The 139,938-nt window shown below is 37.1% G+C and overlaps 16 protein-coding genes, 1 long non-coding RNA gene and 4 pseudogenes across 22 annotated transcripts; 12 read left to right on the top strand and 9 right to left on the bottom strand.

Moving 5' to 3' along the window:
- The first annotated feature begins 3,445 nt into the window (after nt 1-3,445).
- On the top strand, nt 3,446-6,853 carry LOC126595860 (ninja-family protein mc410-like; annotated as a pseudogene).
- A 2,580-nt stretch (nt 6,854-9,433) lies between these two features.
- LOC126595852 (uncharacterized) lies at nt 9,434-12,084 on the bottom strand. The gene is made up of 4 exons (XM_050262219.1): nt 11,139-12,084; nt 10,922-11,052; nt 10,755-10,830; nt 9,434-10,671 (listed from the first exon to the last, which is right to left on the bottom strand). The coding sequence occupies exons 1-4, from the start codon at nt 12,082-12,084 to the stop codon at nt 9,497-9,499; spliced, it is 2,328 nt and encodes a 775-aa protein (XP_050118176.1). The 3' UTR covers nt 9,434-9,496.
- A 22,759-nt stretch (nt 12,085-34,843) lies between these two features.
- On the top strand, nt 34,844-35,830 carry LOC126595944 (uncharacterized). The gene is made up of 2 exons (XR_007613775.1): nt 34,844-34,992; nt 35,738-35,830. It is a non-coding gene; the product is annotated as an uncharacterized LOC126595944 (long non-coding RNA).
- Nucleotides 35,831-35,914: 84 nt separating this feature from the next.
- On the top strand, nt 35,915-40,005 carry LOC126595902 (E3 ubiquitin-protein ligase ATL42-like; annotated as a pseudogene).
- A 721-nt stretch (nt 40,006-40,726) lies between these two features.
- On the top strand, nt 40,727-41,850 carry LOC126588113 (E3 ubiquitin-protein ligase ATL42-like; annotated as a pseudogene).
- A 1-nt stretch (nt 41,851) lies between these two features.
- Nucleotides 41,852-43,940, top strand: LOC126595861 (ninja-family protein mc410-like; annotated as a pseudogene).
- A 3,276-nt stretch (nt 43,941-47,216) lies between these two features.
- Nucleotides 47,217-48,934, top strand: LOC126595883 (E3 ubiquitin-protein ligase ATL42-like). The gene is made up of 2 exons (XM_050262279.1): nt 47,217-47,417; nt 47,502-48,934. The coding sequence occupies exons 1-2, from the start codon at nt 47,402-47,404 to the stop codon at nt 48,698-48,700; spliced, it is 1,215 nt and encodes a 404-aa protein (XP_050118236.1). The 5' UTR covers nt 47,217-47,401; the 3' UTR covers nt 48,701-48,934.
- A 473-nt stretch (nt 48,935-49,407) lies between these two features.
- Nucleotides 49,408-50,961, top strand: LOC126595863 (E3 ubiquitin-protein ligase ATL42-like). The gene has a single exon (XM_050262251.1). The coding sequence runs from the start codon at nt 49,505-49,507 to the stop codon at nt 50,852-50,854; it is 1,350 nt and encodes a 449-aa protein (XP_050118208.1). The 5' UTR covers nt 49,408-49,504; the 3' UTR covers nt 50,855-50,961.
- Nucleotides 50,962-55,153: 4,192 nt separating this feature from the next.
- Nucleotides 55,154-68,091, bottom strand: LOC126595845 (protein phosphatase 2C and cyclic nucleotide-binding/kinase domain-containing protein-like). 2 transcript variants are annotated; one of them, XM_050262182.1, is made up of 15 exons: nt 66,376-68,091; nt 66,027-66,158; nt 65,693-65,923; nt 65,468-65,593; nt 59,078-59,140; nt 58,902-58,984; nt 58,522-58,753; nt 58,131-58,447; nt 57,868-57,955; nt 57,693-57,759; nt 57,161-57,486; nt 56,971-57,036; nt 56,726-56,847; nt 56,000-56,156; nt 55,154-55,911 (listed from the first exon to the last, which is right to left on the bottom strand). In XM_050262182.1, the coding sequence occupies exons 1-15, from the start codon at nt 67,408-67,410 to the stop codon at nt 55,666-55,668; spliced, it is 3,291 nt and encodes a 1,096-aa protein (XP_050118139.1). In that variant the 5' UTR covers nt 67,411-68,091; the 3' UTR covers nt 55,154-55,665. The 2 variants fall into 2 exon arrangements, with proteins under 2 accessions (XP_050118139.1, XP_050118150.1); XM_050262193.1 differs by having other exon boundaries at nt 57,161-57,438; nt 66,376-68,090.
- On the top strand, nt 59,448-65,251 carry LOC126595846 (uncharacterized). Its single transcript, XM_050262209.1, has 2 exons — nt 59,448-60,021; nt 65,061-65,251. Exons 1-2 carry the CDS (start codon nt 59,515-59,517, stop codon nt 65,181-65,183), a joined length of 630 nt encoding a protein of 209 aa, XP_050118166.1. The 5' UTR covers nt 59,448-59,514; the 3' UTR covers nt 65,184-65,251.
- Nucleotides 68,092-72,679: 4,588 nt separating the features above from the next.
- On the top strand, nt 72,680-75,528 carry LOC126595844 (probable lactoylglutathione lyase, chloroplastic). Its single transcript, XM_050262166.1, has 9 exons — nt 72,680-72,959; nt 73,266-73,470; nt 73,590-73,714; nt 73,815-73,879; nt 74,045-74,257; nt 74,380-74,427; nt 74,668-74,775; nt 74,974-75,114; nt 75,228-75,528. The coding sequence occupies exons 1-9, from the start codon at nt 72,821-72,823 to the stop codon at nt 75,267-75,269; spliced, it is 1,086 nt and encodes a 361-aa protein (XP_050118123.1). The 5' UTR covers nt 72,680-72,820; the 3' UTR covers nt 75,270-75,528.
- Nucleotides 75,529-75,957: 429 nt separating this feature from the next.
- On the top strand, nt 75,958-79,147 carry LOC126588096 (probable RNA methyltransferase At5g51130). The gene is made up of 7 exons (XM_050253216.1): nt 75,958-76,897; nt 77,594-77,722; nt 78,033-78,097; nt 78,333-78,420; nt 78,589-78,654; nt 78,727-78,795; nt 78,892-79,147. The coding sequence occupies exons 1-7, from the start codon at nt 76,772-76,774 to the stop codon at nt 78,979-78,981; spliced, it is 633 nt and encodes a 210-aa protein (XP_050109173.1). The 5' UTR covers nt 75,958-76,771; the 3' UTR covers nt 78,982-79,147.
- A 975-nt stretch (nt 79,148-80,122) lies between these two features.
- Nucleotides 80,123-83,972, bottom strand: LOC126595834 (casein kinase 1-like protein 3). Of its 2 annotated transcripts, none has more exons than XM_050262141.1 (15): nt 83,744-83,972; nt 83,623-83,663; nt 83,349-83,418; nt 83,075-83,223; nt 82,705-82,800; nt 82,549-82,619; nt 82,345-82,406; nt 82,204-82,267; nt 81,966-82,050; nt 81,766-81,892; nt 81,491-81,558; nt 81,331-81,388; nt 80,982-81,127; nt 80,655-80,839; nt 80,123-80,532 (listed from the first exon to the last, which is right to left on the bottom strand). In XM_050262141.1, exons 1-14 carry the CDS (start codon nt 83,817-83,819, stop codon nt 80,663-80,665), a joined length of 1,290 nt encoding a protein of 429 aa, XP_050118098.1. In that variant the 5' UTR covers nt 83,820-83,972; the 3' UTR covers nt 80,123-80,532; nt 80,655-80,662. The 2 variants fall into 2 exon arrangements, with proteins under 2 accessions (XP_050118098.1, XP_050118107.1); XM_050262150.1 differs by having other exon boundaries at nt 80,982-81,121.
- A 1,167-nt stretch (nt 83,973-85,139) lies between these two features.
- Nucleotides 85,140-85,898, top strand: LOC126595825 (uncharacterized). Its single transcript, XM_050262132.1, has one exon. It carries the CDS (start codon nt 85,270-85,272, stop codon nt 85,684-85,686), a length of 417 nt encoding a protein of 138 aa, XP_050118089.1. The 5' UTR covers nt 85,140-85,269; the 3' UTR covers nt 85,687-85,898.
- Nucleotides 85,899-86,278: 380 nt separating this feature from the next.
- Nucleotides 86,279-87,574, bottom strand: LOC126595817 (probable xyloglucan endotransglucosylase/hydrolase protein 26). The gene is made up of 4 exons (XM_050262121.1): nt 87,415-87,574; nt 87,183-87,283; nt 86,829-87,022; nt 86,279-86,702 (listed from the first exon to the last, which is right to left on the bottom strand). The coding sequence occupies exons 1-4, from the start codon at nt 87,572-87,574 to the stop codon at nt 86,294-86,296; spliced, it is 864 nt and encodes a 287-aa protein (XP_050118078.1). The 3' UTR covers nt 86,279-86,293.
- A 1,975-nt stretch (nt 87,575-89,549) lies between these two features.
- On the bottom strand, nt 89,550-92,711 carry LOC126595805 (aldehyde oxidase GLOX1-like). The gene is made up of 4 exons (XM_050262113.1): nt 91,981-92,711; nt 91,565-91,725; nt 90,837-91,408; nt 89,550-90,257 (listed from the first exon to the last, which is right to left on the bottom strand). The coding sequence occupies exons 1-4, from the start codon at nt 92,617-92,619 to the stop codon at nt 89,662-89,664; spliced, it is 1,968 nt and encodes a 655-aa protein (XP_050118070.1). The 5' UTR covers nt 92,620-92,711; the 3' UTR covers nt 89,550-89,661.
- Nucleotides 92,712-96,117: 3,406 nt separating this feature from the next.
- On the bottom strand, nt 96,118-98,680 carry LOC126595796 (protein SPEAR1-like). The gene is made up of 5 exons (XM_050262105.1): nt 98,181-98,680; nt 97,955-98,065; nt 97,038-97,117; nt 96,836-96,914; nt 96,118-96,523 (listed from the first exon to the last, which is right to left on the bottom strand). Exons 1-5 carry the CDS (start codon nt 98,406-98,408, stop codon nt 96,407-96,409), a joined length of 615 nt encoding a protein of 204 aa, XP_050118062.1. The 5' UTR covers nt 98,409-98,680; the 3' UTR covers nt 96,118-96,406.
- Nucleotides 98,681-108,269: 9,589 nt separating this feature from the next.
- LOC126595763 (polyprotein of EF-Ts, chloroplastic-like) lies at nt 108,270-113,932 on the top strand. 3 transcript variants are annotated; one of them, XM_050262083.1, is made up of 6 exons: nt 108,270-108,426; nt 109,276-110,643; nt 110,893-111,124; nt 111,435-111,641; nt 112,110-112,821; nt 113,003-113,932. In XM_050262083.1, the coding sequence occupies exons 2-6, from the start codon at nt 109,336-109,338 to the stop codon at nt 113,640-113,642; spliced, it is 3,099 nt and encodes a 1,032-aa protein (XP_050118040.1). In that variant the 5' UTR covers nt 108,270-108,426; nt 109,276-109,335; the 3' UTR covers nt 113,643-113,932. The 3 variants fall into 3 exon arrangements, with proteins under 3 accessions (XP_050118040.1, XP_050118043.1, XP_050118033.1); XM_050262086.1 differs by having other exon boundaries at nt 109,276-110,824; nt 111,074-111,124; XM_050262076.1 differs by having other exon boundaries at nt 109,276-111,124.
- A 107-nt stretch (nt 113,933-114,039) lies between these two features.
- On the bottom strand, nt 114,040-116,349 carry LOC126595786 (uncharacterized). Its single transcript, XM_050262094.1, has 9 exons — nt 116,183-116,349; nt 116,045-116,101; nt 115,755-115,852; nt 115,525-115,594; nt 115,231-115,279; nt 114,881-114,969; nt 114,695-114,742; nt 114,513-114,572; nt 114,040-114,389 (listed from the first exon to the last, which is right to left on the bottom strand). The coding sequence occupies exons 1-9, from the start codon at nt 116,240-116,242 to the stop codon at nt 114,294-114,296; spliced, it is 627 nt and encodes a 208-aa protein (XP_050118051.1). The 5' UTR covers nt 116,243-116,349; the 3' UTR covers nt 114,040-114,293.
- A 3,120-nt stretch (nt 116,350-119,469) lies between these two features.
- Nucleotides 119,470-122,287, bottom strand: LOC126595750 (auxin-responsive protein IAA27-like). Of its 2 annotated transcripts, none has more exons than XM_050262063.1 (5): nt 121,608-122,287; nt 120,814-121,043; nt 120,331-120,469; nt 120,109-120,170; nt 119,470-120,003 (listed from the first exon to the last, which is right to left on the bottom strand). In XM_050262063.1, the coding sequence occupies exons 1-5, from the start codon at nt 122,087-122,089 to the stop codon at nt 119,984-119,986; spliced, it is 933 nt and encodes a 310-aa protein (XP_050118020.1). In that variant the 5' UTR covers nt 122,090-122,287; the 3' UTR covers nt 119,470-119,983. The 2 variants fall into 2 exon arrangements, with proteins under 2 accessions (XP_050118020.1, XP_050118011.1); XM_050262054.1 differs by having other exon boundaries at nt 119,470-119,900; nt 121,608-122,285.
- A 7,556-nt stretch (nt 122,288-129,843) lies between these two features.
- On the bottom strand, nt 129,844-134,005 carry LOC126595740 (NADPH:adrenodoxin oxidoreductase, mitochondrial). Its single transcript, XM_050262046.1, has 13 exons — nt 133,840-134,005; nt 133,600-133,704; nt 133,264-133,377; nt 133,118-133,171; nt 132,675-132,791; nt 132,090-132,199; nt 131,921-131,994; nt 131,648-131,709; nt 131,311-131,509; nt 131,062-131,122; nt 130,859-130,926; nt 130,339-130,484; nt 129,844-130,230 (listed from the first exon to the last, which is right to left on the bottom strand). The coding sequence occupies exons 1-13, from the start codon at nt 133,954-133,956 to the stop codon at nt 130,006-130,008; spliced, it is 1,452 nt and encodes a 483-aa protein (XP_050118003.1). The 5' UTR covers nt 133,957-134,005; the 3' UTR covers nt 129,844-130,005.
- Nucleotides 134,006-139,938: the final 5,933 nt, after the last annotated feature.

Raw genomic sequence — 139,938 nt, 5'->3', positions numbered from 1 at the left:
GATTTGATGGATCCTCAGCCTTGTACGGCCTAAACAAGACCTCCCCTTGCTTGATGGTGCTCGCCACCGCCGGGAGGTGAGAAAGGGAGGAGGAACGGTCCACAAGTGGTGATGGTGCTCGGCGGAGTGTGCGCCACTGTGGTGGAGGTCACGGTGGGGTGTATGTGTGTGTTTGTTTGTTCTGGGAAGGTAAGTTGCAGAGAAGAGATGGGGGGGAGAACCGGAGAAGAAACAAGGAGAGACTGAGGGAGAAGGATGGAGAAGGATCGAGAGACTGTGTGTGAGAAAAAAGTGTGTTGCGTGTGTGTGTTATCTTATCCGAGAGAAAAAGGTATGTGTGTGTGTGTGAAAAAGACATTGACAAGACAAAAAGCAATGGTGGAGTGGTTTCTTACTGTCAAAATCGTGTGTGTGTGTGAAAAAAACATTGACAAGACAAAAAGTAATGGTGGAGTAGTAACTATGGTAATACTCATAACCAACCGTTTTTCTACCATTCATATCTCATTCCTGTTGGGATGAAATCGAGCGACTCATGGAAAGAATCCGAGACTCAATCTTCAAATGATTTTGCTTATAGACAAAATCAACCAATCTCGGATCCATATGAGTGGCATGTTAATAATTACATGTAAAACTATTTTGGGGATTTATCATTTGATGATTACTCTTCACAATACACTTACTTTACACATAGAGATGATGAAGATAGTGAAAATTTTGAACCTCATAGGAACTCTATGTGGTACTAAGTCATTCATGTATCTTACCATGCAATGTATAAAGTGTAAAATATTGTATTAATTTATTATATATAAATGATTATGGCGTATTTAAACTTTTTTAATTAATTACTACATATTTTCTACACTCACAATATTTGACAGCTCGCTATATAATCAACTTAAATCAGTTAAATTCATTATGCAATGCATTTCCTTCCAATTTTTGTGATAAACTAATAGATAATTGACTAAATAAACATCCTGCAAAGTTTCAATAAAAATTTCCAAGTTTTTCTTACAATTTCCGTCATTTTTATTCAATTTTTATCGATATCGATAATATCCCGATATTTCCTTGTTTTTGGACTACCGATATTTCCGATATCATCGATATTTTATACCTTGGTTATTATGAAATGAAAACACAAAGGCGACTCTAAAAAAAGAACAGGAACCCTAACAAAAATTTTGGTTAAAACCCTAACAAAATTGTCCACCATTTGCCCACATCTGCATAATCCGTACTCTTGGTTTTGCATAATCCATACTCACTCTTGGATGGTGATGAACATCATAAGCAAGGCATCGGGGGTCACAACGTATTATCACAATATTGCTGGGGTAGGCAGGAAAAGTTTCCACCAAGATGATCAGCTGGTACAGAACCAAAATTCTATTAATCCTTGTGGGTGTTAATTAACCCAAAAAAATAGAAACCATAGCTCTGTAATCTGATATGATAGTAGCACTGTTTTAAAAATTCCCACTTAGCGTTGCTTAGGACCCATCTAGGCCCTAGGCGGTGGCCAACATCCCGATTTATCTCTAGGCATTTGAAAATTAAGAAATTGCACCTAAACTTACTTAGGCATCCACCTAAGTCACGATTCTCACTTACACAGAAAATATACGACTATGTTGTGCTGCTGGGAGTACAGGTTTGTTACTTGGTTGGTTAGTGAGTGACGATTGGCTTAGCTTGCAAGTCAAGCACCATTCATAACGTCTGGAAATTCTAATTGAAAAGAAACCCCATCCAGATCTCAACAAATCATATATGCAAATCTCGAATGCCATTCATCGCACGCCAACCATGCAAACCGTCCTTTTGTAGTAACGATCATTTTAACTTTAATTTAATTGGAGCAATGATCCCTCAACTAAAAATCTATTACCATTGATTCCTCAACTTATTAAAACGTGCAGCTATAGTTCCTCAACCAAAAATATATTACCATTGGTCTCTCAATTTTAATCCAATTGGAGAAATGATCCATCAACTTTAACCTAATTGGAGAAATAGTTCATCAACTTTAATCCAATTGTAGCAATGGTCTTTCCAACATAATTCATTTTGAAAAAATTCTAATGAAATTGACGCAAAATGACCATAACTACATGTTTTGATGAGTTGAGGGACCCCAATTGTAGCAATGGTCCTTCCAACATAACTTATTTTGACAAAATTCTGACGAAATTGACGAAAATAATCACAGCTACTCATTTTGGAGAGTTGAGAGACCAATGATAATAAATTTTTAGTTGAGAGACCATTGCTCCAATTTGATTAAAGTTGAGAGACCATTGCTACACTTTACTCTTCCATTAAATGAGCCCTTTGGCAAAGGCAGCGTCATCCTAATCATTTACAAGCAAATTAATTAAGACTCATTTAAGAGAGATTAGATGAAATGAAGATTCTGTTAAGGTCAGGACGATACAACCATATGTTTTAGACTAAAAAGATGTACAATACAAACATTTTTAAATAAAATTAAAAAAAAAAGAACACTAACACTTGCATGAACTACAACAAAACAGCCCGTCAATTCTTGAAGTGCCTGCATCCCAATAATATTTTTGAAATTTAATTAAACAACTAGAAGGAAGGAATTAAACATGTTCCTAACAAAATGTGAAGCTATATGTACCCTTAGATAGGAACAGTTAGGGCGTACAAATGATTAGACCAAGCTGGAAATTAGAAAGTTTTTGGATATCTTCAACATTAGAGAAAAGGTATCTAGATCTGTCTAGACATCCTAAATCGCGACTCTTACCTGAACAAAAAAATGAATAACTTTAATTTTGCATTTTATTTTATCTCCATTCCAAATTTATTTCTCCTGCACCTTATCAACCAATCCATTATTCAGTCTCCAAATAAGTGAGATATAGTATAAGCAATACTATAGTAATTATAAACTATAGCAAGGAAAGAAAGTTTAAAATTTTGGACACAGTGAGTCGAGGAAATTAATCATAACCACCACAACAATACACCACTTGCACAATTTACATTATGTTTGATCAGGGAAATAAACTTTGAATTTTGACAGAAGTCAAAACTTATAAATTGACATGTAATAATTTTGTTGTTTGGATTCATAAAAATAAGAATTTAGAATTCCCGTGTGAGTGTTTAAAAACAAAAACAAAAATTGTAGTCAAATTTCATTGTCTTTTTAGGTCACCAAAATAAGAAAATTCTAAAATTCTAAAATTAAAATTCCTTTATTCTAAAATTTTTTCATTTTAAAACTTCTTAGTAATTCAAAATTTTCTTATCCAGAGCGTAAGATTTTTTTTATTAGTGCAAATCAAAATAATCCCAAGGCCAACACAAAAACTAGGAAGACATAAAATAAAATTATTGTGTCAATCAAAATTACATAAAATAACTTTCATAGTATTCACGTGCGCTAAAAAATTTAATAAAATGCAAACGAAAAAAAAAAATAACAGATGTTTTTGAACATCTTCTTCTTCCCCATTACATTTTGTACCAAATTTTACTTCTCTCTCCGCCCCCTCACTCTTCTCTGCACCAAGCAGCTCGATTTAGGGCTTCATCATTTCTTTTCGAATCAAGGTCTCTATTTCTCTCCCTATTTTGTGTTCCTCATTGTATTTTCGTATTTTTATGCTAAAGTTTCCAATTGCTTGATTAAATCGTTAATTAATCCTTTTTTTTTTTTTGTGAAATATTTGGGAAATCGGTCCAGAAAAGGATCGAATCGCATCAATTAGCTAATTTTCCATCTCATCCGATCGTAAATTGGTTTAATTGAACTTTAATTTCATTGTTCAAAGTTCCTAGCTTTCGGTTTCGTGGGAAAATTTCCTATCTAGTTGAAAAATAGGCGTTCATTGGTAATCTGGGTGAGGAGCAGATCTGGGTTCCATTGTTTGGTAGCCGAGAAAACGTAGGAAAATAAATCTTAATAAAATTCTGTGACTTTTTGCTTTTGTGTCCAGTAAATTGAAATCTTTGGCTCAGCCGAGCTGTGTATTAATTAGGTTCAGTTGCATGGATTTTGTTTTTGAGATCAGCAAACAATTTGAGATTGAAATTTTTGTTTTTTTTTTTATCATTACGTAGTTATGTTAGTACTTATTACTAGATAGACTCTAAGATATTGGATCGAATTAATGGTGCACATCCCTCCGAATTTTTGTTTATATTGTAGAGTAGATGTATTTGATTCTCGGTTGTTCACGGCATAACTTGCTGAGTGCTTTTGTAGTTGAGCTCTACTAATAAGAAGTGTCATTGTAAGTGTGAGATTGCTTCTCTTTGAAATACACTGATTTCCTAAATTGTTGTCCAAATATCTGTAATGGTTGATTATGGCTCGCATACGACTGATATTGGGAACCTCCCTAACGATTTCCGCCATTCTTTCGGTGGTAGTCCCACTATACCAGATGATCGAATTGCGCCCAATGTTATAATTGCTGTTAATGCTTAAGAGTTTAGCCTAACCAAGCTACGTTTAGTTATATGTTGATACTTAGCTTGCTTTGATCGTTTCATATGTTTACTTTTTGTTCTATTCTTTGCAATGCATACCATGATGTGGTCTCATGACTCTCATCTCTGTCAAATTGCTTTTGTGCAGGAATCACTTTTTGGAATGATTGTTCTTTGTGTTGGTGTCAGTGTGGTTGGGGATATCTTCTGAATAGAATAGAGGATCGGAAAGGGTTATGCTCGATTTCTATTGACAGTTATTCTCAGTCCAAAAAAAAAAAAAAATGGAGGATGATAATGGACTTGAACTTAGTTTGGGTCTCTCTTTTGGAGGATCATCTGCCAAAGCCAAGGGTAAAAATGGTGCTTCCCCAAATGCTAGAGCAGAAGAAGGTGATAGAAGCAACAAACTAGTGGATGATTTTAAGGACTTTCTTCATGGTGGGGCTCAAAAACAAGAATCTAGTAGTAGCTCTCAAAGAAGTGATTCAGTGAAACCTAAAGAAAACTTCTTCAATGACCTTTCCAAGGCCAGTGTTGATGCTGATGCATCAATGAACTTGAACGGGAGAGGAGTCTGGGGTGCAAACAATAACAAGTCTGATGAAACAGAGGAGGAGAAACAGACTGAGGCTGCTAATAAACGCAAGAATTTGTTTGACGAGATGAACCATCAAAAGAAGCATGAGAGAGAAGCTCATTACTCTGATATGCATGACAAGACAAAAGCATCACACATTTCCGTTACAGAAGATGGCTCAACTGCTGAAAATGAAGACGTGGCAGATTCTGAAGTGGAGGGTTCATCCTCAGTGCCAAATTCTCAATGTGTTGAGGGTGCCAAGCGATTTGTTGGATCTGGTGACTCTTCTGATGCTCAGAAGGAAGTTCGCAGGTTTGCTGATTCCAAGGTTGTGGACCTAAATGGACAGGAGGGGTTTAATATCTCATCAGAAAATGAATACAAGCTTGGGAATATGGCGTATGGGAGTCCATTCTCAGTGCAATCAGTAAAGATGATGAACATGCCTTTTTCTCTCCCGACAAAGGAATCTAATTCAGTTGGTGCGACCACCACATCAGGACATCCAATGCATGGGAAGATGCAGGTGATGCCTATGGTTACTGGTGAGCGAACAGGGACTCAACCTGTGAATCCTAAAAACTTTCCAGTTATGTTTGGCTATTCACCTGTCCAGCTCCCAATGTTTGATAAAGATAATGCCTGGGGTGCGATTCCTCATGCTCAACAATTCCATCCTGCCTATGCTGGCAGAAATCCTCCCAACTCAGGTAACTATAATATGGATTGGAACTTCTTTGTGCACGTTGGACTAGAGAGGATGGAAACACCTTACGGTTGTGGTGTACTCATCTGTTTTATAAAACGTGTTGGACAGATCTCTTTATGTTGGATATGTTATAGCTTATTGATAGATATTTTCCATTTCCATACATGAATAGCACTCTGGAGGCGTTCTTTTGTCAAAAATTATACTGATATTATTAGTGATACTTGACCAAAAGAAAATAATATCAGTGATACTTTTTTTTTTCTCCGGTTGAATGTGATCTGTTCACTATGATTTAAGTCCAGATGGTTGAGAACAGATTCTTATCCTCCTTGTGTTGATGCAGCTATGATGCATGTCGCTTCATATAATTCATCTGATATTGCACAATATGATGGGAGGATGTTAGAACGGGCGAGAGGTGATGGCAAAAAGAATGTCACTGAAGAGGACGCATCTTCTCAGGCAGAAGCAGAAGACACAAAAATAAGCAGCGCGAACCTCAGGATGAAAGAGGTACCTGACCGCCCAACAGCAGAGGACTTATCTCTTGATTTTTCATCTATAAAGCCAGGTATTGCTGCAGACATAAAATTTGAGGGATCTGGTTCCTCCCCGAATCTACCATGGGTTTCTACCAAAGGTCAAGGCCCAAATGGTAAGACAATTTCTGGTGTAACTTACCGATACAGCGCAAACCAAATCAGAATAGTTTGTGCTTGCCATGGCTTGCACATGTCCCCTGAAGAGTTTGTTCGTCATGCGAGCGAAGAGCCTTCTGATCCAGAAAGCGGCACTGGTTTGGCAACATTTCCAAATGGGAATCCCGCTGCCTCGGCTCAGACCTGATTCTGTGCCATGTTCGCTGTACGTTTAACCAGAGTAATAAATATTTATACGCGGTCTGGAAATCCCGGCGATGTTTTTGAACGCTTTACTCCGTCTTTGTGCTTGTGTAGTAATAACCTTCTTCAGTTCCTCTCAGTTTTCTCTCAACTGCTGCAATCAGGAATTGCAGGTGTATGTAATAATATTCCATCATTATTCTATTTGTGATATGAAGGCCAAGTATTTCACTTCTACTCTATTTTGTGATGTATCATATATATATATAGGGGCGGCCACGGTCCAGTTCGGTCCAGTTTCACCCTCGCATCGGAACCGAAACCGGAAAATATCAACGGTTTGGTGCAGTTTCACTTTAAATTTAATACTAAAATGGTAAGGTTCGGTTTACGTTCAGTTCGGTTTATGCCGGTTTACAATTATAACAATATATATATATATATATATATATATTTTTTAATCTTCTACTTCCAATACCAAACACATATTTCAACTACAAATTCAAACAAATTTGAGCTTCCACTACTAGATCTACAAGATTTGTGATCGGAATATACAAAGTTTACATATGAATATAAATCAAAAGATAGAAAACCTCAAATCAAGACCAAAGTGTACATCCTCAAAGGAAATTAAAGTATACATAATGCATAAAGATAAATGGCTCGTTTGGATGTGCTTTTAAAATGTCTGAAAGCGTTTTTAGAGAAAATAATTTTATTTCGAAAAGCACTTAGAGTGCTTTCTGCAAGAAGCATCAGTTATGTGCTTCTTCCAGGAAGCACTTTAAGTGCTTTTCCAGAATTTACTTGCATTTTTACGAAGGATTGGTTCCAAAAACATTTTCACAAAAAACGCTTTCAGTCATTTTAAAAGCACATCCAAACAAACTCAGGTTTGACTGATGGCTATAGTTGGATGAATGAGGTGAGGTAATTACCAAGGGTTTGGCTTTTGGACTTGAGAATTTTTTATTAGAAAAACTAACGAAAAGTAAAAAAAAAACTTTAGTTTTAATGAAAAATGACAAATAAAGGTGTAGTGAATAGTACTAGAAAAAGGTAAAAATGTGGTTTTTCGTTAAAAGTGAACAGTACCGAAGTGTTTTGTTAAAACTCCATTTTTTATATAGATTTTTAGTTTAGGCTTAGTATTTATATAAAACAAGGGCTAAAGAATTGAATTTAAAAAGGATTACTATAAACGGTCTTGTGCGGTTCCTACAAACACTTTGGTCAACCTGGTTTTGGTCAGGTGCAAGTTTGAACGGTTTTGGTCAACTTGGTTTTTTTTTCTTCCGATTCGGTTCGGTTTCACGGTTTCTTGGTTTTTAGGCCCACACCCCTACATATATGTACGTACAATAATGAAAAATACAAAAAGCAAAAACTTGTGTAAATCTGCAAAGATGATTAGTTGATTAATGATTTTTATTAGTTTCAGATTTGCAATCTACAAACACTTTACAAATGGCGAATTCATAGATTAAGATTCAATATTTAGGTAAGGGCTGAGGTGCTTAGTTAATCACTAGGAACGACGAGGCATTTCTGTTGTTTATTAGTCAAAGTAAATGATGTCCGCACCAGTCACCACCTTCTCTCTTTCGGCACTCCTTATTTTTTTTTTTTTCATAGCCTTTAGACTATATAATAAAGAGAATCAAGACACCGAAACAAAGACGCGCAAGAGTGCAAATGGAGAAAACGAAAACAAAATGTGGAAACTACTACTTATGATATATGACATGACTCACATGAGCAAATACTCGGCTTTAGTTTTTTAAACTGAAAATATGGATTTAGCCCTTGAAACTTAATTTTTTCCACATAAAACCCGACATAAGTTTTTTACTCAATTAAAACCCAATGACTAGATTCCACATCAGTAAATTCATTAATTATATTTGACTTTACACATTTAAAAAATTTCGATGCCCAAAACACCCCTATTTGAATGCTTGATTTACACAATTAATTCCATACAAATTGTAAAGGACAATTAATGATTTTACAAAAATAAAAAAATAATAAATTCATTGCCTAATATATAATAACAATAAAACATGCCTAATAAATATAGTAAGGGAAATTTTATTTGAACCCATATTTTGTATCTCAACACTCAGCTTACTTTTTATACCCACATTTTATTTAATTTATCTATCATTATCTCTTTATACCCAACGTTATTTCTGAAACCGCACGCCCTTACTTATCAAAACTCAACTCAATTAAACTTCTTTTTACACCCAACTCAATCTACTTAAAAATAAAAAATAAAACCCTAACCAGTCCATCATCTCCATGGAGCAAAGCCCCTTCTCTCTCTCTTTAAAAAATCCTTCCATCTCCCATGGTTGTCATTCTGCACCCCCATCTACTCCTCCGTAGTCATCCAAACCTTTTCCTCTTCCTTTTCTTCATCATTTGACATCTCTAAATTTCTAGAGCACTAATTAGCTTAATAATTGGTATGAGCTTCTGGTTAGAGTGTTTAATGAGTTTGGTATGTTTCAATCAAGGTATTAAATATCGGTAATATCGGAAATATCGGTAATCCGAAAACACGGAAATATCGATGGAAATATCGGTAAAATATCGATATCGATAAAAATTACATGGAAACCACGGAAATTGTAAGAAAAACTTGAAAATTTTTATTGAAACTTTGTAGGATGTTTATTTAGTCAATTATCTATTAGTTTATCACAAAAAATTGGAAGGAAATGCATTGCATGATGGATTTAACATTATCAAGTTGATTATATAGCGATCTGACAAACATTATGAGTGTAGAAAATATGTAGTAATTAATGAAAGAAGTCTAAACACACCATAATCATTTATATATAATGAATTAGTACAATATTTTACACTTTAGTACCACATAGAGTTCCTATGAGGTTCAAATTTTTCACTATCTTCATCATCTCTATGTGTAGAATGAGTGTATTGTGAAGAGTAGTTATCAAATGATAAATCCCAAAAATAGTTTTGCATGTAATTGTTAACATGCCACCCATATGGATCCGAGATTGGTTGAGGTTGTCCATAAGAAAAATCATTTGAAGATTGAGTCTGGGATTGTTTCCATGAGTCGCTCGATTCCATCCCAACAGGAATGGGATATGAAGGGTAGGGATATGAAGGGTAGGGAAATGGTTGGTTATGAGTATAACCATAGTTACTACTTCCCAATCCAACAGAGTCTGAAGTTCTAGATAACGAGTCATCTTCTTGACTTGACAAAATCCCCTTGCCTCTTTCTCTGCGAGTATAGTCCTTCCCTATGGCACCAATTCCTGGTCCTGCCCGCCTACTGCCATGGTCATCATCCTGTGTTGCATGCGTGAAGTTTGCCTCACCAGTGAAGGGGCTCATATATCCGGGAGGTGGTGGTCCATAATAGTTTCCATATCCACCACCACTACCTCCAGCTCCACTACCTCCAGCTCCACTATGTCCTTCATCATTCCCACCTCCGGTGGTAGGTGAGTCTCCTGATCTTGTACTAGAGCTATCATTAGTATCAGCACGATGTTGTGGTTGTGTAGGATTGGAAGAAGGTGGAATTCCAGTGTTTCTTGGTCTTGGGAGGAAAAGTTCATCCAAAGAGTCAGCGCTGCTAGATCCCACCTCCTCCTCTAATACTCTTTCTACATTTATCCCTTTATTACGTGATTCTTCAGCAACTCTGGGAGCTGGGTTGCCTTCATCATCATCTAAATGAAGAGGTCTAATCCATTGAAAAAGTTGGTTACCCTCCGTATCATCATCTTCACCAACAATATCAAACACATCTAATGTGTCACCACGATCGACATGATCTATTTCAGCTTCCTTATCTCGAATTTGAAGCTTCATGTTGTAGTAGCAATAAACTAATTTTTCCAACCTACTATGCGCCAACCTATTTCTTTGCTTTGTGTGTATCAGTGCAAATGTGCTCCAATTTCTTTCACAAGCAGATGAGGAAGCTGTTTGTGATAATACTTTTATTGCTAACTTTCTCACAGTTGGTGCATCGGTCCCATACATGATCCACCATTCAACTACAATGAAAAACAATGTTGATAAGCCTAATAACTCGAACAAATTCTATTATAAACTTATAGTGAAATATGTTTACACTCACTAGGAGACATTGTTGTTCGAGCAGCAATTGATGTTGGTTCTCCAAAAGTTCTTCTTGCATCTTTAAACCATGTTAGCTGAATTCAATAAATCGTGTTAGTTTAATCCAACAAAGTAATCATTAATATTATAATTTAAGTAATTATTATAATTTAAGTAATTGTGTACCTCATTTCCAAATTGGCCAACTGCTGGTGATGCAGGGTCTAATTTAGAGTATACATTATGTACAACACGTATAAGGGTACCGTCATCTCCAACACCGGGTCTGTATTGGTATCGAGGATTCAAATAATAGGCTGTTCAAAGAAACACATACTCTAATAAGAGAAATAATACTTATGCAACTAAAGAAATGAATTGCAAATTATGACATAATTTATACCTGCTGCATGCAAATCGTGGTACAATGTTTTATACCATCGATCTTCAATTATCTTGATGACCCACCTTGCACCATGTTTTCTTTCCAATTCATCATTCACTACACGCATCAACTCATATACTGCCCCCATAGTAGGATACACTTCTGTGTCAACGATCCGTAGAACTTTGTAAAGAGGTTCAAACAGTTGGCACACATGTTCTGATTGAGTCCAGAAAGCATGATCAAGCACTATACTTTCCACCATACGACCTGTATTTGAGCGGCTGAAATTGTGGTTGGCCCAATCGTCACTAGTGAATAGTTGCTTCAACCCTACTTTCTTCTTCAGTAGGCTGTCTAATGCAATATAGTTGGTGGCGAATCGAGTGGTAGCTGGACGAATGATTTCTCCTTTGCAAAATTCACGCATCTTTGCCAACAACCAACCGTGATTGTAAATATAATTTGTGATCGTTCTAGCTCTTTTGACCACGGTAGCAACATTCTCTCTCTTCCCCATTGCCTCAAACATGAGATCAATACAATGTGCTGCACATGATGTCCAAAACACATTATGATGCTTCATTAAATTTTTTCCAGCTTTGACAAATGCAGAACCGTTGTCGGTCACGACTTGGACAACATTATGCTCTCTCACCTCCATGATTACATCCCTCAATAATTTGTAAATATACTTGTAGTTCTTTATATGGTCTGAAGCATCAACAGACTTCAAAAAAATTGTCTTTCCCTTGGAGTATACCATGAAGTTGATGATAGACAATCTGGTCGGCCCAGTCCATCCGTCACACATTATTGTGCAACCATTAGTTTCCCACTTTGACCTCAACTTGTTAACATACTCGCCAATGTCTTTATACTCCATATCCAAATATTTTTTTCTTATCTCATAGGGAGTGGGAGGTTGTACTCCAACACCGGCCTGTTGACATCCCACTACCATATTTTTGAAATGATGTGATTATGCTTTCTCAGCAGGGACATTTTCATAGATAAAGAACTTGCTAATTAGACGCCCCATTCCCTCCTTCACATTACCTCCCTTGAAATAACTCCAAACACTCTTTTGACGTGCGTTGGATGACTTATATAAACTTGGGGCTATTGGTGGTGTTGGTTGTGATTCTCTAAGACTGCCTCCCCGTCTCATTTGTGCACCACCACTTGTCCCGGAACCTTGTCCCCTATTAGGAATTTTATGAAGGTGTTCTCTTTCCCATGCTGACTGTTTGGAGGCACGTAATGCTTGTTTCAAACTGCGTCGTTCTTCAGGTCTCATGTCATCATCACATTCGTCCTCATCGTCATCATCATCACTGTCAACCGCTTGGCCAATGACTTCTCCTCGTAGCCCAGCTCGAATATTTTCCATTCCATGTGTTATCTTTTCCTTCTGCTGTTTTTTATTTTTTAATAATGTGCTGATGAATGCCTTCACTTCTGGGGGGACATTATCGCATCGTTGGACATTTTTTGCTGGATCTAATCCACTAAGATGGTACTTAAGTCGTGTCACTCCGCCACTCTTCATTACCCGACCACAATATTTGCAAATTGTGCCATGTTTGTTTCCGTCTATTGGGTCTCCATGTTCCCAAGCTGGATCACGTTTAGTAACTCCACTTGACATCTTAAATGTACCTATATTAATTTTTCATGAAAATTAGACAATTATTTTTTGATAAAATAAGAGAACCTAAATAATAAAGTTATTCTACAGAAGAATTAAATACGAAGTAATGAAAATGAAAATGATTGTAAAAAATTAAGTAATTATACAAATAATATGGAATAATAAAACCTAATATTACTGAATAATAATCTAATTTGATAATAATCCAATTTAATGAATAATCCAATTTAATGAATAATCCAATTTGATAATAATCCAATTTAATGAATAATCCAATTTAATGAAGAATAATCCAATTTGATAATAAAACCTAATATTAATGAAGAATAATCCAATTTGATAATTAAAAATAATCCTAATGTAAAACATGGTGATGAATAATAATCCAATTTGATAATAATCCAATTTAATGAATAATCCAATTTAATGAAGAATAATCAAATTTGATAATAAAACCTAATATTAATGAAGAATAATCCAATTTGATAATTAAAAATAATCCTAATATAAAACATGGTGATGAATAATAATCCAATTTGATAATAATCCAATTTAATGAATAATCCAATTTAATGAAGAATAATGAAATTTGATAATAAAACCTAATATTAATGAAGAATAATCCAATTTGATAATTAAAAATAATCCTAATATAAAACATGGTGATGAATAATAATCCAATTTAATGAAGAATAATCAAATTTGATAATAAAACCTAATATTAATGAATAATAATCCAATTTGATAATTAAAAAAACCTACTATTAATGAATAATAATCCAATTTGATAAAAAAATAATCCTAATATAAAACATGGTGATGAATAATAATCCAATTTGATAATAATCCAATTTAATGAATAATCCAATTTAATGAAGAATAATCAAATTTGATAATAAAACCTAATATTAATGAAGAATAATCTAATTTGATAATTAAAAATAATCCTAATATAAAACATGGTGATGAATAATAATACAATTTGATAATAATCCAATTTAATGAAGAATAATCAAATTTGATAATAAAACCTAATATTAATGAATAATAATTCAATTTGATAATAAAAAAACCTATTGTTAATGAATAATAATCCAATTTGATAATAAAACCTAATATTAATAAAATAATAAATAACATTAAACATATTAAAATTATCCTAGGGAATAATTATACAACATTACTTAATTACTTAACAAAATTAACATGTAATTGTTAACATTACTTAATTACTTAAAAAAATTAACATGCAAGTATTAATTACTTAAAAAAATTAACATACGAGTCCACACAAATTTATTTGTTGTTGTATAAATTACAATAATATAAATTTAAGTTTGTAAACTTACCTTAAATATGGAACCGTTTGTGTTCAAGCTTTGGAATGGATCTGGAATAGCTTTGAAAATGGTAAGGGAAATAAAATAATAAATAACATTAAACATATTAAAATTATCCTAGGGAATAATTATATAACATTACTTAATTACTTAAAAAAATTAACATGTAATTGTTAACATTACTTAATTACTTACAAAATTTAACATGATAGTATTAATTACTTAAAAAAATTAACATACGAGTCCATACAAATTTATTTGTTGTTGTATAAATTACAATAATATAAATTTAAGTTTGTAAACTTACCTTAAATATGGAACCGTTTGTTTTCAAGTTTTGGAATGGATCTGGAATAGCTTTGAAAATGGTAAGGGAAGAAGAACAAACGAAAATGCTGAATGCCTCTCTGATACTATCACTCCACCTTTGATAAGGCGTGTCGCGTGAAAGAATATAATAGACAATGATACACTGTTCTGCATGTGAAACCTAAAAATCACGGACTCACGCACACAGACACGGTTTCATTATAAAAGCAGTATTATTTGATGTCCATAGTCTGAAACTGCAAAAAGTTATGGACATAATGTAAAATCAGTCAGGCATCTCATATGAGATGACCCAACCACATCAAAGGGCCACATAATTTTTTTGCAAGTATTGCTAGAATCTAAAACCAAAAAGTAAGAATATTATTGGTGTTGCAGGCTTTACATGTTACAAATGCATTACATAATATTTATATGTCTATATACACTTGACATCTTTCACCTCACACGACACCACACACACACACCGACATGACACATCCCACGCACATTCACCTCTCACACGCATACGTATTCTCTCAGACTCTCTCGAACCTTCTCCCTTCTATCTTCTCTGAGTCCCTTCTCCCCCTTCTCCATTCTCCCACGTCAATTTCCCCTGTCAAGAACAAACACAGATCCCCCTTCTCTCTTCTCTCGATCCTTCTCCCACACACACACACTCACTCACAGAGACCCAAGGTCTCTCGATCCTTCTCCCACTCCTACACACACGCACAGAGACCCACATCGTCGCCGCCTCCGTCGTCTTTCGTTCTAGCTCTCTGCGCCGATGGTCCAAGACCCACATCGTCGCCGCCGCCGTCGTCTTTCGTTCTAGCTCTCTGCGCCGATGGTCCAAGACCCACATCGTCGTCGCCGCCGCCGTCGTCTTTCGTTCTAGCTCTCTGCGCCGATGGTCCAAGACCCACATCGTCGCTGCCGCCGTCGTCTTTCGTTCTAGCTCTCTGCGCCGATGGTCCAACACCCACATCGTCGCCGTTGCCGTCGTCTTTCGTTCTCCCTCTCCTTCTCATCTCTGCAACTCGGCGAACTCCGGCGAGGCCGTGCGTGTCGCCTCAATTTCCGAACACCTCCGATGATTTCACGGCAAATTTCATATATACAAATGTTCATCTCGTCTTCTTTTTCATTTTCATACCTAGATCGGTCCTGTTTTACAGTCGGTCGGAGCTTCTACAGCTCCGGCGTTCTTCTCCGAGGGTCAGCCACAGATATTATCCCGAAAACCCGTTGGATATAGAAAAAAAAAATCGGTACCCTGAAAAACCGATAATATCGGCGATATATCGCCGATATTATCGGCATTTCGGACAATGGTTTCAATTAAATAAGAATCTTCTAGCCTCTATATTCCTATATGTGGTAGAAAAATGGGTACGTCCATGATAACTTTTGGCAGATCAATGAATATTTTTAACCGTGGACATTTATTATACAAAAGTTTTGCAGACAACAATTCACATTACATTGAACTGTGGCTAAAAAGTATATCGCCTTTACACGTTTTAAAGGCGAACTCATAGCTAAGCAGTTTTTATTGTGGAGCAAAACTTTGTGAATTGATCTAACCTGGATGTGTAATTGAGTTTATGCATTTTAATGATTAAACTGATAAATATTTCAACCACATATGAATTTAATATCGTAGTATCTTTTAGCCTCTATATGCCACAAAAGTTGCGGACAAAAATTCACAATACATAGAATTGTGGTAAAAAAGTATATCGCCTTTGCACATTTTATAGGTGAACTCATAGGTAAGCAGTTTTTATTGTTGACCAAAACTTCTGGAATTGATCTAGCTTGAATATATAATTGAGCTTATGCATTTTAATGATTAAATTCATAAATATCTCGACTACATATGAATTTAATATCGTAGTGTCTTTTAGCCTCTATATTGGTATCTGTGGCAAAAAATGAGTACCTCCATGAGAAAATTTTGTAGATCGATGAATATTTTCAATCTGAATATTTATTAGTTACCAGACATTATAAGTCTGTTTGCGAAAGTCTAAGTCAATGCCATGTACAATATTTGTTAAGATATATTTAGGGAATTGTTATTAGCACTCCAAAAATCTCATTCCACATTTTGCACGAGTGTATTTTTCTTTCTAATTATAGAAAGTTTGGAGTGCCAAATGAGATTTTTGGAGTGCTGATAACAATTTTCTATATTTATATACATTTTATTTTAGTTTGGAAGTCGACTTTCTTTTTTTAATTTTTATCAAGTTGGGAGTATCACTGACTATAACCTTGTGAAAGTAGTTGTTGATTTGTTTTGAATAATCAACATTATTTCTTACAATGTCTTGGGCGTATGAATAACAAAAAGAAAACGGTCATGATATAAGCTGAATAAGAGTAGTACTAATTAGTAAACAACTTGTGCATGATGTTTGCATATAACCAAGTGGCACGATGAAGGGACAAATGTGTAGGTTTCATGCATGACTTGGAATAGTATTGATGTTTGCTTATAACCAAGTGGCATGAAGGGACAGATGTGTATGTTTCATGCATGACTTGGAATAGTATTAGTCGTTGGGAGATTTTGCATCAATTTGTTTTTGTTTTTAATATGTATTTATTAAGTTCTATTTTAATGGGATTGTTCACCACCCCTAAGTTGTGATAATGCCTTTATTTATCGTTGTTATGTGAGTTTAATTAAATTTTGAGATTGTGTTTATCCACTACATACATTTTGATTTTTTTTTTTTTGAGTTGAGCAATAGCATTAGTAAGTTAGATGTTAGATTAGTCACGATTGATGGGTTGGTTTTACTTTGTTCTGTGATGGTTTTTGGTTAAAAAAAGTTATAAGATGGTTTTTGGTTAAAATAAACTTAGTTCAAGCCATTTTTATTAAAGCTCTCTTTCTTTAATCGGAGTTTCACCGGTTGTGTATATGACAACATCTTAGTTTATGCTTTGTCTCAACATGATTGACGTCATGTTGAAGGTGTGGCTTATATAATATATACACTTTCAAGAACAGGCATTTCAACCTTTTTCCCCTAAGCCTCAACTCCTGCACAAGTCCGAGTCCCAATCGGAATCGGAGGAGAGCGGTCTGAGTTGGAGAGTGAGAGTGAGAGCGAGAGTTACGGGAGGAGGAAGAGGAAGAGCAGGAGACAGAAAGACGAGGAGAGAGAAAGGAAGAGGAGAGAGAATGATTTGAAGGGTATCAAAACTTATTTTGGTATTAGAAAGTAGCGAAAGTCTACAATTTTGATTTTATGACAGAATTGTATCAAAACTAATTTATTACTTTTTTGGTTGGTAGATGGAGACGGGTATGTCGCAGCAGCAGCAGTTGTCGCCGTCACCGGCGCCTCAGCAGCCACAGCTGCCGCCACCACCACGTATAGATCATGCGGTCGCGGATCATAAGATGAAGAAGATTGCAAAAAAGCTTAAACATCTCACGGAGAAGAAAGAAAGGATAAGAGCTTCAGTGCGACACTATATGACTTTCTCGAGCACAGCGTGCACCATCTATGTGGCGGTGATGGGATTTGAGGTAGTTTATGGAAACAATCCGAAAAAAGCGGCATGCAGTCCCTGGCCCATTGCTTCTATCTTAGTGGTCGGTGCCATTTGCCTTTTACTAATCCTCATCAACAAGTATCCTAATTACATTAAGAAGCAAAGGAAACGTTTTATTATTAAGTTGACGAGAAGGAATTTGAAGAAAAAGAGAGAGTTGATAAAGTTGGGTAAGCGGCAAGAGCAAGAGCAAATTTCACACAATGACCCTAAGTTCTACTCGGTTGGGCAGCTCTCAGACGGGGAAATATCGACGTATGCTAAGAAAAAGGTCACTGAACTCCAGAGAGTTTTGGCTTGTACCTTACTTTTATTCTTCTCATTCGTGATCCTCCTTGCTATAAATTTCCTTAGTCCCTGTGGACCCCGATCCCCATCCCCATCCAAGTAGTTAGACAGAAGCTCTTGTGTTATTGTGAACACTCATATTTTTAACAGTATGTTATTATATTTTTGTAATTTCTTGCAGAATGTATAAGTTGTTGGAACAAACAATCAGAACACAATTTTATTGATAACAAATTATAACAAACAACTGAAATAACAATAACCCAATATTGTGTTACAACCAATTTGTAATTGAAATATTGTAAACACAAAGAAACAAGAAAGTAGGAAAATTGACTTATCGATAGATAGAGGCCTGCAGATTTTGCAGTGTCCTAAAGACAGAATTGCACCCTTACTCCGTGCTTGTAGTTCAACGGGCGTCTGTCCGCCAGGAACCAACTATCTATAATTCAACGTTCCAGCACCGGAGCTTTGAATTCTAGCAAACTTTTGAATGCTTTTGTCTAGTCTTAATGCTAGTATAATTAAAGTGATAATGTTCCCTCATAATTGTAAAGTTAAGTTAGTGGCTTAAGTTAGGTAGGGTGGAGGCCATCACCATGTGTGCCTTGGCTGTCACCATGAGTGCTTTGGAGTGCTTTGGCTGTCACCATGAGTGCTTGGGCTGTCATTGTCCTCCACCTCTCGTTTTCCCTTCTACTTTCCCGTCTCTTCCTCTATATGTATTCTTGATCTTGTAACAGTTAATGACATGAAATAAACATCAAAACATCAATATGGTATCAGAGCAGGAAAAATAACCTGCTTCTGCACTCCCACCATCTGATCATACTCCATCTCCGATATGGCGGAAGAAAATTCTTCTTCGTCTGAGGCGGAAAATTCCCAGATACTTTCCTCCTCAACTTTGTTTGAGGTGGATGTCAACCCAAATCAAAGATTAAGCTCGGTCTTGTTAAATGAGTTTAATTACTTACCTTGGTCGAGAGCAGTGAGTCTTGCCCTAGGTGGAAGGTCCAAGCTAGGGTTCATAAATGGAAGCATCGAAGTTCCTAATGCTTCCTCACCAACATATGAAACCTGGCTTTGCAAGGATCAACTAGTTATGTCATGGCTCCTAAATTCCATGGAACGTAAACTAGCTGAAATATGCAGTTATTATGAATCATCATTCAAGCTATGGGAGACAGTCAAGGAGATGTATGGCAGCCAGAACAATGATGCACGTGTGTTTCAATTGAAGAAAGACATTTCGAACCTACAACAAGAAGGAAAGCCCTTTGTTCAACTTCTAGGCAGCATGAAGAGCAGGTGGAATGAGTTGGAAATGTATCGGCCTCATACAACTGAAGCGTCGGTACTATTGAAAAGGGCAGAAGAAGACAAGATATTCCAACTCTTGTCAAGCCTCGATTCAGGATACGAAGACCTACGAAGTCACATACTCATGAACCCCGAACTACCTTCCTTCACCAGTGTATGTGCAACAATCTAACGTGAAGAAGTACGAAGGAAAGTTATGAACATTGGCACAAAGACCAGTGTAACTGAAGCAAGGGCTTACTTAACCAACGAAAGAAAATACAAAGTGAAGAATCCACAATTGAAGTGCCAACACTGCAACTATACTGGTCATGTTAAGGAGACATGCTGGATTTTACATCCAGAACTAAAGTCGGAGTTCATGAAGGATAACAAGGGCTCACAAAGACTGAACCGTGCAACACACAAAGCCAACAATACATTTGCCTCAACCTCACATGGGTCTGATGCACTCAAGAGTTTCACAACAAATCCAGCTGCACTCATAAATGAGTTTGCAGCATATCTTCAAAGCAAGAAAGAAGGGAATAAGAGTGATCATATGGTCCGTTTTGAAGATGGAAACTCAACAGCATTGCTAGGCAAGTTCGCTGGTTTTCAGACAGACACACAACACATACCCCGAGATGACATGCTAGGTATCATGACTGCTTTCAAAACTGCTCTTAAAGTAAATATGATGCATGATTTTTGGATTGTTGATTCGGGTGCCACAGATTATATGACCAATCATGTTTTTAAGTTTCACACGTTTGAAAAAATTTCACAACCTTCTCAAGTCTCAACTGCCAATGGTGAGAGTTCCAAGGTTTTAGGAAAGGGAAATATCAACTTAATGTCGGACAAAATTAAGTCAGTAGCCTTATATATACCTTCTTTTCCATTTCAACTTCTATCTGTGGGAAAAATCACCAATACCTTGAATTGTTTAGCCATCTTCTCTCTTCACAATGTCATTTTTTCAGGATTGTCTCACCAAGAAGACGATTGGTGAAGGGTTTTACCTAGATGGTTTCTATTACATATCAAAGAGTTGTCCCAGAGGATTTCAAGCCAAGTCCAATCCATCCCAGGATAGTCAATTGTGGCATCAACGTTTAGCTCATCCTTCCCAACCGGTTTTGTCATCGTTGTTTCCAAACTTAAGGAATGATTTAATTTCGTGTGAAACATGTCATTTGTCTAAGTCCACTAGATTGCCTTTTAACTCATCCTTATCTAGGACTAGTAAAGTTTTCGAACTAGTTCACTCAGATGTATGGGGACCAACGTTTGAATCGTTTGATGGTTATAAGTATTATGTAATCTTTGTTGATGATTTCTCTAGAGCCACATGGTTGTACCTTTTAAAGTCTAAGAGTGAAGTGATGGAAGTTTTTAAAGATTTTCACAACCTTGTTAAGAACCATTTTTCCTCTCAAATTCAAACTTTAAGATCTGACAATGGCACCGAATATATGTCCCATGTCATGTCACAATATTTGAGCAAGCATGGTATCATGCATCAAACAAGTTGTGTTGGTACACCTCAAGAAAATGGTGTAGCCGAAAGGAAAAATCGTGACATATTGGAAAAAACGAGAGCATTAATGTTACAAATGAATGTACCAAAAAGATTTTGGTCACAAGGAGTCATGGCGGCTGTGTACATCATCAATAGACTTCCTAGCCGAGTCTTGGAGTTTAAATCTCCACTTGAAGTCATGAAAGGAAGAAAAATCGAACTTTCACATCTTAGAGTCTTTGGTTGTGTATGTTTTGTTCATGTTCAGCCATAACATCAAGATAAATTGGACCCTAGAGCTTTAAAATGTATTTTTCTTGGTTATTCATCAACACAAAAAGGATACAAGTGCTATGATCCTCAAATGAGAAAAATAATTGTATCCAAAGATGTACGATTCCATGAAGCTAACCCTTTTTTCAGCAAATCACATGAAGCCACAAGTCAGGGGGGTGTTTCTTGGACCTACTTCCTCTACCAAGAATCAACACTCCAGATGTTTCAAACGACAGAGGTTCTAACCATGACAACACTGATGAATCTCCTACACCTCTCACTGAAGTCAACAATGAAGGCACTCACCCTGATGGTTCTGTACATGATGATGACAGCGGCAACATGGAAAATCTTCAAAGTGTGGCTGATAATTTAAACGAGGATGAGACAACTCTCCCAGTACCTCGACACAATCCTCGACGTGATAGACAACCTCCCACGAGGTTTCAAGATTTTGTCACATATAAACCGAGACATCCAATCTCCAATTGCATGTCGTATCAAAAGGTAACTCCATCTCATGCTGCCTTTCTTAACACCATTTCAAGTCACAGTGAGCCTCAAAACTTTCATAAGGCTAATAACCAAGTTGTGTGGAAAGAAGCAATGCGAGATGAACTCAAAGCACTTGACCAACACAACACCTGGAGCATCACCAAACTTCCAAAAGGAAAAAGGGCAGTGGGCTACAAATGGATCTATTAGATCAAGTTTAATTCTGATGGTTCGATTGAGAGGCATAAAGCCAGGCTGGTGGCTCGAGGATTCACTCAAACATTTGAGGTGGATTACAAAGAAACATTTGCTCCTGTTGCAAAAATGAACTCAGTTAGGGTCCTATTGTCTATTGCCGTCAATAAGGGTTGGTCCATGTACCAAATGGACATGAAGAACGCCTTTCTACATGGTGATCTTGAAGAATAGGTCTATATGAGATTGCCACCAGGACACCCTCAAAGCCAGGAGCCTGATTTGGTGTGTAAGTTGCATAAGTCTATTTATGGATTGAAGCAATCACCTCGTGCTTGGTATTCAAAACTAAGTTCCATCATTCTTAGTGTTGGTTTCAAAATGAGTAATGCAGATTCATCATTATTTGTTCGCACGGGAGATGTGAGCAAATTAGTTGTGTTGATATACGTGGATGACTTAATAATTGCAGGTGATAATGCTGCAGAAATCTCCACACTCAAACAGTCACTTCAACAAAGATTTGCGATTAAAGATCTTGGGGTGTTGAAGTATTTTCTTGGAATCGAAATGGCATCTTCTCACAAGGGACTATTTCTTAATCAACGAAAATACGTCATGGACCTACTCAAGGACGCTAATATGAGTGATGCTAAGCCTGCACTTACCCCTCTTGATAGCAAGCTCAAACTTGACTTGGGAGGCACGCCACTCTCGGATATCAGCTTCTATTAGAGGCTTGTTGGTAAGTTGATCTACCTAACGATCACCAAACCGGACATCTCATATTCAGTAAGTATCGCCAGTCAATTCATGCACTCCCCCACCATCGAGCATATGAACCTTGTCAAAAGGATCTTACGTTACTTGAAAGGGTCCGTTGGTCGTGGCATCCTCATGGCGAAGAATGACAACACTCAAATCAAGGGGTACTGCGATGCAGATTGGGCAGGAAACGCCATCGATCGCAAGTCCACCACTGATTACTGCACCTTTGTTGGTGGAAACTTGGTCACGTGGAAGAGCAAAAAACAAACTGTCATCGCAAGATCAAGTGCCGAAGCTGAATATCGTGCAATGGCCTCAACCGCGTGTGAGCTGATATGGCTGAAAGAACTTTTATGTGACTTAGGTGTGTTCACGGCTCAACCAATGACCTTATTTTGTGACAATCAGGCTGCCATGCACATAGCATCAAACCCCGTCTTTCACGAGAGGACGAAGCATATTGCAGTCGACTGCCACTATGTCCGTGAACAAGTACAGTCGCTGGTGATTCAGACACATTATGTAAAACGCTCCGATCAGCTGGCTGATATATTGACCAAACCTCTGGCTTCTCATCAATTTCAAAGGCTCATCTCCAAGCTTGGATCCATAAACCTTCTGGATCCATCTTGAGGGGGAGTATTGGAAGTTATTATTGGAAGTAGGGTTAAATGTTGGAAGAATAATGCAAGCTTTTGTCTAGTCTTAGTGCTAGTATAATTAAAGTGATAATGTTCCCTCATAATTGTAAAGTTAAGTTAGTGGCTTAAGTTAGGTAGGGTGGAGGCCATCACCATGTGTGCCTTGGCTGTCACCATGAGTGCTTTGGAGTGCTTTGGCTGTCACCATGAGTGCTTGGGTTGTCATTGTCCTCCACCTTTCGTTTTCCCTTCTACTTTCCCGTCTCTTCCTCTATATGTATTCTTGATCTTGTAACAGTTAATGACATGAAATAGACATCAAAACATCAATATTCTCCTTCATCCACATTTTGCTTTGGCAGTTCACAAATCTCACCTCCAACACCATTTATATTTGTAATCAAAACAGTAAAAAAATAGGAATAGATAGGGAAAAAAAAAAGAGGGGGGGAAACCGAGGACCTTTTTTCTCCGTCAACTGCCCACACGCCAGTTTCTCACAGTCATTAACTACACACCATCAGTTTGTTTGTAGTTGTGCAGAAATCAATGAGAAGGAGAATGAGAGCGAGGCGGAGGGATAAACAAATCGCCAAAGAGTCTTCCACGGTACAACTTCTCAACTTTCAATCTTAATCTTTTATTCTCAATTCTCAATCTAAACCTTTTTCCTCGGTCTAATCTTTCTGCAATCTAGCCGGAAACGAAAAGGTCATGAGGAGCAAATCAAGGGAAGAAAACGATGTACGTCTATCAAAATGCCTTCCATTAATCAAAAGCTTTTACTGATCATTTTCTTTAATTTAGTTCAAATTTTCTTTTTCGGTTTTTGAGTAATTAAAAGTTTGAAGCTTTGTTATTTGTATAATTAGTTTTGAAGTTGGTTTCACAGGGAAAATACGAAAGAAGAAGGAGGATAAATAGCAGAAGATGAGGGAAGACAGATACTGTTGAGTCATCCTTTTCTGTTTTGGGTTACATAGCTTCGTCCCCTTTCGATTTTCCTATGTCCATTTTTTCAGAATATAGGGAGAATCAAATGTATACACTTTAATGCATAATGTTGAAATGAGTCACTAGTTGTGTGTCACTAGCTGTGTGTCAAGTGTTTTCTGCATTGTTATGTTTACTCGATGATTGATAGGGATTTTTTCTACTCATGTGAATGCGATAAAAACCTTCTATTTTACTTGCAAGAATCACAAGGTTATTGTAATATAAACGGATTTCGCAAGATCATTCTCCACAGGGATTATTAAATAATTCAAAACAAACCAGATTTCAATTAATGATTGTAATGTAGAAATTTAGATGATTGATTTTATAACCTACTTAAAGTAAAAACGAATTTAATGAATTAAAATAGATAATTTGCAATATTAAAGCTAGAGAGAAGAAAACAGTTATGAAAAAATCAAATTGAAAAGGCACTAGGGTTCCACCATCACCTAGCAATCCTATGAATTTTTACCCATTACTTATGATCTACACATGCCACTTTGAAGGTTAGATTTTCCTAATTCATATTCTACTTGGAACCTCCAACGTAGAACGTATATCTAACATACAACCCGTCCGGACGTTCGGATCAAATATGAACATGAAAGACTCATTATGCTTTATGAAAATCCTTTGAAAAACCATGCAATCCTTAAGACGTGATATTCATCCTAAGAGAAATTACAATTATTAATCACAAGAAGCCAGCGTCAATTTTAGGGAACCTTCCGACCAAAATTGCATCAAATTACTTTTCTAAAGATCCTAATGGTGATCAGGCATTACGACAATTAGATAGTTTTTATCCCGGTGATTAACAATTCAAAGTAAGCATGCAATCGATCATAAGCAATTAAATAAAAATCACATATTCATGCTAAGGCTCAAGGCTTCGCCCTAGCAATAGAAATTAGTTCCGCATATTCATAATTGAAATCATAGAAATATCTATTAAGAAAATGATTGAAAACACCTTCAAGTAGAAAATCTTCAAAACCTTAGCACTTCTCTCTGTCTCCAATATTGCATAAAATAAAGCGTACTCCAAAACTGTAGACGGCTAGACAATATCTTTGCCAAGCCACCACCCACCCTAGGAAACATAACCCTAAATTAAATAATAAAATTCGTCTAAAATCTGAACAACCACGTTTTGGCCCAATATAGCTGGATTTAATGTTTGGAATATTCTGAACACTTTTCCAGAAGGCCACGAACCCATCCGAGGTCATCTTGGGCTCCAAAAACGCAATTTAAGCCCAAAAACGTCATTTTCTAGCACTGCGCGCTGCTTCTTTATTTCATCGCCAGAAAATAACCGCTTGGTGGAAAAATATCAAATTTTGATACGATCAAGCTAAGTGACTCACGAACGTCCTCCAACTAGAATTACTCCAAAATTCGTCCATTTGGTCCTGTTTTGCTCCAGAGGAAGTCGAAAGTCCTATATTGAAAATACAATTCAAAGTATCAAAATTCTTCCAATATATTAACCAAAATATACTAAGATTAGGGTAAAATATATAATATAAAATCTACTCATCAATGATGCAGAAATTGTTGAGTGTATGAAGCAAGTGTTGGATTTATTCAATATAAATCAACCATAAATGGTCTACTATATGTAATAGGAATGTATAAGTTGGAGATCAGTTAAGTTGCGATTCAATATCCTTATATCAATCCTACATTAAGTGTCTTACATTATAAGTAGGTTTTTGATTGAATCCTTAATAATATATGATTATGATATTTTACTTGAGAGCCAAGAAAGGAGAGTTTTAGCTTTCCCTTATGGACAGAATCTAAGACTTTTTTGCTAGTATATAAACACCGGTCCCTGCTAACCCTAGAGACGACAACTAAGGTTTCCCATAGAGCATTGTCATAAGGCTAGGAGTTTACACAAGAGTTGGTGTTTCTGTTTGTCACGGCAAACATAAAGATTGGAGTTTTATCGATCACGTCTTGCTTGCATGGCTACTGCATCTTCGACAATTGCTATTGGAATCAGGTCAGTCACTCATTCGTTTGTGTTTTAATTGTATAACCTCATAAGGCTTACAATTGGTATCAGAACCATTGGTTATATGATTAAAACCTATTAGGTTTGAAGTTTGATTCTATAATATTATTCTTTTTGGACTGCGATTTTGATCTTAAATCCAAATTGTGATTCTATTCGGCAACATCACCATGTTGGACCTGCTTGAAAACACGTTTCCGCATATAATTGCATATACGTGGCATATTAGTATGATATGCACAGCACAAGTTTTACATCAGTTCCTATTTGGTCTTAGAGACCGAAATTATCAGTTAAATAAAACGATTACAGAATTGGATAATCTGTTTCTGTGAGTGGTGCCTGTCGAGTTCAAGTTTTCTTCCACCGTCACCACCCTTCAAATCCATACGTGGGCTTTTCTAATTGAAGCACTTAATGATGATATTGAATTAACTATAATAAAGGAAGATTGATATAGTTGGTTCATTATTTTATGGAATTGTATAATTGGAATACCATGATGCTTAACGTTTTCTATTTCACATATGCATCGCATATGAGATCCTGATGGAGGTGGGTTAAGGAGCGGATAAAGCCAACGAACCATGTCGAGGCATAAAGACACCGTCGTCCAACATAAGACAAGTCATGGACGTCACCTCCAAGACATGTGTAGCCTTGCAGGAAATCACATATTTTGCTATCGGATATATCACTCATAAATTGGTAAACTAATAATTGTTGCATGGTAGGTTTTCAAGCACTTCAAGCTTTCTTTCTTGTATTCAGTTCTCATAAAGAAAGATTGGAACAGTTTGCTCAGCTTTACTAAATTAATTATGACTGGAAGAAGATGGCATGCTTTAAGCTTTCTATTTCGATATTCATGCCAATGTTTTGGTTGAATTGATTTAGTGGTAGATACAACTATTTTGGCTAACGTTGTTGTCAATTTTGTAAGCATATATAGAAATATGTACTTTTGTACTAATCTTGCCAAGAAAGACTATGAAGCATCTCAAGTCAGCAAGATCGGTAAAGTCTCCTATCAAAGCAAACAATATTGATCATTATATGTGTCAATTGCGAATTAGTTAGTTGATCATGCATATGGTTATTTTTTATTATTAAGTTTTTAAACGTGGTTATCAAAACAAAGAGAAAATATATGTTTTGAACATGATAAATTCTACTATGCATATAAAAGGCATACCGAGAAGCATATGTAAATATGCATAAATTATTTTACTTGTTTTTTAGACTTTATTCTGTCAAGATAGTCTGGATGTTTCGGCACTAGTAGTCTATTGCACTGTTTTTCATGGGTAAAATAAATTCATGGAAATAAATTTTGAATCAGTTTTGTTACATGATAATGTGTAGACCGAATGTAATTGCCATGTCATTGGTTGCTATGGGAAGTAATCAATATGGATTAAAATTTTAAGTTTTGCAAACATGTAGCAAAATTGACATATGGCGTGTTTTAAAGGGATTGGGTTGTCCTATATTGCTTTAAGCTTGAGATGATCTTATGTAAAGACACAAATGTGTTGATTAGTAATGCAGCATACTAGCACTTAAGTATGATTGGGGATTCATTCAAGTACGGTTTATAATGATATTAACTCCATAAGGAATTTGCATGACTAATCAAATTAGTTTTGTCTACAATTTTGCTTTTCTATCTCATTATAGTCATTTAATTGTACATGACTAGTTAACTATGAAATTGATGCATAACTTGTGGATTGACTGAGAGTGACAGAAAGCATCTGGTGGCAAGAACAAGGACATTATACATATGAATGAGGTTTGCAGTAATTATGTGACACTTCTCATTTGTATTATATTTATTCTTATATGAGATTTATGGTGGTCATGTGATTATACATATGTTTACAAAGAAGTGGTGAACATATGAAGGCATGAGGTATGTAATCCATTCAAAGTATGTAGCTTAATTGATAAGCATGAATTTTCAAACATGTATTATTGTTTGTGGTTTTTCCTATGCCTAAAGAATTTAAACAGTGCTTTGATTAGTAAATTTTATGTGTCATAAGGGGAGAAGAAAAACAAGTTTTCAAGGCTAATGTAGGGCACATATTGGAGATGTTTTCTATGGAAGAAAATAATTTTGGTTGTTCCTTTTATTTAATTTGGTATTTACAAAGCTAATGCATGATTTTAATGCTATGTTTAGTAGTTTTGTACTACGGAAAGAAATATATAAAAGGAAAGGAACCCGTTTGATATATATTTGAGCGATTTAGCTTTTAAATTAAAGGGATGTATTGTTCTCTCACATTACATAAAGTATTTCTAATTGACTCCGTAATGATAAGTATTGACATTCTTGTGGTGAAAACTTGTTCTATATGTGATTAATCTCCTTCAAGTATGTTGTCAGGTTTTTTAGATTAATTTAATGTCAAAGGGAGTCATGAAGGAATTAGTGCCATTTGTTGGCAAGACTCGAAGCTCGAATCAGGTTATCATAATTTTGTCACTTACAGTTAATTAATCCATATGACTTGTTGTATTGTTTCAAGGCGGAGTTGACCAATGCTTTTCAACTAAGCAAGACGCAACGGCTTAGTTGACGATGAGACTGTGTTTTTGAGTTACTTCGGTCAACTTTGCATCTTAATTAGAATAAAAGGGATAATCTTCTTGCCTACAGGTGTGGATTACTTTCTTTTAGTTTAATTAAGATGGCATAGTATAGGTTTTATTTCACAGAAGTTGTGAAAACCTTCATCTTGCCTACAGGTGTTGAAGTTTTTCATGAAGGAACTTATGTGACATAAAATCTAGTACTAGAAACTAGTTAATTTTCTTGCCTACAGGTGTAAATTAATTTAGTTTCATGAAGTTTATTGGGATAAAGTTCCATGCCATTAGTGACAAATATTTCCACAATGAGCCCCATAAAAGGTTGTGGTTTGAAGGCATGGAAATCGGTTGCATCATGATGTATTTTGTATCTCTTCATGAGACTTGTTGATGCAAAGTATTGGACCCATGAAGGTTAATCAATGATTGCTAAGGTACGCATTGTTTAAATCTTATGCTTGTAAATTTTTCAATTTGAACTATGATGTCATTTTAGAGGATGAAATTTGATTCCTAAAGTTTCCTTTGGACATCGAAATTGAAATGATATGAAATTGAATTTGTTATAGATGCATAAATTCATGATAGATGTACATAATTGCTTCTGGCAGATTGCGTGTCTTGAATTAAATCGGGTGAATGACACGACTAATGGTCACCAAATGACCTGAAATTTTGATATATTCAACATATAGATTTCTACTATGTGTCTGCAAATTTTTGTAATTTTCTGCCATGTATTTTAATTATGGTGAATTTATTAGTAACCCATGCTCGTATAGACAGTTTTACTGGCAGGTTGTGTTGGTCTTTTAGAGACATGACTTTGGACTACTATTTTGAACCAAAACGGCTCTGTATTTTCATTTTTGAAGATTAGTATGTCTATTTTGATCAGTATACATTTGGTAGCAATCAAGCTTGTAAATTAATTATGATAAATTCTAAAGTAAGTGTAACTCATTGCTGAAATTCAGTTTGACAACTTTATGTTGGTTGTGATGTCTATTTTATTATGTCCAAAATATTAAGCAGTTTTATTTAGGTACATCTTTGAAAGAGTGTTTGCCCAAGTGGGAGAATTAGTGAACGAAAATTGGGCTTCACACTCATTAACTTATTTGCAAGTATAAACTCTGAAAACTTAGTGGGAGTTGTTCTAAAGTTTGAGCATTAAGTGGACTTGCATGAATCTATTAAAGCGTTATTCTATCTTCCATGAATTTGTGTTACTTGAATGTCTATAATATGTTTAAGTTGCACGAATGGATACTTGGTATATGCGTACATTTTTCTGTTATTTGCAATCATTTGGATTTATTGGTTGATCATTTGTTTTGAGGCTCATAAGGACTTAGCATAAATGTGGACTTATTAATACATATAAGATGGTTCTTGGATGCATGTTTTTGTGTAACAGTGATGAATGCTTTTGTGCTTAGTTGTACCTTTCATTGAGGTAATATGCATTCATTGACTAAGTAAGGCTATTCCCAAAGGCATATTTTCAAAAATATGATTTAAGTATTGATTTGCAAATTAAGTAACGATGTTGCAGATCAGTGGGAGTTTGAGTTTCGTGTTAGTAATGCCTTACATTTGCAGATGACCAATAAGGTATGTATAGAATCCATGTATATTCATTTTAATCTCTAGTTGGATTCATTAAGTCACATTTTTCGTGTGCTAGTCAATCATCTGATGAAATATATATCAGATATCAAGTTGTTATCAATTTGCATGTTAAATGGCATGACATGGTTTGTGCACTGGCTCAGTTGTGAGGATTTCCATCTTGCCCGCAGGTGTTGGAAATCACTATGAAAGTAACTGGTATGGTGCATAGATCAGTGTCAAAAACATATTAAATCATCTTGCTCACAGGTGTTGAATTAATTTGTTTTATGAAGTTTTGGAATAATAAAAGTTTGTGTTGGCAAACATGCAGAATGCTTGAAAAGCATAACGTGTCATTTTGGAATGATAAAAGGTTTGCATTGGCAAACATGTTGACTGCTTATAAGCATAAGCGTGACTTTGGAATGGTAAAAGTTTGCATTGGTAAACATATAGACCGTTTAAAAGCATAAGGTCTGACTTATGAAAGTTACGATAAAGTGGACCTGAGATGATATATAGTAAGACAGTTTTTGAGTTAAAGTTCATCTCTAGATTATAATCTGATGGTTTTCATGTGAATGGTTGACTCAATGTGTGTGATTATGAAGGTTCTGAGATGAAATATCTTTACAACCTTGTTAGTTCTACATTGAGGAATCCATTTGACAGAAATTTGAATTAAGGATGGGATTGGATCGCAGTGATATGGCCATTAAAAAAACAATGATCTCCGACATATGTTTTAAAGCATGATCATTACAATTAGTGGACCAAGTGGGAGAATGTTGGATTTATTCAATATAAATCAACCATAAATGGTCTACTATATGTAATAGGAATGTATAAGTTGGAGATCAGTTAAGTTGCGATTCAATATCCTTATATCAATCCTACATTAAGTGTCTTACATTATAAGTAGGTTTTTGATTGAATCCTTAATAATATATGATTATGATATTTTACTTGAGAGCCAAGAAAGGAGAGTTTTAGCTTTCCCTTATGGACGGAATCTAAGACTTTTTTGCTAGTATATAAACACCGGTCCCTGCTAACCCTAGAGACGACAACTAAGGCTTCCCTTATGTACGCCGTTTTCAAGAAATTCATAGAAGAAAGATAGAAAGGGATAGAGTAGTACAAACCTCAGGTCAACTGGCTTCGATCCTCTGGATTCTTTCATGATCTTTGCCGAAATTAACATTGGAACCATTTTTTATGTGCGCCATTTACATTTTTGGTTTATGCAGTATTCTCTCTTTCTATTAATATCCACACAATTATGATTGATTTTTCAGATATTCAATATGCAGGAACAAAGAAAAAAGGAGAAGGACAGGAAAATACTCTTCATGTTAGTTTTCTTTTGCAGGAAAACCATTTCATGTTAGTTTCCATTTGCTTTATCTTACTTCTTTCAACAAATGCAAAATCCTATAAGATAAGGTGTTCTGTGTAATAGTTAAGTTATTAATCCAGCCATTACTTTTAATCTCCAATAGTCACAATTAATTTTAACCTAAACGAGGTCTCTCTAAGGTTCCTCTCAACAAAAGTTTCTGGGAAAAGTAAAACAAAGATCAAATCAAAAAACTTAAGGAACTTCTGAGCCCTATATTGTTGTTGCAGGACAATATTGGTAGCAGAAAAGTCGAATAGGTCTTCTCTAGGAGATCTTCTTTAGTCAAGATCTCATTAAAGAACTTGAGAAGTGATCAGATTCGACAAACTTCAGAATTATATTCATTCACAGACTTAAAGTCTTGGAAGCACAAATGTTGCCAGTCATGTTTTGCTTCAGGCAAGAAGATGTCATTTTGGTGATCAAAACGATCAGCCAAAGCGACCTAAAGTGCTCGTGGATCTTCCTCAGCAAGGTACTCGGTTTGAAATGCATCATGAATGTGTCTTCGGATGAAGATCATGGCATTGGCTTTATTAGCTTCGCCAACCAGGTTGTCCATCTCTTCTTCAATGGAGGGAGGCAAATTCTTTGCGGTGAGGTGGAGCTTCACATTTTGGACCCATTTGAGGTAGTTCATTCCAGAGACCTCCAAAGCGGTGAAGTCGAGTTTTTTCAAATTCGAAATGTTCTTATCACAAAATAAATGGACAAGATGTGGTTAGTGTAATGGAGAAAAAATGATTCCATTCACATAGGAGTAGAACATTCAGATTCTAATAGACATGTATTGGTTTAAATTTACATGAAAAACTTCGATTTTTCATGGGTGATGTTTTTAAGAAAAACTTCAGGTTTTCAAACAAGGCATGTTTATAGAAACTTCAGGTTTCGAAATAATTATGAACTTCGGGTTCATATGTTCCTGCAAACAAACACAAATATATATACAAAAATATGCAACAAGAAAATATGCAAATAGAACTTCAGGTCTATAATTATAATTGAATTAATTATATGGACTTTGGGCCAAATTTAAAGTGTGGGTGAAAAATTATAAAACCCACAAGGCCTAAAAAAAAACCATTTAAATTCAGGGCCCAAAAACATGGGCCAAATCCCACAGATGAGCTAATTAAATTTTTACCGTGCAACCCAAGCCCAAATATTGGGCCCGGGTAAATCGGGCCGAGCCAACAGATGAGGGCTTCAGGCCTTTCTGGGTTGTGTGAGCAGGCCCAACCAGCTAGGCGAGGTCCATGAAGGCCTGGGAAGGACACAGATCCACTGTTACGCAGCATAGGTGATCTCGAGGATGCGATCCAGTGAGTTGGGATGCAAGGAACACCGAGAGCCCCACAGGAGCTGGGTTCTGCTGCGGTACGGGACAGAGGGACACCAAAGCCCGACTAGGCTAGTGTCGCGAGTAGGCTGAGCCAAGGTCTTGGGCCGAATCAGGCGAGCCCAGTCATGAAAAAAAACTTTTTTTTCTTTGCAGGCCTAGAAGGCCAGCCCAATTGTTCTTAGGGTTTTAGCCAAGAAAAACACCCCATCATCGCTGGGTGTGGTCACCAAGGATGAACGATGGCACATCGCTTCAGGCGATCGTGTTCTAGTCAAAAGAACTGGGAAAAATTCACGAGTTTTGATGTGGAACCTAGATGGTGTGACGAAGAAGATCTCGATGTCCAAAAACCAAGAAAAACCCTAGGATTCAAAATTGGGTTTTTGAAATCCGGAGAGATTCATACGAATCTCGGCCAAAAAATAGGATCGGCGACGACTGCAGGTCGTCGGGGATGGCAGTCGTTGTGGCTAGGCATGGCTGCAAGCCATGCGTGTGACGCCGTGAAGGGCGTCGAGGTTTTGGGCTGGTGGACGACATCGAAACAACGTCGTGGGTCTGGGTTCCAAAGGCTGGGAGCTTCAGGCTCTGGTTATGGCTTGGGTTTGGGTTCGAATAACCCTAGAAATTTTTCTCTTTTTTTTTAGGTTATAACTCAATGCATAATCATAAATATTTTAATGCATAGACATATATTTGATGCAATTCATGGTAAATATCAAATTCACATAATTCAATAATTATGGATATAATACATACGCAATTTATGTAGAATCTAAAATTCGAAAAATGTAAAGTTGGGTCATGCATTATGGTGAATGTTCATGCTATCAGGGCTGCAAAAATATCGAGATAATAACAGTTATTTTGAAATAACATGATTGTATGATGATATTGATGAACTTGTTTGATGCAGAAAACTTCAACGTCAAATTCCTAAGCACAATGGTAGGAGCGTGTTGATAACGTGTTGTGGCCTATATTTAACTGATATGGAGAGAGAGGGCACGACAAGAGAGAGATGTATTTGTAGCGTTGTGTAGGGGATGTATTATCTCCTACGCTGTACCTTTATTTATAGTAATAAGACAGAGAATAAATCCTTCTCTTCCAAGGAATATAAGTAACTAGAATTAAATCTAATCTAGGATTTTACACAATCACACTTAAATAAGAAGTTTATAACATACATTCCAACAATATAAAATGGTTTTATCAAATTGACTGACATGAACAACTTAAGAAGTAACACACGAAAACTAACACATCACGAAACCAGATTGATATATACCCTTCCAGGAACAGACATTTCCACCCTTTTCCCCTACCTCAACTCCTCTACAACCATATTGTTGGAATGCATGCAAGTCATATCTTTTGTTAAAATGCATGCATGAAATAAACATGTTGGATGACTAGTGAAGTTAGGCTAGTCAACCTTCTTTGTGTAAATTAGGCAAGTTAGGCAAGTTAGGAAATTAGGCAAGTTAGGCAAGTTAGGCAAGTTAGGCTTATGTTCTCTTTCTTTTCCTATATAATGTTTCATCTTGTAATTGTTTTGATATGAAATACACATAAAAAATTCAACATGGTATCAGAGCAGGAACTCGAAATTCCTGGCTCTGTTGATCGTTTCCGCTAAGTTTCTTTTACTCTAAGCCAAGATGGCTGGAGAACATTATGAAGCTGAGTGCTCGATGGATGCTCTGTTGATCGTTTCCGCTAAGTTTCTTTTACTCTAAGCCAAGATGGCTGGAGAACATTTACTCTAAGCCAAGATGGTTGGAGAACATTATGAAGCTAAGAGCTCGATGGATGCTTTAGCTCTACCTAACATTGTTCAAGTTTGTGGCACGAAGCCATTATTCTTTGTTTGCGGCACGAAGCCATTTCAAGTTTGTTTGTTTGCGGCACGAAGCCATTACTGTTTGTTTGCGGCACGAAGCCATTTCAAGTGGGAATTTGGTAACATGGCGCAGCAAGAAGCAAAGCGTTATTTTTACTAAACCTCTTCCTACGGTTCAGTTCATGCGCATTCTGTCCAAGCTTGGCTCAAGGAATCCCCTCGATCCAGCTTGAGGGGGAGTGTTGGAATGCATGCAAGTCATATCTTTTGTTAAAATGCATGCATGAAATAAACATGTTGGATGACTAGTGAAGTTAGGCTAATCAACCTTCTTTGTGTAAATTAGGCAAGTTAGGCAAGTTAGGAAATTAGGCAAGTTAGGAAATTAGGCAAGTTAGGCAAGTTAGGCAAGTTAGGCTTATGTTCTCTTTCTTTTCCTATATAATGTTTCATCTTGTAATTGTTTTGATATGAAATACACATCAAAAATTCAACACATATATTTATATTTATACACACACACACACACACACACATATATACATATATATGTATATATAATTCCTTTTAGCTTCCAAAGATGATTAGAATTTTGGGTCAGTATCAAAATTTAAAATTTCCAATGTTTCATTCAAGTTTGATTGGTCTTTTGCTTCTGAATTTTCTGGTGTTCCATGTAGAAGCACAACCTACAGGCATGGATTATTCTACTGATGAACAGCTAAATTTTCAACCAAGTGTTGCTTTGGTGATTGGAGTTCTAGCAATCATGTTTGCACTGACTTTTGTTTTCCTTGTGTATGTGAAATTCTGCCACAGAAACGCTTATGTGGTTGGAAACAACAATCTCCAGGCAACATGACTTGTCACCGCAAGTGCTCGATTTTTCGGTATTTAGAAGACAATGATTGAGGCCCTTCCCTTTTTCAAATTCTCTTCACTGAAAGGGTCGAAAGAAGGCCGCGAATGTGCAGTCTGCCTGTCGAAATTCAAAGATATTGAAATCCTCAAGCTGCTTCCCAAATGCAAATGTGCTTTTCACATCAGCTGCATTGATCACTGGCTTGAAAAACACTCAAGCTGTCATCTCTGCAGGCACAAGGTTAGTTCTGAGGACTTAACTTCCATTACGTACTCAAACAGCATGAGGTGGATTAATCAATCTGTTCGTGGCAGGATTTCCATCGGGGATGCTTCCTGGCCGACGAGCACACAGCTCCCCGAGAGGTTGGCGCCGGTTGATGCTTTATGTCGGGCTTCTGCTTTACTGGCGGGTTTGTCGGGAAAGGCTTATCGGGCAAGGCTGAAAGAGAATGACAGAGTTAACTTTGAAAGGTGCCTTTGTGGGGCCTTAGGTGTAAGCCTTGAGGCTCACCTTTTTTTTACTTCTCCAGCGGAACTGACTACTTCCCTCATATGACGTTTTCTCCAACTTTTGATTCTTGCATGCTTTAGACGTCGCAGGGGTTTTTAAGGAGTTCATGTAGGCTTTGTGTTGCCTTTGTACCCTTCTGACCATGGAAGCTCCCATTGGTTTAACGGGCTGTCCATTTTTTCCAACCACGTACCATTTTCACCCGAGGTGGGCAGGGTTATCTTTCTTGACAGGATTTGTTATCCTATCATTCCTCTTGACTTCTCTCCCCATATGGCTATATTGAGGATGATCTACACCCCTCCGTATTTTGGCCTCCATATCTTCTGCCTCTTCAGAAGCTTCATGGTTTCGAAATACTTCTGATAAAGCTTTAGGCTGGGAATCGCCTCCTAACCGTTGAAAAACATCCTGGGAAGTATCTCTTCCTGCAATCCGTTTAACTTTCTCATGGGCCTCCTTTCTTTCTTCTTCTTCCTTCCTCCTGATCAGCTCATGATCCATGAAGACTCCTGTGGGTGGTATTTCGAGCTCACACTCGCATTGGCACTTGCTGCACAGAACCATCCCTTTGATTATGGTTGTTTTTGGATGTTAAGGCAACTTAATTACCCCTTTTGTGGTTTTGTTAGCCAATCTTCCTTCTTCTATTGGCTTTGTGACCTTTTCTTTCCCCTTCTCAGCCCATGTCATACTGATCATATTTACTGGGACCTCTGAGAAGGGATCTGCAAGTTTGTCCACCACCGCTTCCTCTGGCTGGCTGGTTTTAAGTCTCTTTTTCTCCCTATCATCTTTTTCCCCAGGTTAAGGTAAAGATATAGGAATAGTTGGTCTTGTGACCAGGTCGGCTTCCTTTCTGAAGTCTGTGGAGGCGTTCTCCAATCTTTGCAGCATTTACAATAAGGTAGTTTGCAAATCTTCTGGCAATTTTGACATATCTCTTTGATCAAATGGATCCCACCGGGCGTGCCAAAACTATGTTCGTGGCAGGATTTCCGTCGGGGATGTTTCCTGGCCGACGAGCACACAGCTCCCCGTGAGGTTGACGCCAGTTGATGCTTTCTGTCGGGCTTCTACTTTACTGGCGGGCTTGTCGAGCAAGGCTTATCGGGCAAGGCTGAAAGAGAATGACAGAATTAACTTTGAAATGTGCCTTTGTGGGGCCTTAGGTGTAGGCCTTGAGGCTCACAATCAAGATTAACTTTTAAGTGCTCAGGCGTGCCACTGCCATCTTCAGCATGGCAGATGTAAAACGGATATTGAGTTTCAGTTGTATATATGCCCGAGAGACCGTGTTAATTATGACAGGTGCCTTTGTGGGGCCTTAGGTGTAGGCTTTGAGGCTTCTAGTCAATAACTAATCCAGTACTCGAACATATAACGTTTGTTTCATTGTCGCACATAGTATTATGACTGTTATACTTCTGATCATCGAGCCCGAAGAGCAGAATGAATCCAAATAGGTACCTTTGTGGGGCCTTAGGTGTAGGCCTTGAGGCTTCCTATTAGAATTAATTCTATACCCAAACGTTCTAGCCCGAAGAGCAGAATGAATCCAAATAGGTGCCTTTGTGGGGCCTTAGGTGTAGGCCTTGAGGTTTCCTATCAGAATTCATTATATACTCAAACGTTCTATGATAATCATAATATAACAGAGACAAAACTACGGAATAAGTCGATTACTTGCACCCCATGTAACTTCGGACTTCTTGTTTATCAAGGACTGTCGTGGATGGGTTAAGTCCACATAAGGTTCTTTTTTATGCCTTGAGACCAAGGACTTTTAAATGATCAATCTTATATGCCCGAGAGCTTAGAACTTAGATCTGATTTAAATTGTGAAGACATATTTAAATCGGATTCAAGAACTGAGAGAGTCTTTTAATCATCATCTTACTAGAAATAACTTGAATACAACTGGAAGTATACAACATATTGCTAGGTTAATGAATGAAAAGACAAAACCAAAGAGGGTCGGGCAAGGCTGGTCATCTTGCAACTTCCTATCTTTGTGGTTTATCAAGGGGTTTGAGAGCTTAGAAAATGGGGGTAGGGAGATGAGTTTACAGAAAGAAATCGATACTACAACAAGTTTTTAGACGAGGTAGCAGAGCTATTACAAGAGGTTTGGGTGAGAGTTGATCCCGAGAGGGATGAAGGCTTGGGCTGACTACAGCTTCGTTTGAAGGCAAATATGGCTTTGAGCAGAGTTTGAGCTTGTATTTGTTTGTTTGTTTGAGTGTCCTTATTCCTTATTTCTCTTTCTTCTTTTATAAACACTTCGGCTTGGCTTCCTGTAGCAGTAATCTTGCCCGAATGCAACTTGAAGGGTAGTGACTCATCGGTTATTTACTTGTACTGCCACTGTAAAGTACTTTTGGGCTGATTAGCTGTCTAGTCTATACCACTTGGTCTCTAGGCAGGTGAGCAAGTGGTTCAAGTGAGCTGCACCAAGTCGGAAATGGCCTCTTCTGCTTTCTGGGCTTCAGTTGGGCTTCGACCATCTCTCTTTCTAGGCCTCTCTTTGGGCCAACTTCTTCTTTGAGCCCAAAGTTCAAGTTTTAATCCAAACACAATCAAAGCGCCGCCAAGACTCAAACATAGAGCTCTTTGTTTAGAGAGAGGAGGATCACCGCGGTTCTTCAAGATTAAGTGTAGAAAGCAGCTTTCGAAAAGTTGAAAATGAGATTGATAAGGAACTGTTGATCCAAGAAGTTGCTGATGTGACAGAGGAAGGTCAGAAAATCCTGCACAAGCACAAGCACAAAATTGTTGTTTCGGATCTTGAGTTTAAGAACAGATGGAGCAATGTGAGTTCCTCTGACCTCCTGTTCTTGAATTCTGAGATGCTTAACACGATGTCAAGTGATAGGTTCTCTTTGAGACATTTAAATGATGAGCAGTTTTGGCCCGCGACAGCAACAGGAAATCAGGAGATTGTGAAGATTAGGGAGGAGATGGAGATGAAGAGATTGTTTGAGCACAAATTTAGTACAATGAGCAAACATAGTTCAGCTTTGGATCCTTCTGCTTCAGATAGAATAGAGACGTCAGCTCATGCCTCAAGTTCTGTGAATCAAGGTGAGAAAAGATCCATGTCCGCAATTACTGGTCTTTCAAGATTTGGGAATTTGGGTTTTAAGAACATGACTAGAGAGCTTTCTCTGCTTGAAAACAATGCGAAGGAGGAAAGAATGAGGCGGCTTTGGTTGCCGATTGCCAGAAGAACAGTCCACTGGTTTGCTAATAGGGAGAAAAGGTCTCCACAGCCTCAACAGCCTTTAGATGTATAATTTGAATCAACGGAAGATTTAGGTTTCATAGGATTTAGGTAGTTTGTTTCGAAGTTTTAGAGGAATACACGCACTTTCAACGCTGTTTTATTTTTCGATTCCTTTGTAACAATATGTCGTTCTAAATTTTTAAGGACACATGTAGCTTCTATAGATGTCAAAAGAAATCTTATACAAATATCAACTTCTTGAATCAATGAAATTATATGTTGTCATTTGCTTTTGCTTCGAGAACATATTGCTTCTTTGCCAAGAAAGGAATTTGGATAACTGCAAGACATTACCAAAATTTTTAGAAGACAAATAAATCACATACAAAACTGAACCGAAACATAGAGGTGACAAGTTACCTGCGAAAGCTCGTAACAAAAATTTCAATCTCTTTCACCCTGCGTACTAACGACTGCATTAGCTTATCTTAACATGATATGTTAATGTTTTTTTTTTCCTGGCAGGCATATTCCTCCTTTTCCATCACAAAAATTCTCTAAAGCTCATAACAAAAATTTCAATTTGTGTAACGGGTTTTCACCCGTTGAGCTAATGACTGCATTAGCTTAATGGTTTGTATTAACATGACTGATGTCATGTGGCAGCTGGTGATTGTATTTATAGTGTAGGATGATTCCAAAAGAAAATCCATAAGAAGCCACATTTGTCTAAACCCTAATATACTGCAATTTGAAAATAACTTATCGAATTAGGACACACAAGAACTGCCAAAGAAGAAACAAAGAAAACTGAACTATCACAAACCAGATTGATATTTCCCTTAAACTTCAATTTCCCCCACAAACATAGATGTCTATATAGTTCCATTTTTCATTTGCAGAATACTTCGAAAAGATGACTAAAATTTCGGGTTTTCAAGATTTCGATCTTCCAATGTTTCATTCAAGCTTGTTTGTTTTGCTTCTCAACTGTGTGGTCTTCCATGTTGAATCACAAGCCTTAAGCCCAGATGTGTCTTCTGATGAAGGAAATAAATATCAATCAGGTGTTCATATGGTTATCGGTGCTCTATCTATCATGTTTTCGTTAACTTTTGCGCTCCTAGTGTATGCCAAATACTGCTAGAGAAGAGTTTCTGTTTGACAAAACAGTCTCCTGGAAACGGGACTTATCAGTAGTAGCTCTCGGCTCTCAGGGATTGACAAGACAGTGATTGAGGCACTTCCTTTTTTCAGATCCTCTTCTCTCAAAGGGTCGAAAGAAGGTCTCGAATGAGCGGTCTGCCTATCGAAATTTGAAGATATTGAGATTCTCAGATTGCTTCCAAAATGCAAACATGCTTTTCACATCAGCTGCATAGAGCACTGGCTGGAAAAGCACTCAAGCTGTCCTCTCTGCCAGCACAGGGTTAGCTCTGAGGATCTTACATTTGATACCTTATCGAATAGCATGAGGGTCTTGTCGAATAACCAATCAGAGCATCGACAGGACTCGAGCATGGATCTCTTTGTTCAGAGAGAGTAAGATCGCTGCGGTTCTTCAAGATTCAGCGTAGGACGCAGCTTTCGAAAAAGCGAAAAGGTGGTTGAGAAGGAAGATGAATTGTTAATCAAGGAAGAAACTGCTTGTAGTGATGTGACAAAAGAGGATGACAAAATCCTGCACAAGCACAAACACAAAATTCTTTTCTCTGCTCTCGAGTTTAACAACAGATGGAGCAATCTGAGTCCATCTGATCTTATGTTCTTGAATTCGGAGATGCTCAACACGGTGTCAAGCAATAGATTCTCTCCCACAAAATTAAACGATGAGCAGTTTTTTACCGTGAAAGCAATGGGAAATGAGGAGATAATGAAGATCAGGGAGGAGATGGAGATGAAAAGATTCTTTGAAAATGGAGGATGATAATGGACTTGAACTTAGTTTGGGTCTCTCTTTTGGTGGATGGTCTGCCAAAGCCAAGGGTAAAAATGGTGCTTCCCCAAATGCTATAGCAGAAGAAGGTGATAGAAGCAACAAACTAGTGGATTATTTTAAGGACTTTCTTCATGGTGGGGCTCAAAAACAAGAATCTAGTAGTAGAGCTCTCAAAGAAGTGATTCAGTGAAACCTAAAGAAAACTTCTTCAATGACCTTTCCAAGGCCAGTGTTGATGCTGATGTATCAATGAACTTGAACGGGAGAGGAGTCGGGGGTGCAAACCATAACAAGTCTGATGAAACAGAGGAGGAAAAACGGACTGAGGCTGCTAATAAACGCAAGAATTTGTTTGACGAGATGAACCATCAAAAGAAGCATGAGAGAGAAGCTCATTACTCTGATATGCATGACAAGACAAGAGCATCACACATTTCCGTTACAGTAGATGGCTCAACTGCTGAAAATGAAGACGTGGCAGATTCTGAAGTGGAGGGTTCATCCTCAGTGCCAAATTCTCAACATGTTGAGGGTGCCAAGCGATTTGTTGGATCTGGTGACTCTTCTGATGCTCAGAAGGAAGTTCGCAGGTTTGCTGATTCCAAGGTTGTGGACCTAAATGGACTGGAGGGGTTTAATATCTCATCAGAAGATGAATACAAGCTTGGGAATATGGCGTATGGGAGTGCATTCTCAGTGCAGTCAGTAAAGATGATGAACATGCCTTATTCTCTCCCTACAAAGGAATCTAATTCAGTTGGTGCGACCACCACATCAGGACATCCAATGCATGGGAAGATGCAGGCGATGCCTACGGTTACTGGTGAGCGAACAGGGACTCAACCTGTGAATCCTAAAAACTTGCCAGTTATGTTTGGCTATTCACCTGTCCAGCTCCCAATGTTTGATAAAGATAATGCCTGGGGTGCGATTCCTCATGCTCAACAATTCCATCCTGCCTATGCTGGCAGAAATCCTCCTAACTCAGGTAACTATAATATGGATTGGAACTTCTTTGTGCACGTTGGACTAGAGAGGATGGAAACACCTTACGGTTGTGGTGTACTCATCTGTTTTATAAAACGTATTGGACAAATCTCTTTATGTTGGATATGTTATATCTTATTGATAGATATTTTCCATTTCCATACATGAATAGCACTCTGGAGGCGTTCTTTTGTCAAAAATTATACTGATATTATTAGTGATACTTGACCAAAAGAAAATAATATTAGTGATACTTTTTTTTTTCTCCGGTTGAATGTGATCTGTTCACTATGATTTAAGTCCAGATGGTTGAGAACAGATTCTTATCCTCCTTGTGTTGATGCAGCTATGATGCATGTCGCTTCATATAATTCATCTGATATTGCACAATATGATGGGAGGATGTTAGAACGGGCGAGAGGTGATGGCAAAAAGAATGTCACTGAAGAGAACGCATCTTCTCAGGCAGAAGAAGACACAATAATAAGCAGCGCGAACCTCAGGATGAAAGAGGTACCTGACCGCCCAACGGCAGAGGACTTATCTCTTGATTTTTCATCTATAAAGCCAGGTATTGCTGCAGACATAAAATTTGAGGGATCTGGTTCCTCCCCGAATCTACCATGGGTTTCTACCAAAGGTCAAGGCCCAAATGGTAAGACAATTTCTGGTGTAACTTACCGATACAGCGCAAACCAAATCAGAATAGTTTGTGCTTGCCATGGCTTGCACATGTCCCCTGAAGAGTTTGTTCGTCATGCGAGCGAAGAGCCTTCTGATCCAGAAAGCGGCACTGGTTTGGCAACATTTCCAAATGGGAATCCCGCTGCCTCGGCTCAGACCTGATTCTGTGCCATGTTCGCTGTACGTTTAACCAGAGTAATAAATATTTATACGCGGTCTGGAAATCCCGGCGATGTTTTTGAACGCTTAACTCCGTCTTTGTGCTTGTGTAGTAATAACCTTCTTCAGTTCCTCTCAGTTTTCTCTCAACTGCTGCAATCAGGAATTGCAGGTGTATGTAACGATATTCCATCATTATTCTATTTGTGATATGAAGGCCAAGTATTTCACTTCTACTCTATTTTGTGATATATATACGTATACTACCGGAAAATACAAAAACCGAAAACTTGTATACGTAAACCTGCAAAGATGATTAGTTGATTAATGATTCTTATTAGTTTCGGATTAGCAATCTACAAACACTTTACAAATGGAGAATTCATGGATTAAGAGTCAATACTTTGGTTAGGGTTGAGCTGTTAAACTGTCCCACATCGGTGGGGTGAAGAAAACCAAAGGGGTTTAAATAGTATTACCCCACTCTAACTAATACCGAGGCCTTTTGTGGTAAAACCCCACACCTGAGGATTGTGCAGGTGGTTAAGTGGAGACAGTATCGGTGTCGTTAGAGTGGGGCCGGCCCAGCGATCCAAAAAATTCCAACATGGTATCAGAGCCCACGGTTGCGGGCCCGTGCAAGCCAACGAGCTTGTCACCACCCGGAAGGAAACAAGTCTGAGCTCTTAATATAGAGACGACTGCTGAGTTCCAATTGAAAACAAGTGGGCCCAACGTGAGCCAACCTCTGAGTTTCAATCACCGATGTGGATCTTCACGTGTGAACCACTAAATGAGGTTACACGTGAGGGGGAGTGTTAAACTGTCCCACATCGGTGGGGTGAAGAAAACCAAAGGGGTTTAAATAGTATTACCCCACTCTAACTAATATCGATGCCTTTTGTGGTAAAACCCCACACCTGACGGATTGGGCAGGTGGTTAAGTTGGGGACAATATCGATGTCGTTAGAGTGGGGTGGGCCCGACGATCCAAAAATTATTCCAACATGGTATCAGAGCCCACGGTTGCGGGCCCGCGCAAGCCAACGAGCTTGTCACCACCCGGAAGGAAACAAGTCTGAGCTCTTAATATAGAGACGACCGCTGAGTTCCAATTGAAAACAAGTGGGCCCAACGTCAGCCGACCTCTGAGTTTCAATCACCGATGTGGATCTTCACGTGTGAACCACTAAATGAGGTTACACGTGAGGGGGAGTGTTAAACTGTCCCACATCGGTGGGGTGAAGAAAACCAAAGGGGTTTAAATAGTATTACCCCACTCTAACTAATATCGAGGCCTTTTGTGGTAAAACCCCACACCTGACGGATTGGGCAGGTGGTTAAGTTGGGGACAATATCGATGTCGTTAGAGTGGGGTGGGCCCGACGATCCAAAAATTATTCCAACATGGTATCAGAGCCCACGGTTGCGGGCCCGTGCAAGCCAACGAGCTTGTCACCACCCGGAAGGAAACAAGTCTGAGCTCTTAATATAGAGACGACCGCTGAGTTCCAATTGAAAACAAGTGGGCCCAACGTCAGCCGACCTCTGAGTTTCAATCACCGATGTGGATCTTCACGTGTGAACCACTAAATGAGGTTACACGTGAGGGGGAGTGTTAAACTGTCCCACATCGGTGGGGTGAAGAAAACCAAAGGGGTTTAAATAGTATTACCCCACTCTAACTAATACCGAGGCCTTTTGTGGTAAAACCCCACACCTGAGGATTGTGCAGGTGGTTAAGTGGAGACAGTATCGGTGTCGTTAGAGTGGGGCCGGCCCAGCGATCCAAAAAATTCCAACATGAGCTGCTAATTTGTATCATTTAACTCTTGGATTTGGCTGTTCACTCACCATCCTCCATGTAACATGATGGAAACACTGGCGGATTTGTTGCTTCTGTGTTACGAAAAACGATTCTCTGAAAAATTGTGTTTTTTGGAAATAAAATATAAAGAATTTTTTAATTATGGATAACGACAAAGCGTTTCTCTTGTTTATTAGAAAAGGAAAATGATTTCCGCACCTTTTATTTTTTGGCGGATTGCTTGGACTTTTTTTCAGGGGCCTCAGAAGAGTTGTAACTTTCTCTGTGTTCTAAAGAGGATACGGTCCTATATAAAGCCCTCAGTTTCGGTGGAATTATCCAAAGGACTTGCCTGTCAACAACCTTGAAGAGGTCCCCTCTTCTCAACCAACAATATCCCACAATCAGAGCATACCTTCCATCTCTCGGCATTCCTATTTTTCTTCATAGCCTTTAAATTATAGGAACTTTAACGAAAAGTTTTCGGTACGGTTCATTTTAACGAAAAACCATATTTTTACGCTAAAAAGTCAATCATGATACTATTCACTTTACCCTTTATTTTATTCTTATCGTTAAAACTTAAAGTTTTTAAACTCTTTTCATTAGTTTTTCCTTAAATTATAGTATTCAAAAGAGAAACAAAATTTTGAAACAAAAACACACAAAAGTGCAAATGAAGAAAACGAGAAAGTGAAGATCACCACATGATAGCAAATACTTGGCTTTAGTTTTTTAAATTCATTAATTTATCTGCATGCTTAAATTAGAAAACTTAATTGTAAATTTTTAACAGGATGTTTGCCCCTCTTCTTCGTAATTAATCGAAAACTAAACACATTCGTCAAGGTGTAATTATGTGATGCAAAATAGTAAAGAATTCCATTATCAATTTTGTCGAATAAAGAACCAAACTAGTCTCAACAATTTTTTTTTTTTGAACTGTGGTTTTCACTTCTGTTTTCTCTTCCTGCACGCTATGTTTGTTTATCCCGAAATGTCAACTCAATATCAAATTCAGACCAGTTCAAGGTTGTAGTTAGAAAACACAAAAAGCATTATCTGAGTTAGTTTCATTCCTAATTGATGCTCTATGCAATGAGGTCACCTAAGCTCGATTCAAACACTCAACCCTTTGACTTTCTCAGCTAATTTGCATGCACCATACGCAACCAACAATTTTGACCTTCATCCTCCAGCTAAAAACCCTAATAAACTCTTTAAAATTAGTCAAATCACAAATTAGTAGTCTCATTACTAAGCCTTTGAGAAGACAAAGTAATCCAATGGAGGGGACAAATTACATGTGAAAACCTCGTAACAAAATTTCACCTTACTAATCGAGTTATATGTTAGCAACAGTCGTCCACATGAGCATGAATAATTGTAAACCAATGATAAATTGTGAGCAACAATATTCAATCGCTAATCGCTTATACATTATAAACGTTTGTGTAAACGGGGTGAGGCTAACATTTTTTTCCTTTAGTCGGAGTTTAACCCGTCGTGTATATGCAACACATTAGTTTATGATTTATCTTAACATAATTGATGTCATGTTGCAGGTGGTGCTTATATAATAATGTAGCCTGACATAAGAAGCAAATTTGTTTACATGCTCAACCCTCAATTATCTTAATAATTAATAATTAATAAACTCCAATACTATAAAAATGGTTTTATCAAATTAGACAGACATGAACAACCCAAGAAGTAACACAGAAAACTGACACATCACAAAACCAGATTGATACATACCCTTCCTGGAACAGACATTTCCACCCTTTTCCCCGAAACCTCAACTCCTCGACAACCATATATCTATATATATTCACATACACATACATACATATATATATGTATATTTATAGTTCCTTTTAGCTTCCAAAGATGATTAGAATTTTGGGTCAGTCTCAAAATTTCAAATTTCCAATGTTTCATTCAAGTTTGATTGGTTTTTTGCTTCTGAATTTTCTGGTGTTCCATGCAGAAGCACAACCTACAGGCATAGCATATTCTACTGATGAACAACTAAATTTTCAACCAAGTGTTGCTTTGGTGATTGGAGTTCTAGCAATCTTCTTTTTACTGACTTTTGTCCTCCTTGTATATGTGAAATTCTGCCACAGAAGAGCTTATGTGGTAGGAAACAACCATCTCCAGTCAACAGGATTTGTCACCGCAAGCGCTCGATTTTCCGGTATTGACAAGACAGTGATTGAGGCCCTTCCCTTTTTCAAATTTTCTTCACTGAAAGGGTCGAAAGAAGGCCTCGAATGCGCAGTCTGCCTGTCGAAATTCGAAGATATTGAAATCCTCAGGCTGCTTCCCAAATGCAAACATGCTTTTCACATCAGCTGCATTGATTACTGGCTTGAAAAGCACTCAAGCTGTCCTCTCTGCAGGCACAGGGTTAGTTCTGAGGACTTAACTTCCATTACCTACTCAAACAGCATGAGGTGGATTAATCAATCAGAGCGCCGCCAGGACTCGAACATAGAGCTCTTTGTTCAGAGAGAGGAGGATCACAGCGGTTCTTCAAGATTCAGTGTAGGAAGCAGCTTTCGAATAGTTGAAAATGCGATTGATAAGGAACTGTTGATCCAAGGAGTTGCTGATGTGACAGAGGAGGGTCAGAAAGTCCTGCACAAGCACAAGCACAAAATTGTTGTTTCGGATCTTGAGTTTAAGAACAGATGGAGCAATGTGAGTTCCTCTGACCTCCTGTTCTTGAATTCTGAGATGCTTGACACGATGTCAAGCGATAGGTTCTCTTTCAGAGATTTAAATGATGAGCAGTTTTCGCCCGCGAAAGCAACAGGAAATCAGGAGATTGTGAAGATTAGGGAGGAGATGGAGATGAAGAGATTGTTTGAGGACAAATTTAGTACAATGAGCAAACATAGTTCAGCTTTGGTTCCTTCTGCTTCAGTTAGCATAGAGACGTCAGCTCATGCCTCAAGTTCTGTGAATCAAGGCGAGAAAAGATCCATGTCCGAAATCACTGGTCTTTCGAGATTTGGGAATTTGGGTTCTAAGAACAGGACTAGAGAGCTTTCTCTGCTTGAAAACAATGCAAAGGAGGAAAGAATGAGGCGGCTTTGGTTGCCGATTGCCAGAAGAACAGTCCACTGGTTTGCCAACAGAGAGAAAAGGTCCCCACAGCCTCAACGGCCTTTAGATGTATAATTTGAATCAACAGAAGATTTAGGTTTCATAGGATTTAGGTAGTTTGTTTCGAAGTTTTAGAGGAATACACGCACTTTCAACGCTGTTTTATTTTTCGATTCCTTTGTAACAATACATCGTTCTAAATTTTTAAGGACACAGGTAGCTTCTATAGATGTCAATAGAAATCTTATACAAATATCATCTTCTTGAATCAATGAAATTATATGTTGTCGTTTGCTTTTGCTTCGAGAACATATTGCTTCTTTGCCAAGAAAGGAATTTGGATAACTGCAAGACATTACCAAAATTTTTAGAAGACAAATAAATCACATACAAAACTGAACCGAAACATAGAGGTGACAAGTTACCTGCGAAAGCTCGTAACAAAAATTTCAATCTCTTCAACTGGTTTTCACCTTGCGTGCTAACGACTGCATTAGCTTATCTTAACATGATATGTTAATGTTTTCTTTTTCCTAGCAGGCATATTCCTCCTTTTCCCATCACAAAAATTCTCTAAGGCTCGAAAATTTCAATGTGTAACGGGTTTTCACCCGTCGAGCTAATGACTGCATTAGCTTAATGGTTTGTATTAACATGACTGATGTCATGTGGCAGCTGGTGTTTGTATTTATAGTGTAGGATGATTCCAAAAGAAAATCCATAAGAAGCCTCATTTGTCTAAACCCTAATATACTGCAATATGAAAATAATAATCAAATTAGGACACATAAGAACTGCCAAAGAAGAAACCAAGAAAACTGAACTATCACAAACCAGATTGATATTTCCCTTAAACTTCAATTTCACCCACAAACATATATGTCTATATGGTTTCTTTTTTCGTTTGCAGAATGCTTCGAAAAGATGATTAAAATCTCGGGTTTTCAAGATTTTGATCTTCCAATGTTTCATTCATGCTTGTTTGTTTTGCTTCTCAACTCTGTGGTCTTCCATGTTGAATCACAAGCCCCAGATGTGCCTTCTGATGAAGGAAATAAATATCAATCAGGTGCTCATATGGTTATCGGTGTTCTATCTATCATGTTTTCGATAACTTTTGCGCTCCTAGTGTATGCCAAGTACTGCTATAGAAGAGTTCCTGTTCGACAAAACAGTCTCCTGGAAACAGGACTTATCAGTAGTAGCTCTCGGTTCTCTGGGATTGACAAGACTCTGATTGAGGCACTTCCTTTTTTCAGATTCTCTTCTCTCAAAGGGTCGAAAGAAGGTCTCGAATGCGCAGTCTGCCTATCGAAATTTGAAGATATTGAGATTCTCAGATTGCTTCCCAAATGCAAACATGCTTTTCACATCAGCTGCATTGATAACTGGCTGGAAAAGCACGCAAGCTGTCCTCTCTGCCGGCACAGGGTTAGCTCTGAGGATCTCACATTCGATACCTTCTCGGATAGCATGAGGGTCTTGTCGAATAACCAATCAGAGAATCGACATGACTCGAGCATAGATCTCTTTGTTCAGAGAGAGGAAGATCGCTGCGGTTCTTCGAGATTCAGCGTAGGACGCAGCTTTCGAAAAAGCAAAAGGGTGGTTGAGAAGGAAGATGAATTGTTAATCAAGGAAGAAGCTGCTTGTAGTGATGTGACAAAAGAGGATGACAAAATCCTGCACAAGCACAAACACAAAATTCTTTTTTCTGCTCTCGAGTTTAACAACAGATGGAGCAATCTGAGTCCGTCTGATCTTATGTTCTTGAATTCGGAGACGCTCAACATGGTGTCAAGCAACAGATTCTCTCCCACAAGATTAAACGATGAGCAGTTTTTGACCGCGAAAGCAACGGGAAATGAGGAGATTATGAAGATCAGGGAGGAGATGGAGATGAAAAGATTGTTTGAGAACAAAGTTAGCACGATGAACAAAAACAGTTCGGCTACAAACTCAATTGTTCCCTCTACATCAGATAGTACAGCAACTTCAGCTCATGCATCGAGTTCTACAAATCTAGGAGAGAAAAGATCAATGTCCGAAATCACTGCTCTTTCGAGATTTGGGAACTTGGGCTCCAAGAACAGGGCTAGAGAGCCTTCACTGCTCGAAAACAATGCGAAAGAGGAAAGAATGAGGCGGCTTTGGATGCCGATTGCCCGAAGAACAGTCCAGTCGTTTGCCAATAGAGAGAAAAGGTGTCCACGGCCCTTGGATGTATGATGATTTTGGTATCAATTCATACTTTCAGTTTCCATAGATTTTAGGTTCTTTATTCACAACTTCAATATAATTGCTATCAAATTTCAAGCACCTACTTCTTGAATCCAATTTTTTTTTTTACTTTGACAAGGCGATATCACAAACTACTCTATTCTACATGGTGGAGGCTTCGAACTTAGGTTTTTCTCAAAAAAACCACCCTTGTTCCATGAACAAAAATCATGCTATTTCCCTCGGTTTCAACAATTAATGATTGAAATCTCTTTTTACATTTCAAACTCTTTGATGAAATAATGATGAAATTGTTAGCCACCTAAATTTACACAAACCAACAACAACAATGATAAAGTCTTATTTCACTAAGTGGAGTTTGTTGTATAAATCATAGTACGTCACTGTACTCAGTTTTGCGCTAAGTCTTTCGTTAGCTTTAAACACTCCTTGTCTTTTCTTAGAGTCTCTTTCTAAATCCTCCTAAATTTACACCAAGCCAACATCAATTTATTTGTAGTTGACTTAAAAAAAATTATAAAATTACAGCTCCCACATTTTTAAGCCAAGTAAATTAATCTAATTAGTCCTTATACTTAAAACGTCATGGTTAATCGTGTCTAATGATGATCACATCTGAAAACGACTTTGATGAAAAGATTTAAGAAGATGCTCTTTGAAGCCATCGGACGGATCATTTTGATCTATTTGGTTGGAAAAATTCAACTTTAATCAGTCACTTGTTGTCTTCTCATGAAATTTAGAATCCTGAACTGTTATCATTACTTTTTATAAAGTCAACAAAATTACCCGTCACGGTTGTGGTAATGATGTCAGGAGCAGTCTGCTTCATTTGTCCTCAAGGAAAGCAGCCACTAATCAACTTTGCATGTTTATCTTAATTATCTATTAATCTTAATTTTTTGTTTTTGTCCTCACAAGTTGTCGTCGGCTTGATCCCTCTTAGTTATTCAATTAGGTTTCGTTTTGAAGTGTTTTTTAAAATGATTGAAAACGTTTTTATATAAAATATTTTTGGATATTAAAAACACAATTATTCCAAAATTCACTTACATATTACTAAAGATTGGTTTTAAAAAAAAATCACCAAAAACATTTTCACCTATTTTAAAAGCACTTCTAAACAAGATTTTAATTTAGAGAGCTTTATATATAGAGACAAAAACTTTCACTATATTTCAAAAGAACTCTACTAGTTTTTAAACATGTCAAGGAGATACAAAAATATAAAAACAACTAAAACCCAACCCAAAAAAATTGAAACAATGTTTTAAAATATCAGTTATACCCATAAAGCTTTAGGGTTATTAATAGAGCTCAACCCTCATAACTCCAACAAAATTAATGTGTCATAAGCTCAACCCATCGTCAATTGTTTCTACAGAATTAGTTTTGAAACTATATGTAGAATCAGTTTGTATAATTTATTACTAGAATCAGTTTAACTCATCATCAACCATTTTTGCATAATCAGTTCAACCCGTTTTCGACCATTTTTGCAGAATCAGTTCAATCAGTTTTCGATCATTTTTGCATAATCAATTCAACTTGTCATCGACCATTTTTGCAGAATCAGTTCAATCCGTTCTCGATCATTTTTGCAAAATAAATTCAACCAGTCATAGACCATTTTTGCAAAACATCTTCGACTATTTTTGCATAATCATTTCAATCAGTCATCGATCATTTTTGCAGAATTAGTTCAACCCGTTCTCGACCATTTTTAGAATCTAAGTAATAATGTCAATTAGCAGAGTTCTGATGCTTCCTTGTACATCTTTGATTTTTTTTTATTTTAAATTTTTATAATTTCAATCGGAGCAATAAAGATGCTGAAGTTTATACGTTTGCCTTGGTGGTATGGACTCTGGACCCTGAACCTGGAGGCTAAAGTTTATCTAGTGGATTGATGCTTGCATAATTAGTGCTTATTAAGTTTACTCTGTTGCCTAGTTGGTCCTTGGATAAGTTGGTCTTTGTTTTTAGTACTAGCTTGGTTTGTTTTATTTCTACACATCTTAATTTGATCTTAGTTGTATTCAATCTATGCACATGTTGGCGATTATTATGTAATATCGATTTTCTTTCACAATATGTGTATTAAGGGCTAAACAAACTACACCAGTAAGCTAAAACTTTTAAAACAGTGCAAGATTCATCATATTTTTCATAAAATATATCTCATTTCATTACACAAAACTCAGATTCACAATACTTATACACAATTAAAGAATTCGATTCAAAATTGATATTTGACTAGAGCCGCCATTCAATAAAAAAACCTCCAACCGAACATGAGGAGAGGTGGGTGACGAACATTTTGCCACCTTTTTTTATTTTTTTGAAAAACTGGAAATAGCATTCCAAGGCAACAACCAACATAGTACACACAAAGAGCCCAGATACAAGATTAACACAAAGCAAAAGTGGGCCCAAACCAAAGCCCATAGAAAACTAAGTACAAGCACAAACGGGCCAAAAAAGTTAAACAACAGAGCCCAAAAGATCAAAAGAAACCCTAGTCTTCCACGTCCACCGCCTCTGCTACAGTGAACCACCACGAGAAGCCAGCCTTCCCACGGCCAACCGACAAACTCCTCTCCAATCACAACCACAAGGGATGAAACAAGCCACGAAGGGGAAGAAGTCCGTGGCAAAACCCGGGCAACGCTGCCAACAAGGGTGGCACACTGAAATGCTTGAAGCCTTGGTTGGCTCCCATATGTCAAATATGGGTTGCCACGAATATGATTAGAAATTAAATGTGGGTTTGACCTTAATCACTTCAAGTACCATCTCATTATTGTAAATATAAAAACTAATAAAAATAACTTGAACTCGTAACAAAAGGAGATATAGCTCCTGATAGAAAATGATAAAAAAACCTCCCTCAACAATTCCTTTTCGAGGGGCATGAATAGCCAAAACACAAGCACAGTTTCACTCTTCGTGGTTTTATGATATCTCAACAAGTACCCAATTTGTTTTTTGAATGACGGTCGGTTTATCTACATATTGATTTCTATGTTTTTAAATTTTAAAAGAAAGGGTTATTAGATATAAAGGGTATTTTTGTAACTTACACTCCATACAAGAAAATCTATGAGGTCATCTTCTATATGTATTAATTTTTGTCTCTTCTTGAAATGTTTAAAAATTGTTGTCTAAATATACAATTAAGTATTAAAAGTATACTTTGTGTAATTTTTCCTTTAATTTAATTTTACTGTTGTCTAATTCAAAACAACCGTAACTTGTAATCAGTTATCCATTTAAAAAAAAAAAAAAAATTCCTGCACTATATAAATATATGATGCTCTCTTCTCTCTGTTTGTGATAGTACTCCCATACTTTCTTAATTGGAATAGGATCCAATTGGTGCTCTCTTCTCTCTGTTTGAAGATCCTTCTAGAATGGTTAAGAGCGTTTTTTGATAACTAAAATGCTTTAGCAATATTTGGCAAAAATAATTAAAAGCGATTCTTGATTCTAAAAGCAGTTTTCGATGCTTTGTAGACAATGTACTTCAAGAAATACTTCCACTAGATTCTTCATAAAATAAAATAAATAAATAAACAAAAATTGTTACCCTCCAAGATAATTTCTAGCATGAACCATTGAACCCGCATAAATGCAAGTACTTCATACAAAAGCAAGCGTTATCTGCAATAATTGGGCGTAAAGTGTATGTAGGTGACTTTTTAAGTCCTCAGTTGAATTTCAAGCTCAACTTTGAACAGGTGGTGGAAACTACCAAACTGGAGTACGCAAGGGCAAAGAGAATTTCCGATGGAGCGGTGAAATACGTAGAGATCAGAAAGAACACCGACGAATTAGTTTGACAAAGTAAACACATCATGTTGATAAAAGTTGCAGACCCACATTTAAAGGTGGTAAGGTTGGTTCCGTCAGTTCTTTAGAATGCTCTAACATACCTGATATTTCAGTTGTTTTAACCATTATATCTTTATTTAAAAATACAAAATTAAAAAATTAACGATTAAAACATCTGGAATACCGAGATACATCGGAGCACCCAAGAGTTTTTGTGGTTCCATTTGGAGCTCCAAGTGGCACTTGCAACAAGTGAAGCAAGTTCATGGTCAAGAGTTGAAGAACATGTTCGGCCCCGCACACAACACTACCCAAGTCCGCGATGGTGTCCCGACCCTATGGCCGAACGACCAAACATTTTTTAAGCCTTGGCCCTTGAAATCGACAAGCTATATGAGTATTTGAACAATCAAAGCATCAGAGAAAATGAGAACAAGATTTAATAAAACTTGCTGGAGATCAATCAGTAAGGTTTTCCATTACTCAGAGATCCAAGTATCTGCAACACATAAGAAAATGATACAAGCGAATTCCAACAGTAATCGATACGAACAATGAATACTAGGAGACTCGCGAGCCGTAGAAGTACAACTGGAAACGTATAAATTCATCAAGGAATGACCCCTCATTCATCTACACATATACGTATTTACAGAGGGGAGAAATTCGCCGAAAAGAAAAAGAGAATGAAAGGAACAGAAAATTCATGAACCGGCCTCTCCATGAACTAGTCAAATGGCTATCAGCAGCGGCCTGTGATCCCAGAAGATATATACTCTTCTAATGCAGCTACTATGTAATCACGTAAAATATAACGGGACCACAGGCAAGGTGAATCTCAGGATTGTAACTTCTGCATTTCCTCCATGGGTTTTGTACGTCCTCTGAGTCAAATCTCACAGCAGAGACGAACCCCCACCTGGAAATTTTTTACAAATGTGGGAATTCGTGTATTTTTTATCCTTCTACCAGTCGTCAAACCATTCAGGAGTTTCGAGTTCTTCTCCATTTCGAGATGGAGAAGCTAGAGGAACAGAACAGTCCTCGGAGTGACTTCCCAAATGTTGAGTTATACGAGAGGTGATCTCATGAGGAACGGGCAAACTACGGTCTTTGATCCCTTCCCAATCAGTGCCATCAAACCAGGGATGCCTTTTGACAGATTCATAACCTTGGCTTCCTAGTCTGGTGTTTTCATCAACCTCGAGTAACTGAACATATTATTATAAATAGAAGCATGTGAAAATTCCTTAAGAGAGAGAGAGAGAGAGAGAGAGAGTAAAAAGATTCCTACAATACCTTAGTGATGAGATCGACAACTTCAGGACTAAAAGTTTGCGGTAGAGTTAGTTGTCCCTTTGCGATCTTTGCAAATGTATCAAGCTCACTTTGTCTCCATGAGCCGAATGGCATTTCACCCCGTAGCATGAAGTATATCAACACTCCTAATGCCCACCTGCAAATTTGCAAACAAGTTCAGGACTGCAGGAGGTCTCAGAAAGATATGGTCAAGGCAACCATAAAATAAAACAATATGAAATATATATACAACTTCGATCTCAATGCCTAAAACTTCAATAATTCCGCCGTTACCAACAAAAGAAGGGATCTGTTTCCATCTTAAAACTTTTCCCAGAGATCTTAAACAAATCTAGATACTTGCAAATCTCACCGGATTTCCTAGTAGAATCACATCTTCTCGCAAATACACTCAAAGTCCTCTAGCATATATTCTCACTATACCATTAATCCTAATACTGATTTTGTAATTTTATGAATATTTCTGTCGAGAATTTTATATCAACACTTAGTGGGATAAGGCTTTGTTGTTGTTGTTGTATGAATATTTCTGTCAAGCATTTTCCTCTAATTTCTTGCAAATTCTCTAAGCCTCCATACTGTCTAATCCTGAATAATTTACTTCTTATAGAATTTATTTCATATTTTCATGAAAAGCTACATAAATTTTTAGTGATGTATAGAATATCTAGTTTAGGATAAACAAAGAATGTATCGCCTTATTACCAGTCAGATGGAAAACCATGGCCTTTTCCCTGGACTACCTCTGGAGCTAAAAAGTCCACCATGCCACAAATTGTATATGTTCTTTCGCCGGATAACTTCTTCCCAAACTTGAAGTCCACTAGCTACAATATAGCAAAATTTTAGTAATTAAGCATATTTCATCTTCCCCCTCTTCAATTATTCCAGCGTCAATCCAGATACTATGAATGAACACGATTTGGTATGAAAAACAAAACATTACAAACCTGTAAATATCCTGTTTGGTCCAACATTAAAACATCATGAGACAACCCTCTGTAGAGAACGTCATTCTGAAAGTCAAATTACAAAGAAAAATAAAATGAGAGATGTTGAGAAAGAAAGATGTTACTTAAACAGTCACGGCACTAGGAGTTAAAACAAAATGGTGGAATAAGCTATTTCCAGACGATGGACCTTGTGGAGATCTGCCAACCCAGCAACTAGAGAGGCTGCACAAAATTTGGCAGACGGTTCATCAAGGGGAGTGTGAAGTATCGAAGCCAACGGACAAGCAAGGCAAGTATTAAACAGTATGCCAGCATGTGTCTGATCAACACACGTGCACAGAAACTGTGGCACACACGCCGAAGAGCTCATACTCTTGATTAGATCCTTCTCTTTTAACACTTGCGCTTCCTTTCCCATCCTTCTGACCATTTGCTTTGAAAACCTTTTCAAACTGAGCAATTTTTCTGATAGGCAATCAGATTTAACAAGAAGAATTCCCGTCAGCTTATGTACTGTTTTAAACAAAAATAAATTCTTCTCAGAATGTTGCATCTACTAATTGGTCTCCCCCATTCAATGCAGTATATGTTATCGACTTCTTTGTCTAACAAATGATACATCATTTATTACTTCAACATAAATCCTGCATCATGTAGAAGCCCAACCTAACAAAATAAAACCAAAAAATGAAACGAACCCTAAAACACAAACAACCAACCTGAATCTCTTAAACGAACAACTCCAATTTCACTGCAGTCAGTGCTATACAAAATTGTTTTCCATTCCTAAAATAGAAAAATATATAGCATCAACAAATGACACAATAACTCAATTAAGCATTTATCCTTAGAAACTCAGAAACATATAAACAAGCAGGACACTCAATTCCATACTAGATCAGACAACTGGACTTCAGTAAGAGCAGACATATCAATATTCTTGGCAGATTCCTTTGGAACTTCTGAAGAATAATCCCTTGACCTACAAATGACATCAACCAACAGCATCAGAAATATGCAACAGTCATGAGATATCCTGTCTTATAAAAAAACTTTAAGAAACTGTCATATGCCATTAGAGAGTTCCAGTGTTAAGCATGGACTTCAAAAAGGTAGATTAGTAAAATTTATGAACTGAGACTTCCAGAGTAACATACTTCTGATCATCCTGAGAAATCTTTGTCAAAGGGCCAACGGCTGAATCAAAATTTTCCTTTGTTAAAACAGCACAGGTGACATCTCCCACAGCAACTGCTCTAAACAAATCAATATGTTCTCCAAGAAGTGCCCATTCACCAAAGCAGCTTCCCTCCGTCTTCTCCACTGAGAGCTCTTTACTGCTCTGAGGATAATCATCTTCTTTTTTATAGTCAGAATTGAGACTCCGGACAACTGAACTACTAGCTGAATTTGCATCAAAAGTAATCCTCACTTTTCCCTTTTTGATAATGTATAATCCAACTAGGTCTTCACTCTGCACATACATGTGAAATACACATTAAATATAGGAATAAAGAGTAAATGATATTCTTAACAAAAATAAAGTACCTTACTGACTATTGTCTGGCCTTCTGAAAAGGAAACTTCAGACAGAGAATCGGCGATATGGCTCAGCTGTAAGATTGTCAGCCTCGATAGAAGATCCACTGATCGAAGCAACTTCAAATATGACAAATTAGAAAACTCTGATGTTAAAATTCCACGGAAGTCTTCTCTTTTCAAAGCCCAAAGAGTTCCACTGGTCACAGCTCGAACGGAGGCCTGTAGTGGTTTGTTATGCCTGTAGTACCATATATCACAGAATCAATTAAATAGAAATTAGAAAAACATATGATGCACTATTACAAGAGGAATCAGACGGACCAAGGAAAGCCTAAACAGCCATTTCCTAAACCAACAGATAAAAAAGGTAGAAATAATTAACTCACATTAGCGCTAGTTCCCCAAAGGATGACAGCTTATCAGCTGTATAGCGCTGCAGAACCCTCGGAACCTCTCCATTCTTTTCTTCCTGCCATGATCATATCCAGTCAACAAAAAAGCTGTGGGGCCTCATGAAAATTACCCAAATGAATTTCAAGTAGAAAAAGGATATATTTAAAACCTGGGTTGCCAACACCTCAAATTCTCCACTGCCAACAACATAAAAGCAGTCACCTTCACCACCCTACAAAATACAATAATTGTTACATGTAATATAACCACACAAAATCGTAACATTTAACTTCTCTATATTTTGTACATGGAGTCTGTAGGCTGTTTTTGGCAATGGATCCGCATTGTGAATGTAACTTCAAAAATTAAACTAATATTGCAACCCTATGGACCACTCATTTACTAGGCAGGAGGTCCCGGTAAATTAGTTACATAAATTGTAAATATGTCTGTTTTAGTTACATAAATTTCTTGGCCATAGGGGTAAGCATGAGTTTGTATATACTATTTTCTTCTTTCTGTAGAAGTTCACGATCAAAGCTTAACCTTTGGAGAGAAGTGTTGGAATCTAAAGGTCTTCGCCTAAGCCGATCAAAGACAGAATATATGGAGTGCAAGTTCAGTGCAAATGGAGGCCAAAACGAGTTAGGGGTGAGGATCGGAGATCAAGAAATACCAAAGAGCGACCGTTTTCGTTACCTAGGATCTATCTTGCAAAAGAACGGAGAATTAGATGGAGATCTCAACCATAGAATACAAGCTGGATGGATGAAGTGGAAGAGTGCATCCGGCGTGTTGTGTGACCGCCGTATGCCACTGAAGCTCAAGGGAAAATTTTATAGGACGGCAATAAGGCCGGCGATGCTGTATGGCACAGAATGTTGGGCGGTGAAACATCAACACGTACACAAAATGGGTGTAGCGGAGATGAGGATGCTTCGTTGGATGTGTGGGCACACGAGAAAGGATAAGATTAGGAATGAGGATATCCGGGGTAAAGTAGGAGTAGCCGAAATTGAAGGAAAGATGAGAGAAAATCGGTTACGGTGGTTTGGACATGTGCAAAGAAGGCCTACTGACGCTCCGATTAGAAGATGCGACTATGGGACAGAGGTTCAGGGCCGAAGAGGTAGAGGAAGACCTAGGAAAACTTTGGAAGAGACTCTAAGAAAAGACTTAGAGTACTTGGATCTAACGAAGGACATGACACAGGATCGAGCACAATGGCGTTCTAAGATTCATATAGCCGATCCCACTCAGTGACTTGGATTTTCCAAGTCTCCAACCAAGAAGTTTTCCTCACTCGGGAAATTAAGGGAACACTACCCCAACCTACATGCTCCACTCAGAAAGCTTCAACATACAAGCTTCAACAAAAGAAAATTCAAAGAACTTAGCGAAGAAGGCTTTGGTGTATTTAACACAATACGTTGAAATGAAGGAAAGCTTATTTATTGATATCCCCGATAAGCTACAAATATGTACATATACATGAGTCAAAATAAACACACAAGAGGGAGCCTTCACAAAGGTTGCTTAGGAGAAGTCTCAGCAGTCGGTAGAGCCCCAGAAAGAGAAGGCACCGGAGGGGGATCATTTGGAGCCTCAGTACTGGACAGAACCCTAGAAGGAGGAGGCATCAGAGGTTGATCATTTGGAGCTTCATTACGCGGTACAGCTCCAGAAGACGAAGGCAATAAATGCCTTTGGAACAAACCCACAAATCTCTGATGATCAAGTAAAACCTGACCATCAGTTTCCTTCATCTGGTCAAGCTTCCTCTTCATGTTTGTAGCATAGTCATGTGCGAGCCGGTGCAACTGTTTATTCTCATGCTTTAGCCCTCTAATCTCCTGTTTGAGACTCATCACTTCAGCCGCCAATGATTCAACTTGGCGGGTTCGAGCAAATAGGCGTTGGGCCATATTAGACACAGAACCTGCACACTGAACACTGAGAGCCAGCGAATCCTTAACAGCTAACTCATCAGACCGTTTGGAAAGTAGTCTGTTATCTTTGGGAGTGAGAAGGTTCCTGGCCACCACCGCATCGGTCATATCATTCTTCATCACGGAATCCCCAACGGTAAGAGGACCAGTTGGGGAGACGAAGGATGGGCGCCATATGTTGTCTGGAGAAGGCGGGGCTGCCTCTTCAACAAGGTTCAAGTCAAAACGACGGTCGGAGGGGCCAGACATTTTCAAAGGTGTTGAAGAGAGAAGAGGTCGGACAAATCAAGATCCTAGAAGTGCAAGAATGAAGCTTCTACTGGTGGAGATTCAAGTGTGCTTTGGAACTTAATGCCAGCCTCTATAAAAATCTGCACTCGACGGAGCTTCAGAAATCAAAGAGGCGCCTGCTCAGAAATCGAAGAGGCGTTTGCTTTCTCAAAAGTTGGGCTGCTTAGAGATCACGAGGGTTGATCTCAGAAATCGAAGAGCCGTTTGCTTTCTCAAAAGTTGGGCTGCTCAAAGACCACGAAGGCCGATCTCAGAAATCGAAGAGGCGCTCGCTTTCTCAAAAGCTGGGCTCCCTAGAGACCACGAGGGCCGATCTCAGAAATCGAAGAGGCACCTACTTTTCCAGCCTTGTCAGCACCTGTCACACGCACACTCAGCTTTGCGGAAATTATGGGCATTCTGTCAAAGACTTCTGGGGAAGTAGAAAACACATGAATCTTACTGTTCAATCACCCACTTCCCACACGCAACAATAGCTCATGGGTACCACAGATAACTTTGCCAAAGTTCTCTGCCAAAGTTGAGCACGTGAAGCTTGCAGCTCCCACTACATCGCTCTGACCAAGAAGGGTAAAAGAATAGCAAAGAAACAGCACTAACAAAGTTTAGACCCATAAATTTTGAAGGTCTAGCTACCATATTATTACCCACAAGGGTAAAGGAACAGTACCACTGCTGGATAATTGGAAAGTCCATGTTTGTCAACCTCTGTGCTTCGTGGCAAGGTAGACTAGCAAACATACCCAACCTTTACTCACATTCGAGAAAACACTCCCAATAAGATTGCTTGCTCCAAAATCGAAGAGGCACCATCCTCCGAATCTAAAGAGCCAGACTCCCAACATGACTACTTTCTTAAAAATCAAAGAGAGGGTAAAGGAACAGTACCATTGCTGGATAATTGGAAAGTCCCTGTGTGTCAACCTCTGTGCTTCGTGGCAAGGTAGACTAGCAAACATGCCCAACCTTTACTCACATTCGAGAAAACACTCCCAACAAGATTGCTTGCTCCAAAATCGAAGAGGCACCGCCCTCCGAATCTCGAGAGCCACTCTCCCAACATGATTACTTTCTCAAAAATCGAAGAGACACTGCTCCCCGAATCTCGAGAGCCAGACCCCCAGCATGATTGCTTTCTCAAAAATCGGTGAGGCACCGTTCTCCGAATCAATCGAAGAGGCGCTCGCTTTCTCAAAAGCTGGGCTGCTCAGAGACCACGATGGCCGATCTCAGAAATCGAAGAGGCACCTACTTTTCTAGCCTTGTCAGCACCTGTCACACGCACACTCAGCTTTGCAGAAATTATGGGCATTTTGTCGAAGACTTCTGGTGAAGTAGAAAGCACATGAATCTTACTGTTCAATCACCCACTTCCCACACGCAACAATAACTCATGGGTACCACAGATCACTTTGCCAAAGTTCTCTGCCAAAGTTGAGCACGTGAAGCTTGCAGCTCCCACTACATCGCTCTGACCAAGAAAGGTAAAAGAATAGCAAAGAAACAGCACTAACAAAGTTTAGACACATAAATTTTGAAGGTCTAGCTACCATATTATTACCCACAAGGGTAAAGGAACAGTACCACTGCTGGATAATTGGAAAGTCCCTGTGTGTCAACCTCTGTGCTTCGTGGCAAGGTAGACTAGCAAACATGCCCAACCTTTACTCACATTCGAGCAAACAGTCCCAACAAGATTGCTTGCTCCAAAATCGAAGAGGCACCGTCCTCCGAATCTCGAGAGCCAGACTTCCAACATGACTACTTTCTCAAAATCGAAGAGAGGGTAAAGGAACAGTACCATTGCTGGATAATTGGAAAGTCCCTGTGTGTCAACCTTTGTGCTTCGTGGCAAGGTAGACTAGCAAACATGTCCAACCTTTACTCACATTCGAGACAACACTCCCAACAAGATTGCTTGCTCCAAAATCGAAGAGGCACCGCCTTCCGAATCTCGAGAGCCAGACTCCCAACATGATTACTTCCTCAAAAATCGAAGAGACACTGCTCTCCGAATCTCGAGAGTCAGACCCCCAGCATGATTGCTTTCTCAAAAATCGAAGAGACATCGTTCTCCGAATCTCGAGAGCCAGATACCACATACCACTTTTTCAAAGTGCTCTGACAGAGTTAAAACATGTGAAACTGGCAGCTCCCACTACCGTGCTATGACCAAGCAGGGTAAAGGAATAGCATTACTACTTGTTAGGGAGACTCCTATATATGTCGACCTCCATCCCCAACGGACAGGCAGACCTGCAAAAATGCTCAACCCTTCATCATATCTGAGAGGGCACTCCCAACAAAGCCTTTCGAAATATTCAGCTTTCTTTCCCCCCGATAATACCTTTGCAAACAAGCTATACTAGAGCAAGAATATCTCATATCATCAGGGTTAAAAGCAAGAGTATCCCATATCATGCTTTTTCCCTGTTTTTTCTTTTGGCCTTGTTTTTACCTGCAAGACAAGGAGAAAGAGAGCAATCAGTCAGCACTTGGAATCAAGCTTCCAGCCAGGAACTGACTGCCTGGAACCCCTTACCTGATTACTTACCTGGCATTGCTCTCGAGTACTCATCTTCATCATCTTATGTTTCCAGGGAAGATTTCGCATCTGCTTGAGGAACAGATAGGGCAAGTGCGAAGGATACAAGGAAGCATGTGGAGACAAGCGTAACAGCACACGTGCCGATACATCCATTACTCTGTCAAAAGCAAAAGTATCCCATATCAGCAGGGTGGAACGTACTCTAGATTTGATGGACTTGTTTTGACCCTCAAATTCTTCAGTCGGCCTTATACTCTGGAGGAAACCAGAAAACCCTCCAGCTCAGTTCAAGAATAAGCCTGTGGAAAGTTACTTCTTCAAAAGCAAAAGTATCTCATATCATCTCTTCTCATTTTTCTTCTCTTTATCCTTCATGCTGCTGCAAGATGGGGAGAAGGTGAACAATCAGTCGGAGCTCTGATTGCTTACCTTGTCTGTCACCTCTTTCAGCAGACCCCCTAGCTCGGCGACTTGGGGGACTCCTACTACATGGTTTGTATCGCGCTTGACCAAGCCTGAAACTACAAGTAAGCTTCAAGTGAAATTGATACATTACCTTGTGCATCTCCACCAGTTAAAGATACCACCCCTGGATGGAGGAAGAGTACTTCCAGAGAAGATGCCACATCTACCTATGAGACAGATAAGGCAAGTCAAGACGACACCACACTCCGATACTTAGAAGTTTCGTGATTACGAGATCATTATCCCACAATATTTCCTAATGTCATTTGTACTAAATCATTCACTCGTACTCACTAAAGGAGAGCTTGAACCTATGTACTTGTGTAAACCCTTCACAATTAATGAGAACTTTTCTATTCCGTGGGCGTAGCCAATCTGGGTGAACCACGTACATCTTGTGTTTGCTTTCCTATCTCTATCCATTTATATACTTATCCACACTAATGACCGGAGCAATCTAGCGAAGATCACAAAAAGCGACCGTTTTCGTTACCTAGGATCTATCTTGCAAGAGAACGGAGAATTAGATGGAGATCTCAACCATAGAATACGAGCTGGATGGAAAGAGTGCATCCGGCGTGTTGTGTGACCGTCGTAGGCCACTGAAGCTCAAGGGAAAATTTTATAGGACGGCAATAAGGCCAGCGATGTTGTATGGCAGAGAATGTTGGGTGGTGAAGCATCAACACGTACACAAAATGGGTGTAGCGGAGATGAGGATGCTTCGTGGGATGTGTGGGCACACGAGAAAGGATAAGATTGGGAATGAGGATATCCGAGGTAAAGTAGGAGTAGCCGAAATTGTAGGAAAGATGAGAGAAAATCGGCTCTGGTGATTTGGACATGTGCAAAGAAGGCCGACTGACGCTCCGGTTCGAAGATGTGACTACGGGACAGAGGTTCAGGGCCGAAGGGGTAGAGGAAGACCTAGGAAAACTTTGGAAGAGACTCTAAGAAAAGACTTAAGAGTACTTGGATCTAACGGAGGGCATGACACAAAACCGAGCGCAATAGCGTTCTAGGATTCATATAGCCGACCCCACTTAGTGGGAAAAGGCTTTGTTGTTGTTGTTGTTGTTGTAGAAGTTCACGATCCTGAATCCTGCAGTTGTAAAAGCATTCCAAGTAAATTTGAACTACACCCGAATTGATAGGCATTTTACATATATTAATTCTTTTCAGATTGGTGATGTGATAAGTCCATGTCTGCCACTCATGACTCTGCCAAAAGCACTACAATTATGCGCAAGAGCAATGAAAGGCTATCGCTATAAACAAGAAAAAGGAAAAATTAAAGAAAACGAACCTGTCTAACAACAACATCTCCAGGCTGGAACTCAACCCTTTCCATGCAATCCAATAACACCTGACACTGAGAATCAGTAAGCTTTCTGAAGAGGAAATGGTCGTGCAAAGCCCGCTGAATGTGTGCCTATTTACCAAAAGCAAATTTTCAGAGTAAGAACTCGCGATAAAGAAATTGGCATAATTTCTGCTCTTTCATACAAATCACGACGAACAGAAAGCATACTTCTTCCTCCCAAGTCTTTCTATGGGATGGCGGTGGAGGAACCCAAATTTGCCCATTTTCTAGAGAACTCTCAATCACACGAAGGCGTGCCCTTGACAAATCATGTCTGGTGCGCTGGTTGCTAGAGTTCCACCCAGTGGGTGAAGGAGATTCACATCCTGTAACCTCTACAACTTGAGGAACAGTTGGTCGTAAAGCAGCAGCAGGGCTTACTGATTGACGGATGGACGTCTACAATAAAAAGACATTATTAGTTGACTACATTTCAGCATATCATATTCACATGAAGACAATGCACAAAAAAGGTCATTGTTTGGACAGCAAGTCCTCTTACATCAGTCAGCCCATTTACATGCACAACGATCACTGTAATATCATCTGTACGAGTTTCATACTGCAGCCAGAGTTTATATGATTCAGCTACAATTGCAGCACAAGCATCACGGGGATCTTTAAATTTTGCAACCTGTAAATATAGTAACAGAATCAAGAGAAGTGGAAAAAATAGAAAAAACCATGAAGGAATACTCAACCAAACTAAACTCATCATGCCCAACAATAAGAAAGCAAACAAACAATCATAATCAGTGGCAACGAACTTATAAGCATTCAATAATCAGAGATAAATAAGTCTAACAGATTCCACACTTGAATTGCAACAAAGAGAAAGCAGGATACCTTACCATATCCACCACAGCTTGGCTAGAAAGGAACTCAAAAACTCCATCACTAGCAAGAACAAAGAAAGGATTATTCTGTGTAAGCTCTAAAACCACGATTTCAGGGTTGGCAACAACCCCAATTGTCTCAGCAGTCGAATCACCAATACTCCTCGTAAAAGCTGTTCCAGGATACATTCCGTTTGGCACCCACAATCTAGGTGGATCACCATCATCGCCTTCTTCGGTTCCCCAACACTGCACATCTGGATTCTTCAGCCCTTCAATCTGATCCAATGTAAGAACTCTTGCACCACAAAGCTTAACCCTTTCGAGCTCGTCCACTCTAAATGGGGTTTGATCAATTGAAAGATCCACGGCCACGATGTCATCCCCTTTCCTCTCTGCCATAACGGCCCTTGAATCACCCGAATTTGCAATGCATATTGTCCTACCTCGAACCAAAACCGTAATTGCAGTTGTCCCGCTCATGCTATCATCCAAACTATCAGCGTGCAACTGAGAATTGGTTGCAATAAACGCAGAATGGCATGCCTCGACAGCATCCACTTGAAACTTATTATTCCTAAGCAAATTCTCACACAACTTTCTTTTCACAAACTGCGAACACTCAGCTCCGAATTCTCCATGACCATCAAAGACCCCAAAGAAATGGTCATCCGGATTTGTCCCGAATGGCGTGTGGATGCAAAAGCTATCTTGGTTAGCCTTATCAAGAGCATCAGGGTAATAACCTCTCTGAGACAAAAAAGAATACCGCATTTCGAAGTTTCCCGAAGGAACCTTCACAGTTCTTGATCCATTGGGAGGCAGAAACTGTGATGAAACCCTACGGAGCCTAGTGATACCCACCTCAGCATCCCCAGTTAAGTCAGACTGGTTGAACTGGTCTTGAAGCTCACCTACTTCTCCGTTGGAGGAAGTAGGAGAGAACACTGGGATCTCAGTGCTCCTCACATCCTGATTCTCTTTCAATTTCGGAACTCTCGGAGAACAAACCTCTCCAATGCAAACTCTCGAATACACACAACCCATCATTCAAAAACACAAATTGAATCGAACCCAGATGCCAAATTTACCTGAAAATTCATCAGTTTCAAGTTCGAACGAGCTCAATCACTCTGCAACCCATCACTCGAAAAAGCAAATCGAAAGGAACCCAAATGCGGATTTTACCAGAAAATTCATCAGCTTCGAGTTTGAACGAGCTCAATCACTATACAACCCATCATTCAAAACTGCAAATTGAATCGAACCCAGTTGCCAAATTTAGCTGAAAATTCATCAGTTTCGAGCATTCGAGTTCGAACGAGCGCAATGACTCTGCTTCCTCTGCTTCTTTGAGCAAAATAAATGAGATTTTGTTGGATTTTTCTCCGGCCTTATCTTCCACAGCTGCCCAGAAAACTACACTTTCAGAGAATGAAAGGAAACCGACCCCCCAAAAAGTATTAATTTCCAAAACCTTTATGAGATATTCAAACTGTTAGATATTGTCCAGCAAATTGGAAAGCGACGTTCTTGATCTACTGTGCCTCTCACAACAACCGTTACAGTAAAATACAATAATAGAAGCAACTAAACGCACTTCTGGAAAAGCACTTCTGAATGTGAAATATTGGAAAACAGAGAGTTGGGTTCTGCAGAGGAAGCCCAGAAATCTGTTTGCTTGAGTGACTCACTCAGCAGGTACTTTGCTTTTGCTTTGGGGAAGAGTTTGGGATCGGGGAAGAGGGAAGGGGAAGGCGCGTGGGGACAGGGAGTGGTGGGGTGCGGGTTGCGGATTAGACCGGTGTCACGTGTCAGTGTTGGCCTATGCAAATGTCACTGCATGTGTTTTTGTGGACGATGCTATTTCCACGCTCCGTGACGGGAAGTGTTCTTCACTTTCATGTTTTTATGGTACGTTTGTTTGGAAAAGTAAATTTATAGTAATTCTCACTTCAATATCTTAAAGTACATCATTTTTCAAACTTTTATTCATCAAGTTTTTTCTATTTTAGTTTCATATATAAAGTTGCGCTTTTCTTTTATATTCATACTTCTATTAGATTGACCGTTAGTAATTATGTTAGTAAATGTTGTCAAATGGTGTCCAATCACGAGAGTGTGCGCCAAACGGCGTTCAATCATGAAAAAATGAAAATTTTCAACTTTAATCATAATTCCGACAATGCAACTTACTGGTCACGACAGTGTGTAACATTTTTCAAATCTTATCTTTGTAACTTAGTGTTGTTTTGTAAAAAGATTAGTAATATTTTTTTTCTCGTAATAATTCATAAAAATTCTTTTCTATATATAATTAAAATGATAGATGAAAAATGATGCGACCATTCTCTAGGATTTCTGGCATATATAGATTAAGGATGTTGTTGAGAGATCATCTACTTAAATTATATTTTGTAGATCACATGATACGACAATTGTTTGCTTTATTACTTTTTTTATTATTTAAACAATAAATTCAACCATCAACCTTCGGTGCCACTCTTACAAAATATGATTTGTAAAATGGTCTTCCTACCATTTTTCGTAAACTAAAAATTTAGTGGTTATATGGGAAATGAAAACGACTTTGTAGAATGCGTCCCTTGTCACACTTTGGTTTCTTTTTTCACGCAATAATTGAATTATGCTTTTACCAAGGTATGTGTGCATATGACCATCTTCCATACTTTGAATGAGAAAGCCTCCCACGTTCACTCGTAATCACATAAACTTTCCCTAGTGGCCCTTCACTTCGAAAAGATATGCATGCCCCCTTGAATTAACCTTGATTTTTTTTTTCGGACTTCAGAATAGTGGACTGTCGTAGCTAAGCCTCCAACTAATTTCTTTTTGAAAAAAATTGAAAATTCGTGTGTAGTTTAAATGTGACCAAAGGTGGGCGGAAATATCTTTAGCCTTTTCGAGTCCCACTAAAAATTAGACCTATACATTGTCGGGTGTGAGATACCTCATGCTTAGACAAAAACAAACAAACAAATGGTACGATCTTTCTTTAGTCAAGTGATACTAGCTATAATCTGATCTATATTACTAAAAATACGAACTTGTGCATAAGATGACACGTTACCTCAACCAACTTGACAACACGAGATTTGCGATTTCTTCCCTTTTTAGACTTTGCTTGCAATCAAGTGATAAGAACCAAATTCTTTGCTTTACTTACACCGTGATTCTTCATGATACGTTCTAAGTAAACCATGTAAATGTTTCTGTGGTGAGCTTGTAAGTTACGTGCACATTATAAAAACAAGAAAGCGTGTGACGCTGCTTCTGCTTTTTAGGGTATACTTTTTAAGACGAGAACATGGATCATGATCGCATTCCTGTGGGCGTGGGAAAATGGTGGAGCAACCAGAAAAAGGGTAAATGTGCGGCTGTGGATGGTGTGGCCTCTTAATGTTCTTTTACTTTACTTTATGTGGGAAGAAAAATCATAAAGAAATGGACAAGTACAAATGAATGAGTGAACACTCAGCAGATAACAAATTAAATAGGGTTTAGTAATAAAGTTGTCATCATGATTTTCAATTAGATTAAGAGTAAATTGTAGCTATCAAAACGCGATAACAAATAGTTATAGTTCTTTTCAACTAAAAATTAATTACTATTGGTCTTTCAACTCATCAAAACGTGTAGTTATGGTCCCTCAACTAAAAATCTATTACCTTTGGTCCCTCAACTTTAATTCAATTGGAGAAATGGTCCCTTAACTTTAACCTAATTGTAGCAATGATCATTCCAACATAACTCGTTTTGACAAAAATTTTGACGTAGTTGACGAAAATGATCATAATTACACACTTTGATGAGTTGATGGATCCTAATTATATAAATGGTTATTCCAATTTAACTTATTTTGACAAAATTTTGAAGAAATTGATGAAAATGACTATAGCTACACATTTTGATAAGTTGAGAGACCAGTGATAATAAATTTTTAATTGATGAACCATTGCTACAATTTACTCTTAGATTAAATAGATGATAATCGGTAGTTCTTCCCTAAACATGGTTTACGCTTTACTATAAGCACATATTGGTAAGCCGCTAGCGGTGAGAGGAGGTTGATTAATGAAGGAACACGCAACCATCAGCATTCGAAACTTTCTAACAAAGCAAAGTAAAAACGTAAATGATCAACGTATTATTAAGCATGCACAGATGACATTTCTAAATAACATGTCAATTACGACACGTATCGACATATTAAAAAGTTGATTAGATAATTTAGATATCGATGTATGCTAAAAGTCATACCTGATATAAAGAATTTTGATAATACTAGACATGTCTAATTTGTGGGATGGAGACTTTATGACATAGTTTGGGCAGGGGGCTGTGAGTCTTGTGACTAAATTGCGAGTCAGTGTCAATTTCAATGGTGGTGGAGATCAGATGAGTGATCTACCGTTCCGTGCGGTGGTGGAGATCAGAGCCGTGACTCATGAGAGGGAATGGGATTCACTATAGATTTTTGTGTCCAGAGTCTATCGATCGAGACAGTGCTGATCCTGAAAATTTAAGAGCTTTGTGCAAGATTTAGATGAGGCCCTTCGTTTTTTTAATACTGTATTTTCTTAGCCCTTCGTTTTTTTAATACTGTATTTTCTTAGTTATTTTAATAAATTTGCAAAACTTAAAAATAGTAAAACAGTTCCACAATGACTTGAACCCAAGCCATATATAAGAAGATCAAAGGTTTACACCACTAGCGCTAGTATGACAATTATTATTATCTTGCGTATTTAAATATATAATATTTATCTGTTTACATGTAAAGAAAATTTGAGGGCCTTTTTGAATCGGAGGTCCTGTGCGGTGGCACCTTTTGCACACCCTCAAGGGCGCCTCTGGATCGAGAGATGTGGAACATTTAAAAGAGAGAAAGTGATTTGGGTTATTTAAATTTTTATGAAGTGAATGAGTAGAATGAGCTAATAGTGATCGTAAAATTCAAATTCAAACGCCTTGATCCTTTCGATTCACGAGCTTCGAACATAAAACTCCAGAATAGATGTCAATCCTCATGAGTACCGACTTGCTGCATGTATCACATCAGCTTTGGACAAACCCTAAACCCCACAATTGCCACCCCCAACTTAAATTTATGGCCACCGCCATGACCCATCTACTTAGATCAACATCTGCATGTACGTATATGTTATACGATATATGCATGTACGTGGTTCTTGCTCATTGGTCGGTCATAACTCATGCATATTGCATGGGACGTACCTCACTTGTTTTTCACAAACAATATAATTTTAGGAAAATTAATGAAAATGGTTTGAAAATTTTGAGTTTTAACGCAAAATAAAGGGTAAAGTAAATAGTACTACGATTGACTTGTTAGTGTAAAAATGTGGTTTTTCATTAAAGTGAACAGTACCATGAGCTTTTCGTTAAAATTTCTTATAATTTTAGGGGTTGGAGGATAGGATCTCCATCAGACATGACAAAATAATACACAAAATTTGTACGTGGTAGTTTAAATCAGATCTTCATTTCGGTACAACGAGAGGGAGTTTACTATGCAAGAGTTTCTATGCCTAACGATGTCATCGAAGTTTTATGTGATAAAATCTAATACCTAGCAATAAATGGTTAAGTTAGAACAATATCGGTGATATAGGCTGGTGGACCATACTAGGCCTAAAAAGTTTGTTAACAGGATCTACACGAATTCATTTAAGCTACTGAGAAATGAAATCGTATACAACACCTCAGAGTGTAAAAACAAATGTTTTTACCAACATACATCCATCTTTTAACTATATATTACCTTAAAGGTGCATATCTAGAGACCCAAAAAAAAGTATTCTTGTAAGGTAATAAACAAAATCATTTTTAAGTAAATGTTGTCATGTGTATTAGTTGAGTCAAGACATGTGCTCTAATGTCGTGATAAATATAGTATTCAGTTTCTACTCATGTATCTTGGGGTCTCGGCTTTGAAACACTCAAACCCACAAATAGATATAGCCCAATAAGATTAATCAGGCTTCCTATACATGTTAATTTGTTAACACACAAGTTCTTAACAACATTACACTTGGAAAATTATTGGGCCTTGGGGTTTCACGTGCCCAAACACTACCAAACCAATCGGGTGCGTTTCCGTAGAAATGAGGCTATTAATAAGCCTTGGGCTGGGCCCAACTTGAAAGCAAACCAGAAGTAGCTCCACCCTACCCCACAGGGGGGACGCATATCATATCAGAGCCAACCTCGTCCACGACCGTTGGATCTCCAAAAAATCGCAATCGAATCGGAATACGAAGCGGCAATGCTTCTCCTCTCACTTCACTCCACTCCACCAGTCACCACACCTCCAGGCCTTCCCATTTCTTTATTCTCTCTCCTTTTTTCCCCCAAAAAAAAATAATTCTTCAAGCTCACAGAGGAGAGAGAGAGAGAGAGAGAGAGAGAGAGAGAGATGGTGGGGATAATTCCCATGGCGTCTTCAATCAGACCTTCGCTCTCGACGTTGAGGTTCGCCGGAGCTTCTCGCCTGGGCCTTTCCCTCGCTTCCTTCACTCCTTCACGGCGACTCGCTTGCGTCCAACTCGCTAGTGGTAAATATATATACGAAGTCTGCCTTTTTCTCCTTACCCTTTTGTGTTAAATCCTAAATTTGCTGTCTTTTGATCTGAATTCGTCGATTTTTGGTTGAATTGGGGTTGTGGGGATGTTAATTTGGTTGTATATATGCGTAATTTGATTAGTGTGGAAGCACTTGATTGGAAATTTTATAGAAAGTTTAGGATTTGATTGTTGAGGCTGTATTTGTTCTTGACAATCAAGTTACGGCATTGACAATGTGATTTGATAAGGTTTTGTGATCATTTCGACCTGCTTGATGATTTTGAATTGTATACCAGCTGTGCCTCAGTCGCCGTCTTTCGGTCTGAAAGCTTCTAAGCTGTTGAGAGGAGATGGTAAAACCACGGGGGTAGCTGCTGCTGGAAATGCCGCACAAGCTAGCACGACAGCTTCCCCCGAAAATGTCCTTGAGTGGGTCAAACAGGACAAGCGGAGGATGCTCCATGTTGTTTACCGCGTTGGAGATTTGGACAGGACCATAAAGTATGTCTGCTCAATGCAACTTGAACCATCCTGTTGATTTGATATATTATGTCCTGTTTTCCTATGATTATAATGAGACAGCGCAGAGTTCACACATAGAATTGTGTTGTGCCCCGCAGATTCTACACAGAGTGCTTGGGAATGAAATTGTTGCGAAAACGTGACATACCCGAGGAAAGATATACCAATGCTTTTCTTGGGTACGGGCCAGAGGATTCCCACTTTGTTATTGAACTCACTTACAGTAAGGCATCCAACTAGTTTTCATCAATTTTTTTCCAAATGAAAGCATTACGTGCTTTGAACTACTTCCATAAGCACTTTTCACTTGATGGCACTTCCAGATTATGGAGTTGACAAGTATGATATTGGAACTGCATTTGGTCATTTTGGTATTGCTGTTGAGGATGTAAGTCATTATTTTTTGTTAAATTTTGTTCTTTAAGCATGCCTGATGCGGCAAAATTTTATGGCAATTTGTTATATTCCTGTTGTTACTAGTTTTGTTGACTGTTGGGGATTGTCTGTTCTTAAAGGACATCTTCTTCGACCTTACGTATGTTTTTGTGGTTAGGTTGCCAAGACTGTGGAGCTTGTAAAAGCTAAGGGTGGCAAGGTAACTCGCGAACCTGGTCCAGTCAAAGGGGGCAAAACAGTAATCGCATTTGTTGAAGATCCTGATGGTTATAAGTTTGAACTTTTGGAAAGAGGGCCTACCCCAGAGCCCTTGTGTCAAGTTATGCTTCGTGTGGGTGATCTTGACCGATCTGTAACTTTTTATGAGAAGGTAAGAGTTGTTTGGACAGAAATATGCTGTTTGTCTTTCATGTGTTTACTCTTCATTGCTAATTTGTTTTCGAACTCATTTACTTTTGGTTCTCAATTCTTGTTTCCTTTCCATTCATCTAGGCTTTTGGCATGGAGCTCCTTCGCAAAAGAGATAATCCGGAATACAAGGTAGCTTTGCTTTTTTCAGAGATTTGTGGTTTTTCAGTATTTTTAGAGATTTGTGCTTTTTTCAGAGATTTTTGCTTCTCATGTTGTCACAATTGTCACTACTTCCAGGAATAACATAACCTTGTGCTCATTTCTCCCATACTTATTACTTCAAGTATACTCTAATAACACAAAAATGCTATAGCTTTTGTCTTCTACGTCACTATACCGTATTGACATAATTGTGCTCATTACTTCCAGTATACTATAGCAATTATGGGTTATGGCCCCGAAGACAAAAGTGCCATTCTGGAGTTGACATACAATTATGGGGTCACCGAATATGATAAAGGAAATGCTTATGCTCAGGTAGACACCGGACCTCTCCCCACCTCTTCTTTTGCTAACATCCCTTCTTCTGTTGTAAAATGGTTTTCTTATGCACGCATGCATAATTTCTCGCGATTTATTGTGTTACTGTGAGAATACCACATGAAAATGATGTATTTTCTGCCAACTTTTCTTCTGACTAATTTTGTGGGAATGGTTTCTTTTTTCTCTCAACAGATAGCAATAGGCACAGATGATGTCTATAAAACTGCCGAAGCAATTAAACTCTGTGGGGGCAAGATTACCCGGGAACCTGGGCCATTACCTGGTCTCAACACAAAGATCACTGCTTGCTTGGATCCTGACGGATGGAAGTCGGTATGGCTCATACCCTTAAGCTTTACGTATAAATGCACCCTGACAACCGAAAGTTGGTTGGCGGCTTATTACCCCATGATTACAAGGTCTCATCTCTCATCTTCATCTTGCAGGTTTTCGTGGATAATGTTGATTTCCTCAAGGAATTGGAGTGAGTTAAAGGTGGCTTACACGTACCCATGCTTGTGATACTGAAACTGAAATCTCGGGCCAAGATGATTCTATGAAGCTGGTTCTCCTGAACGTACGTATTGAATCCCGTTTTGTAGATAAAATTATAATTAGCTTTGAATAACCTTTGTAACAAATATTGATCTCACGATTAGGGTTGCAGACATTGTAAGAAAAAGGAAAACAACAATTAGTTTTGCAGTGGTATTGTTGGTTTGAGATATCGTTATTATTTTTTGGTAATTCACCTGTCACCGTTGCTGTGGGAAGTTATCCTCTCAAAACTTCTGGTCGATTCAGATTCTGCTCAAGCAGTTGTTTTAGTTTCACAGGCTTATATGCATAATGTTCCTCTTGGTTTTTGCTCGCCGGAGACCTTTCCCGGCGGTCTGAGATTAAGCATATTTACTAGGAGATGAATATGGCTGTGTATGGTATGGCCACTTTCGGTCTTTCCTTGGACCCGGGTTGGTGAGAAGTGAGTAGTGACAACATAAACCCTAATTTTGTTGGAATTTGGGTTGGTGGGAAGTGAGTAGGGCGTGTATTTCTTTTGGTGTGAAATTTGTTGCAATCATGGATCACAGAAAAAGGAAGAGAAAGGAATTGGAGAGCTTAAAAATAGGAGACGTAAGGAAAGGAAGTCAGGCCAGTTAGTTTTTCTTTGCCGATCTAATTCTTGATTTTGAGGTATTTGATTACGGATTTTAAAAGAAAGAAAGCTTACACTTTTCTTATTCATTACTTGTAAGTAAAAGCAGGGAAAAGTTAAAAAGGTGAACTGAATCAAAATAACTCCAATTCATATTCCTTGCACGTAAAAATAAGCTGGTCCAACTTAAAATAGAGAAATGCTAAGGAGATTCTCTCAAAAGTTGAACTCTCTGCCATCTCACTTTTTTTACATAATATTTTATAATATTTGCACAATGTTACATATTGTTAGCACATGAATTCTGCAAAAAAATATAAGTTGACAAATAGTTTAGAAAGAGGTCTATTTTGAGGGAAATAGTTCATCTCCAGATCCCTTCCACATAATCCTCTTCGTCAAACAATCCAGATCATTGAAATTTGATCCATCGGCTGAAGTTATTATAACTTTTAGAGTGAGCTTCTGTTTTTAATCGTTGAATCAAATTTCAAAAGCCGGGATTATTTGATGAGGGGATTAGATGGAAGGGATATGAAGATCATCCTTTCCATACACTACAGCCAAAGTTTGACGCGTAAAATACCCAAATAGAAGAAGTAGCGTTGCGTGGGGATTTTAAATTACCGTTATTATTTTCCGTTTGTTTCCCGATAAAAATCTAAAATTAAATCAAGGTGTTCATATAAAACCCTAAACCTTCATATAAAACCAATTAAAATTCCCCATTCCCTCTCTCGCCCTCCCTCTCTCTCTCCCTCCTTCCTTCGACCTAAGAACCTCTGAAAGACTGTAACTTTACTCCGCTTCTGCTAAGAAATTCCGTTTTTGGCCATGTCCAGCTCACAGAAAGAGAAGAAGGGCGCAGAGGAGCGCGAACAGCAACATGGGCAGATCAGTAATAAGAAACGGAAAGAGATTTTCCCCTACGGAAACTACAAAAGCTACTACGGCTATTGGGTAAGTCGAATCCCCTCCTTCCGCCACAATTTTTAACTTTTGAATGTTGTTATTGCTCTGATGGGTTGTCAGGGAAAACTTAAAACAAGTTTAAAGACAACTAAAGGTTCGATTTTTTGTTTGGGATTTTCTGGGTTTTTTGTTTATTTGGTTGTTTGAAGCGGATATTGAAGTGGGGTTTATGTATAATTGAGTTTAAGGGTACCCAATTAGGTGTTTTGTCAAATTTGATTAAAATTATGGTATTTCGTTCGAGTTTATGTGGGAATTGGTGTTCTGGATTATCAATGCAGTGCATTTGTGAAGCTTCTAAGTAGTCGGATTGATATTATGGATACTGTTTGGATTTATGGTTTGAAAATTTCTTAAGCTAAATTTCACCCATGAATAGTGTTTTAAAAAACGCGGCTAGCCGGCTTTGGAGGCGAGGCGATGATGAAAACACCTCTGCCCAGCGGAAGTTGGCTTAAACTCGCCTGGACATGGTCCGACTGGGCCTTTTTTTTAATGGAGACTTGGCAATGAAGAAGATGATATTACCTTTGATTTAGATGAAGATAATTTGGATGAATGATTTCTTTTTTTTGTATGTTTGTGAGATAAACTTGTTTGTGACTTGTGCACTTTTGAATGACAATGGATATTTGTTTTCTCGATAAGAATGTGGAATCTTAGTGCCTTTATATTGTGTTTTAGATTGGTCAAGAAATGGAGGAAGATGCTAGATTAATGGTTTTCAAGAAGGAATGGTTCGAAGGAAAGGATTGTCTTGACATTGGCTGCAATTCTGGAATCATGACCATTCAAATTGGTACTTTTCTCTCAGTTTAAATCGTATTTGAAATTTATGTTTTACGAGTTTGTTGATTATACCGTATCGTCTCTGTTTACCAAACGGGTTGACCAAATAAGAATAACGTAGAGTATAGATCGCCATGGAGTTCTGAAATTTCAGATTTTTCTACATCTAAGAAGTAACGAGGTATTGTCTATCCATCGACCATCGAAGAGTAGTACTCCCAGAACAAGTACCTCTCATGAGACAACTGGTGGATGTGATTCCCCTGGTCACCCCGGTTTTTTGTTTATGCCTGTAACATTGAGCTCTAGTGAATGTGATTCCCATATCTGATAGCTCACATTAGCATTGGGTTTCTATCTGTTTATTTTAGGGAACTTTAATGAAAATCTCCCGATACCGTTCATTTTAACAAAAAACCACATTTTTACACTAAAAAGTCAATTATGATATTATTCACTTTAACCTTTATTTTGTCCTTGTCGTTAAAACTCATAGTTTTCAAGTTATTTTCATTAGTTTTTCTTTTATTTTATGCAAAATTTGCGTCTTGATGCGTGCTTTTCTATACGCAGTCATAACGTCGCATTTGCTAGTATAACATTACATTCCTTAATGTGTTGTTCTTGACTACAGTTTGAGCGTGTCGAAATGGATTCATCTGAACTGGGGTGACGATGGATTGATTACATTATTTACAAGGGTTTGGAGTCTACTTCGTCTGGTAATTCTCATAACCATTGATATGCCATGCTTGTTTCGTTTTTCTTTTCTCGCCTTCTGTCAACTAAACATGGAATTTTAGTTTAAGATAATCTTGATTTATAACGTCCCCTAGTAACAGGATAACCTTGAGGAGAAAAGTATGACGAATTTTTCTTCGTGTGAGCAGGGCGGAATTTTTGTGTTGGAACCTCAACCTTGGACGTCCTACGAAAAGAATTATCGAGTTTCTGAGGTAATCGTCTTTTACGGCATTTGTGACTTTTCGAGTTTTAGGTTTCATTGCTTTACTTGTTCCGTTGTGCAGACAACTAAAGAAAATTATAGAAATCTTATGTTCTATCCGAAAGATTTTCAAGACTTGCTTCTGGATAAAGTATGTTCAATCGTCTTATATAGTTCGAATCCAGATGGTATTTTTGCTAACAATCGGTTAAGATCTGGGAATATCTGATACTCAATATGATCACAGATAGGATTCAGAAAGGTGGAGGACATCGCTTCAAGCGTGTCGGGCAGCAAAACCGGATTCAACAGACCAATTTTAGTGTTCCACAAATGACGTACCTGGTAATGCAGCTCCGGAAGTAGGGCTGGTTGTTCCGTCTGAGAAGCCGTTGTTTATGTGCCAATAGATGGAACATGTTCTGTCCCAATTTTGCATCTGCTTCCAATATTTTGTACATATACATTATAATGCATAAGCGGGTTACCAATTTTGAAGAAAATTTTATGTTTTACTCCTCTTTACGTACTGTTTCACGATGGCGGAAAGGTTCGTCAACCACTCCCACGCGTGAACTTTTGATGTCGAAATGCATTACAGAACCAGATTTACAGCTTAAATTTGAAGTTTATAAGGAAACTGAGACTGGGAATGGTTGAATAAGGAGCAAACAATCATAGTACCCGTTAGAAACGAATGATGAGGAGATCCATGGTGTATGATAGGCGATTCTTGGCTGTCATGGACCTCCCGCTTCCTATACATAATTTGTATAGGAAAGGGGAGATATGTCCTCGGGTGTACGCTAGAATCCCCCGTAGATGAGGTACTTGACCACCAGCACCAACATCGCCATATATGCACTCTTCTAGTTCAACGGATGTCCCTGAAACCCAACAAACGAATACCACTTTAACAAATAAGCCTCCATTGCCTTAAGTAAATATATAAAAGAAAAACAGACTCCACTCCAATGTCACACAACGGCCATTAGTTTATACTCAAGCAAGGGAAAGTTAAATTGCAAAGATCAACGATTTTGTTTAAAGACGAAAATATTGAACAATCCTGGGCAGTCCAATACGATCTATAGTTCAAGCACATGTATGATCGTTTAAAACGTTGTATGTCTGTGTGTGACTGAGATCAATTAAATGATTAGCAGAGAGAGAGAGAGAGAGAGAGAGAGAGAGAGAGAGAGAGAGATGCGTACCTTACCATGGACATCCAAGAAGCGGAATAGGAATTCGAGTAATTTGGGGAAGAAATCTGTCATACCTGCCAAAAGACCTTTATATAACATAAGTGTCTCTCACCTGTTTTCTGCATTTTTTCAACTTCTCACAAAGTTTCAAAAATATAGCCGAAAACATGTGAAAATGTCAAATAGAAATGTTTGGTTCCAATAACTTAGTTACACACACAAAAAGTAAAAAACAGGTCTATCATAAACCAATCAGCTCCTGAAGCTGCTTCATTCGAAAAGCAAATTTATTGCAGACGAATTTTAGGAATCTTAAAATAAAGAAACACTGTAAATAAACATCAAATGGCATGGAGACTACGTATTATATAACAACAATGAAAAAAAATAGCATCACACATCATTTGTGTTACGATAAAAACTTAAATACAAGACACGGCTGTGTCACTTATGAGAACTATGTACAGCACAGAATCCAAGCTTTGGGTTTTCTGTATCTTGTAACCAACGCATTTTTAGTCGCCTTATGGAAAAAACTAGCACAAACCAAGGAACTAACTCAATGTCTACGAAGATGCGTCCGTAATATCTTCCTGAATAGACACATTGCATATTTGACAATTAAATCACCGTCCATCTGCAGCTTCAAAGATGTGCTCGAATGTTATAGAGCAAACCTGTTGCTAAAACACAGCGGAAAGCACCCGGTCAACAATAATGCTTAAGAAGATAGACGAGAGCATTAGCCGCAATTACAAAAGCAGCCAACCAAATGATGACCCCATGTATGAATAAAATGAATTACCATAAAGGTCATTTGGCTGAAGAGATGCGCTGCAGTGATTGAATCCAGCTACTCGAAGGACCTACTTTATTGCCATGTCCATGACCAGTGTTTGTAGCTTCAGCAGGCAAAAGACGTTTTGTGTGGTTCCTTCTTGAGGTGCCGGAAAATGAAGTAGACGGAGGAGGGTTTGCTTCATTCGCAATCTAAAAAGGGAAATTTTTATCTGTGAGTTATATTCGAAACTAAATTTTGAACAATGTAACAGAGTAATGATACTTCATAAAAGGAGTGAGAAGACAAAGTATCTTTTTATCTCAGTAGTTATTGGACAGTAATATGACTTACATTCTTTTCAAGAGGGTTGTCATAACTTAAATTCCTGCCCGTTGTTGGAGATTTAAATTGCATGCGGACACCAGAACCAGTGGGATTGCTTGATCTAATTCGATCTGTGACCTCAGCTGGATATGGAGCACTAGCACCTCCTGCCACTGACAATCAACAAGGAAAATGTAATTTCTTTAAAGCAACTGATATCGTAAAGTAATTTAACCTGATATCTCCCATATATTGTGACTAGAGAAGTCAGTTATTTAAGATATGCAAAAGTTTTCACTCAAGGAAAATGCTCGCTCTGCTGTACTAGAAAAGTCAGTTATTTAAGATATGCAAAAGTCCATCACGAAGATCTAACCTTGATGATTATCTACACGCACTGGCATTGCATGACTGTTGCTTCCTCCAGGAACCGGCTGAACATGTGGGACTTCAAATTAGAAGCACAGCAGTAATCCAATGTTCTCAGAGTCATACAAATAAAAAATCTGAAAAGACTGAACAGCAATTGCACTTACAGAATCATTCTTTTGTGTTTGCTGGTACTTAATGATGGTCCAATCAAATACGTAATCAAATTCATACCCTGCCATTTGGAGACAAACATCCAGAATACCGAATCCGCATCAAAATAGTATATGACATAATTTATCATATGGGAATTTTAGGTAAGGGAAAATTTGGGAAATCAAACATATGAAAGCACATTGACTTCAAGCTAAGAGGACCTATGCAACGTGAAGAACTTAATTTACAACAGATGAAAAAAACAGGAAAGTTTGAACACCAATACCTTCACGAGAAAACAAATCACGGAATAGGCGTTTCAAGAAACCATAATCAGGTCGCTGATCAAATGTCAGTGAATGGCAGTAATGGAAATATGACGCGAACTCCACCGGGTGAGATTTGCATAGAACCTTTAGAAAACAGCAGTCAGACCAGTTGACACCAGATAAAAATTTCAAAGTGCACAGAGTAGTTGACACAAACCTCAATAGGGGTTGATAACTTCTTCTCACAAATTTTATCATATTTTTGCTTTTTTGTGGCAGCTTTTAAACCCTGCCACGGAAGGCTATAAGCAGGAAAAGTAAAATCGTCAGGGGACAAGGGGGGTCGAAACATAATATGGCATGAACAATATATCATTGGGTTCTCCTACTGTATAAGTTTTTCAATTCCTTTCTACAAATTAAAAGCAAAAAATGGGTGGAAACAGAATAAGTACCTCCCTCTGAGAAAATACAGAAGAACATATCCAAGAGACTCCAAATCATCCCGCCGACTCTGCTCTAAGAACAAAACAATAAATAAGGTTAATGAGTATTTATGCCAACAGATTACAAGATTTTAACACCGAGCAGCTTACCAATTCCAAGATGAGTATTGCAGCTTGCATAACGTGCGGTTCCTGTTAAGTTCTTATTCTCCCTGTATGAGGCAAGTGTTAAAAATAGTAATATAAAGCAATACAATACTAAAATGGTTGCATGTTATATTTCAATTGTTCCTTGAGCGTCTCAGCACACAGAGAAGAAAATGAGAGACTGTCTTGATATGAAACTGGAAATACCTGTATGGGATGTGACGATTGGTTGTCGCTTCTCGATATCTTTTCGCAAGACCAAAATCAATTATGTAAACCTAATAAGATAAGTGAAAACAGATTGATGGCAATATAAACTCGAAATACATCTTAAATGATATAAAGACAACAAAGATGCATCACCTGATTTGCTTTTCGACCAAGACCCATGAGGAAATTATCAGGTTTTATATCTCTGTGCAGAAAACCTTTCGAGTGCACAAACTCTATCCTCGTAATCTTGATACGAGCGCACATAAACATTGTATCATTCAGTGACATGAAGAATGCAAATTACAAAAGTGAAACTCAATAAAAGTAATGAACTTTTTCTTCGAAAAATTTTCAACTTTCACAAAGGGAAGAAAATTCATCACGAAAAATTGTAACTTTCATAACGAAAATGATCTGAAAAGAGTAAGGTAGTAAAGTAGATTAACTATACGCGAACATGTAATATAACGCATGAGCTGCGCTGCGTAAGCTCCAGTTAAACCCCGTCACAATGTATTACCATTTGATCAGCAAGCATTAAGACGGTCTTGAGCGAAAACTTTCTCCCACAATACACAAACAAATCCTCAAGACTCGGTCCCAGCAAATCGAGAACCAGCACATTGTCCTCGCCGTTGATTCCCGACCATTTTATGTTCGGAATACCGCCTGAACAATTACATACACTCAAATTAATCAAAACAGCAACGCTCGGTTGCTCACAGAAACACTAAACCAATAAGTACTAATATAAAGTATACGTATTCGAATACGTATACGTATACAGCACGTACTTCCTCCTTGAAGGATTTTGTATAATTTCGCCTCGTAAAGCAGCTGTGGATGCTTCGTTTGGCTGTTCTCCTGCATTGACCAGAGATTAAATCAACTTAATTACTTGAATTAATTAACTAGTAATTAAGCTAAAAAATGCTTCTTCACTAATTAAGTAGGCAAAGACTTCAAATTTGATGACAATTGAAGTGCATAAGCATAAATTAAAAAAAATCAGTAATTTCAACTGAAAATCGAGAAAAAAAAAACAGAGAGAGATAATTAGGAGCTTACAATCTTAACGGCGACGATCTCGAACGTCTCGGTGTGAGTAGCTGCAAACGAAATTCAAACAATTCAAAGGATTCAGCCACTGTTTCTACGATCAACGGCTCAGATTCAACACGACACTCACCTAGGAAGATTTCGCCGAACGATCCGCTGCCGATCTTGCGGCCGAGCTTGTACTTGCCGCCGATGACCCGCTCCATGTCCGAATTCCCGGATCGGGTCACTCAACTCATAGACTTTCGGATTTTGAATCCGAATCGGAAACCCGAGAAATCGAGAAAAAAAAAATTTAGTTTTCGAAATTTGGATTTTTATACGTTGGAACTGAACAACTGAAGCCACACAGGCGAGTTGTTGACTTGTTATGGCATGGATAAAGAACGAAAGTAGAAGGGTAGTTTCGGAACTTTGGGTTGGTGGAGGGCCGTTGACTTGTTGACTTTGTAGAGATTTGTGTCGGAATTGGACAGAGATGTTTTCTTTTTTTTCTTTTTTTTTTCAAATGATAACTTTTATTAAAATCTAATAGAAACATTTATATTTTTAGAGCCGAAAATATGAAATAAAATTTTCAAACTAAAAGTATTTCAACGGAAAACACTTTTATGCGAAGTAAGTAATATACGAGGTTACAGTATAAACAACGTAATTTCATTCAACTTGACAAACACAAACCTAACCCTTCGGACAGAGAGTTTTGGAGATTTTGGTTTTTGACTAAGGGTATTGTCGTCAACTCGTAGTTTTACTGCGAAATGCGTCCGTGTCAGTTCGGTAAATAAATTGGTAGATGGCGGGTAAATCTGGGAGTGTGGCCACGTGATTCCCGGGCAGGTAAATTCCTCTGCCGTCGTTTGTAGATTCCTTTCTAGATGCGCGCTCTGATAGGTTGTACCTTTTTTCTGATTGGGGAAGAAGCGTTGGTGTTGTAGGAAAAATATGGAAGCGTTTGCAGAGGATCTTGATTTGCCGCCGTCGCGGTCTTGTTTTATTGCCAACTAGATTTGGTCACGTGGACCACAACATGCTGGTTTACAATGCTACCCTTCACTTTAGGTTTGGGGATTCGATGTTTGAGGGAATATTTTTGGCGACGAATTTCAATTGACGGCAATGTCTCCAATCGTATTTATCTGGTTGTACGAATTTAAATTTTAAAATTTATGTATTGGATAAATACAAATTTTAAAATTTAAATTAATTTAAAAGTAATAACCCTACAAATACTATCACTATTAAAAAGTGGTGAACAAAAAAATACACCTGAAGTTTGAGGCAATCAGGTAATAAATTGTTTTGATCAGGTAGTCTAATTCACATTTTTGAAAATAAAGAGAGTGGTGCTATTCACTCATTCATTTTTACTTCTTACTCATCTTTTTATTCTCTGATTTTCGAATCGAATAAATTGAAAGAAAAAAAAACCTATTAAGAGTTTGTGGGACCTAAAAAAAATTGGGTGAACGGCACCACCCAAAACAGTCACCCGTATAAGTTATTACACAACCGAAATAACGAATCGTCCAATGCGGCATCGTTTTGTTGCATTTAGTTGTAGTTTTTGTTGATTTCCCACCACCGGACCATACGGGTCGACTCAAGTAGCTGCAACACAGAGCAGAGACTCACAGAGAGATCAGATCAACGCCGATGATCGGAGACGTCGAGAAGATGATCGGAGTGGGCCTCGTTTGGGGGGCCACCAACGCCCTAATGCGCCGCGGCGCCCTCCTCTGGGACCAAGCCCTCAAATCCTCCTCCTCAGCCCAGGCCCGTGCCCAGCCCGGCCCAATCCACCACAAGCTTCTCGCCTCCCTCACGAGCTGGCTCAAGCTCCTCGCAATTTGGCAGTACACAGTCCCCTTCTTCGTCAACCTCTCCGCCTCCGCTACTTTCTTCGCCATACTCAGCCACACTCCGATCTCCCTCGCCGTCCCCGTCACTAATGCGACAACGTTTGCCGCCACCGCCGTGTTTGGCTTGCTCTTGGGGGAGCAGACCCACCTCGGCCTCGCTATGTTCGGTACGGCTTTGATTGTTTTAGGCATTTGGCTTTGTATCAATTAATTGGATTTTCAAATTTTGCATAAACTTTATGCATAGATTAGCTTGTTTTGTTCGATTACAGAATGTTTGAGTGTTTGGCTGCTGAGAAAATGAGGGAAAATCAAGTGGAAATTTTTGTCATTTTATTAATACTTGTCTTTTCTCTGAAATTTATTGATCTGAGGAACTGAAAAGTAAGAGAATGTGAAATTTATTCTGTTAAATATCCGTTAGATTACTTGTGTTGCATAGCAAGCTTGATTTGTTTGATTAAAATCGAGTTCCAAGGGGCATAGTTAGCTTGATTTGTTTGGTTATTGATGTTTGAGTGTTTGGCTGCTGAGAAAAGAATGGAAAATCAACAGGAACTTTGTCGTTTAATTGATACTTTTTTTTCTCTGAAAGTTTGTAACTTTATAGATCCATGTAACTGGAATACAAGTAAAAGAATGATACAAAACAGCAGAATACAACATAATTGAAAAATCGAAACAGATAAAAACCGCGAGGAAATATTTAATTGTCATTTGTGAACTGGAAGAGGAAAGCCAATTAAGGCTGCAGAATCAGTCGTCTGGTTGAAACCGGATTCGGGTTTCTTTCTGTAGCTTGATTGCCTAGCCTCAAATCAGAATTGTTGTTTAGAACATTCAGGTGGCATGTTTCCATTGAATCGTTTATTGTCTTTGCAGTAGTCATAGATCATGTAGTTATTCCTGACCCATTGCAGCTGGCCGAACTTACTGTTGCTCAGCTGGCTGTATATAGGGGAAGTCCACCAGTTAGCCCGGGAAGTGGCGGCACATACACTAATGCTGGCAGCTCCATTCCACTTGCAGGCTCTTGCCCTGAAGTGTTTGAATCCGGCTGTGAAGGGCGCACCGGTCCAATTTATCTTCTCTAGCCCACCTCTAGTTGCCCAGTTATCAGCATTCCATAAGCTGGAGTAAACCCTCATCCCTTGCTTATTGGGGTAAGCAATCCCCTGGTTCTCGTAGTTTCGGAAAACACGAATGGGCAAACTATCGACATACCACCTGAAATCATAAAAGTGAATTGAAGTTTAGAAATTGTTTGGTTCCATGACTCATAGAACCAAGGATGATTTCTTTTCACCCTGTTGAGATTGAAAGCAAAGGCGCCTCGGTCGTTAGTTAACTTACACAACTTCAGTAGGGTTCCAATGTATGGTGTAGTTGTGGAAATCAGCGGTCGGGTCAAACCAGAGGTAAAATTGCTGCTCTTTGCTTCCATTTCCTTGTGTATAAATGTTTGTGTGGACAATGTAAGGTTGTCCAGAAACGTTCCCTAGGAATTCAAAATCTATCTCATCGTGTTTGGTTCCTGTTGACGATAGCTGCACAAATTCGAGTATGAACAAATTAGCACACGTTAGTTTATTCTGTAGGTCCCTGGAATTGGGGATTCATTGTCAACGAAAAGAGATTATCTCGCTCTGGTTTTTTTTCGGTGTTTTTATGAGCTATCTATCTTGCTTCAGTTAGTAATTAACTTACATAGTAGGCTGTTACTGTCCCGGCGGAATTCCCAGGTACCAACTTTATCAGCATCTCGATGCTTCCGAATAAGAAATTTCTCTTTGACATAGCAGCAGACCCTGCAAAGCAAAGGCAGTATTAATGTAGTCTGGTTAGAGGAGATAACTTGATCGTTACGCATTTATTTGCTTCGTTTTCTTTGATCTAAGCACGTAGAGCACGAGAAATCTAAGGAGTAAGTTGTTCTAACCTGAAGTTTGATCAAGCACGAGGTTAAGATTCTCGCCTTGAATCGCAGCGTGTTGGGTACCCCAGGTGAGGTACATGCTCTTTGCAGCAGTTGCATCAGCTACATTTTGATGGAACACGGTGATGCATAGAGCTACCAGGAATGCTTGCAAAACTGCCATTTCAACTTCAGTCCCAACTAGATTTGCCTCTTTTTTCTAGGACACCAATTTACTTGTTGAAATTGGGGTCGATCGATGCGTCTTGCTTTGGATTCTAGATGCCTTTATATAACTTTTTGTTTTGCAGTGTGCAAAATATGCCCTCCTACGACTACGTCATAGTTCTTGACATTCTAATTGTAGAAGAAAACGTTGAAGCATGCTCCTCATAAGTCAAAACTTACCAACTATATTGCAAATACATTTTTAATTTATTTCTATTCAAGCGATATTCTAATAAATTTAAACTAGGGGAGGGGGATCCGAACTTGAATATAGAGGAGGGGAAGAAACAAAGATGAATAACTGAAAAACAAAATCTTAAAAGTGAGTTTTCATTTTTTTTTTTGGTAACAAAAAAATTTAGTGGGAGATTGGTTATTCTCAATACCAACGTCATAGCATACCCATAAGCTCAAGCACGAAAAACTCATGCTTGGCACCCAACTACCAGCTGCCAAGGGTATGAATTAAATTTACGTAAGAATTCACAGATTGTGCACTAACAAAAACTGTTGGCAGTGAGACTCGAACCTAGGTGGAGCGATACACAAGGCAGGAATATAACCGAGCCAACCCTTGTTGGCATTTTTCATTTTCATTTTGTGACCACACGACATAATTTTCCAACGTCGATTTCGTTTCTCTCATATATTTCTCATATATCTATAATGCAAAAAATAAACATAAAACTAAAAACGAAATGACCATAAACACTAAAATTATTGATTAATACGTTTGACTTCTAATTATTTGTTCATTTCCAATGTTTTCGTGGGGTCACGGTGCAAATGTCATAGATGTTGTAAGAGTAGGAGAGAATGGGTGCCATTAGCTGGGACACAGTGCGATTAGGAAATTAGGAGAAAATCGTGCGTGGGACTAATGCTAGTAGTGGGGACTGCTGGGCTGGCCAGCTGGGAAATGACGAGTTCATACTTTGCTTGGCCGGACGTGCAGCCCTGCAGAGAGGCTTCATACAAAGTTCTCAACTATTTATATATTTGGTGCTTCTAAGGTTTGTTCAAAGAATTCGATCAAATAGTTCCCTTTTGCCTGGTTGAGCCTGCACGGCTTGGCGCCTGCTGTGAGTGACAGAAGAAAGATGATTCGCGTGAAACTTCTTCTAGCATTTTAATTGTCATGTTCATCCTCTCAAACATATTTTGTCAAGCATCAACTCCTTTTTCTTTTCGGTTATAAATTAAAGATAATCTATATTTTAGTTATTAATCATGAGCAAAATAATCATAAATACTAGTGTTTGTGGTAACCGACCCTTTAAAATTAATGATTAAGAGTATCCTAATTATAGATTGGGCTTATATGTACCCGTTTAACCTTAATATATAAACAGACAGTCACAAGTAATATTCACGAGTAACCACGGGCTGCGAGCAAATAAAACTTACCATTTTTGTTTTGGTGATCAAAAGGGTACGAAGAAATTTGAGAAAATATTTGAAATCGCTTTTTGTTTTTCATTTTTCTTTGAATATTTTTCTCTTTGGAAAGGTAATATTTAATGAAAATTATGATTTGAACTCGAATGAAATTTCAAAATGGTGAGAATGTTACACTAATCAACAACTTTAACTCGATTCTAGTTAACTAAAATTTTTGTTTGGATAAGCATAATGGTATCGAGTCATCCAAAAGTTTTTTTTTTTTTTTTTTTTTTTTTTTTTGTGGTTGAAGAGTCGTCCAAAAGTTAGCCCACAAGCTTAATAGACTTTGGACTTTAACTTTGATAAATAGTGTTTGGTAATTTCGTTATAAATTTGAACACCAATCACAGCATCAATATTTGCTTAGCAAACTTAATAAACTTGGACTTTAACTTTGATAAATAGTGTTTGGTAATTTCTTTATATACTTCAAGGTTTGATGTTTTGTTTTTGACGTACATCGATCAAAGTTAATATGACAAAGCAAATTAAGAAAAGAGAAAGATATCATGGTATAATCAAAATAATTAATTAATTTTGATTTAAACATGAGTGAAGCAGGCGATCATGAAGCTAGGAAATTAAGCCAGCCCTAATTAATTACAGAATCTGCACCCAAATTCCCACGCTAGGCACACCGCGATAGGCCACAAAAAGCAGGTAGTACCCTGGCGGAGCGAACACGCTCGAACGTGGCGCCGCCACTTGAAGCTTGTAAACACCCCGTGCCACGTTCTTCAAGTCATTCTTTCCCAAAATAACCAACCTCTGGTTCATCGAGAACCCGTGAGTCGTGAAAGGCGGCGCGTACATTGTCACCTTGATGTCTGCAATGGCCACGGGGTTGTCTTGGAGCTGAAACTGGACGTTGAATGGCTTGCCGTACTTCAACTTGATGTCGGAGTTCTTGTCCATGATGGCCGGGCGGTGGATAGCCAATGCCGGGTCCAGGTAAGGCGGCGAGAAGTGCTCGATTCTCATCTCGGTTGGGTACTTGGCCTGGAACTGGTACCCTGGGTTGGTGTTGCTGCCTGCTACAAGGATTTTTCCATTAGGGAGGAGTGCGGAGGTTGAGTGGTACATTCTTGCAATCAGAGTCGGTTGCAGGTTCTTGAATCGGTTTCCTGGTTTCTTGTTGGGACTGTAAAGCACAGGAGTGAAGTTGGGTTGCTCTGCCATAGTCCATGCTGACACACCTGTTGGAATAAATTAGGGTTACAAATTGCTGTGTTTATTTTGCACCACTAATTGTTATTGTTCTTTTGACAGACTTATATTACTTGATATATTAGAATTTAGAATTTGGTCCTTAGTTTTAGATTAGATTTTCATTACGGTTCTTAGGGTACAAGTAAATTGTTATAAGGATTGCATGTATGTTTAGGGTTTTTTTGAAGTTATGAAACTACTTCTGGAAAAATGAAAGGACCTTTACGTCAGAGAAGCACTCCCCCAATTGCATTAGAAACACTTAAGCTTTAGTTTAAAAGTGATTCTAACAAAAATATTTTTAACAAAAGTGCTTATAGATGAGTGTTTTCCTCTTTTCGTTTGGAGCACCAAGACAATCAGCGTAAATGTTTTCTACCAAAGTAATTCCAAGCAAGCCATCATTATCATAATAACTTACCGCTAATCAAATGACGTAAATCAAACTCTAATTTAACATCCGAACTTAATCAAGAAAACCATTTTAATTACCAAAAGATGAAAATCTAAAAACCCCAGGGAAAATAAAGTTCAGAAAAACCTTTACGAGATTGAGGCAAGCATACCTAGTTGGGCACCGTTAATAAGCAAGAGGTCTCCGGTTGGGAGGATAAGTAGATCTCCCATGACACGGCGAGAGGGCATTTTTTCCTTAACCCACTTAGGGTTAGCGTCTGTAATCCGAAGCCTGGCACAATCTTGCAACGCGGGAATGAACTTCTGCTTGCCTGCAAGGGCATAAGCCTCGGGCTTAGCACCACCGCAAACAATGACCTCGGCAGGGACGAGCTGAGGGTTGGGGACACTCAGGTCTATCGGCAGCAGGGCTGACATCCCTGATGCCGGGTAGTTTCGCGATCCACCACCCAACACACGGAACTCTTTGATTACTTTGTTGGTCTGAGGGTTGAGCAGGACAGAGCGGCGGTTGGCGAGGATGAAGAGGTTGCCATCTGTCGAAAGGTGGACGAAAGGATAGAGGTTGTTTTCGTCTAGGTCGGTGGTTTCGTCGAGCATTGGAAAGAAGATGGCTTGCTTGTTGACTTGTCCTTCCCGTGGAACGTACTCAAAGCTGTATGCCTTGCGGCCACCGACTATAATGAATCTACCGTCAGGCAGGGTAACTTGTGTTGAATACCTATGATTTAAACAACAAAAATCTTAATTAACACTAAACAATCGTTTGTTTGAAAATATTTAACTTAAACTAATGTTTCGAGGTGTTTTAGTGGAAACCCTAAACCCATTCTTGGTGCGCGAGAAACTAATAGGATTGTCCAATAATGTATACTACCATCTTGGTTCTGCCAAGGCGTCGGGGAGATCCCTAAAGTCACATGTGGGGCATGCATCGAAGTATCTAACACTTCTAGTTCCATCCAACCAACCACCGGTGCTTATAAACCTACCATCGGCGGTCAGCCCTCCTGATGAACACCATGGGTCTGTAAGGACCTGTTTATATATCACCACCGTCATTGTAGCCCGTACTTGGAAATAGATTCGTAAAAATGAAAAACTCAAAACCTTATTTTTGAGCGTTACGACCATGGACTGTATAGCAACATAAATGCTTATGTATGGTCGAGATTCACAATCAACAAAACGTAAGCCTTTATACGACACCAATATAAGTCTGATAAAAAAAACTTTATTCATGTTGTAATATATGCATAACTTGAACGAGTGCAATGTGCATGTGATCCGAACCTTTAGCGGCCTGACTGCATTGGTTTGAACATCATATTCAACTGCATGAGACCAACAATCTGTTAACTGCTCGCCCTTGTCATTCGTGAAGGGTATGCATTGTCCGTTAGGCAATTTGAGGTTGGAAATACGGAAGGCAGTGGCATCGTACATCACGATCTTGTTGTTGGGGAGCAAATTCAAATGCATGGCCGACACGCCTGAGTCCAATTGAACAACTTGCCACGCCCCAGTGAATAGGGTTGGGAAGTCATGTGAAGGTACATCTGCTGCTGGCTTGCCAGGCTGAGGAACACCGGGAAATCCCGGCAAGTCAAGCTTGGGACGCACGGCACGCTTCTTATTACTGTGGAAGTCTAGCCTGCTGTGTTTAAGATCAACAGCGGGCTCTGCCCTACCGGCAGTAGGACCATGATGGGGCTCTGGCCTATCAGGCCTTGGATCAAAGCCTTCAGCTGAAGTAAAATCCGCGCCCTCAATTATGCGGCCATTGCCATCTCGTTCATCGAAACCCAAGGGGTGGAAGGAAGGGAATTGAGGGAAATGAGGCAAATGAGTAAAATGAGGTTCTGCGTCAATCCCATTAATTACAAAGAGGAGAGGGAGAAAAATGAGAAGCTTGTAATGCAAGGCAGCCATTGAAGAACTCAAAATTTCTCCAATAGCTCTTCAATTTCCTTGCTTTGTGCTTCTCTGTTTTGATTCCCAGCTTAACCTTCCATCTCTCCTTTTATAATTTGTAAGTATATATCGCCACCAATCGGTTAAGACCTTTTGCAAAAATAGCAATGTGGTTGTTAATCCTTGTTTGCAGGCACCCCTTATCGTGGCTACTAATCATTTTTATCGGTTATCACCATTTCCTCAATTTGTATCGTCCCTTAATTTTGAATGTTAATTCAAAGGCACCAGTTCGTTTTAGGGGTGTAAAGTAAACTAATGGCCATTTATTGCAGTTCCATCGATTAAGAGAAGCAATTGCTATTTTTGTGGTGACAATTAAATTATGGTAATTACCCCTTAATCCCATCGTAAATTAATTTCCGAATTTTTTTTTTAGTACATCTATATATTTTTACATTAAGGGGAGGGGATGTTTGGCTAAGCCACACAATGGGCAACTTAATTTGGTATCAAATTCGTTATTTATGAGATTCGAACCTAAGACCTCTAATTTTCAAGTGAAAAGAAATATCACTAGACTATAGTACTGAGCGACAATTTTCGAATCATATTAGTTGCCTTTGATGTTATGTACAAACTTTTTTTAAATAACGATATTCATTATATAAATTTCAACCGTACAACAAAAAATGGTTTTTTTTTTTAATTTTTTTTATAGAAAACGATGCCACACTTAATTAGTAGCTGGATTTAAAATATATAGTATCCAAATAAGTTGACAGCAATTTTCTTTTTCTTTTTTATTTAATCGAAAACAGTGACGTTTAACCGGAGACCCCTCCACAAATGATAAATTTGGCAATGAATGTTGCACATATTTATATACATACACATTTCCTCGAACATTATAAATTAATGATGAACTTTGTTTCTTGACTTCGTGTATCATATTTTTGTTTAAGCCTCGTTTAGCAATTCGGACTATACAAACTATTTCAGTCGAATAGGATAAATAGTCATCGAATAATACTGACTAAATTAGTCGAGTATTTAGTGATGTGTCGAATTAATATGTGCATCGAATAATATGTCAGACTAAAATATTTTTCTAAAAAAGTTCTACAAAATGAAAAGGGGAGAAAACACAAAAAAAAAAAAAAAAAAAAAACCACAAACCAAGAATAACGCAAAGTACGTGTGTACGTTGAACTATATAGGTGAGTTAACCTGTTTTGACACCATGTTAAACATGTCATAGGAAGAGAATTGAATCTAAACTACATATTAATAGAATCTGGTTGTCAACCAAAACTCTAGGAAATTACCATTATAATTTTCTAATTAAAATTGAACATAAATAAAAATTATGAGCAATTTAGTAATTACACAAACACAAATTTTATTATTTTTATTATAGCCAAGTAATAGTAACATACCCTATTTAAAATTCAAAATTAAATTAAAAAACCAGAAGCCAACAACCTCCAATCAAACAAAAAATAGAATAATAGGCTTACGGAAAGAAGAGTAAGGTGGAGCGGTTGTTTGAAACAGTGCGAATGGACGTGGGGAGACGGAGAAGAGGGAGTAGGATTCTCTCCTCTCTTTTTTTCCTTTTTTTCCTCCATTTCTATTTGAACGATCACAGTTAAGCCATGTCAACATCTTATATTAATTTGTTATAACAAGAGAAAGATAAAATAAAAAAATGTGAGAGAAAGAGAAGATAGAAGGAGATAAAAAGAAAAGGGGAAAGAACTAGTTCGGAAAAGAGGGAGAAGCAAGGATCAATTCATTGCTCTCCTTTTTTTTGTCTTTTCCTTTTGTCCTTTTCCTTTTGTTTTTTTTCAATGACAATCCCTATTCACAACAAGTCGTAGCAAAATAAAATGACTACTAAGTTGCACGCGCAGAGGATATGTGCTGATTGCTAGTTTTATTGGAAAGAGAATAATGAATTATTAAGATCGTTACTGATGTATATCTCACACAGCAAAGAGTCCGGATCCTCAATGAATTCTTTTTGTGAGGATTCTGGAGATTCGTGAATTGTATCTGTTCATTATACATCGTACGGTTAAAAATTATTTTAAATATTTTTATTTAAAAATAAATATAAATAATATTTGACAAAAAATAATCACACGATGTACGATGAACGAATATAATTTACGAATCTCTAGAATCATTATCAAAAAAATCAAGAGAGGATCCTGTTCAACAAACACCTTCTAGCAAACTCTACATCCTTAGGCCTCTATTTTCCTTCTTTAACTAACTCCTAACTGACCTACAAAACCAGTTGTATAATCTGCTGACATCTGGCACAATCTTGGCTCTTCATTCTTTACCCTTAACTGATCGAACCATTGAGTCTTTGACACCTAAGCTCAAACCGGAACCGCATAAAAGTAGACAACGTTATCTAATCCAGATCCCACTTTGTTATTCAATTATTGATTTTGTACGAAATCAGGGCAACGCGTCAAGTTTGCCGACAAATAAACCTCTGACAGATTATCCATTCAAAACCAAGAATACTGAACAATACACACTGTTGAAAAAGGGCGTCGATTGGCAAGTTAGACATTCGATTAGGTATTGTTTTGTTCTGCACTTCTGCTATATACTTTCCAGCTTTGCAGGGATGACCCTAAATTTAAAAGCCAGACCGGACTCCGGAACCTTAACAGTAATTTTCAAGTTTTTTCATGAGAAAAACACTCTCAACCTGTGAGCCATGGGAATCCAAATGTTTTTTCATTTTTTGGTTGAAAACGAACAATATGAAGACTTGATGCATGTTATTATTCACCCAAAAACAGCTAGATCTTGATCTTAATTGCTGCCAGCTGTTCGCCTTATATGCATGTTTTGCATGAATTTGAAACCAAATCAAGATTCTGCAACTTACTTCCGACATTGCATCTGTAATCATCGAGTTGATTTCTATATTTTGCTACATGATCTGAAGAAAGCTACGAAGGCAACAGTTTTATTTACTTTCCATAAGCAAATGGAATATATATGTAATGGGTTGATCACACTTTTCTTAATGTGAATCGACAATCATAATAAAGAAACCATTGAGTATTATGAAATAATTGTATGATCTAGGTCGAGTATACAAGATTCTCTACTCATATTTTCTGAAATAACATACGTCATGCTCTTTTTTTTTTTTAACTGCATATGTGTAAATAATGGAAAGTGTTTTTCACACTATTGCATCATGTTTATTTCTGGCTTTTGAAATCAATGGACATGAATAAGCATAATATGTGGAAGAAAAATAGTGTTTTTTTTCTTTCTAAAAAATGATTATATTCGGATGTCAAACTAATTACTAGATCTCACTTTTACTGAACAAATTTAGAATCCGTTGACTCAATAGCAGTTAATCTTATCCTTAACACGTTTTCTTTCTTAATTGATTCGCTTTTTAACCTTCGTACAAAAACTTACTAGTTACTATTGATCAATAGGACTTAGGGAGAATAGAAACCAAACCAAGAAATCAAGAAAGTTGTACCATGTATCAAGGAAAAAATTAGTACTAATGTTGTTCCTTCTTTTCTTAGGCAATATTAATTCAACGGTTCAAGAAGAAAAATTCATCACTGTATTATACAGACATAGTCAATAAACTTGCATTACATGAGTTCTTACACATGACAATGAATACTAATTAATTTGTTGCCTATGCTCAATTTGAAGCGCCACATATTTTGATGATCAGCTTGAAATTGCGAGTAATACGTACGTACGTATGTAGTTATGAACCCATACAGACTCGAGCAAACTAAAGTGAGAGTCTGAGCTCCAAATCTAGATCTTGGGTGTCACTTGATTCAGAGTTGTGACTGCTTGAGCCCATGGAGCTACTTCTATGTTTTCCGCTCTTCCTGTGCTGAGAGTCCTACAGATAGAATAAGATCACCAGTGCATATATATAGAAATGTGAAATAAATATAATGATAGTTTACCAATTGAGAAATGATTTTCGCATCTAATTTTTCTCTTTTTGCACAGCTCTATTTATTTTTGTTCATTGATTCTCTTTTGATTTAATCAAGCAAAATGCTAAATCGACAGGGATGTGCAATTGTGCATGTTAAAAAAATGGGTGTGCAGAAATCTATCACCTATTAATTTTGTTTCATATTATCGGAATTAATGTGTCAAAGTAGATCCACATTTGATAGGTGAGAAAGCATGTAATTATAAGTACCTCTACTGGAGGTGGATTTAGAAGGTCTCCGGTCATGCTCGGTTGCACAAAATGTTTGGTGTCTAAGATGACGTCCCATCTGGTTTTAAGAACTTGAAATTTCACGCAAGGGTTAGAAACAAAAAAAAATTCAGGAAAAGAAAAAACAGTTCACAGAAGTCACAAAGAATGAGAGAGAGAGAGAGAGAGTAAGCATACGCACCCTGCTGTTGTACTAAGTTGGGAATTATGATCACCACCATATATCATGTTTGCTCTTTCATATTCACCAAGACCGCCCATCTGCGATACCAGGGAAATTTTAAGGAATTTAATTAATTAGAAACTCAATAAGATTGATCAGAAGTACTACTTGTTGAAATTTTTTTTAGATCGAAGAGAGCCTCACTCTAACGACACTAATACTATTCACAACTTTACCATCTGCCAAATCTGTCAGGTGTGGAGTTTTACCACAAAAGCTTCGGTATTACTTAAGAGTAGGGTAATCATATTTAAAGTCACCCTTGTTAACTTCCCCCACCGATGTGGGACTGCCAACACGCCCCCTCACGTATAATCTCATTTAGTGGTTCACACGTGAAGATTCACACATCGACAATTAAAACTCAGAGGTTGGCTCCAATGAAGTCCAGATTTGTTTTTGTTTTTGCAGGAAGTGCCTCTCAGAAGCTTCTGATCAAGGCTAATCAAGAGTGTGGTTTTTCAGAGGTAATGAGGTTTGACTATAGAAACTGGATTTATTGCAACATATGCCCTGCGACTAACTAGGGTTTGGAGCCAAATAACGAATAAAATTAAGTAACTTCCTATATGTCAGAAAAGTCTATCATTTTAAGGGGGAAAACCACTATTGTTCTAATAAAACCACTATCGTTTCTAATAAACCATTATCGTTCACCTCAGAAAAGGGGGAAGAAAACAATTGCTCCAATTGGGTAAAACTGTTTGAATTGTAAGCATTTGTTGTGGGTGGTGATGATCATGACATAGATGAAGTTGGACATGATTTCACAATCATTGATCAACATAAATGTATGTGCATGGTGACCCATCAACAAATTAACTGGAAACGAAATTACGATTAACGAAAATTGTGGGAATTTACACAAAACGCACCATGATGTTGGGGTGGAAGCCATAAGAGAGTGGGGAAGATGTGGAGGATGGTGAAGAAGAGAAAGATGATGATGGTAGGGACGAATAAGCTGTTTGCACTCTGGTGTCCTCCTGCAAGATTATAATGAATTTACATTAAAACCCCATGAGACTTAAAATTCTCTCTCTGCAAATGAACCCAATTACGAATTACTCAAAGATGGAGAGAAAGTATATGCGTACGTACGTTGTTGAAACTAGTGTAGTATGGAGAGTGGAGGGAAGGGTGATAAGTAGTGGAACCCATTTGACCGTGTAATCTGATCTTCTCCAATTGAGCCACCCCAAGGCCTCTCTGGGGTTGCTTTGGCTTGTCTGAATTACTCTTCTTTCCTTTCCTTGAAGAAGAAGAAGAAGAAGAACCACCACCACCACCTCCTCCCATGTTTGGCTCCCCAAAATAAGTGCTCCCCATCTGATCGATCTTCTTAATTTCGATTTCTTCCTCGCGCTATGTATGGGCGAATGTATCAGACTATCCCTTTCAGACAGAGAGAAAGAGATATATAGCAAGTAGAGAGAGAAAGAGAAGATTGGTTTTGCAAATCCCAAACTTTGTGGCAAGCTACTCTGAGAAATCAGAGATCTCCAGTGACCCTTAAGCTGGCTTGCAAAACCAGTAATTATTGCATCGCTGGATCAGATTATGTGTAGATTCTTATGTTTATATACTTAGATTTTATGCTTCTTCTCTTTTTTCCAGTAATTTCATAACTCATATAATTTCATTACTTTAATATTTTCCATATTTTTTATATAATTGTCCTACAATATTGTATTCCATTTATCAAATATTTTCTTTTCCTTTAGATGTGGACTTTATAGACTACTACTTGAAAGCGATTGTCTATATGATTTGAAGTGTTAAAATATTGTGCATCAATCAAACAAGAAACTACCCCACCACGCGCTGCAAATGAGTTGCATATGGCACTAGTTTATGCTGTCTGCAAATTTTATTATAAACATTTAATTTTTTTATGATAAATTAAGTTAATTAACAATGAACATTTTGCTTCCCGGACAATTTATAATAATTATCCTACAGTTATTTATGGTGGCTGTCAAATTTATTAGATAATTTTTTACAGTAACATCTTTAGGATATGTGGAAATGCGGTATATGTAATTGGTAATAAAAGATAGTGGAAATTCAAAAAAATTTCTTTTATTTGATCAAATGAATGCAAAAAAGAAATATTACTTCTTCTGATTTTTTTTTTGGATATCTTTTCTGATTTTATTACAAGAGATATTATTATTTTGAAATGTATTGAAAATAAAAGGTTATGGATATTCAGAACACAATGAGTTAAAAACGAGGATTCTATCAATCAAACCATTATAACAATAATTGGCTACTTAAATATGAGTAGGAACTCCTATTTTAAACTCTTCGTGTTTAAATTACAAAGTTTTGTGCTTATGATTTATGAGTCCTCTATAAAGACCATCTCTGCAAAAATAAATTAAAACTAAAGTTATTTAGTAAATTTATTATAGCAAATACCAATACAATTCGTAATACTTTTATCAATCTCGTTTATCTATTTTTATATAGTTCGATGACTAAACGACCTTAGTTTTAATTGATTTTTTAACATAAGTGATTTTACGTAATGATTTATAATAGGAATCGATTCTGACCATAAACACAAAATCCTAAAAATCGACAACGAATAATTTTAAGTAAAATCTTTAACTCATCAATTGAATTTATTCATCAAACAATCCGCCATTAGCATATCATTTCTGCTGATTGTGCAGATTTAAACATAGGGTGGGTTCCACATTTGCTTGTGGTTTCCAGTTCCATGATAAAATTGTATGTCAGCTTACGGGTGCCCTAAAAGCCCCAGCTGTTAACAACTTAAGATTTCTTTAAGCAACTTATTAAGAAAGGAGAAGGGTTTAAAATATATATTATATGACACATTATGGAAGCTAGACCAAATCACATTTAATTCGTCTTCCAAAAAAAAAAATCACATTTAATTTTAGATTCTAGAAATCTTTTTTGCAGCTTCATAGGGATTGTCTATTAGTGATGAGGATTAAATAATAATAAAAAATATTGGCTTCTCAAGCAGCTAACTTGCTGTACCTGTGGATCGATCTTATGTATTTAATTAATTAAATTTCACCTTAATCTTTTCCATATAAGATAATTAAGAGAGATCAATGTAAAAAAAAATATATATATATATATATTGTTAAAATTCTCAAATTTAAGTAGTTTCTCAAAAAGAATGGTTAAATATGGAGAATTGACCAACATATGGTGAGAATTTCGATTAGATATATATATATATGTTTTTTTTTTTTTAGGAAACATATGTATATGTGAATGGTTTAAGGGACCAAATCTAATTGAGCTGTTCCACGCATGATCTGTGGGTCACATTTTATGTGTTGTTGTGTGGGGGAAAGAGAGGCTGCTCCATTTGGAGTATGAGTCTATATCCTCTTTTTTTCTCTTCCCTTTCTTCCCCCTTTTATTTGAAAGGTCACGGTTAAATCACGTTAACATCTTATATTAATTTTTTATAGAAAGAGAAAGACAAAATAGAGAATGTGAGAGGAGATGATGGAAGGGGATGAAAAGAAGAGGGGAAATAATCCTAGTCCGCTCCATTTTCTTAAACAGACATGTGAACTCATGCAATTACCAAAAACCTCATTAATTAAACATGTTATGCAGCTACTACTTAGTATAACGGTTTAGTGGTATTCACCTTCACTTGTAAGTAAGAGGTTTTAGGTTCGATTTTCGCTAGGCGAATTTGAACCACATTATTGTTAACCTATTGTGAAACTAAGCCTACCTCTCTCTTTTAATGAAGATAATATCGTTTGTTAAAAAAATAAAAATAAAACCCATATCATGCAACTTATAAGTTAGAGGTTTTAGGTTCAAATTTTATCAACAGTGAGTTTTATATAATTTGATCCTCACTTTTAGTGTAATTATATAATATTGTATATAAGAAAAACAGGTATGTCATTAATCATAATTGGATCATTACGGCTTTGACTCGTTGAAGACATAAAATTATTTCTAATAATGCTCTGTATTATATAGAAATTTTTTAGCTAAGACGTTATTCTATGGGCTCTTTAAAAAATTGTTTTCCAATCATACTCCCGACTTTAGAGAGTAGTAATGGCTATGAGTCAATATTTAGCTAGATTGTTTTCCAATCATACTCCCAGATGAATCTATCTTAGAATGTAGATAGAGAGCATGATTGGAGTTAAAAAAAATTAAAGGTTATATTTACTTAGAGGTTTTGTTTTATGTTTTTTTTTATTAAAGGTCTAGGTTTCCCCTAGTCCTTCTGGACTAAGGTTTGTTTGATCTATTTTCTATTATTGCTCCACCGTACTATTATAAATACTTTCTTATGAAAAAGAACAAAATAATTGAGTTTGTATTTAAGAATTATGAGATTGTAGAGAATTTTGAATTTTTAACAAGTGGTATTGATTTAAGTTGGGGAGAAGTTCAATTTCTTTCTTTTTTCTTTTTTTTTTAAAGGATCAGCGGATGGCTTTGCGACGGCAATCTAAGTCAAGCTTTATCCATGTGTCAAATAATGGAGCCCAAAACATGCTGGAGTGGAATTATGGAAAGCGTTCATATTTGGTTTTGAAACAAAGAAGCCAATACTTAATCGAGACCGAAAGATAAATGAAAAAAAATTAAGAACACGTTGAAATCCAAAACGTCATTTTTGTGGTGTGCATGCAACGATTTCACACCATATCCATTTATTTAAATTAGAGGAATGTTAGGGTGACTAAATTTGTAAACTAAATTAACAAACTAAATGAGGTGTCACAAATAAAAAATAAGTACGTTTATCAATGATTAAGTAATAATCTAATCACCAACTTTCATGTCATTTAGTTTACAAAATTTAATCTACAAATTGAGTCTCTCTAGCATTACTCTTTAAATTATATTCGTTAACCGATGCTTGAAGCTACCAACTGTGTAAAATGAAGCAGGGTTATTTTCCTTCCAAATCTCTCTTTCTTCCAATCTCTTCTTATTTGAACAGTTATAGTTAAGTTATGTTAATATTATTATAATATTAATTTGAAGACGAGGAGATTTGGAGGTGTGAAAATCATTTTCGGTACAAAATGCATCTCTAATTAGAAACATTATTATAATAAACACATGAGCATTACTAAGTAGACTGCCTGCAATCTACATTATGACAGTCAACTGCATGAGTAAATTATACATGTCGTGAATCATATGATTAAAAACAATTATATCTACAAAGGTCACATAATTTAATTGGGTAATACTAGGGAGATCAAATTTGAAAACTAAATTTGCAAATTAAATAATGTGCCACCGATAAGAATAATCACGTTTATCAACGTATAAGTAGTAAACCAATCATCAACTTCCATGTACTTTAGTTTTTTTTTAAATTTTATCTATAAATTTAATCTCTCTAGTATTACACAATTAAATTTATTTGGTATTTTCCTATATCAATTTGGAGAGATTTTTCAGTGTGACCGTCACACGGGGTGGTACACCACGTGTCGCTATATAAATGGTGGGATATGTGTGTTACAAAGTTAATAACTTAGAAAATAAAATTTCTTACCACTTACATAAAAACACATGGTGTACCACCTGTGTTCCCTCACAACTAAAAATTTATCATCAATTTGAAGATGGTGTGATTTCCGAGGGCCCTATTAATGTGTAACGTTGTCATCAGGCACTGACGTCCACAATTCTTACTTGGAGGTGGGTTCTCTGCCCTCCCATTTCCATACTATCCACATCCCCTCCTCCTGTTTATGTGGTCACGATTAAGCCATGTCAACATTTTATATTCCTATTACTTTTTGTTTTATTATTTTTATAAAAAATTAATATAAAATGTTGACGTAGCAAACAATCCACCTCCATTCTTACTTACCAATAATGTTAACATATATTTAGTAAACACACATATAATATTACATATTTCCTTTAATTTGACAATAAATACTTATTCAATATTTACAAAGAAAAACGTACAAGAAATTAGATTTTAGATTATGTAAACATACCATTCGTGTCATATGCAAATTGTGTATGTAATGTACCTTATAAAATTATGGCTTATTAATTTTGAAGTGTTTTTGTATGAGGCGTTTCATTCAAGCGCATTTTCCATGATTATGTTCAATAATAGAATATTTAACATTGTTTGATGCACACCAATTGCTTATTTAAATAGTTACGTGATTTTTTAAACTCAGCTATATTTTGCTTATTTAATCGATCTAAACAAAAGAAAAAAAATCAATTAGTCATGTGAAGTCACTTTTAGAATTTGTCTGCAACACTCAAAAAGAAGAATGAAAAAAAAAAACCCTAAATTGGATATAATTTTGCGGTGCTTTTAACCTTTTTTTTTTTTCAAAGTGCTTTTAACCTAATTTGGGTTAGAAAACCCAAAAAGCAAAGGCATAAACAACTTTTTACCAGGAGAATAAAAGGATTTTAATAGTAGTAAGGGTAGTGGAAAAATGGGGGAATATATATGTTAATTGGATTTGATTTGATGAGTGATGGAGTTAGTACAGTAATATAATAGTAAGAAAAAAAAAAAGAAAGACAAAGGTAAGTGGAGAGAGATGAAGGGAAAATATGATATCTACTGTAGATTTGTAGGCACATGCAAACTTACATAGTGGATTACTCCGCACGATTTGCAAAGCAAAAGAAAAAGAAAGAAAAGGAGAGGTGAAACGATCTTTGGAAAACGCTGTGTTTGTTTTGTGTTAGAGAATGCTAAGGAGATTATTTTAAAAGTGAATTTTTTTATAGATTTTTTTTGTTACTTTATATTTTTAGCACATTGTATTATAATGTTAGCACGAAAATTAACGTTAGACTATGAAATATTAGAGAATTTATAGAGAATCATATTATGAGAAAATTTCATTAGCATTTCTCTTTGTATCTTCAGGGATTGAAAATTGAAATGTCAATTCTAGGAGAGATTTTACGTGTACTTAAAATAATAAATAAACGACTAAATTGATATATTTTATTTTTAAAGTAAAAACATGTTACAGTACGTTGTAAAATCTCTCCAAGTCCACCATCCACCATTCCTATATCCATTCAAATCAGGCTCAATCCCATAGGTTTCCCAGAATTAAATAGTATTCCAATACGGCACATGGGGAGTTTGCACCATAACTTCTCAACTGGTTAAGGATGTTGGGAAGGACAATGTTAGGAAAATTAAGTACGTTAATCAATTTAAATTCGTAAAATGTGATGTTTTATTAATAAAAAATAAATACGTTAATTAAAATTTAAATAATAATTCAATTATTAATAACACATCATAGAATTTACAAATTTAGTTTAATAAATAACATCCTTAGCATTACTCGAGAAAAGTAAGTGACAAGGGATTATGGGTCGGGTTGGTGCGCGTACGTGTGTATGTGTGGGATTGATAATATTCTATACAAAATTAAACTCTCTGTCTCTCCATAAACTTTTGTTGGATCAGTTAAAAATTGAAAAGAATCATCAATGATCTTGATAAAAGTTTGATCCAATGTCACACTAGCTCTCACACTAGCTTTGCTGCTACTACTCTCATGCCATACTTAATCTTTTATAAGTATTTAGCCGTTGACCATAATAAAGATCTTCAAAGCAAAATAACAACTCCTGTAAAATATTTTAATAAATGAAATCACTTTTTATTTTCTGAAAAGAACAAATGATCTCATCAATAGAGTTTAGTTGTGCTCCTTTTGTTTTTTTTTTATCCGCCAGAAAAGGAATTAGCCGGTGATTTTACTACGATAATATATATTTTTTACAGATTGAAAAGATTTATAAAGATATTTTAGTCTCCTCCTAGTGATTAGTTGTGTTCATTTTCGGCTGGGTTAATCTGCTACTTCTCATGTTTATCACCCCTGTAGACTTTTTTTTTTTGGGTTTTCAAGTCCTTTTGGTTTAGAGAGACTTATATATTCTCTTTGAAATTTATACATTTTCTTGTTATTGTAATAAATCGCTATTGTTACACCGCAAAGAAAAAACAGAAAGTAAACAAAACCCTAATCATACTTCTAAATAAATTAAACATGAATAGGTCCAAGATATTGCATGTATGGATAAAAAATTACTTATATATATGCCATTGTAACAACTTATGGTTTTGGTGGCGTACTTTTATATATTGCTTTGATTTGCTGGTGACCCTATTTTTATATGGAGATGCATGATTGAGTAGTTAAAGAAAACCTTGTAGATACCTAGATCTCTTATATAGGCTAGCAATAATTTTGTAGCCAAATGGTGAGCTAATTGGATTATAAAATGGACAAGGATTGTCTGCTCTCCCATGCCCTCCTGTTTGGTTAAGTCACGTCAACATTTTATATTACTATTTATTTTTATCTTATTATCTATATAAAAAAATAATATAAAATATTAACGTGATTTAACCGTCACCATATAAAACAAGTTAGCACGGAAGGGCACCAAAAGTAAGAGGGGCAGACAATCCTTTTCCTTATAAAAATACCCCATGAATCAATGTTTAAACTTGGGTCGGAGATCCTCTTATATTTTTTATGCAACACAAAAGTACAAGAAGGGTCTAAAGGACTTGTATAATTAGGGTAAATTATAAATTTATAGGGCACAGCCGGGATATGGGGACCTTGGGAACTACAAAGAGCTCCCAACCCACGTGGAGATGCTAGAGAATTCAACACTTGGCCTCTCACCTCTTTTTAGATATGAAGAAGTTTTTCAATATGCCGAGAACACGATTTGGTACATCAAGTGTCATAATATATTTGGTTATAAATTTGAAAAAAAAATTCAATCAATTATATTATAACATTTAGTATACCTAACCGTATTCTCGGTACATTGAAAAATCTCTTTTAAATATGCAAGTCTTGCAAGAAATCCTATAAAGGTCCTACTCATGACTTGGAAATGAAGCATAATATTAATGCAATTGTCCTCATTGTCTCCTCCTTAATCACAAAACCAACATACTCAGTGCTCATATGATCTATCTTGGATATCATTTCTGAATTTTGATCTTGTTTTCATTTAATAATAGATAATTGTGAATCGTGATTACCCTAATCTTCAATAATTTAAATTCTAATAATTCACTGTACAATATGATCATTGTTTGGTGTGCTTTGATTGTGTTTATATTTGGAGGGAATTTCTCATTATAATTGGAATTCTTTCCCTTCCTGTATCTTCCAATATGATTTGGGATTAAACGTCTTCAAGTTCGAAACAATCAATCTATATAATCAGTATATATGCTCAAAACATGCAAGAAATATTCTCCCATATCACAAAAAGTTATTGGGTCATCCTAGAATACACTCATGAAAACTCAAACTTAAACTCGAATATAAACCGGATCCAACCTATCATATATTTCAAATTTATTGAGCCTAGCATTAAGCTTCTGTATGAAAACTCGAATATAAATGCGATCCAACCTAATTATATTTCTCAAATGATTTGATTTTAAATGTGTTCAAGTTAAAAACAATCAACTTATGCTCAAAAAATGCACTAATGTTTTCTCGCATGGTGAAAAATTATTACATGATACTGAAATTTCAAATTAAGTTGAAACTCGAATCTAAACCCGATCCAACCCACTGATAAACAAGGAAACTAGTTGCATATAAATATAGACAAGCCTAAACCCCATGATATTGTACCATATATATTTTTCCCTTATACACTTGTGGAAACCTTTTTAAATTGGCATATATGACACTGAGAATATCTTGACCATAAAGTTTTTTGCTTAACAATTTCAAACTATACTAGTGATGATGTCATCTTCATGTTTAAATTACGTGCCTCTTAAGATGTTTCGAACGTGTTTAAAAATAGAGAAAATAATATTTAATAAACAACTTATTGAAACACATTATTGCTACTCTATTGTGAGATACTAATTATTTAAAAAAAAAACTGTACAAAAAAGATTAATTATTGAAAAAACACTATTTATATGATGAAAATACCCCTGCATTATTTGGTGCATTAGTTTGGTTTGCTTTTGAAGTTTTTGGTTTGAGGGGCATTTCTGTCTAATTATTTTTTGTGAAGTTTGTGACCCCATAAAATACTGTTCATTAGGCTGTTGGCTTTATATATAAACTATATATATATATATATATGTATGTATGTATGTATGTATGTATGTATGTATGTATATGTATATGGGTGTGTATATATTTATATCTCACCCATGTTTATGTTTGTTTATTAGCTACTCTGGTGTTGATGAATCTATTGAATTTGCTTTTTCTACCCAACAATGCCTTTTTTTTTTTCCCTTTTTTTTTTTAATAAAGTTCACAACTTTATATTTTGCTTGCATGCATGCATGCATGTGGTCACATTTCAATTTAATAAACGTTATACTTATTGGTCTAGCTGTTTATCATGGAGCTTTGTTTCTTTCTGTTGATTTTCTGAGTGTTGAAAAGGTTTCTCATGATGCAGTTTAAGAAGTTCAATGCTTGTCTAACACAATGACATAACTGGTTTTAAACTTGGGCTGATATTGCATATTATGTTAGAATGGGCAATTGGTTAGGATTATGGGAGAGTTTAAAGTACAAGTAGCACTATTGGTTTGGATTTTACTTTGTATTGCGTTTGTTTTACTTTGGGTCTTTGTACTTCTGAAAAAAAATATGTTAATATTCTCGTTAAATTGTCACGTGATGACATTTTTAGGGGTATTTTTTGTTAATCCAACCCTTCACTAATTGAGGATATTTACATATTTTTTTATATTGAAGGACCAAAATGAATTTACGGTGGGTAAACTCAGGAACCACTTCTATCTATTTTCATTATTTTTTGTTAATCCAACCCTTCACTTATTGAGGATATTTACATATTTTTTTATATTGAAGGACCAAAATGAATTTACGGTGGGTAAACTCAGGAACCACTTCTATCTATTTTCATTATTAGAGATCAAAATGAGAAGTTATGTTAATGTCAGAGATCATTTCACCTAAAAACCAAAACAAACAAAAAAATTGTTCAACAAATTTTAATCTTCAGATGTGATCATAAAATGGACCAACTAGCTTTTGCATATATGGCCTAAATAGGCTTTGACCCTTTTGAGTCCATCCCATTAGTGAGTTTCGGCTCCGGCTTAAACGGCCCAATGCAGCAGATTGAAACCGGACCGGCCAGAGACTGCCTAATATTTGAGCAACGCAGACAGATGCAGTGCCACCACAAAAAAGATAAGGATTTAAAGCCCCACCTTTCAGTAGGCTCATATCACTCGCCAGCAGCATATAGATAGAATAAGCTGCACAGACTTGGGAACTCCAATTTGCTCAATTTTTTTTCAAAGGTACAAAATTCAGCTCCATCTACTAATTGGGTGTTTTAAATTCTCCTCCTTTCTGTGTTTGGATGAGTTTTCAGTAATGGGTTTTTTATTTTGTGTTGATTTTTTGTTAGTTTTGATTGTTTTGCCTTTGGATATTGTAATTTCTCTGTTTTTTTCCTCACTCTTTTGCTGGTTCTGTTCTGTTTGTAAATACTGGATTCTTGTAATGTTTGCTTGGTGTTCTTGTTTTACTTCAAGGTGCCATTGAAATGGAAGAGAAAGTTTGGTTCTTGTTTTTCAGTGAGTGCGTACAGTAGTTATGAATGGACTGTGATCATAGGATTGGGGGATTGGGATGATTGTTTGTCTGTTCAGTGTTTCGGTTTGATATGGATATAAATTAGTTCGAAATACGAGTGTTGATTTTGTTCAATAGTCGAATTTTTCGTTGCTCCACTGAACGTAATTAGGTAATCGACACTTGATAATTTTAGTGGAAACTATCAAGTCTATATGTTTTAGCACTTGTAATATGCTTTAGATGGAACCGTGGAAGGATGTATTAACATGGCTTGGGATGTTAGCAGTTGTATATGTACTTTCGGTGGAATCATGAGAGGATGTATTCTCGTGGTTTCGGCTGTGTTAGCACTTGTAATGTATGTTTTGAAACAACATTTTCGGTACATGTGATTTTATGACTCAGGTGAACCAGGTGCATTTGAATTGATATGTTATCTCTATCTTTATGCTCATAATGACACAACTTGCTCGATATCAGTATCATTTTGCGTTATTCCTAACAGTTTATTTTCATCGCACTTTGGATGAATCCTTCCATTTTGTTTATCATTTTGATATGCTGTGCAGGTGTGCAAGGAATGAAAGTCTTATGCTAGCAGGACTCAACTTCTACTTTTTCAAGTCAATATGACGCCTGTAATTCCGTATTCTATAAGCAATGTCTCGCATATACCTGGAACTGCCTTTACTGCAAGAAAGAACAGTTGTTTAACAAAATTCAGTTTTTCGAGGAAATCTGCAAGACATACTCTATCCCCACAGAGTTTTCTTTTACCTTTTTCGACCTCTATCAAATCTTTTCCATTGTACCACAGCAGGTGCCCTGTGCATCATAAATGTAGAATCCCTGTATCTGCCACAGGAACTGATGTAGCGGTTGAGGAAGCAGACTCACCTGTTGCAGATGCAGCTTCTAGTGAATCCAAATCCCCTGAGGATGGTCCCAGCCCATCTCAAGATGCTCAACCAAAGCGTACAAAACCTGTTAGGAAAAGTGAGATGCCGCCTGTGAAGAATGAGGAGCTGGTTGTGGGTGCAACTTTTACTGGGAAAGTAAGATCAATCCAGCCATTTGGTGCTTTTATTGATTTTGGAGCTTTCACAGATGGACTCGTACATGTTTCACAATTGAGTGATAGTTACGTTAAGGATGTTGGAAGCGTTGTTTCTGTTGGGCAAGAGGTGAAGGTGACATTAGTTGAAGCCAATCCGGAGACTGGGCGAATCTCTCTCACTATGCGTGAACGTGACGATGGCAGTAAGCCGCAGCAAAGGAAAGATGCTTCTGCTGGTAGTGATAGGGGTGGACCTGGTAGAAGGAGTGGCCCAAAGAAAGGCGATAGGAAAAATGAAGTGAGAAAAACTACAAAGTTTGAAAAGGGGCAGGACCTAGTGGGCACTGTAAAGAATTTCGGCAGGGCTGGTGCTTTTATATCTCTTCCTGAGGGGGAGGAAGGATTCCTCCCTACATCGGAGGAACCTGACGATGGATTTGCAAACGTCATGGGAGAGACCTCCCTGCAGCTTGGCCAAGAAATAAATGTCCGTGTCCTGCGTACTACAAGAGGACAAGTAACCTTGACAATGAAGAAAGAAGAAGATATTCTAAAGTCGGACTCGCAGGTCAGTCAAGGAGTAATCCACACTGCAACAAACCCATTCGTTCTGGCGTTCCGCCAAAACAAGGATATTGCTTCATTTTTGGATGAAAGAGAGAAAATAGAAAAAGCAGCTAAAGCAATTCCAAGCAGTGAGTCCAGTATTCCTGAAGTGCTGGATGAAAAAGCAAGCAGCGAGGAGGGAACTCTTGGTATCCCTGCAGCGGTAGATGAAACTGTTGAAAATGGTGGTGCTTCTTCAGAGGACCAGGAAAGCCCAGTTTCTAGTACAATTGAAACACTAGAAACTACAGAACAAACCATAGAAAAAGAAGAGGTGAGTTCTGATATCTTGGCACCTGTAGGGAGTACATCTACCACGGATGGAGTGGAAAATGCAAACGCAGATTCGTCTAGTGAAATAGCTAATCACACGTCGGCTTCAGAAATTCGAACAGGCGAGGAGGTTATAGAGCCTCAAGAGGATGATACCATAGCAAAAGGTGAACTGCAACCACCTACTTCAGAGAGCGAAATTCATTCTGCTGCACTAGAAACTACAGAACAAACCATAAAAAAAGAAGAGGTGAGTTCTGATATCTTGGCTCCTGAAGGGAGTACATCTACCACGGATGGAGTGGAAAATGCAAGTGTGGATTTGTCTGGTGAAATAGCTAATCACACATCGGCTTCAGAAATTCCAACAGGCGGAGAGGTTATAGAGCCTCAAGTAGATGATACCATAGCAAAAGTTGAACTGCAACCACCTACTTCAGAGAGCGAAATTCCTTCTGCTGCACTGACTGAAGAACCAAAAGGTTCATAACTAAGTTTTTTTATTTACGTTTAGTATTTACATTCATTCAATTGAATTTCAAAATTTTGCTCCGTCTGAGATGGTAACAACAAACATAAGATGCCTATAATGTGCAAAATAATATGCTATTTTGTGATCAGATATGCTCAAACTTTGCATAATTTAACATTTAGACGTTGAAACACTCATGCTATAGGGACATATTGTCTTTTTTACAACAAAATTAAAATGTAAAAACACAGATGGAACAGAAAGTGATAGAACTTCTGATCCCTCTGGAGAATTAGCTGATGATGATGTCCTTTTGACAGAAAGTGAGGCCACCAAAGTTGTAGAAGACCTAGCTGACAACATTACAGAGGAAGCTCAAATTCGAACATCTGCTGCTGAGGGTGAATTGCCTTCTATCACACAAGTGGAAGATGATAAAGTGGAAAGTTCTCCTGAGAAGAATGGCAGTGTTTCTAATTCAAATGGACAATCTGACAATCCTTCCCCGAAGGACAGTAAACCTAAAGGTTGATTTGCCTGATCATCTTGCTCATTTTAATGCAATTCATAAAATTCTACATTAAACCAGGTAAACAAACGATTAGTAAAGGCCTGAAAACTGATGGCGTATGGTTCATGGAATATCATGTACAAGGAGATCCGAACACTTTATGCTTTCAAGATGAAAATGAAACCATTGAAAACTATGAGGATCTGGACTAAATTCTAAGGAGAATGTGTAGGATAGGGGAAAGGAATGAATGGTTATATTGATTTGTTGGCTTGAATAATATATATTTTATATATATATATATATATATATATTTTTTTTTTTGTTTTACTGTGCAACACCATGAGTGAGGATGAATAAAATCCTCTTAAATATGTTGAAGGATTCTGTTAAGTCATTGATTTCCCGTTTCATATTGCAATTGCGGTCTTCTATTACAAGATGTATCTGCCTGTAATTGTATGTTTTTATATGTGGATTACAGCTACTATATCACCAGCCCTTGTAAAGCAGCTGCGTGAAGAAACAGGAGCTGGAATGATGGATTGCAAAAATGCTTTGTCAGAGACTGGCGGGGACATTGTTAAGGCTACGGAGTTCCTCAGAAAGAAAGGTTTAGCAAGTGCAGAAAAGAAGTCCAGCAGAGCCACTGCTGAAGGAAGAATAGGTTCATACATTCACGATAGCAGAATAGGTATCTTGCTAGAGGTAAACTGTGAGACAGATTTTGTTTCTCGGGGTGACATTTTCAAGGAGCTGGTTGATGATTTAGCCATGCAAGTGGCTGCATGCCCTCAAGTACAGTACCTTGCTACAGAAGATGTTCCTGAAGAGTTTGTGACCAAGGAAAGAGCAATTGAGATGCAGAAAGAAGATCTTTTGTCAAAGCCGGAGCAGATTAGATCAAAGATTGTTGACGGGAGGATAAGGAAGAGGCTTGAGGAGCTGGCATTGCTTGAGCAGCCTTTCATTAAGAATGATAAGGTGGTGGTGAAGGACTTGGTCAAGCAAACCATTTCAACTATTGGAGAAAACATAAAAGTGAAGAGATTTGTGCGCTACAATCTTGGAGAGGGCTTGGAGAAGAAGAGTCAAGATTTTGCCGCTGAAGTGGCTGCCCAAACTGCGGCAAAACCAGTGGCCACGGAAGTAAAAGAGCAGCCTGCTGTAGTGGAAGTCAAGGAAACTGTTGAGAAGTAAGCAACTGCTTTCCATCTATCATGTCTTGCTTTTATATTAGTCTCTAATACGGGGTCATTAATATAATAAACTGAATTTTTATTATGTTACTGTGGTAAAAACGAGAGTTCCAACACATGCCAATATGGATGTATACTTTGTGTACGTCGCTGACGTGTATTTATCAACATATTGCAGGGCACCAACTGTAGCTGTCTCTGCCGCTTTGGTTAAACAACTACGCGATGAAACTGGAGCAGGGATGATGGACTGCAAGAAAGCTCTCTCCGAAACTGGAGGGGACCTTGAGAAGGCACAAGAGTACCTGAGGAAGAAGGGTCTTTCTTCTGCTGAAAAGAAATCCAGCAGGCTTGCTGCTGAAGGCAGGATTGGATCCTACATTCATGACGCCCGCATTGGAGTTCTGATTGAAGTAAACTGTGAGACTGACTTTGTTGGTCGAAGTGAAAATTTCAAGGGGTTGGTTGATGATCTAGCAATGCAAGTCGTGGCCTGCCCGCAGGTGCAATATGTATCCATCGAAGACATTCCGGAGAGCATTGTGAACAAGGAAAAAGAGCTTGAGAGGCAGAGGGAGGACCTTCTGTTGAAACCCGAGAACATTAGAGAGAGAATCGTGGAGGGGAGGATCTCAAAGAGGCTTGGGGAGCTGGCTCTTTTAGAGCAAGCTTTCATTAAAGATGACAGTGTTTTGGTGAAGGACCTAGTAAAGCAGACTGTTGCTGCTCTCGGTGAGAACATAAAAGTTCGCAGGTTTGTTCGGTTCACTCTTGGGGAGGCAGTTGAGACAGTTGAGGACACAGAAGCTGAAGCATGAAGAAAAGATAAAAACTTCGAGTTAGAATCGAGCTGAAGAGAGGATAGGAAGGTTGGCGAAACTAATTTTAGACGGAAAGAGAGAGTTTTGTTTTGGTTTCAGTCTCCATCTGCAGCTTAGGGCTGATCGATGTGTTGCACGGTCGGAAAGAGACTTTTTTTTTGTTCTACCAGTGATGGAAATACAGTTCTGTTGAGGCATTTTGAAACAAAAAAGTGTATAATCTTTACATGAAACTCAAATCTCTTTATAAAATGCAAGGAGCTTGTAGCTGAGTTGTTCGATAAGAACTTCACGTCCTGCACCCGAGGTCTTGAGTTCGAGTCTCCATCTCCAATGTCGTTTAAATCAGAATTGATAATGCTTCTGATCCAATTTAAGAACAAGATTACGGATCTAATCAATGTGATGGAAACTATTGAATCTCATCACCGAATTTCAACGTGCCACTAAGCTTGGAAGATTACAATCTAAAGGGTGAAGAATTTTGTTCAACTGTTACGGAAGGTAACAAGAAATCCAATAAAATTTGACGAAAACAGAACAAATTCCTACATCAACTTTTACATGCGTGTTTGTTCACCTTTTATACAACTTATGTGACCTCGGCCCGAAAAATAAAAATGCACCATATATCATCTCGATGTGGTGCTAGATACTCCTGGGAACGAATCGCCACAAGTCCACGGCAATATCCACCTCCCTTTTCTTGTGAAATTTGTACAGCTGTGGTACATCGTATCGAAGCTGAAAAACAAAGAAGACGACAACTTTAATATCACGTCAACAAAAAAAGCATGCGCACTGATGTCTTTAAACAGATGATCACAGTGGCACAACGACAATTTGAAGATAACTATTGTTACCCACCTCACATATAACTTCAGCACTGCTCGCACTGAAGTTCTGCAAGGCTGCCCTTTTCACATGCTGCAATTTACCAAAAGGGGGGTGGTCTCATCATGTGGTCACAGAAAGAACCCTCCAAATTAAGGGTATCAGAAGGTAAATTATAATTGCATGTCAACGCAAGACGTGTGTAAGTGACTTACATCTCTCGTGGAGGTCTTGTGCAAGGAATAAACTGCTTGAGAAGCAACCTGACAAACGAAACAATATGAGGAAACATTTAGAACAAAGAAGATAGAAGATATTCAACTTAACCTGACCCAGCATAGTAACTGCTACCAACCGCATTACATGACAAAAGAAAATCAGAGATCAGCTGATGCGCTTACCTTCAAAGCTGTTGAGAGGAAATCCATGTCAGCACCCTTATTCCGAGTTCCAAATGGAGGATTCATTACGACAGTATCAACAACGCTAGCTATATTAAGGATAAAGACCATTAGACGAAGATAGAATTTGAAGGTTTATGACTCCAATTGAAACATGAAATTCTAAAAAACGCATAACATATATCACATAGATATTCACAAAACATAAAACTTTGAAGGGAGAAAGGAGCCAAAATTTCACTGAAGACTGTATCAAACAGAAAAAAACCAACACATGTATGCTTACGTATAAATTGTTTCTGCTATAAATACATACGTATAAAGGCCACTGAACAGTAGGGTTCTCTTACCTCTCCATCCTAAGTTCTTAATGTTGCACTGAATAAAATCCATGTCCAACTGCGGGATTACCAACAGAACAATATCTTAGACGATCAGCACCAATGCACAAAATGATTCAATACAGCAAATTGTCGGAGCTATTTTCATCCATGAAATGCCTATTTCTATTAAAGACAAATATATAATTAGTAGCCAAAGCCATATTACTGCATAAAATCGGTTATATGAATACATCTTTGAAGCAGAGCAAACCATATAAACTATAAACATCACTACCGTAGAAATCAAGGAAGTAACAGTACCTCAAGATCCTCGGCATTTTCCGCTGCTATTTCAAGCGACTGAGCATCGATGTCAATGCCAATCACCTGTCTGTTCAAAGCAAGAACACATTAAACCGAGAACAAAAATGAACACAAAATTCACAAACTTGATCGGTAATACCCATCAATTTCGACTAACAAAGTTAAAAGGGCTATCGAATTTCAACTAATAGTCAAGTAAAAACCACATTGGAAAAGATGAAACTCACTCTGCGCCCAAGAGTGCAGCTGCAACACCCAATGTGCCACAACCGCAACCGAAATCAGCCACTACCTTCCCACTCACGTCTCCGAATGAATTCTCCGCCTAATCAATCGAAAACCCACGTTACCAACGGGACGAAATAAACCCCAAATTCAAGAATTTAGCAGAATAATCAATACTTTAAACAAAAAGTCAGAGACTTTGAGAAGAACCAATGAGCTAGTTAATTAATTTAATTTAGCCTATGAAATTTCAGAGAAACAAAAAGGAGGGAATAGGGTGCAGAGCAATTACAGTGAAGAGCATGCGAGAAGCAATGTGGGGTCCAGTTGGGTATTGCTCCAGCTCCACCTGCAGTGAAGAAGAATATCCATCCCATCAGTATTCAGTTTCTGTGTGTTTGAGAGAGAGAGAGAGAGGAGAGAGAGGGACCTTTGGATTGGAGAACTGTTGGAGACCGCCAAGGTGGCCTTCCAACTGCTTCAGCTTCATCCTTCGCTTCGAGGGAACGAAACGCCGGGGAGAAGCGAAAGATTCCACCCTCCCAAAAGTTACTTGTCCCCCCACTGTTTTTCCCCTTTTATTTCTTCCCTATAAACCCTAATTTTAACGATTTTCCAATATAATTATTAAAATGTGATGTAATTCAATTCTATTTTTTTTTAAATGGTCATGTTTACGAACGAGGAAATTTAAGGTAAAGTATAATGGTCGCAATTGAAGATAAGATGTTAAGATGGTTTGAATATGTGAAATAAAGACCTATGCGACAGAAATTCAAAGCAAATGAGATAGAGATAGAAAAGGTAGGAAGACTTGGAAAAAAAGACTTTAGAAAAAAAAAATGAAGTACATGGAGTTAATAGAAGATTTGACGTAAAACCGAGCGCAATAGCGTTCTATAATTCATATAGCCGATCCCCTAATGAGATAAAACGTTGTTGTTGTTGTTGATAGAGTTCAATTCTTTTATATCTTAAAATATGATACCTTGTTGGTGGAATTTTTTTAAGGAACTTTAACGAAAAGTTCATGTACGGTTCATTTTAACGAAAAATCACATTTTTACCCTAAAAAATCAATCCTTATACTATTTATTTTACCTTTTATTTTGTCATTTTCATTAAAACTCAAAGTTTTCATATAATTTTCATTAATTTTCCCATTTTATTAATCCTTCTCATTTTTCTTGTAAAATTTTATTTTGACCTCACAAGCACCTGGGATAAACTAACTTTATTTATTTATTTAGCTAGTTCGTAAGTTTCATGGAAGTACAAATATTACTTTAGGATTAATTTTGATAGATTTTATAAGGTTTAAATGCTACAACGGTCTCTATGTTTGGACACCAACACGCAGTGTTACCAATTCCTCAGTTCAATCTATTGTTTGTTATTTGCGAGAAGAGTGATTGTAATACCGGCAGTGTTCCCAATTCATCCATGTTACCAATCCCGAGTCCAAACACAGAGACCCTAAACCCTGAAATATAAACATATCATACACTCGTATTATAATACGTGAATGAGTTTTTATCACAAATGGTCATTGAAATTGACCCACCCAATCAAGATGATCCTTAAAATTAAAAATCAATTAATGTAATCCTTGAAATTGGGTGTCGCAAATCAATATAGTTCTTCTGTCACAACTCCGTTAAAAATTATATTATGTGCTGATGTTGCACATAATTGGATTCTACAATATAATAAAATATTGCCATGTGGATTAAAAGTATTTAAATAATAATTAAAAAACTATTTTATATAATTAAAAACAAAAAAAAAAAGAGAAAAAGATGTCATCTTCTTCCCCTCCTACCCAGCGACCCACCATTCTCCTCCCCTTGAAACGGCACTGTCGCACCCCTTTCCCGCAGTCCTCGTGTTCGCCGATGACGGTAATTCGAAAAAACTTCCTCGATATTGCTCGACCTAAGATGATGGCCTGCACCTCGAAATGAAACTGAACCTGGCTTATCTTGATATTGTGAAACTCCATCATCTGTCGCGGCCTAGATCTTTTCTCTTCTTGTGACTTTGTTACCTTTTTTTCTTCACGGGGTGACCTACCAAATTTGACAGCTTTTGGGTCTTTCAATTTATTCTTCGAGGACTCATCTGGTTCAATAGAACCAAGTCGCCCAGTAATGCTCTGTAAGACAAGTTCTGTAGCAACTGATTCTGCCACAGTACAGACATTCTTCTTAACTCTCTGGTTGGACTACCACCAACTGTTGTCTTTAGGTTTTGCAATTTTGATTCCCGCACAGATGAATCAGGTCAAACAAAAAGATCTAACAAAAGTGCAGTGTAGCTTTAAGATCACATGGATCCAGGAAATAATATTAGGGAACAGTAATATTAGGTGTCAGTAAGAATAGTGAGTAAATTTTTTTATAGGAGAAATATCATGCATATCGTTATTTCATTGAGTCTTATAGGGTTTGAAGTCATTTGAAAATGCATACTACACACATGTTAATATATGCAAGGGGCAACACCTAAGGTATTCATGGACATTCATCGGGTTTTGGTAGGCCTGAAGTCGGTTGGAGAGTATGTATGAAGTCAACTCTAATCTTCAAAAGGGTAACACTCAAGGTATCCATAGACATTCATCGAAATTTAGAAGGTCAGCATCTAAGGTGTCTATCGACGTTCATCGAAGTTCAGTGGATCAGCCGATCCCCTTGCCCCTTAATGGATCCGCCAATGAAAAAAATAATCGAACACAATAATTTCTCTATATCTATTCTAGTATAACATCAAATGTTGATTTAAAGTAACCGTACAACAAAAAAATAAATAAAAAAAAGGCATCCATTAATCTGTTATAATGATAATCTAGAAAATAAGGAAGCAGTAATCATATTGTTTCATAAAAAAACTAGCCCAAAAAATTAAAGGAAAGAAGAGAAGGAATCTCACTTGCACAGGATCTGCATGAAAGGAGGACTGACAGGTAGCAGGGGCAGAGGCACTTGCCTTGGATAAGGCCTCAGACTCTACCGCTTAATGCAGAAATCTCTGGGACTAATGAGCATTTCTTCACACGTTTTGCACCAGCAGTTGTTGAAACCTTCCAAACTTCCTGCATGTGACCAATTGGACAACCATTTATACCTCTGAAAAGTTCTAGCAGTCACAAATTTCAAATCAGTAACATGTCCAACATACCTGCCGTCTTTGTGAATCTTGTCATGATCGAGCAATATCGAGGAAGTTTCATTTCGAATTACCGTCACCGGCGAACACGAGGACTGCGGGGAAGGGGTGCGACGGTGCCGTTTCAAGGGGAGGAGAAATGTGGGTCGCTGGGTAGGAGGGGAAGAAGATGATGAACAGTCATCATCTTCTTCTTTTTCTCTTTTTTTGTTTTTAATTATATAAAATAATTTTTTAATTATTATTTAAATACTTTTAATCCACATGACAATATTTTATATATTATGAAATCCAATTATATGTCACATCAGCACATAACATAATTTTTAACGGAATTATAACAGAATAACTACATTGATTTGCATTACCCAATTTCAGGGACTACATTTATCGATTTTTAATTTCAAGGACCATCTTGATTGGATAAGTCAATTTAAAGGTCCATTTGTGATAAAAATCCTGCGTGAATTAATAACATCACTGGTTAGAATCGGTGCGGCGGTCATACTCAAACTTACCCCTTTTTTTGGCAAGTCTTGCAATACAGGCTACAAAGCAAAACCAAACTAGCATTCCAATACCGCAGTTAATTCCACTGCTTTATGTAGAGACATGGTCCTGATGGAATTGCCATGGCAAACAAACCATTTTTCATACACAATACAATTACTTCAAGTAGCCAACTATCAGAAATACAGGAGAGAGAGGGAAGAGAGAGAGAGAGAACTAATTAAACTACACCAGTTTGCATAAACATATTTCCTACTAGAATTTCATATTTTGTTACACTAAACATTCAATATTTTAGAAGCATAAGTTGATAAGAAACAGAGTGCCCGATTTTGCGAACCGTTCAGTGCCTTTCACCTCGATCATAACAGCAGCTCTCTCCAACCTCCTTTGCTCAGAGTATTTGATCCATTCATGGTTGATGAGATGGCGCTAATTACTATTTTTGCACTTCTGCATGGCCCTTGGGGCTATAAGAAATAGATAGAAAAACATGAGGATAATGCTAGCTAAGGATTTCGTTTCGCAAACAAAAGCCAAAATCACCATGCCATCATGAAATTTTTCGGTATTCTGTTTGTGCAAGAATACAACTTAGAAAGATTAAAACCGATCTTCATAGTGATAGACATGAAAAGAAATGAATTAGATGGAAAAAAAATGGATCACCGAAGATACCTAGACCGATAGCCTCTGAACTCTTCATGATCCTCATCCTCTTACACGAGTCGGTGAACATTCTAGAAGAACAAACAGTCACAAAACTAAGATGCGATCCTCAATTAAGTGAACATTCTTGCATGGAGAAACCTCCTTTGAAAAGCTATTCTATTTGGTACTATTGTATGTTTCTTGGAATATGAACAGGTAATTTGCAAATTGTGTGAAAAATTCACTTACTCCCAGGGAACATCACCAACTAGCATCCAATCACCATCCTTGTCTTCATAGGTGAGGACATATTCAGCACCATGTAGGAGGTCCATCAATCGACTCTCGCTCAATCCATCCCTTGAAGCTCCATGTGAACCACATTGACCTGAACAAGTTTTCAATTAAAAGATAAAATAAATAAATCGGAATTTGTTTCAAGTTCGATCAGGATTTATTCTTGTCTATATGTATTGAAATATCAACTAGTTGAATCACTTATACCCAGAGATATGCAAACATTCGACCCAACTCTTGTAACGAATCTACATTTCCGATATTCCAACTAAAGAAGGAACAAAACAACTTTCTTGTTAAGGTAAACATTCTTCCAATTGTTCTCGTCTGATCCTAGCTTCTTAAAGACGATTTGAATCACATAATACTACTGCCGGAAGGGGAAATTTACGGCAGGTGAATACGGACAGAGGATGAGTGACAAAGATAAATTACCAATTGTGAAGCAGCTGAACATCTTTTCCAGAGCTAGAGATAAATCCAGATAGCTGCCATAGGTTTTGAGATCAACTTTCCTCAGGTACGGTGCACCATCCATGCTGACCTTAACATACAGACACCCTGCTCCCATCTTGCCTTCTGCATCATCACCATTTTTTGAAGGAACGGAAGCCATCGAATTCTTCCTAAAAGAACGAATTGGTGGCCATCCTACAACCTGTGCCCTGTAACACACGACATAAAACAAGTTAGAATTTACAAAGAATATCTTAAATAAGATTTGCTATAACTTCGCACTATCCAATCTACGACTATATAGAGTACATAACGGCGCAATTTTGGGTCAAGAAGTCCATAAAGCAGTAAATTCAAAACAAAGAAACCAAGGTAACAGATTATAGACTTGGCTGGGAGCCTTGCACAGACGAAAAACTCTTACTGTTCTGAGGCAAATTTAGAAACATACGTGCAACGAAACAAAAGAAATTAACACAATCTTAGGCCCTTCTTCCAAACATGGAAAGGGAGCTTTTATGCAACATGAGAAATGTAACAACCAATCTACAAAATAAAGAGAAGGCAAAACCAACTCTTCAATTTGACCTGAACAGACAAAGAAAATCCCCACAATTTTCTCTAGTACTGCTAATTAATAAGATATGAACAAAAATTAAAACCCATCAGAAATATAACACCACAATTCAGCAAACAAAATATTCATCTTTCTGCAGAAATTTTCTCTAAAGATTAAAGAAAGAAGAAAAGGGCAGAGAAAGAAAACTAATTACTTTGCAGCAGGGGCAGTAGACCCAGCAGACCCTTGGGGTTTCTTCTCATGCAATGGCTTTGGAGATTGTTGGACCCCATCTTTCACAGCAGAGCCAGCTAAACCGGTTGGTTGATTGCTGGGTTCACACCCAGCAGCAAGAACTTTCCCAGCATTCACACCTCTGGGAGAGAGCAAGTTCCCACCTTTGCCCAACTCCACCTCAGATCCACCACTCCCAGAGAAAACCCACTTCCCAGAAGCTCCATCAATGGCGTCTGAGAAGCCCCTCTTGGCCCCAGACACCAACCCCTTAACCCCACAGACTGAAAACCCAGTAGCCTTCTCCTCCACCCCACCGCCGCCGCCGTCTCTCTCTGGAGACTGAGAGCCAGGCAAACCCAGCCTCAGCTCAGTGGCTTTGAGGTTCAAAGCAGCAGACTTGGTAGAGGTTTCCATTGAAGGAGATAAGCCTATATAATCATGCTCCAAAGATATAGACATCAAAATATATCAACCCAGAAAGCATTAATGGATTTAAAACCAGAGAAAATAAAAGTTGAGGGCTTTTCTTTCAGATTAAATTAGTGTTTTGGAGAAGAAGATGAAGAAAATGAGAAGCTTTCTTTGGGATTTTGCTGCTCTCTCTCTCTCTCTCCTGTTTGTATATAAAATACACACACTTTCTCTCTCAGTACTCAGTACTCTGCAACAGATAAAATTAGTAAAAAAAGAATTATAAATAAAATAAAAAGCAAGGAAAATGTGGGAATTATTAAATTAAAATTGAATTAAAATATGAATAGACAGCTTTTCTTTTGGTCGATTATTAAATAGACAGCTTGAGAAATAAAAAGTGCCAACCTTTGGGTTTGGCTGTTTTTAACAATAATAATATAAACTGTTTTTTTATTCATATTTCCCCCAAACTTTTGATGTTTACTCAATTTGGTCTTTTAACTTTATTTTGTCTTAAATTAGTTCTTAAACTTTTGTGTATGCCTGATAATAAAGTAATTTTTGTCACAAAAATTGACAGAATAGCACGTGATCACTTTATGAATATCTACTTGCTCAAATGCTCACTATTTATTAGCACACGACCACTTTTGTATAATGAAACATATCAAACCAACCAACTCAAATCCATCAGTTGGTTTAGATGTTATACCTCTAGAAAATTGAAGATATAATTTAACCACGGAGTTTGCTCAAAACAAAACACAACCAAATTGAACAACTACAAAAAATTGTGGCAACTTTTATAATTACCATCACTATAACAATATTGTCCTTTTCTTTTCATAATCACCATCGACCTCATTTACCACATTTTTTAAATATTTAAGACGAAAAAAGTTTGAGGCCCAAAGTGAAACCAGTCCCAAATTTCAAGGGACAAATTTATAATAACCAAATTATAATTTTCTGTAAGAACCTTTTTTTGGGGCAACCAGTCCGACAGGTCACAGAAAGTTCCCGGCAAACTTTCCTTTTCTATTATTTATTCCAATTTTATATTATTCCCCAATATTAAAATTAAAAAAAACTTCGCAAAACTAATAGAAAATTTGGTATCCGCGAAGTGAACGTGTGGCCGGCAATGGGAAATTACGGAAAGGGATGGGACTGGAAAAAACAGTCGGAATTTTCAAGGCGGATAGGGAAATCCCAAGCGGGGGGGGATTGTTTTGGCGGATACGGTGTTTGGGTTGGGGGAAAGAAAGGGAAAAGTCGGGTGGGAAAGTGAGAGAATTTGTGAGAAAGCTGACACCGATGGAGATGCTCGAAACGCCCAATTGGAAAAAAAAAAAAAAAAAAAACAGGGAAAAAGACTGCAGTTTGATGAATTGGGAAGAGAGTTGGGTTGATGGGGAAGTGACTCTCTGTGATTTGTGTTTGTACGTCCCGGCAGCTGGCTGTCGTTTGGATGCTCGGAAAAGTTTGAAAACTTTCCCGGAAAATTTTGACGGGAGAGACGGGTGGCTGAAAAGAAGGCACACTTATTTTTACGGGAAAAACAGCACAGAGACAAAAGAAAAAACAATAAATGTTTCTTTTTGGATTTTCAATGTCACAAGTTAATCTGCTAACCAAGAAAAAATATTGGAAAAGGTAAATGAAACGAATTTTTATTTCTTTTTTGGTTGCGGGAAATTTTATTTAGTGGAACAAACGCGTTAGTTATTTAAATAGTTCGTTATTATAAAAATGACGGGATTTATAAACAATTATTTTTTTGTTAAAAACAAATATCATCTTATAAAAAGGTCTTCAATTCTATTAGGCTCATTTTGTCACTTAATATTATACAAGCTCAATTTCTCTCTTTTTTTCTTGTAGCGTGAAACTCTATCTCATTTTTTCTCGTAACGTGGAACTTTGTTAACAAATCATTAAAATGGTTTAAGTGGTATAAATAAGACCTATTGTTGTTGAACCAAAATTTTTATTTTACTTGTATTGACAAAAGAATTTTTAATTAATTTTTGTTAGCCATATGACATTTATGTGACTTATATCTCAGTAACAATTTGGTTTTATTTGTGTTGCATAAACTGTTTTGATTTTTTTATGATAGAATTTGACAATAGGAGGGAAAATGAGACTCAATTTGAGTTTTAGAATACTAAGCAGTCAATGGCGGAGTTATGAATTTTTCACCGGTTGGGCTAGCTTAAAGATTTAAATCTTTATAAACAAAAAATATTGACTATTTTTCATTGTATCGGCTAACTTAAGAAAATATTCGTAAGGCGAGCTAAGAATTTTCGTTATTGAACTAATGTGTTAAAATTTAAACTTGTACATGTACAAAAAGCAATGAGAAAAAAGAAAAAGTGACAATTGTAAACTATATTATATAATTAAACCGAAAGAATTCGAATTAGTGACCAAATATATGGTATGCTATATTAGAAAATCAATAAAGATTACATGTAAAATTTTAATTTTCACTGAAAGCTACTTGGGCTATAGCCCAGGGTAGCCCTTAACGTGGCTCTGCCAGTGTAAGTGGCAAGACTTGAGTTTTAAAGAGTTAAGTGAAACTCGAGTTGAATTTTAGAGAGATTAGAGAAATTTAATTTAAGCCCATACTATTACGAAATAATTCACGTATATTAATTAATCATCAAATTTGGGTGCAAAGATGCACATGATGAAAATATTATATATACTGCTCTAACTAATTTAACTAAACCACAAAATACAAAATACGACATTTTGTGCTTGTATATTTCAATTTTTTTTGTTTGGTAAAAAAAAAGGATATTTTAGAATTCCAAATATGTGCGTTTCCCGTCAATCAAATTGGATATTTTCGTAGAGGAAGTGATTGGACGGCACTAAAGTTTGCACGGTTACAAAGAAGATGGGTTGGTGGGGGACAAACGGCGTTACGCTTGTGGTGTTCCTGTGGATGCCACTACACATTAAAGCAACCGGCAACTCGTTCGCAACAAGTCCCGCTCAATTCTTTTTTCTTTTTTTTTCTTTTTGTTTTTTTTTTCCGGTAAAGTGGCATTTTATCATAGTTGAGTCTTTGCATGACAGCAGGAGTTCAAACTCTGTAGTTAGCTAATTTAATATCTTATATAACAAAATTTATCATTAAAAAAAAAAACCTTTTTAGTAATTTCTTCTATATTTTCAAAACACAAAATTTACATATCTAATTTCATCATTATTTTTCTGGTAAATATCTTTATTAATTTTGGGTAAAGGTCAATTTTCTGTTTTGCTTTCCTTCTAACCTTTGCATGCAAGGAATTTCATTGATTTTGAAACCAGTAAATTTCAATGATCAGTATATGTTTTGAAGTAACGATATATTTCCATTAACATGTATAAATTTGGCATGGATCACATTGTACGACACTAATAATTTGGTATTAAACTACGATCCACATAAGTCAAGCTCAAGGTTTTTCATTTAAAAGTAAAAGGGAATAGTTTTAGATCGCAGTGTTAAATGACATTCTTTGATTTCTATCATATTAAAAAAATCCATGATTTATTCATGATAGAACCCCTTTTTGTGGATTGAGATCCACTTCAGATCTCTGAGTCAGAAGCATATAGATCAAGAGATCTACACTACTCAATTTCAATAATACAGCCCTCATTAATCATTTCACTGATCCATTTCACAAAAATACAATAAAAACTTTAACTACCTGATATCTTTCTCTCTCTTCAATGATCTGAATCTTTCGATCCGCTAGCTCTGAACATAAAAATTCGGAGTGGATCTCATCCTCCATTTTGTAACACATTTTTTTTTTTTTGAACAATCGTGTTTGTAACACTTTGAGAATGAAGTTTTGTGTTGTGGGGTCACCAACCAAATAATTGAGTGGAAGTTGCAATTTATTAATGTTCTAATCCAAACTTATCCGGAAGTTGATAAGCAGAATTTCTTCAACTTCATCCCAAGCATTGGAATTTTGTCAACAATTAGGATAATTCTAATTTTTGATACTCTAACTGGTGTTGATGATGATATATCATGCTAAAGCACTTACCAATGAAGAAATAAACACCATAATGTAAGCCCGAATTTCTTCTTCACCTATTCCTCTATATAAAATATTTTCAAAATTTCCGCTTTGTTCTAAATAAATATTATTTCTGCTTTTATATTTAGGAAATTAATGAAAAAGACTTGAAAACTTTGAGTTTTAACGATAAGGACAAAATAAAGGGTAAAGTGAATAGTATCAGGATTGACTTTTTAGTGTAAAAATGTAATTTTTCGTTAAAATGAACAGTATCCCGAATTTTTCGTTAAAACTCCCTTTATATTTCCCGATATAATATAGTAACCCCCTTCTCATTTCTCGAGTACAATTTCTCTTTAAATTTTTACAACGGATGGACGTGTGATAACTTTTTTGAAACGTTAATAACATTTTTTAACTAGGAGGAAACATGTTTTGTAGTTGTAATAATTTCGCATTTTCTTTTTTCAAAATGATGAACATGTTGAAAGAAAATCTCACAAAGAGGACCTACAATGTTAGGTGGGCCTCATGTACCAAACTTGTTGCCTCTTGTTGGTGGGCCTCCGAATGCTTTGGCAGTAGTGTGGTTTTATAGAGCAGTGTTGGAAAAACGATAGTGGTTTCCAAGCAGCCAAAAGCAATCTCCACTCCCTTTCAAGTTTTAATCACAATGCCTTAAAACTTGCTTCACATCCGTAAAGCGCAGTTCACGTGATTAAGAGCGTTTATCTTGCACTTCATATGATTAAGAGCGTCTGCTTGTCCGCTGAACGACTCGTGTTCGAATCTCTCTTCCTTAACACCGGTTGTATAAAAAACTGCACATGAATCACATCCCTGGTGAGATGTGATATACTGTGCTTTTCTCTTGGTGTTTGGCCAAGCTCAACTGGTGAACTATCTCCATATTTTTGGTGGTGATTGACAGGTTGTGGGTCCACAGTGCCCTGCACTTTTGCTACAGTGATGCCATGAGATAAGGTATAGCTAGGCCCTCCACCAATATGAGGGATTCTAATCTTTCTCCTCAATACTTAAATTATAGGGCATCAGTATTTCGGATGGTGGACACAACTGCATGTCATGATCATCACAGTTTTGAATCCTTTTAGTGCCATGGTCAGTCAATCTTAATACTGTACAGCAACAATAACTTGATATGCGAGAAGAAATTTCATGCATTTGAGGCAGTACAATGACGGTATATTGAGTCAATGATATATTTTCATGCACTTGAAGACTACAATGGAAATAACCTAAGTAGGTATTATACATGAAAGTTAAAATACATAACAGTTTGTGAATGACTTGAGATACCATCACCGTAACATCTCAAGGTTTAGGTTTCTCCCCCAGTGCACATATTGATTAATTACTTGAAGCATACAAGGCCTTAAAAGGATGGCCAGCTCCTCCAACATCTCAAATGGTTGTCACAATCAAAGCAAAGACTTTCTGGTAAGGGTTAGGAGACAGCATGAATCTTCAAAATATCACCCACATGACCCTATTCTGTATTTGATTAAACATGAAAAGGAATAAATAGCTTTTTTCTTTTAGTTCCCAAAGGCAAATCCATCATAGCTATCTATGAATTATGGCACGTCTTGCACATCAGACACACTTGATAAGAGAGGCCAAATGGAGCCCACCACACCACTCCATGGAGAGGAATTAGAGGGAAAACCCTAACCCTAGTACTAATGAGGCATTATTACTGCAGATCCATAACCAGAAAAGCTTTTGTAATCTTGTGTTCTTATGGATTAGCACTAGAAAAGTAACACGTCACATTTGGTTTTACCTTAGAATTATGTCTCGAATGTGAATTATGATGTTTTATGTCTTTCAAGTCAATCCGAAGTCACATTAATTCGTTTTATTTTATGAGAATGCTACCATTAGTTACGCATACACGTGTGAGTTAATTGCAGTCTTTCATAATTAATCCTGTGCAGCTCCATCCTAACACTGCTTTTAATCTGTTTCGCAGTCAGTCCCACCTCCCAAGTCTTATCCTTAGTTGTATAACACTATCAACTTGCATGATTATGAGATTTGGGAAGAACCCTAATTTGTAAGAGGGAATTCTAGTGTAAACATCAGTATGCGCACGGAGATTCTCTTGCATGCAACCGAAAATACATCCATCGGAAAGTCCAAAGATCTCCAATGCGCTGCCGACCTAGCTACGAAATGCATCGTTTTGCAGAGAAAGATTTACAAGTAGAAGACAAACATTATAAGTTTGTAACTATCAGAAATCGTTTAGTAAGACTTGGTGAAACGAAAGCCTCCCAGTTTACACCAGAATCTGCTAGCAAGGTAATTGGCCTGCAGCAAAAAGCAACCAAGCCAAAGGAAAGAAACGTTTCTAATAGTACCCAAATCCTGCTATATTGGTTTGAACTGGTTCTCATATTATAAAACTGAAGCAAACTAGAGTTATGCATAAGAGAATAACTTGCATGTCACGTCACAGGTTGTATGTTTTTTTTTTCTCTCTCTTTATGTAGTTATCATGTAAGCAGAGAAAAGAGAAAATGATATACACCCCCCATGACAGGTAGGTTTCTCTCGTCGAGCCGAGACCTGAAGTTATACGCTGTTCAGTCCTATGCTCCATTTGTACCTTTTTACTGCAAGTCTTGCAAGTGTTAACGAAGACTAGGATTCCAGCTTTGATATTCTAGCACTGTTCATAGGTGGCTTGCATCCAACAAAAAGCTTGCAGGTAGTGTTGTAATAGCAGTACTTAAATCCACAGCAATGGGGTCCATATAAATATGTCACAAAATTATTGGAGTCCAGTAGGGGCAGAGGCCCTGAATCTTTACCAGCTAAATAATTCAAAGTTACAACTGGTGGTTTGTCAATGTCACAATTGCCATCCTACATCAAATCACTTGGCAACTCAACAAGGTAAAATGAAAAGTGGGTGATAATCCAAATAATCAGAATTCTTGCTCTCTCAGTTTCTCTCAAAAGGTTTCGGTGCAACGTAAGAAGATAACTCACGTAATATTTGTAAAGTATGAGACATACAACGATAGGGCTAGATTTTGATCAATCGTATGAGGATACGTGACTTGATGACTAAGGATCGCATGAGGCATGTCCATCTCTGGAGTCACCATCGTCTTCTGGGATAAGAATATGAGAGTACATGTACAATAACTTTTCCTAAAATTGGGAGCCCCAGTAGCGTTTGCCCAGCTGAATTTGGCAAAAGCTTTTGAGTGGAACAAGTGCATGTGGGTGTGACATTGAGAGCCACCAAAATTCCAGAATTGAATCATTTTTTGCAAGGATTCATCATAAGTGTGCATGCATACTATGTGACTTTTGGAAGTGCTCGGCATGAAAAACCTCGGTGGGTTTTGACCTTGAGCCTACATACCTAAAAGCAAATGTCAACCAGACTTGTGCTCGACAAAAACTAATTGTGCCAAAATGCTCCGAAATATAACAAATTTACGGAGTTCAGAAGGGTCATAACCTGTTTGATAAGAACGTTGAATTTATGCATGTATCCTTATCAAGATTCAAGAACGAACAAAGTACAGAACGATTCTATTCATGAGGTGCCCTTTTCTCGTTACTTATGTGTCGATAGGCGTGGGAAAAGTCAAGAACTAGAACGTTTTGTTTTTCTTCTCGTACTCATTTTTGATAAGTAAACATTACAGGATATATCGATTACTCGGCATTTTTGATATGTAAACATTACAGGATATATTGATTACTTGGGCATTAGTGAAACGGAAATTCTGGTAAATTGAATCTAGCTTGTTACATAATGTTAAATTGATCTCGTTATGCTTGCTTTTCGATTTATTGGAATATATCTCTCTAGCTCAAACAATAAATCCTAATAAAAAAAAAAGGAAAAAACAGAAGCCCTGAATTGGGTATTTATTCTGTTGCTACTTTCCGAAGCTCCTCCAAGGTCGCTAATTTTTCCCTCGGCTTGTTTCTCAAATTTCCCAGCCTTCTTTCTTCTGAGTCTATCTTTTCCCATTCACCAAATGGTATAACTCTGACATTTCGGTTATCGAGCAGTTGGAGGAGACCGTCCCTGCCTGAGCTAGACGAGGATGTCAGTTTTCCTTGCTTAAGGTCTTCAGATATACTCGAAACCTGCCATGTCAATCGGTGATGTGAGGAAAGCCGGTAACACTGATGGATACGAATGGATACCTTATTAACCAGTACCTTTCCATCTAAGTAATGCAAAACACCACTTACAGTTTCTTCTGCACAGTAGAGGTTTGTAGCAATGATCCCAGTTGGTCCTCTCTTCAACCATCCACATACATACAAACCCTTCTCAAGAAGCGTTGGATTTCCAGATGTATCACTGAGAACTCGCCCTCTAATGTTTGGAACCACACCTGCAAAGAAGGACATCAGACCATCATTATCATCCTTATTTCGTTTCATGAATGCGGGGCTGATCACATGAGCAACTCTCATGTAGTCGGTTTAGAACCACTTCCGGTAAGAAGCTTATTTAGAAATATCCAAGAAACTGGAAGAAGTTTGCTAAACTCAATATTTTTAGTGGACAGGTGAATGAGTCCGTCTAAAGATTCAACGAATCAAAATTCCAAAACCACATGAAGTTTGTAATAGCACATCTGGCTGGAATAATCTTCCTCAAGTTTTGTACAATATCACCAACTTTGATGCTAAAACAGAGTTTTGTGGAAAACCTAAGCTCCAGATAGAATAATAGACTTCACTTCCTCTAACAACATCTACGTACCTTTCCGATGGTCGAAGGGTAAGCCATCAACTGGTACAGATTTGTAACCAATGCTCTTTAACACAATCCTGGAAAAAGAAAGAAAGCATATCACCAATGTTGTCAATACCTCACCTCTCTCCCCCTGCCCACCTTTAACTTTTATTTCATGCATATGCCTATAGTAATGAAATTTGCAAAGCTTGAATTTTAGAAGAAATTACCCGCATCCAAGCTCTTCAAACTGTCCAGTACCTGCAGCCGTTTGTTCTCCTGGGCCAGTACCTAGAAATTGAAGTTGAAGTGGTTTTGTCATTATCACTTGGATGACCAAAAACAAAGAATTATTTACATACGTTATTGACAACATTCATGACACCAACCTAAGGTACAGTGACTCAGAGATATGGCCTCACTTCATAGCAAAACACATGAAACATTTTAACTACAAATGTCTATGCAGGGTAAGTTACCTATGAGTTTTGTCTTCTCAAGTCTGACACCAGAAACATGGCCACTTCTCTCATCAGACTCTAGAAACTTATCAGGCTTCCGAAAGAAAACGAAGTGCAGTTCACGTGGATCTGAGCTGTGGTGTGAAGGTCTAGTCATGGCTGCCTTAGAGAGCAACTCATAAACCCTTTTCCGAATTCGATTATTCTTCATCTCTTCCTTACCAAATGATAGCAATAAGTCACAGAAACACCAATGGATGGAAAATTACTATCAATAAGGGAATTAATAAACCGTCAATAGCAAATTAGAATACTTCATATTCATATTATGACTGTAGCTTTAGGAGAGAGATACCTCATCTGCTGGAGTTGTGAGTAGATCAGTTTCCTTTATGTGAACACGTAGATCTTTGATACCTGAAAAACAAAGACAACAATTTTTTTTTATTCAGCACATAAAAAAGCTCAGCAAACATGAACATCAGTAATATTTGTTACGTGAGAGGATGATGACACAATTACACCAATGACTCATGACAAAATATAAAAACAAAATCTGATGGCGGATATTAGTTCAAAAAGGCCATGCTTCACTTAGAACTAGAATTAGTCTGATGTTAAGACTCACCAAGAATTTCACGCAGCTCTTTAGCAGTGCAAGCTGCTTGGACTGGTCCCCGCCTTCCAACCAAATACACTTTCCTGACATGAAATTAATATCATAGAAAAATGAAACCCAGACAAAGGAGCAAGTTTAATGTAACTGGTTAATCTCAAGACATGGGGTATCATCAAACCTTATAGAGCTATCCTCAAGAGCTTCCAATGCATGGCTTGCAATATCAGTTGTGGCCAATTCTGTTGTTGGTCGTAAAAGAATACGTGCAGCATCAAGAGCTACATTGCCCTGAAAGCAAAAGAAGCTGTGTTTGGTAGGGATAAAACTCTTATGTAATAAAAGGCTATATGTTTTGACAAGTCCATTAAGAGTAAGAATGTTTACACTTTCTGAATATGTAAACCTGCATATACTGCTAATCTCACCAATGGTTTATTCTTATTATCCAAACTATACTAAACGCATTTCAAGTCACTGTTCATTTTTCATTGGCATCCTCACTTCAAATAAATAAATTCTTGGCCCGACCTTTCAAGGATGGTTACATGACATGCCAAAACAATTTTATTTTGCGGCACCCCAATTGCAGTCCATATAGTTTCAACCTTACTGAAAGCAGAACTAAGTAAAAAATCTAGATTAAGCAGGAATTTATGTGTGATGACAAGGATTGCAAAGTACATGTATTAACTGACCTCATGTCAGTAACTTAGAAGGATAATCATAATTATTAACATGTAACCTCAACAATGAAGGTAAATACCTGACCAAGAATTACAGCTGTATCAGAACTCTTCAAGTCGGGATTTAAGTATCTACAATTTGGGTGCCCGTTATACCACCAAACAAATTCTCTGGCCGCATATACGCCACTCAAATCCTAAAAATAGAGTAAACCCAACTATTAAAAAAAATGTATAAACAACATCAGTTGCAAGTCTACTTACAAAATGATTCTTTTTCAGATACAAAAAAACAAAAACATAAAAAGGAAACTCCGAAATCCCCCTAAACCATAATGGATGCTAGATTTGATATCAGATCACTTGTGAAACAAGGGACTTCACCAATTGGGACCCTAAAAGATGAATCCTTAAATTCTCAAAAGCATTGAACAAAACATTTTCATTCTAAACAAGCAGTCATTCTATTGACCATAGAGCGCCATAATACTAGAGAAATAAAATTGAAACACGAAAAACATACTTCTCCAGGAATACCAAGAACTCTATCACTTTCAGCACCATAGGCAAGCACAACCTGCATATTGCACATAATGGTGGTCACAAACAAATAGCCATTCCAACAACGACATTTCCAGCATTATTAACACATACTGAATCATAACTCACTACATCATACAGCTCACGTAGCTCCGGGAGAGTTACAGAGGATCCAAGGGTGACATTTCCAAAGAACGAGCAGCGTTCATGTTGCGCAACCCGCGTAAACTGGTTCACCACAATCTGTTGCAAGTTTTCTGATCAAATAAGCTCAAATAAGAAATTTATTTCCCGCCACACCAACACTTCAGCAAAACAAACAAATAAAATCCACAAGAAGCTCCATATTCGCGAAAATTAAATCGATTTTCTACAATGTGTGAGTTCACCAAATTCTCCTTAAATATTTCAATAAAAAATTCTCAAACGAAAACAAAAAACTGAGATTAGCAATAAAGCGGTCACCTTGGTTTCGGGATGATCAGGCGCGACGCCGGAGCGGACTAATCCGAAAGGCGTCGGCAACCGATCGATGATATCCACCTCTGCTTCCCGATGCGCCTTCAGCATCTGTGTCAGCTCATATCAAATTCCAATCCAATTCTTTATCAAACTTAAATGGAAACAAATCTCGGTTTTCGATAAGCTTAATGAGTGATCAAACAGTTAATCGAAAGCAAAAGCACAAATACAAAAAGTGCTTACCTTTTCAGCCGTGTAGAAGCCAGCAGGTCCGCTTCCGACTACGCAGACGCGGAGAGGCTGAGAAGCGACGCTCGAGAAGGTCCTGGAAAGCCACGTCCGAGCTTGAAACAGCGCCATTTTTTGGGTGACGTATGAATTTGATCCAGATGGTGGAGGCTGCGAGTGTGGCTGAAGAAGTTGGGCGTGTTCTTCGTCTTTTTCGGGTGAATCTTCAGGGTCCGAATTGGAGTCCAGGCCCATGTGTGTGTGACGGTTTGGGCCCAACTTGGAGATTGATTTGATATATGAACTTTGGGCTTTGAAAGCCCATAGTCAACTAGTTTCATTTTGATGAATGATGGGTGAAATAAGAGTCCAGTGTGTTCAAATCCAGTCCAATATTTTTTCCTTGCAAGAATCTAGTTCAACACAATTAGGTTGATTTTCAGTAACTCCGAGTTTCACGAAATTTGAATTCACGACCTCTTCAACAATGCAAAGACTAAGCTTGTTAGACCAAATACGTGTTGAATTAGTAAGTTGTTAATTACTTAATTCTTGAATTGAAATGTTTGAAATTGCGGGGTCAACTTTTGAAGGAGTCTTTCAATACGAAAAACGTCATTTAACGTGATTAAGTGATAAGTTAAACTCTAGCGAAAGAGTATGAAACTTGGGGCAGAAGAAGAAGTCGTAGAATCAAATGATCATGTCCGTTATTTTCCACAACTCCAGTATAGTATTCCGTAAATTTCGAAATTATGAATCATCATTTATTTTTTTCTCTCTCTTTAAATCTATGCCAACTCTCAACCAAAAACGCATGAGTCAACCTCATAACTTTCGATTCTTCAAGGTCAAGCTACGATTAAGAAGAACAACTTTATCACATAAAAGTTCAAAGTGTGTTAAAGTTATTTCTTGAGCACAACTCATTGTCTAGTTGACTATAATTGTCATTTTCATCAAGTACTTCACCATGTAATAAGAGATAATTTTCCAAAATAAAGTTCATATAGAATATTCTTAAGCAAAAAGTTAAAAAAGTGTTGAACGTTTTACTTTCGGTCATCGCACGTAACAATGATTTTCTTTCTGAACGAGTTGGTTTTGTGACTTATGTTATTTTCTTTTCATTCGACCAAATGCAATAATTCAGTATAATTTACGGCGAAAGAATTTACACTTAATTGTAATGAGGATAGCAATTGCTCTGTTGAATTTAACGAACGTCCAAGTTGTACTCATACTAATAACAAATAATTAAGAAGTCTTTTCCTTCAATAATATGGTTTTTACAGGCTTTTACCCACTTTGCACGAGAGGTTTTTCAGTGAGTCCGAAACACGGGATAGTACTTTACATGTTACTATACAAGTGGTGAGAAACTTGTATTAAAAAATTAATTTAAAACAATAAAACTTCCCTTCACTTATATAATGACACGTGGTGTAATACTCGTATTTGAAACAATAAAAATTTCTCACTTTTTACAAGTACTAATGATTAATGCACATAATCATAATTAGGTGCTAACCCCATCACTATTCCACACTAGTAAACCCATGCCATGTTGACCAGAGTCAACACATGCCAAACCGAGCATGCTATTTCTTTGTTTTTTTCCTCATTAGAAAAATGGTGCATAAGATGTCATAGCTAACGTGTGGGTGACGTCATAATTAAAATGTAAACGTAAATTACATTATGACACCAATTATATATACAACTTTTAATTTTTTTTTTTACACTGCAGCATTAGTGGGTTAGATTTTTAGTTGTTAAGAGGAAATGTCAATAGAAATGAAATTCACACTATAGTACATAACTGTTTTGTGCCGTAGGAATCAAACTCGCACTATAATACATAACTGTTTTGTGCCGTGGGAATCAAACTCGCACTATAATACATAACTGTTTTGTGCTGCTGTGAAACGTCATGTGGATATGTTAATTTTTTTAATAAAAAAAAAAGGAAGCTATTATTAGAGTGTGGGACCAAGGTTGATTATTGGACAGAAAAATAAACATTAAAAACAAGTGGGGAGGTTGTTAAAGGTCGGCATCCAGAGGCTGTGAGAAGGGGTGCAAATGGCTGGTAGTGGGCCTTTTCCTGGGCCCACCTCTACTAGGGACAATATGGTCCAATAACTTTAAGTCCCTCTCACGTGTAAAAACCCAATGAGAAGAATTCTGTTCGTATACAACTTCTTCACTCTCCTGGGGAAGGTCGGGCCCACAACCGCCTTTCTAACTTTTTCAGCTAATAGATTTTGAATTTGAAATGTTAAAAAACAATTTTGTTCTGAAAAATTTCGGTTAAATTAAAAATATTTTTATTAATTTAACAGAAATTATCATTTTTTTAATTTAACATATTTAGATGAGATTTTTTTTTTAATTTAACAGAGATTTTTCACATAACGACAAACATGATTGAAGATGGACAATCTCAAAAATCACTTATATTGATTTTAAATTTTAAAGATTAAACTGAGAATGTATGAAAAATCTTAGAGACCAATTGGACTAAAATGCTTAATTTTTTACCTTTTTTTTACTCATAAATTATTACATTTATTTTACATGATTACAAATTAAACTTGTCCAATCATTATTTTTTTTTAAACAAACGATATTATCTATACTAAAGGAGGAGACGTGGCTTAGCCTCACAATAAGCTAGTAATAATCTAGTTCCAATTTGCATTTGGGAAAAATCAAACCTAAAACCTCTTATTTATAACTAGACCGTAATATTAAATAGCACAATACATCAACTTATTATTAACACTCTAAAGATACTATTACGTTAATAAGAAATGGAGAAAGAAAATTTCTGAATAAGATTTTTCCGGTAATAAAAATTCAATTTTGTTTTAATCCCATTGTTCCCATTATTTAGTATTTACTCTCTTCTTTTTTTGGTCGAATATTCTATGGAATGTGCTATTCACACACCGTATTTTACTTTTTATACACCCCTTATTAATTTCTATCAGTTGATTTTCTTCAATTCATTTAATCCGACGGCCGAAATTAAAAAGATATGTGAAAAGTAAAATAGGATATGTGAATACCACGCTCCTATTCTATTTTTGCATACTCATGATTTACACGTGTTGCACCATGTGGGCCGTCTCAGTATCTCACCATCTCAGTTGACGCTCGTCTTCTTGTGGTCTGGGATCGGACTAAGGCACGTGATCTACCATGTGAGTTATTTTCATTCACCTAATTTATTTTCTTTTCTTATTGAGATATTTTATTTATTAAAAATGTTATTCATACTATATATTTGTAACGTAATTTGTACCATCAATCTAATAAAGATGGTACAAATAATGAAACAAATAGATAGTAAGTTTAAGTACTGGTTTGGTATTGATGTACTTTTATAAAAAGTGGGTATAAAAAAAAACTGAGCTAAAAAATATGTTTGGTAAATACTTAAAAACAACTTATTTTCACAGTTTTGAATGAAAAAAAATTGAAAACATGAAACAGCAAAAATGAGCTTATTCTCACAACACATCAGAAATAATTTTTTTTCAAAACATAACAATACCAAACCAGCCCTAACACTATTCTCTATTTACACACCCTAATTTTTTTCTTTTAAAATCCAATTTTACGCTTATTAAAAATATTTAGAACCAAAAATGGAAGTTATGAAATATCCACAACCTCCTCCTCCATCGTTTCCCACTATCAGTTGGTGATCCCTACAAAACCCGCCGTCGATTTCTCGTTCTCTCCGTTCTCTCTCCTTCCTTCCCTGAGTTCTATAATTTGTATTTCAAATTGTAGTGAACTTACACTATATTTGGATGAGGAAAATAAACTTAAAATTTGGATGAAAATCAAAATTTATAAATTAACATGTACCGCAATTCCATTATTTAGATTCATAAACATAGAAATTTAGAATTTTCGTGTGAAAAATAAACTTGGAATTTGGGACATCGAATTCCCAAGTTTAAATTTCATGTAAATGGGTGCCATTTCCCAATTTCTATGATTGAAAGTTTCAAAATAACAAATTTCGTATTCAATTATGTTCTTCTTTTAGGTTAACCAAACAAGAAAATTCACATATTCTAGAAAATAAATCCCAATTGAATACACCCCCCTAAATTTCTTCATCCAAACAGAATGTTAAATGTTTAGTGAGGTATGACTAGAAAAACTTTCTTATTTTACAATTTTGTGGTTGTACTTTGGCCATACTTGTCAAAGAAAACCCATGTATTAAGTTTGATTTTTTTTTTCTATCATTGTTAGGACAATAGAATTAAAGTATGTGAATTGTTTTTGTAGTAGTTAAAAAAAATATTTGAAAGTGATTGTCCCATTCTAGTCGTGTCTCTTCGTTTTTTTCCCCTATAAAAGAATAAACTAATCGATTTGGTTCTATCGTGAAATTAATTGGCAATATATGGAGTTCAATTTTTTAAAAGCCTATGCAAGGTCAATTCTCCCATATTCTCAAGCACACCCTCTAAGTTTTAAGCCAAATATGCGAACAATACAAATAGGGTGACGTGGTGTACAGTGGCTGACAGGCTGTTGGGCTTCACATGTGAGACATCTACTCTGATACCATAAAGAAGTTGAGGTTTCATCATAAAACAACTTTAAAATATGGAGAGTAATCAACTCCTTATAAGCTCATGCAAAATCCATTATCCCATCAATCTGAGATTTATTCTCAACAACATGCAGGAAAGAAAGCACAAATCTTACTAACTTATCATTATTTTAGACTACGACACCTAAAATTATGTTGGATCTCATTGCTTAACTTAGGATTGGTGTAACTTAAAACATTTTAATTTCACTTTCATGTGGCTTTTCATCTCTTTAAGCGCATTAGTTTTGACATCTGCAAGGAAAAAAAATCAAAAGCAAGCCTTGAAAAATTAGCTTCAAAATAATTGATAAATTGTGTACAGATACAAATTATTATATAAAAGCAGAAGTGGGGCAAAAAACTGGAAAGCAGGAATAATTCAATATTTAGATATATAAGAAGACAAATTATTTTATATGATATTAAATTAAACAAAGCGTATGAAGATTATTGGGATCAGTATTATGCTTTGTTTAAGTAAGAATCTGATTTTTTATTTCCTAACTGAGAATGATTGAAGGATTTGTTTATGTCTACTGAGATATGGTCTTTTGCTTGTCTTCCAAGATTATTCCTTTCTAATATTTTACATGAATTAATTTGCCACTTTACTTCTTTGTTTGTTGGAAAATTTGTCACTTAAATAATACATTTTAGCTACTATTAAAGTTGCATCAGTAGTGCTTTATGCTACTGCAGAATATTTTTGGTGTCTCTACCAAAAAAGAAATGAAAATTGTTTTTGGTGTTTTTGTAACTGTGAGGCATACATTTTTTTGCAAATTTAGTGTCAAATATCTCTAACAAATTAACTCGACTGGAATTAGATCATGAGAGAATGGTGAACACTTAGGAATATGATTGATTATCTACAGAAAATATAAAACAAAAACCTTGTTATATATTATGAATTAGGATAAGGATAGATTGGAAATATGCTTCGAAATGCGTGCACGCAAAGCCAATAAAATGCAATTGAGCCCGTAAACATCATTTTCTCCGAGATAATTTTTTGTAGGTCGGAAAGAAGGTTCAATACAATAAGTGTCATGGTTATTTTTTATTTTTTTAAGTATTCAACTATTTGTATGATGTACCGGGGCCGCTATACTAAAAAATCTCTCATTTTCTCTTACGTGAATTTGTTCTTCTCGTGGAGAGGGAGGAGCACCCGCAGAGAGGTGTCGCAGGGGCTGATGCCCAGTGCTAGAAGATCAAGAAAGATGGTGACTTTATGACAGTGGAGCCGGCGAACGAAATCCCGGTAAACGGCGGTCATAACTATAATGATCGTACGGTAGTGAAATTTCTTGTCCGATAAGTTTCGACCCACACAAAAGGTGTGACAATTTGAGCCGATGTGGCAGAAAGCAACATGCGACTTGAAGGACATGAGCCTCTTACGTCCACTATTTTTTTATATTATATAGGAACGAAAATAGCTATTTAGAGGTTATATAAACTTATATGACAATGCTCACTCCTGA

The sequence above is a fragment of the Malus sylvestris genome, chromosome 2 (assembly GCF_916048215.2).
Source record: "Malus sylvestris chromosome 2, drMalSylv7.2, whole genome shotgun sequence".
NCBI lineage: Eukaryota > Viridiplantae > Streptophyta > Magnoliopsida > Rosales > Rosaceae > Malus > Malus sylvestris.
The sequence above is the reverse complement of the archived record's forward strand: the minus strand, read 5'-3'. Positions and strand labels throughout refer to the sequence as shown.

Excerpts from the sequence above, each read along its gene's own strand:
- LOC126595852 (XM_050262219.1), bottom strand. The coding sequence starts at position 12,084 with ATGGTAGTGGGATGTCAACAGGCCGGTGTTGGAGTACAACCTCCCACT. Across the intron at positions 10,831-10,921 it reads TTGGCCAATTTGGAAATGAG|CTAACATGGTTTAAAGATGC; the intron begins GTACACAATTAC and ends TATTGAATTCAG. Across the intron at positions 10,672-10,754 it reads TCGAACAACAATGTCTCCTA|TTGAATGGTGGATCATGTAT; the intron begins GTGAGTGTAAAC and ends TTTTCATTGTAG.
- LOC126595863 (XM_050262251.1), top strand. The coding sequence starts at position 49,505 with ATGTCTATATGGTTTCTTTTTTCGTTTGCAGAATGCTTCGAAAAGATG.
- LOC126595846 (XM_050262209.1), top strand. The coding sequence starts at position 59,515 with ATGGAGTGCAAGTTCAGTGCAAATGGAGGCCAAAACGAGTTAGGGGTG. Across the intron at positions 60,022-65,060 it reads GATGCGACTATGGGACAGAG|GTTCAGGGCCGAAGGGGTAG; the intron begins GTTCAGGGCCGA and ends TACGGGACAGAG.
- LOC126595845 (XM_050262182.1), bottom strand. The coding sequence starts at position 67,410 with ATGATGGGTTGTGTGTATTCGAGAGTTTGCATTGGAGAGGTTTGTTCT. Across the intron at positions 57,760-57,867 it reads AAGTCCAGTTGTCTGATCTA|GAATGGAAAACAATTTTGTA; the intron begins GTATGGAATTGA and ends TTTCTATTTTAG. Across the intron at positions 55,912-55,999 it reads TTGTCGATCTCATCACTAAG|TTACTCGAGGTTGATGAAAA; the intron begins GTATTGTAGGAA and ends TAATATGTTCAG.
- LOC126595844 (XM_050262166.1), top strand. The coding sequence starts at position 72,821 with ATGGTGGGGATAATTCCCATGGCGTCTTCAATCAGACCTTCGCTCTCG. Across the intron at positions 73,880-74,044 it reads TTGGTATTGCTGTTGAGGAT|GTTGCCAAGACTGTGGAGCT; the intron begins GTAAGTCATTAT and ends TTTTGTGGTTAG. Across the intron at positions 74,258-74,379 it reads CTGTAACTTTTTATGAGAAG|GCTTTTGGCATGGAGCTCCT; the intron begins GTAAGAGTTGTT and ends CCATTCATCTAG.
- LOC126588096 (XM_050253216.1), top strand. The coding sequence starts at position 76,772 with ATGTCCAGCTCACAGAAAGAGAAGAAGGGCGCAGAGGAGCGCGAACAG. Across the intron at positions 77,723-78,032 it reads AAATTGGTACTTTTCTCTCA|CTCACATTAGCATTGGGTTT; the intron begins GTTTAAATCGTA and ends CATATCTGATAG. Across the intron at positions 78,421-78,588 it reads TTTGGAGTCTACTTCGTCTG|GGCGGAATTTTTGTGTTGGA; the intron begins GTAATTCTCATA and ends TCGTGTGAGCAG.
- LOC126595834 (XM_050262141.1), bottom strand. The coding sequence starts at position 83,819 with ATGGAGCGGGTCATCGGCGGCAAGTACAAGCTCGGCCGCAAGATCGGC. Across the intron at positions 81,559-81,765 it reads TGATTTGTTTTCTCGTGAAG|GGTATGAATTTGATTACGTA; the intron begins GTATTGGTGTTC and ends TCCAAATGGCAG. Across the intron at positions 80,840-80,981 it reads ACAACCCTCTTGAAAAGAAT|ATTGCGAATGAAGCAAACCC; the intron begins GTAAGTCATATT and ends TTCCCTTTTTAG.
- LOC126595825 (XM_050262132.1), top strand. The coding sequence starts at position 85,270 with ATGATCGGAGACGTCGAGAAGATGATCGGAGTGGGCCTCGTTTGGGGG.
- LOC126595817 (XM_050262121.1), bottom strand. The coding sequence starts at position 87,574 with ATGGCAGTTTTGCAAGCATTCCTGGTAGCTCTATGCATCACCGTGTTC. Across the intron at positions 87,284-87,414 it reads CGTGCTTGATCAAACTTCAG|GGTCTGCTGCTATGTCAAAG; the intron begins GTTAGAACAACT and ends TTTGCTTTGCAG. Across the intron at positions 86,703-86,828 it reads TGGAACCCTACTGAAGTTGT|GTGGTATGTCGATAGTTTGC; the intron begins GTAAGTTAACTA and ends TTATGATTTCAG.
- LOC126595805 (XM_050262113.1), bottom strand. The coding sequence starts at position 92,619 with ATGGCTGCCTTGCATTACAAGCTTCTCATTTTTCTCCCTCTCCTCTTT. Across the intron at positions 91,726-91,980 it reads ATGCAGTCAGGCCGCTAAAG|GTCCTTACAGACCCATGGTG; the intron begins GTTCGGATCACA and ends ATATATAAACAG. Across the intron at positions 90,258-90,836 it reads TATTAACGGTGCCCAACTAG|GTGTGTCAGCATGGACTATG; the intron begins GTATGCTTGCCT and ends TTATTCCAACAG.
- LOC126595796 (XM_050262105.1), bottom strand. The coding sequence starts at position 98,408 with ATGGGGAGCACTTATTTTGGGGAGCCAAACATGGGAGGAGGTGGTGGT. Across the intron at positions 97,118-97,954 it reads GCTTCCACCCCAACATCATG|ATGGGCGGTCTTGGTGAATA; the intron begins GTGCGTTTTGTG and ends CTGGTATCGCAG. Across the intron at positions 96,524-96,835 it reads TAAATCCACCTCCAGTAGAG|GACTCTCAGCACAGGAAGAG; the intron begins GTACTTATAATT and ends TTCTATCTGTAG.
- LOC126595763 (XM_050262076.1), top strand. The coding sequence starts at position 109,336 with ATGACGCCTGTAATTCCGTATTCTATAAGCAATGTCTCGCATATACCT. Across the intron at positions 111,125-111,434 it reads ACTGACTGAAGAACCAAAAG|AAAGTGAGGCCACCAAAGTT; the intron begins GTTCATAACTAA and ends TCCTTTTGACAG. Across the intron at positions 111,642-112,109 it reads GAAGGACAGTAAACCTAAAG|CTACTATATCACCAGCCCTT; the intron begins GTTGATTTGCCT and ends TGTGGATTACAG.
- LOC126595786 (XM_050262094.1), bottom strand. The coding sequence starts at position 116,242 with ATGAAGCTGAAGCAGTTGGAAGGCCACCTTGGCGGTCTCCAACAGTTC. Across the intron at positions 115,280-115,524 it reads AAAATGCCGAGGATCTTGAG|TTGGACATGGATTTTATTCA; the intron begins GTACTGTTACTT and ends GTAATCCCGCAG. Across the intron at positions 114,390-114,512 it reads GTGCTGAAGTTATATGTGAG|CTTCGATACGATGTACCACA; the intron begins GTGGGTAACAAT and ends TTTGTTTTTCAG.
- LOC126595750 (XM_050262054.1), bottom strand. The coding sequence starts at position 122,089 with ATGTCTATATCTTTGGAGCATGATTATATAGGCTTATCTCCTTCAATG. Across the intron at positions 121,044-121,607 it reads TCTACTGCCCCTGCTGCAAA|GGCACAGGTTGTAGGATGGC; the intron begins GTAATTAGTTTT and ends CGTGTGTTACAG. Across the intron at positions 120,470-120,813 it reads GTTCAGCTGCTTCACAATTG|GTCAATGTGGTTCACATGGA; the intron begins GTAATTTATCTT and ends AAACTTGTTCAG.
- LOC126595740 (XM_050262046.1), bottom strand. The coding sequence starts at position 133,956 with ATGGCGCTGTTTCAAGCTCGGACGTGGCTTTCCAGGACCTTCTCGAGC. Across the intron at positions 133,172-133,263 it reads TACGTGAGCTGTATGATGTA|GTTGTGCTTGCCTATGGTGC; the intron begins GTGAGTTATGAT and ends TGCAATATGCAG. Across the intron at positions 131,995-132,089 it reads CTTGAGGATAGCTCTATAAG|GAAAGTGTATTTGGTTGGAA; the intron begins GTTTGATGATAC and ends ATTTCATGTCAG.